This window comes from Manacus vitellinus, unplaced genomic scaffold (assembly GCF_001715985.3).
Source record: "Manacus vitellinus isolate BGI_N305 unplaced genomic scaffold, ASM171598v3 scaffold_33_pilon, whole genome shotgun sequence".
NCBI classification, from domain to species: Eukaryota; Metazoa; Chordata; class Aves; order Passeriformes; family Pipridae; genus Manacus; species Manacus vitellinus.
In genome coordinates this window covers 6,098,749-6,242,927 of record NW_021940478.1, presented here as the reverse complement: position 1 = coordinate 6,242,927, position 144,179 = coordinate 6,098,749, and the positions used below count along the sequence as shown (strand labels likewise).

General features: G+C 39.6%; 7 protein-coding genes across 7 annotated transcripts in view; 2 read left to right on the top strand and 5 right to left on the bottom strand.

Annotated features, from left to right (window-relative positions):
- The window catches only part of LOC103756408 (ovalbumin-related protein Y), a 4,629-nt gene extending 4,611 nt beyond the window's left edge, over nt 1–18 (bottom strand). Inside the window, exon 1 of the mRNA XM_008922453.2 lies at nt 1–18. This exon is cut by the window's left edge and continues 174 nt beyond it. The gene's annotated coding sequence lies outside the window, so the exon portion shown is untranslated.
- Nucleotides 19–10,640: 10,622 nt separating this feature from the next.
- LOC103756421 (ovalbumin-related protein X) lies at nt 10,641–17,081 on the bottom strand. Its single transcript, XM_018076883.3, has 7 exons — nt 16,908–17,081; nt 16,244–16,291; nt 14,773–14,901; nt 13,952–14,069; nt 13,044–13,186; nt 12,573–12,728; nt 10,641–11,042 (listed from the first exon to the last, which is right to left on the bottom strand). Exons 1-7 carry the CDS (start codon nt 17,073–17,075, stop codon nt 10,641–10,643), a joined length of 1,164 nt encoding a protein of 387 aa, XP_017932372.1. The 5' UTR covers nt 17,076–17,081.
- A 5,419-nt stretch (nt 17,082–22,500) lies between these two features.
- On the bottom strand, nt 22,501–27,247 carry LOC103756420 (leukocyte elastase inhibitor A). The gene is made up of 7 exons (XM_018076881.1): nt 27,073–27,247; nt 26,502–26,564; nt 25,784–25,972; nt 24,396–24,513; nt 23,943–24,085; nt 23,055–23,222; nt 22,501–22,905 (listed from the first exon to the last, which is right to left on the bottom strand). Exons 1-7 carry the CDS (start codon nt 27,238–27,240, stop codon nt 22,501–22,503), a joined length of 1,254 nt encoding a protein of 417 aa, XP_017932370.1. The 5' UTR covers nt 27,241–27,247.
- A 17,817-nt stretch (nt 27,248–45,064) lies between these two features.
- Nucleotides 45,065–57,163, bottom strand: LOC103756407 (serpin B12). Its single transcript, XM_008922452.3, is given in 11 exon segments — nt 45,065–45,469; nt 45,592–45,762; nt 45,962–46,104; nt 47,324–47,441; nt 48,300–48,431; nt 48,794–48,907; nt 50,492–50,669; nt 55,738–55,848; nt 55,850–55,923; nt 55,925–56,105; nt 57,156–57,163. Coding segments are annotated over 11 exon segments (1,635 nt in total).
- Nucleotides 57,164–60,480: 3,317 nt separating this feature from the next.
- Nucleotides 60,481–68,908, bottom strand: SERPINB5 (serpin family B member 5). Its single transcript, XM_018076882.1, has 6 exons — nt 68,734–68,908; nt 65,893–66,030; nt 64,737–64,854; nt 63,385–63,527; nt 61,797–61,964; nt 60,481–60,875 (listed from the first exon to the last, which is right to left on the bottom strand). The coding sequence occupies exons 1-6, from the start codon at nt 68,905–68,907 to the stop codon at nt 60,483–60,485; spliced, it is 1,134 nt and encodes a 377-aa protein (XP_017932371.1). The 5' UTR covers nt 68,908; the 3' UTR covers nt 60,481–60,482.
- Nucleotides 68,909–87,050: 18,142 nt separating this feature from the next.
- On the top strand, nt 87,051–105,546 carry VPS4B (vacuolar protein sorting 4 homolog B). The gene is made up of 11 exons (XM_029961398.1): nt 87,051–87,112; nt 88,382–88,551; nt 89,951–90,101; nt 91,355–91,422; nt 94,174–94,293; nt 94,531–94,687; nt 96,206–96,354; nt 96,509–96,590; nt 98,597–98,816; nt 101,356–101,493; nt 103,239–105,546. Exons 1-11 carry the CDS (start codon nt 87,051–87,053, stop codon nt 103,338–103,340), a joined length of 1,419 nt encoding a protein of 472 aa, XP_029817258.1. The 3' UTR covers nt 103,341–105,546.
- An 18,251-nt stretch (nt 105,547–123,797) lies between these two features.
- Nucleotides 123,798–143,424, top strand: KDSR (3-ketodihydrosphingosine reductase). Its single transcript, XM_018076889.2, has 10 exons — nt 123,798–123,809; nt 125,311–125,400; nt 126,536–126,592; nt 131,399–131,464; nt 131,613–131,708; nt 132,776–132,967; nt 134,726–134,809; nt 137,656–137,739; nt 139,588–139,689; nt 140,038–143,424. The coding sequence occupies exons 1-10, from the start codon at nt 123,798–123,800 to the stop codon at nt 140,155–140,157; spliced, it is 903 nt and encodes a 300-aa protein (XP_017932378.1). The 3' UTR covers nt 140,158–143,424.
- Nucleotides 143,425–144,179: the final 755 nt, after the last annotated feature.

Here is a 144,179-nt window from a genome sequence, read left to right as displayed (position 1 = left end):
ACCTGGATTGTTTGAAGCAAACAGAAAGTCTGACTTATTATGATGGAATATGTTAATTGTAATGCAATAAAGTCTGTATACGTGAACCCCTGAACTTGGTGCACAGGGTGTTTTTCCGCAAACAGAATCCAGTGGTGTGGATTTAAAAGAAAGACATGCTTTTGGATTCAGGAGCAATCAAAATGCTGGACATCTGCCAGCTATGCATAGGCTGGTGATTCCTGTATTTGAAACTTGTCTTTCTCTGTACATGTATACCATCTTGTTAAAAATCTTGCAAAGGATATTAGCTATCTTGAAGGAAGCTTCTTGACAGTCATTTCTCACCCCTTAAGGAAAAAAAACACACGTAGGTTTGTTCCCAAAATCTTAATTTTTTTGAGACTCCAAATCAGATTCTTCACTATAGCTTTTAACATCACTTTTAAGATTAGTGACCTTAAAAGGGGAGCAGCCCCCTATTATCCAAACTACAGTTACTTCCAGAATACAATGTGCTGAAGCAACAGCATAAGTTTTACTAGATTCACTGTAATTTCAGCCCAGTGTAAATGGAAGCTAGGTTCTTACACCACCTACTTTATCGGAGGTCTCAAATGTTAACAACATTGCCTTCTTTTTTTTTTAAGTAAAATAATAAAGGCACAGTAATGAAGACTACAAATGATTTAATAAATTAATCCAGTTTATGACAAACATCTATGACTAATACATTCCATTCATCATTGACTCAATAATATCTCACTGTTTTAAAAAGTTCTTTAATTTTTATTGGCACTTTTTAAATAAAATCTGTCTTTTAATAAAACAGTGCTTGTTTAGTCTCATGTTTAATTTGCAAAGATCTTCACATATCCAATATTTAAATATTTTTTCTGCCCTTTCTCTAATATTCTTGTAAAATTTTCCCTGTAGTTTCAGCATCTAGCACTTCATCTAGCCCCAAAAGGAAGGATTTCTTAGTAAAGAAGACAACACACTGTAGAAAATACAATACTGTAAAGTCTAATGCGACAGTATAGTGTTTATGCCACTTATAACGTATGAGCTCCTGAGGATCTTCAAGCAATTTGCTTCCCTCTGTGGCTGCTAGAGAACAAAATCCAGGGTACTCTGCCACATGTATCACAATCCCTATGGAATCAACACATTCATGTGACAGTCATCTCATAATGTGGGATAATTTGAAAAACAATGCATTTAACTGCTCCCCTGCTAGAATGGATGATCATTCTCTCTCTAAATGGAACTGCTTGTATAGGTAGTATAAGGTAGATTTTTTTATAATTTGCTTATTCTGCTTACTCTTATATTTTAGATTTTAAGCTCCATTTATATTCTTGGTGAAGAAAGAGATTCATGAAGAAAATGTTTTTGTTGTTAATCTTTGAAAATGTAACTATTAAAGATAACACGGAGCTGCAATGTGCTGGGGTCACCTGAACATGCTGCATTCCTTAATTTGATTCAGAGAATATCTTCCATAACCCCTGGAATTTAAACAAATTCATTTTTTTCTTTTGATTCCGAATGAAAAATTAAAGTAATAAAGGAAGAAGGAAGAACATCTGTTGTAATGTGTTACATATGTACACTGCTTTTCAATGTGGAAGAGTTAGTAAACAAAATTATAGTACATACAGACAAATACTTTGGCTTTATGTATGGCAGAGTGTAAACCAGTAAAATAATACAGAACACACATGTGAAGGTAGGTAAGATTTCTGCAGAAGGCATCCTTTAATAATTTGTTTCTTCAACTGATATTGAAGGCCACGGACATGAGGTTACATCAATCTGATTCTAAATTCTGTAAAATACTTATAATTTTTTTAAATTGCCGATTAGAACTTAAATCATGATTGAAAGAAATGCTTACCTTATCAGGTTCACCTGCGAAGGTAACAGCACAGCTTCTCAGCTGTACGTGGGGCAGATCTGACGAACTCCTTGTAATATATCTTGTGCTGTTTTGTGACACGCCCCATGCTGTGTTTACCCCATAAAGTGATGGATGGAGCTCAATGTCAAACATGCACTTTTAGTTGGAATCAGTCCATTCTTTGAAACAAACAAAAAAAAGTCTGAATGAAAAGATTTTACCCTAAAATCTCCGAAAAGGAAGATTCATTATTCATAGCCTGTGAAACCTGCCAGAAAAGGAAGGAGCATATCGAAATGTCTGAAGCAAAAATAATGGTATAAGCTGTTCAATGGAACTTGAATAGTAAGTAAGATTTGGTTATGGCAGTAAATAGTGTAGCATAACTTGTTAAAATAGAATAAAAATAAAAGTTGAGGAATTCAGTCTTGCAGAATGTCTGTAAGGAATTTTTTGTTATTTTCCTTATTATTCCTCTGCTGTGAGTACTGACGGGCCAGATCACACTCAGCATCACCATTTGGTGAACTCACAAATTTTGGTAAGATCAGTATATGCAGGACCACACTGTATTTATTGCAATCTTTTTCTATTGTTGGCTGGGCCATCAATACAACTAGTTTTTCTTCCTACCAGAATCCATACCTCTTGCTGAGGAATGGAAAAAATTTAGCTACCAGGGAACATGAGAAAGACCACAAAGAGCACATTCTTCAAATCTCAGTTGTTAAATTTAATAATATTGAAGTCGATTTTTCTGCAAAAAGTTGTATGCAACTGTCTGGTGTCACTTGCTGCATTGTAAAAGTGCATAGACACAGCGTTTCACAAAGCACAGCTAGAGCAATCTAGTTCAAGGAACTCTGACATAGTCGCAGTCTGTGCAACAAAAACACTCAGTGAGCATATTGTGACAATGCAACTTAATTTCAAAAGCAATATTCAGAGCATCTGCATAGAAAAGAATTACAGAGCTAAAGAAAAATGTGTTGGGGAAAGAAGGGTTGAGAAGATAAGAAAGACTTCTGTTGCTTTTTAAATTCAGGCATCAGGATATTTAGATCCCAGTCAGATGCTACCAGAAAAGGATTTGAACTCGGTGCTAGAATTTTGAAGAGTAGTTTAAGGTGAGTTGTTCTTTTCCACAGGTCACAGCACCAGATGCTAGGTTCAAAATGTGCCTTTGTACATACAGAGACCATTCTTCCAGGTTTTCCACAAGCAACTTCATGGCACATCAGCTGAACAAACCAGCTGAAGAAACATTCATGGTCTGCAAGACAGTCATAATATACAATAGAAAGCAGAAAGCAGTCACATAATTCCTTTGAAATAAAAGAATGGACAGACAATAAAAGAAACAGCTTTGACCTCTCTAAATGCCATGTGATTTTAAAACAGAAATCCAAAGTCAATACACAAAATGCCTCTGAAATTGTCTAGAACAAATTATGCCTCTGGAGAGTAGAGGTGGACTTTTTAACCCTTTTAGTTGTCCGTGCAAGAAGAAAACCTCTGAATCATCCATACCTTTCTCCCTAATACAGTCCTTACTAATTCTGTTTAGATGAAGCTGCTAATGCAATAGAAACCATGAAGAGCTCAGTCCGGACTGGTGCACTTACATACCACTAATATTTTACATGGCACAGTGTGTAGTTCAGACCAGTCTGCTACAACCCTTGCTATGCAGCAAAAGTGCTTTTGAGGAAAGATCTTTAGACCTTGACTCACTTAGGGGGCTCATCACTGCAAATCTATTGTAAAGAGAATGACCTTTTCTTTCACAGGAGCAGTATGTAAATTGGTCACCACTGATGTGAGTCCCACTTACCTGAAAATGGTGCTACTGTGCTGGTGGAAGACAGGTCAAATGGACGCATTTGTCTGTGTATGGTGAATCCTTAATCACACAACTGGGAGTGCTTCCTAGACTGTAAACTGTTCCTGCAACTGCTGCCCCTTCTGCCTTTTCCACTTGAGACTGCCTTGTTTCTTCTCAAAGAGGCTTTAACGCTCACAGCCGTGGTCCATTGTAGTGTACTTGACAGCTCAGAAGTCAAAGGATTAGTGAATATCTTCTACCCTGTCACTTCTAACTGTCACATATGCCTTGAATCTTTTTCCTTGACAATCAAATTGTCTAGTGGCATGCTTCAGCTCACCACAGGTGGTCCACCTTGGATTTGTGCACCATCTACCTGAATCACATTTGTATCATCATAGACAGCCTTTAACTTAGTAGGCTACAAAGATGTCCAGTGAGTCAGTACAGTTCTGTAGCAGCCAACTCACAGCATTAATGTTGCTGTCGTGGTGTTCAATACTTCTGAGTTGAATATATTCATTAATGAAAGGAATTTGTTGTTTTACAGTTGAAAAGGAGCAGTCCACTCCTCAAGACGCATTTTAATACACAACCCAGGTTATTGATTTTTTTAGCATTTCTATTTTGTATTTTTATTAATGATTAATATAAAGCACATTCTGGAAGCAAAACAAAATCATTCCACAAGTAAGTAAAAATCTTGATCATGATCAGCTGTCAGCACAGAATTGTAAAAATATAAGAGGTACTGCCTAGTCAACTTGGCGACTTTAGACCTGTTATGGAGCCTAGTGAGATTAAGCAAAACTCACCTGCAGTGGAAACACTTCCTAGGATAAAAGATAATGGATTACCCTGTCCAGCATAACTGTGTAATGCAGCACAAACACAAAAGGATGTGTTTATCCACATGTCCTTTTTGACAATGCTTGTCCCAAGAAAGAGGTCAGCTAAGGCTGTACTGCCCTTTCCTCTGCCGAGAATTTCATTGTGAAGCTGTCCCTAAACCAACAGACTCTTGGACATTTGAACCTTTACAAAGGGATATGAAGTCCAGGTCAGCTCACAGACCAAAGCCTCTCATCCAATCACAACATCCCACGCAGAACTCAAGATTTTGTTCACATCCATGCTGTTGTTCTTTTGTCAGTAGGAAGGAGCACGCTGATTGTTTCATGTTTGTCTTGCTCAGAGTGAGTGCCAGTGATTGTTCCGTTACCTGCCATTGATACCATAGCTGTCAATGATGGTTTCCCTCTCAGCTGTCCTCTAGGACTGTGTTCTTTCCCCAGTCTGACTGGTCGAGCTCCTTCAGACAGGAGCTCATAGCCCACCTGCCACCTTTCTGCAGCAGCCCTGTGCCGCTCTGAAGGTCATACATTGTTGCTTGCAGTGCTGCCTTGCTCGTTCACTGGCTGTGACAGGAATGTGGATCCCTAAATGTTGGCAGAGTGAATTTCTCTAGTGAAGGCATCTTCAGAAGGATCCTGTGATGGCCTTGGTCACAAGTCTTTCACCCTTGCTCACTGAATTTGCTTAGCAGCACACACAGCATCCAGGGTCTGTTGCTATACAGATTCTGAAACAGCACACAGAGTAGTCCCTTTATCTGTCACCACAGCGTATGTGAAGTCCCTTATTTATCCCTCAAGTCCATGGAATCAGCCAACAACCAGGACAAGGCTGTGTATGGCCTCCCTCACTGGGTCCTGAGGAGGCAGCGGGGTAACCAGGTCCTTACACCCAGCATACATATGGCACTGGACAACTGGCCACTGATCCAACTAATTTACTGGCTGTGCCATATGGGAACTTAGTTACCTCCCCACAGAGAAGACTGTTTATGGCAGCCTGTGACTAACACTGCTCATGCCACCACACCTGTCACTTTACCTCCCATCACTCACTGGAAGTCTGCCCAGCATGTCCTTTATCTTGGCACACACTCCCAGGAAAAACAGCATTTTTCTTTTGCATGAAATAGGATAAACTAACCTCCTGGTTTGTTTCAACACAGACATCCTTCCATGAAGCCTTCCTCTCCTCTGATTAGTAGCCTACTGAGATTCTTAACAATATTCCTAACATGTTTCCTGCTTCTCCTGCAGGAAGACTGCTGCAGAAAAGGAGAGATGTCATTGCACAAAGCTCTGTGCCATCATGGCAGCTTTGCATTAAAGAACTGGGAGTCCCTGCAGACACCAAGTTGACCATGAGTCAACAATGTGTCCCTGTGGCAAAGAAAGTCAACTGCACAATGGTCTGCCTTAGGAAAACCATTGCCAGCATGTAAAGGGAGGTTATCCTGACCCTCAGCTCAGCACTGGTGGAACCAAAGTTGGAATGCTATGTCCAGCTCTGGGCTTTCCAGATCAAAGAGATGTGGATGTACTGGAGCAGGACCAGAGATGAGCCTCAAAGATGATGAAGTGATTAAAATGTCGATCATGGGAGATGGGACTTGTTACCCTGGAGAGGAGAATGTGCAGGGAGGATCTTATAAGTGTGCATAACCTACTTGATGGGAAGGTAAAAAGAAGATGAAGCCAGACTTTCTCCTGTGAATAGGCAAGAGGGAAAAGACACAACCCCGAATAGCATAAATTACATTTAAACATAAGAAAATACATTTTCTTATGAGGAGAGAGGTAAATCCAGGTTGCCCACAGAAGCTGTGGATCCCCCATCCTTGGAAATATTCAAAACCCAGCAGGACATGGTCCCAAGCAACCTGCCATAGATGACTCTGATTGAAGGGGGGAACTTGGAATAGAAAATCAGCAGAAGTCATTTCCAATCTTAACTGTTCTGTGATTTTGTGAGGAAAACTTCAAGGCATAGGGAGACAATGGGGTTACTGCATATTGATGTTCAAAGAAAATGCTGTGGTGTAGATGAGGAGTGTATGGCATGTTCACTTGGAATGGGAGTGTATGGCATGTTCAACAACTGTTTCCATGTTGTATGGAGAGCAACGTTGCCTCATAGTGGCAGACCCTTGGACCTCTCTTTGTGCTTTCTGGAGGTGTGTTATTTACACCAGGAGGTGTAGAAGGTTTCAGATTTTGTGTTGCCCCATGTGTTACCTTCCACCTGGAGCTGCATAGCAGTGTGTCAGACAAACAGGGTCTCAGTTCTCCAGAAAACAAAAAAACCAGAAGCCTTTGGAAGGCTATGACAAAAACGCCAGTAGCAACAAGGAGGTTTTCTATGTTTATTTATGTTCTTGCCTTTTTTTCAAGGAAAAACTTCTGGAGCATTTTAATACTGTTACATTTTCTTTCTCTTTCTTTTTTTCTTTCTTTCTTTCACTTTCTTTCTTTCTTTCTTTCGCTTTCTTTCTTTCTCTCTCTTTCTTTCTTTCTTTCTTTCTTTCTTTCTCTCTCTCTTTCTTTCTTTCTTTCTTTCTTTTTTTGAAAGCATATATGCTCAATTGCCTATCCCATGCCTGAGAAATGAAACCCGAGGGCGAAAGCACACAGGTGCTCAAGACAGAGCATGGGGTCCCTCCATGCTGCTGGAGCACCTGCACCTTTCCACTACATGCTTGCTTGGTGGGCGAGAGCACAGGGATGCTGAACCACAGTCACTGCCTCTCTGGGGCACAGGAAGGAATGCTTCTTCCAAATCTCTCCAGTTTTGGAGAGCTTGGAGGCCACAGCAGGCATTCATCATTCCACTGTCCAGGTCTGCCATCCCCTTCATGGTAAACACTTTTTCACTACCCTTTAAATATTTTACCTTCTACCCATCACATGGTGGACAAGACCACATCCTAACCATTGGTGTTTTGTTACAGGTTTGGTCCAGTATTGCTGAATTTGCACTTTTTGCTGTCTTCTGTTTTCCCTTTAGGGAAAGGGAAAACTTTGTATTTGCTTGTAAGCGTCATGACCCTTTTCCTTTTTCCCATTCCTTCATTTTGACCTCTGCTGTCATTCAGGAAACAACATTAGTCACTGAGTCATATCTTTGTACTTTAAGCACTTTACAGTTTAATAATCATAGAAAGGAAAGTTTGCAAATGTAGCCCTTTTCAAGTCTTCTTATTGTTTAAGTGTACAGGCTTCTAAATTTAACAAACTGGACCAACTGCTCCTGGCTAGAAGAAGCCAGATACTTCTGGCTACAAGAGAGGCAGAAAGTGAATAAACTGCTTATGATAAGCCTTGAGATGTTGAAATTTTGCATCTCTTGGAACTGTTCATACCACTGCTTTAATTTCTAAAGCACAAAAATTAATGTATACTTGGTAAAATAGCTGTTTTTACCACTGAAAAACAATTGAGTCTATATCACAAATATCCTGATGATATTTAAACATTGTGGATGTCAGACATGTAGCATCAGCTTCTTTCCTCTACAGATCCACTTTTATCATACAGTATCCTGTGTTAATGTGGAAATAGAATCATGGAATCATGGAATACCCTGAGTTGGAAGGGACCCACCAAGATTTCACAGAATTTCATAGAATATCCTAAGTTGGAAGGGACTCACAGGGATCACTGAAGTCCAGCTCCTGGCCCTGCAAAGGAAACCCCAGGAATCATGTGCCTGACAGCATTGTCCAAATGCTTCTTGAGCTCTGTCAAGCTTGGTGCTGCAACCACGTCCCTGGAGAGCCTGTTCCAGTGCCCAACCATCCTCTGGGTGAAAAACCTTTTCCTAATATGTAACCTAAACCTGAGTCAACTTCCTGACATTCCCTTGAGTCCTGTCACTGATCACCACAGAGCAGAGATCAGTGTCTGCCCCTTCTCTTCCTCTCACAAGGAAGCTGTAGTCTGCAATGATGTCTCCCCTTGGTCTCCTCCAGACTGAAAAAATCAAGTGACCTCAGCCACTCTTCATATTGCTTCCCCTCCAGACCCTTCACCAGTTGTCCTTTGGATGCTCTCTAACAGCTTTATGTCTTTCTTATGTTGTGGTACCCCAAACTGCACACAATATTCAAGGTGAGGCCGCACCAGCACAGCGCAGAGCAGGACAATCACCTCCCTTGACCAACTGGTCATGCTGGGATGCAACTTGGGACACAGCTGGCCCCTTTGGCTGCCAGGACACAGTGTTGGTTTATATTTAACTTGCCATCAACCAGGATCATCAGGTCCCTTTCTGTGGGGCTGGTCTCCAACATCTTGTTCCCCAGTCTGTTTGTACATCCAGGGTTGTTCTGTCTCTTAATATTGGAATAGCTGATAGCAAATATTAACAACAGAGTACCTCCTCTCAAAACTCTCACTGGGGAAATGCTTTGCCTAATAGTTGTCAATTTACTTATTCTTTCTTATGCTTTTTGAGTTGTATGATTTTTCAGGTGATTTCATCCTCTAAAATGGCAGAGTTGATGGAATACTTGTTCCTTGAAATATTTATCATACTAATTGTCAGTGCATCTTTAATACCCATTGGAATTGTATTGAAAAATACATAAGAAGAAATTAGTTTTCCATTCCATTAGGCTATTTCTTGGTAATCTGTGCTACAGGGGGGAATCAAACTCTAAATGTGTGCATTCATTCATTTAACAAACTGGAAACATTCATTTAACATTCATTTAAATAAATGCCTAGGAAACTTCATCTCTACATGCTTATTCATTCTAAAACAGGAGGATTTTATACTTAATTCCATTTTGCTCACAACAGTTATCACTGTAATAATATTTTTAAGGATTTGTGGTCCAGAAAATTAAGAAAATAAACATAATTTCATGACAAGCATCTGTGACTTTCTTTTATTATATTAACAAAAAAATCAATTGTATGCATCAAACTCAATAATGTATGATTAGAATGAAAACAGGTAATAGTATTGAGCCAATATATCCATATTTGGAGATGGCAATAGACACACAGGAACAAAAGACAGAGAATATTAGTATTATCATGTGTTTCTTAAGAACAAGAGATGTAGCCTTGAATTATCATGGGAATGAAGAAGCCCAGCTGCATTCATGGAATAATAATGTACTTGAATTTTGAACAGTTGAGAGCTTTCCAGGGACTAATTGAAGTGTACTAGCTAAGCAAGACCAACAGAGATGGGATTATTTTAAAAGCTGTGTTTTTTCATAAAATTCCTTGTGGAAAAATCACTTTCTTTAGCACCACTTGCAGTATTTTTCACAAAAATCAAAATACTCTCAAATTTTAAGTTCTTCAGGTGTTTTAAGCAAGAATTCAGCTCTTTTGCCTGGTAGTTCTGAGTCCTGGATAATCTGGATCATCCAGATATCCATGTTTAAGGCTTCAAATCTACACACTGTGAGAAGGCACCTAGGTACGTTAGATCTCCTTGCACTCTCCATCACTTTGGAGAACCTCTGAAAGAAATTCTGAATTATGTGAAGTACTCATGGTGAGAGGACAACTCTGGTGATAATGTACACCATTTCCCAACAGCTAAATAAAAAAAATAAAATTTACATAGGCACCAATTAATAACCTGCATAGCAGAGTCTTATCCACAAGCATCTCCTCCAGACAAGAGATCTCAAGGACTGTGTTTCAGGAACAATAACATGGGTTTGTCAGCAGGATGCTACCAGGGGATGGGATGAACACAGCCCATGTCTTTCTATGTAATGGACTCCCAAAGATTATCCCATTCATATCTGCAACTAGTTCCTTGAATGAAAATCGCTTGACCCCTTCCTGGCTTGTGAGAGTCTCTAGTCTTAGTGGGCTCAGTCTTTGCTTAGCTCAAGCAACGCTGAAAACAGTCCGAGAAGGGACACAAATAAGCATGCTTGCTACTGTTTCCTCACCTGCAGGTATCTCTTTGCTATGGGAGTTTCCTTCATGGGCATCTTAGATGAGCCTTTCCACTTGGAGAAAATGTTGAAGAGATTATACTACAATATTAGAGTAAGGGGGGGGCTGTTTCTGAGGGGAAGGCAAGCATTGTTTCCAACTCATTCTTTCTCTAGGGTGAACAATATCTACCAAAGAAGAGGATCATGTTGCTTGGATTGTGTCTGATCAAGAAAAGGAATGGGTGGTCAGCCCTAAACTCTTCAAACTCAGAGGATGCTTGAGTTTCTCCTGTCACAACAGTTGAGCCAGTCACCTCAGTGCCCTCCTCAGTGACTTCCATATAAGCCTCATGAATGGCCTCAGATATCTTCAGGCTCTCTGCTGAAGAGATGCCAGAGAGATTGGCCGAGGGGCTGAACAGGTCGGTCATACCCAAGGCTGTTAAGACAGATGTGAGGTTATATTTTTCCTCAATCTTCATGCGCGGGAGGTACACTTTCACCCTCTTCTGCTCCATCACACTGGGACTGGTCCACTCTGTAAGTTTATCAAAGCTGATTTTGTTCTCGAGCTGCAAAGAGAGGCAGGGAATTAAATGCCTGGGATGCAAATGCAAATTCTTCATTTCAGACAAGGCTAACATAAAAAAACCCAACCAACCAGAGTGGTTCTTACAGTCATCCTATTGACATCCTTCTCCACTACTCCCTGTGTCACTGTCCTTTTATTCAGTTCTTTATCAACTTGACACATCCCCTCTTGTCCAATTAATCTTACGTCTCATAAAGCACAACCCAACAATTTCACAGCCTAGCAAATTAGTCAGCCTGTGAAAGAGATTGCAAAAAAACAGACCATAAAAATTTACCTACAGTTGATAGTGCCTAACAAATGCAAACTCTTCTACATCTTTAATAATTCTATTTTATAATTCAAAAGTATTGCTGAAATAAGAGTAATTGTTCATATAATGCAGACTGCATTGCTTTTTCCCTTTCTTGGGTACAGATAGGTAAATTTTAACACATTGATAACTTTATTTTAAGTGATTGAATCAAATTAATTTTTCAAGTTTTGTTTCTCCCTTCCATCTGTCCGATTTTTTTCCTCTTTGCTGTTAGCATTCTGCATTCACTCAGGTCTTTGGCTTCATTTTCTTCCAAGACAAAGAAAAAGGTTTCATTTCCTGTTGCACAGGCAGTAGATTATATTTGTATTCTTGCCTCACTGCATTCTGGTCGCACTTTTCTCTTTTTTTCTTAAAAGTACAAAACTATTTCTTTTACTAGTTTTGATGAATCTGGAAAAAACTGATTCAACCTAACTAAAAATAGTTTTGACATTTTCTTTTACTTTCTATGTCATTCTCATGTTCTGTCCCTTTATGTTCATGGATTATTTCTGTGGTTGATATTCATCCAATTAGACTCAAGTCTCTTTCCTGCTCGATGCATAATTTCCAAATATCTTCCATGCATTTCCTTTCCATCTCCATGCTTAAGACTCTCTGAGGTCTTAACTGAAGAAGTGGTTTTGATCAGTTTGTTCAGCTTGATTGGTTTCACAATTTCAAAATCAAGAATATTTTATAAAGATCATGCTTTATCTAACTTCGTTTTTCATTCCATGATGACATAATCGCAGCAATTTTTGAAAGCAGTCCACTTATGATGTTGATGAGAATTTTATTTTAAAAAACTCATCAGTGATTCCTTCAAAGAATGTCTAATTCTCAACAATTTTAGCAATGTTTCCTCAACAGTTTACAGCCAGGGGAGGAGTGGGGGGGGGGATGGTATGTGTGTGAAATTACCTCAATTTAAAAAAAAAATAAAATCTGGCATATATACATCCTCTTTTTTGGGGCTACAGCAGCACTACGCTGCCTTACCTTCCTTTTATAAAACTAAATTCAGTGTTCTCCTAAGAGGCCAGTCTCTGCCTGAGCACCTGGTAGCACCTGGGTGGCTTTTCTGCTCCCCTGCCAGCCCAGTACAGCCATGGTGTGGGCAACTGGGACGTAAAGGGACAGCAAAAAATCTGATAGAAGCCAAGCCCCACTGAAGTGATAACTCTTCTGCTTCCCCTACCAGGGTTATACCTGTTCCAGACCAGAGATGTCATCAGGCAACAGCACCAACAGGCTGAGCTCTCCACTGGTATATGGAAGCTCCAGGATCTTCATTTTCTCTGCAGCCACTCTTCCTATATTGAAGGTACTATTCTGAAACATCATTTGCACAGGTTTGCTCTCTTGCTGCAAAAACAGAAATGTGAGATGATGTGACTGGGGAGCAATGTTTTTCTTTGGTCAGTCAAATGTACAAGCCCTTTGAAAGAGACAGAGTTTGATCTTCAAGTTTGTTGCCTTTAAAGAAGAGCTGTGTCTCCATTTTCCTCTCATCTGCTGTGTGCTCTGGTCAGACACAGATCTTGCAAATCTGACGGTGAGGGGCCCAGCTAAATCACTTGGCCGACGACAAAAGAATGTTGTCTTTACATCACCCAGCCCACTGTTTGTGCAAGCCAATAGCCTGTCTCCCTGGTCAGAAGCTGTGTCTGTGCCCCCCACCTTTGTGACACTGAAGGGCACTTCCCGAGTGTCGTCTTCTTTAAACGCGCTCTTCCATATCCCCTTGAAGTAAATGGCATTCACAAGGACCAGCACAGTATGGAGATCAACAGAGCCTGGTTCAAGCAAATCTTGGATACGTCCTTTAAAAAAGAAGCAGGGCATAGAGTGGTAAGTTTCATAGCAGTAATCTTGCATTTTAGATGTCAGTCAACACGCTGCTGCTTGACTTGACTTTCTCTTCTTCAAAGGTGTGCACATGGATTTCAGGTTCATGAGGATGATTTAATACACTGAAAATTGGCACATGGCCAGACATTTCTTCAAGAAGACAGGTAGGTTCAAGAGTGTTATAGATCCTCAAGGATATTTCTAACCAGTGATTTGGAAAAAAAAGATTTGTATAGAAAAGAAGGGAACGGAGATGGAAGCAGCAATATAGATTTTCTCTTTCTCGCTGTATTTCCTTCTCACAATTTACTCTTGGTTTTTCCTCCACCTTAACATGATGAACATATACCAGCTTCTGAATCATTCATTTCCCACCATCAGCTTAGTGTGCATTACTTTCTGTCCTGGAAGCCCACTTCTTACCCATACAGCATATCCTTCTATAATTATGCCCATATTCTAGAGAAACCGGGACTAATCTTGGGTAAGTTAAGCTCTCCAGACACAGAAAGCATGCATATAAAGTTTGCATATCCTGGCATCTCTGCCTTTGCCGGATATGTTTAAAACACACTGTCACTGGCACACAGGTGCAATAGAGTCATCACTTTCCACAGGAAATATCCACTAATGGAGACAGGAGGAGGAAATTTCTCCTCTAATGTTTAGTCTTTCCAGAAGCTGTTAAAATACAGTTGTCAGAGGGAAATATATTTCATAATCTTGTGTGACTTTACCATTTGTCTGATTTTTCACCCAGGAATTAATGCGCTGTCTGGCTTGATTTGATGCTGTTTTGAAGTTGACCATTTCCAGACCAGCCCTGTACAGTTTCTTCACACATTTTACATAGATCTGTAAAGACATCAATTGTAGACAACAAAATAGTCATTTTTTAAAAAAACAGTATGAAAGTGAAATAAAATGTGGCTAATAGAATTTTTATAGTGATATAGAAAAATTCTTCGAGTCCAATACATTTTCAGATCTGAAATTTCTGTTACTCGATCAGTTAAGAGTATATATTAAAAATGTTTAAATATTTTCTGGAAGAAAGTCTGATCTAAATTCCCTATTTTAAGGTTCATTTCAGACTGTTTTATTATCTTTGTGTCTACTTTCTTTTTTAAAAAATTTTTCCCTTATTTTTAAGATAAGAAGTTTCTTTTATTTTGAATATTTTTTATCTTTTCTTTTGAAAATATGAAAGAAAGATTTTGACACTTTCAGAAGTTGTTTTTGAGGTGAGGCTTTCAAGTGAAGAAATATGCCAGTCAAATTATTTCTTGGGAAAAAAAAAAACAAACAACCAGTGGGGGGCAAGTGGGGAGTGGGGAATTACATTACCAAATAATTTTGTTTATTAGTCCATTCATTTTTGAATAGGGCCATATTTTTTGCCTCAAATTGCTTTCCATTCAGACTATTGCCAGGGAAGCAGTAAAGGGAGAAGCCATGTAAATCCACACCAGTGGGCACCGTTGGATTAACAGATCACCTACTCTGGCCAGTCCTCCTGATTACAGGTTTACACAGAGTTTAGTAAGAAATCACTCACCGGTAGGATTGCACTTGTCTTTTCAGCATAGAGTCTGTTGGCAATGTGGAGTGAATAATTGGCTTTCGGTGCAGTGATATCAGAGAGAATTTCTTTAAACAGAAAGTGGATATTCACAGATTTGCCACACTGAGTTGTTGATAAGAAGATAAAAAAGTAGAGGGTTATTTTACTAGAAAGAGGATTATTTATAACCTCCAAATAACATTTGAAAACACACAGTGTTTGAAGATTTGCAAATGAATGTATAATACAGTCTAAGAGTTCCATGGGAGGCATGTTCAGTATATTAGCAACTAATGATTTACAATTCACTCATAGCATATGAAGGCACTCATTCTAGATGATAACAAGCAGAAAACCTCACTGATGCATCTGAAACCATACAGCTCAGGAATGAGGTGGCAAAATGAAAAATGCTGGTGTCAGTTATTGCAATTGGTGACTTGTCATAGAGAGCCTCTAATTGACAGCTGGTGCTTGCATTTTTATGGCAGCTTTCTGCAGAAGCTGCAGGTGGAAGAGAGCTAGATAGGAAGGGAATCAGGAAGTGTCTCATAGCGTAGAGAAAAAATGGGTCAACTGTCTAATGTGCCAAGAATGGTGTTCTAGGTGACACAGGCTAAAAGCATGTAAGAAAACTGCACAATGATAAACAGTAGCTGGGACTTTATTTTATGAGAATAATTGTGTTGAACTGCTCCTTTTCAAATGCTTAACTAGTCCCTAAATACTCTAGCTAATAACACCTTTATTTAAAAAAAAGAAAAAAAAAGGAAAGTCTTGCTCTTTTTAAGTCCCACCTTGTGCTTTGGATCCCAAGTGAGTGGGAACAGGCCAGGCTCCATGGCTTGTGTTATCTTTACAGAGGTAGCAGATTAACACGGAAGAAAGCATACAGGTGGTAGCACGGTATTGGGAAGCCTCATGGTACTCTTGGGATAGCAGTGACAACTGGAGGCTGGAAAAGTCCCTGTAGCTTTTTTAAGAGTGTGGTTACGTTCCATCCTTTGAGAATTCTGAGCTCTTTTCTGCTGAAGTATCTTCCTGTCCCACTTTGGAGTCTCAGCTGCAAGTCTGCCTGCTGTACCCTGGCTCCAGGTGCTGAGTCGCTTTCTAATACTGTCCCCCACCAGCACCTGCTGGTGTGCAGAAGCTCATTTACACAAGAAGGTAGCCTGATGCCCAAAGTATCCTATCTGGTCCTGTCACTTGTTCTGGTGCAAATATGTACAGCCTGTCTTCTTTTTCTAGTCTTTTTGTTTGTGTGTTTGTTTATTTGCTTGGTGTTTGTTTTGCTGCTGTTGTTCTTTGGATTTTGGTGGTTTGTTCCATTATTTTTTTAATTTACATCTCTCAAATTAAGAAAATTACAAAGGAAGGTGTTGAACCTACTAAAAGCACAATCAGAACAGTCTATTCTCAGGAGAAAAGTGTGAAAGAGAAATTAATGTACCTTAGATTTCTGTACCTTGGTCTGGATACTTCCAAGTCCCGCAATTTTGTCAAAATGAAGAACCTGCAATTGAAAGTAGAAACTAGGTATGTAAAGTCCACTGACAGTCACTGATGTTTGTGTTAAAACTGTAGGTTTTGACTAACCAGGTCTGCTTAGCATATAGATGAACTGAGAAATTTCATGTGAGCTTTAAACCAGGTGCCACACTGAATATTTGTGACTATGATGTTCAGCTTGGATCTCTTCCAGTTAATGGCATTCAGTCTATAAATCAGCTACAAACTTAGTGCACTGTATTTATAACTGCGACTCTTGTTTTCTGAATGTTTAATCTTTTGTATGTTTCAAGTTGTCCTTCCCGCCCAGGAGGAATCAGGCCTATGAGAAAATATAAGCTGAAATAAGAGACCTACCTTAGCCATTCTCCAAGACTGCACTTTCTTAACGAAAACCAAAGGTTGCTCTTGCCCTTCATGGGGAAATACATTTGTAAGCGAAAACTCAGCTCTATATTCAAACCTAACAGTTTGGAACGCCATTCTTTTTCTAGGTAGGTTTGAATCCAGTGCCAAAGGTGACTATGTGACTTGCTCCCCTCAACTGGAGTCACACAGATGTAATCTGCTGCCTTTTTGAATGGGATCAAAGAGAGTTTGTACCCATTTATGCAACTTACCTTCTCCATCTGATACTCAGTGTTACCTCTTGCTCCCAGATAGACCATGGCCAAGGCTGCCATCATGCTCAGGGGGCAATAAAAGATGTTGTCATTGGCATGGTGAACTCTCAGCTCTTTGAATACATCAAAACAAAATTCTGCATTGGCTGCACTGATGGAGCCCATTGTGAAGTCAGTCTGCAAACAGAAATATGACTGTATAGTGGTGATATGTAGGGCTTGTTTTAAAAAGTACTGCCAATAGCCCAGAAACTGTTACTTTATTGCTGGGTTTGTGATGCTGAACCAGTGAATGATGTGAAGCTTACAAATTCTGTGATTGTTAGAAATACTTTTACATCTGAACACATTTGTTTTCTTTCAGCAAGATTCCATCTCATCACCAAGATAGTATCTTCTACTTGCCTTTTAGGAAATAGATCTTTCAACCATTATTCTTTATGATAAATATAACATTGAATGGATGAGTTTCCCTATGGCCATCAGAGGGATGTTTGAGACAATGCTAACTTCCTATTTCATTTCTTCTGTGGCTGCTCTGGAAAATGCTCTGGATCTTTAAATCAAAAGTAGTCAACTCTCTGCATTTCCTAGTGTACTTCTTACTATTATTAGTTCAACCAGCCACAAATTTGGAGGTTGCTTTCCTGTAATTTATAGGAATAATAGGAGTAAGTTGCTCTGTAAACCCAACCAGTTGCTTAGACACTGAAATATAAATTTAGGGGGGTTCTTTCCTGTAGTCCTGTTTGAGACATTTAATCTCATTTAATCTGTTTGAGACATTTTTGTTCAGAAAAAGCACAAATGTGTATATATGTATATATATACATATATATATATATATACACTAAATATGGGGTTTGGCAGTACAGCTTGAAACAGCATAGAGCTGCATTTCTTCAGTCGGGTGCAAGTCCTGTAGATGCAGATGTATGTGACATGTAAAAGATATTCATTGAAACATGCAGTTGCTCTCTCTTTTGAATCTAAGGCTAAGAAAGTTTACCATTTTTCTTGTATCTCTAAAACAGTTAAAGTTGGAGGAATAGAGCATATCCATAGTTTGGAGCAGGCGTGGTTGATTATGTGACCTGAGAGGCCTCTGGAGCTAATGACTGTGGAATCACAGACTCCATGAATCATCACACTGTACCTCAGCTGGGCCCTCCAGAGAGTGAGATTGAGAAAAGAGAAATAGCCTTATTTGCAATTATTAAAATTATAAAAGAACAGTTTTAATGTGACAACAGATTTTCAGTGAAAAAGAGCTATTTCGACTCAAAGCTATGGTGCACAAACACTCATATTTCTCACACCTAAAAGAATTTGACAGTTAAACAGTATATGATATATTGACAAGGCAAGGTAAAATTACTATATATGATGTCTTTTTATATTTACCTTTAAGTTCTTAAACATAATATCACCTTTTTTTCCATATTAAAGAACACAAATTAGAAATTATATTTTACTTGGAGAAATACTTACCCCACAAACTTCAGAGGCATGCAATAGTCCAGCTTGCCAGCTGAACCCAAACAGCTTCTCTGAGCTGTTGGTGATATATATTGCATGAGACACTCCCACTGTTGCCTTCAAGAAGTCATCTTTCAGTCACTGCCCTTCGTCATGACCTTTTGATTCATTGCACTTTGAAACATTGAGTAGACCAATGGTTCTCTATCTGCAGAAAGTCAACCTTTATTTTTTGAAGTAAAATCTGATTAAAAATTGAATATTTAAGCTTTTGCGTTAACTTATAAGGCTGTACCAAAGCAATCTGAGTTCAAGCCTAAAGCTATGTCTCATGCAGTTCTTTTGAATTTACACATTAATGTGATTGAGCTCTATTAGGTAACTAGAGCCAAATAAAAAAAAAAAAAAAGAGAGAAAAAAACAACAGTACAAATATGTTCAGCAAAACAAAACACATTTTTAGTAAACCCAGCTGTAACATCATATCAGGTGATTCTCACAGCCAAGTGAAGGTAAAGATCCCAAAATAGTACAGGAAAATATGACCTAGTCATAGTGCTGTGATCTGGGAGTGAGCAAACAGTTCCCACTACAGTCCATTGCTAGCAAGCATCCATGGATATAGCAGAGGAAAGAGTCTTATGTTACCAGGGAGTGCAAAAACTGCATCAATCCCAGAAAACCCAGACAATTCTCTTCTTCTCACATGTAAGGCACTGTCAGTGCAGAAGGCACTCTAACACAGTACTCTCACCAAGCATGAAGGGAAAAGTGGATGCTAGGCTATCTGCTGAAGGTCTGACAGACATGCAACAACTCACTACAGCGTCTGTGCAGGGGAAGAGAGGGAGTTCCTCATGAAGGGTGACCATCTGACGTTGTTAAAATTACATAATTCCACACAAAGCCAGTTTACAGGAGGGTCATTCTATTAAGAGGGATTTGAAATGGATTTTTTCCATGTAAGAACAAACCTAAAAATTTCTGTTTATTTGTCAAGAGCCAAATAGTACTGAAAGGTGTTTTGGTCTGCCAAAATGCAGAACTACATCCCTGAAGTCGAAAGGTTGGTGTGGTTAATAGCTTGTAGTTTTTCAAAGCACAGCCATATCTATTTCTCTACCTGGGTGAGACTGAAGTTTTTACCTGAGGTCAAACTATAGAGTCTACACATACATGTGGAGGAGGGGAGAAAGGCTCTGAGGAGAAAGCACATTTTGCTAAAAACCTCATTATGATGTAAAGATTCAAAGCAACAGCATTGAGATTAATTAGAGGTCTGAGGATGGGCATGGCAGAGGAAGAGATTAGAGGAACAGTTGAGAATTACATGTTTCCTGGACTGTAAGTCAAACCCCAGAATATTCAAGTAGTCAGAAATTTATTTAAACCAGCCAGTAGGATTTAAAGGATGATTGAGAGTCAGCTTTTAACTTTCATTCTCCGCAGGTCATGGCAACAAGGCCCATGGTACATGCACAGGCCATTCTCATAGATCTTCCATACCTACTTTTTTACTGTGGCAGGTGAATAAACTACGGAATCTGTCTACAGGAACATTCATGGTCTGTTAGACAATCATAATGCACAATATAAAATATAATTCAATTGTAAAAAGCGATTACAATTTATTGAATAATAGACTTGATGAGCAGTAAAAAAACCAAATATAGTATCTGTAAAGGCCATAGAAGTGAATAATAGGAATCCAAATTTGTACCTATTAAGTCACAGAGCATAAAACAGTAGGAGTACCCTCTGTGAAAGGGAAAGGGAGCTACTTTACCCTTAGCAGTGTTGTTTGCTTTGCTGAAATTATCTAGATATTCCTGGAGGAAATTTAAAAAAAAAAAAAAAAGGCAACAAAAAAACCCATAAAAAACTCAAAATATTTCTGCTGTAGGAAATTAAGTGACAACCCTCATTACAGGCACATCTTCCTTGCTCACACACAAAATTCCTTTTCCTGTTGTGATACTCGTGCTCTTCAGGATAATATGTTAAAGGACACGCCTTTATCACACATACCAGTAATTGTTTTTCTTATACATTTTATCTGAAAATTTATAGGCCTGATCATGCAAGCTAATAAATTCTAACACTGTTCATTTCACTCTTTTTTCTTTTAACCTAAGTGGTTCATATCGGAGACAAACCAGACATACACAAAATATCAATTGCAGTCATTGAAAAACATGGGTAACTATTTTTTGCATAGTTTATTTATCAGAAGAGCCAACAGCCTGTGATTTGTGTTATCTTCACTTAATTGATATGACAACTGTGCCTCTACAGGTAATTTTAGTATTTCAGGCTGTATTTCATAATTCAATTGCAGCCACATGAGGTATCTCCACAGACTGTAATGGGTCTACTTTATTTAGCAATTCAATGTGTGGAGTAGTGTAATTTACTGTAATTTTTCCTGCATATCTCAGCATTTGGAAGAACTCTTTGAATCTGCAGTTCTGAAATGGCAGTAGTACGCTTGCAGTGTTTACTTTCTTCCCATCAGTGAATAACAGGAAAAGGAGAAGTGAGTCATCAAAGGGGTGTAATATTTTTCCTTTAAAAGCAAGTATTTTTCATATATCTGTGGATTTTGGACATTGCCTACTGACAAACTGGGCAGGTTGCTCTCGTCTGTAACCCCTTGCTATGCCTTCCCACCACTTACGCCACAACACCCAGGAGCTGGTTTAGGGAAGTAGGTCATCAGCAAGTAAATTAGCTTTACCAAAAATTTTCCCCTTCATTTACGTCCCAGAGAACTGCTCATCCTCAAGTCAGGCAAATAACAGTGGTGGCATAAGGGAGGGAACAGAAACACACAGAACAAAGGAAGGAGGCAAAGCATTCTCCTCCTTCTCAGTGGCATTAGACTGGCTGAGCCATGTCTTAAAAGGACACTTTCAATTCCATGGTAAAATCAATGTGAGAGAGAAGCATTAGGTGAGTTTCAGGGTTTACATGTCCTAATGTCAAATTGTTCAGTGCCTAAACTCAGGATGACAAATATTTAAAAGTGGGAGGTAGACTTCAGCATCACCTACGTTTTTTAAAGGATTACTATTATTTTTACTTGTTATATTAGACTATTCCTCTGTCCACTTAATTCTGCAGACTACTACGTTTAATATTTGGTTTGCAGTGGTTTTATTATGATAAATCTAGCAGACACAGGCTACCCATCTAAATACCATCACTACAGATTTTTTAATTTTTTTTATGTTAATGATGAATAAAAAAGCTGGAACAAAAAACTCACAATATCTGAGGCACAAATAGAGCTGTTTTTTAGAAATGAGAATAGCTGATCACTACTTAAAGTTTTCTGTGGGAATTATGTGTCTCGTTCCCAGCCATCACAGAGCAGGCCTTGTGAGAAACCCATTACTCTGAAACTCTGTTTTTGTTACATGGAAGTTTATGAAAAAGTTGGAGAATTTTCTCACACATGCAGGGGTTTTAATAGAAAAAAAAAAATAACAATGGTTCTGCCCTGCTTGAAAACAAGCAAAATTACACCAGAAAATCTTCTGTTTTCTGTGGTCTCCGGGAAAAAATCCTGAGAGTTCCAGCTTAAAATCAATCAACATTTAAAAGGGAGGTCCCACAAGAATACTTTGCTACTCCCCTACAAATTGTCATTTTCCTTCAGGCCTACAAAGGTTGGGTAGGTAAAGCTAAAAGAGACCAAGGATCTAAGATTATCCTTTTAATGTAGATCCCTGTCTTCCTGTCTGCTACATGTAAGTGAATATATCAGTCATCTTTAGGGCACTACAATGATGGGTTTATTGCATCCATACTGCACTAGGAAAGCCTTGAAATAAGGTTTTCTATGCAGACATCTCTAGAGGCCTACAGTTCTTTGGCAAATATCACATAGCGTATTTTAAGGTACATATTTTAGTGAGGCCTCCTAAAAGTAAAACACGCCTGAAGTTCATGTTTTTTAGTTTTTATCTTTAATTTGGCTCTTCTCAGTCTTTTTAATAGCAAATCAAACTTTAGGATAAAGCCAAGAGAAATGTCTTTTGTTTTGTCTTTTGTCCTTACCGCTTGCCAGTTTGGATGTAAGCATGGAGAAAGATCTAATTTCCTCCACTTAAGGAGAGCAATATCTTCCAAAGAAGAGAATAGTGTTAGTTTGGTTGTGTCTGATGAAGAAGAGGAATGGATGGTCAGCTTTGAACTCATAAGTAAGTGGGCAACACAGAGGCATTGCAAGAAGCCCTGTGGCACAAGCTGCTTCTGTGCCCTCTTCATTGACTTCCACAATTGTCTTCTGGATGGCCTTGGACACAACCAGGCCACCTTTCTTAGAGATTCCTGACAAATCAGCTTTTCCCCAGTCAAAAACATTCATTACTCCCATCTCCTGAAGAGTTTTGTTGAGAACATAACTTTCTTCCATCTTGAACTGAGGCAGGTATACCTTCACTTTCAGTGGTTCCATCCTAGCAGAGCTGGTCCATTCTGCTAGTTTTTCATAGGTGAGGGCACATTCAAGCTGTAAGGTGGTATTGATAATAATGAATGGCACCATCATGAATGGAAGGAAAAAAAGTTCAGTTTTTTCCATTTGGCTTCAGACCATACTGGAGCAACATTAAAGTATTGCTCTCTGTGTATTTTACCAGACAGAAAATCAAATATTACCTGTTCTAGGCCAGTAAAGTCCTCACAGTCATCTTCAGGAAGAAGAATGAACATGCTCAGTTCATTATTAAAGTATAGGAGCTCTATGACTTTCATTTTCGGTTCTTCTAAGATGGCCATGTTAAAATATCCTTCTTGAAACATCATCTGCACTGTCCTACTCTCATTCTGGAACACATGAAACATATTAAATGGAAAATACAGAAATAATTACCCTGTTATTAATTTGTTTCAGTATTGAGGTTAGAGTTCAGTCCAAAAGCATTACTTACACTGGTCATGGGTTTAACATACTTGTAGCCTTGATCTGTTCCTCTCAACTGTAGCTCCAATGAAGTTATCCATTTTAGAAGCATAAAAGCTACTTTTCCTTCTCTACTGGTGGAAGATTACTTTAGTCACAGCTTCGTTGTTACATCTTTCTTTTGTCTGGCATGTCAGATTAGAAAATTCATGCATCTGATGCAACCATAAATCTAAATTCCTCATGAATAATGTATACATTCCCCTGAGATAATTTGTCTTCAGCTCATTTTTTCCTGAAAGCACACACTATTCTGTTCATAAATAGTAACAGGGGAACAGAATCCTCAGTTTGACTTCCAAACCAGACTATTTTTGAAACAGCATCCTTAGTAGCAAAATCCCCAACAAAGTTAGCGCATTTGCTCAGTGGTTTTGACCCAATCAGGATTTCAGCTGCACAAGACCCATTTCTGATGTTAATTGGTACAAACAGTAACATATTTGGTTATCAAACTGAAGAGAAGATGCAGCTTTCTCTTGTTCTGGCTGAGGACAGAGAGGAGGAAAGCTCCCATTTGCTGGTTTAGGGGACAGATATCTGATTTCCATCCCCCAGCTGCTTCAGTTCCGTCCATACTGTACCTTGTTCAGATGGAAATATGCTTCCTTAGTGTCTTCTTTCTTAAATTCTGCTGCCCACTTTCCTTTAAAATACATAGCATTGACCAGGACAAGTACAGTAGAGGGATCAATAAAACCAGTAGAAAATAGGTCTTTGATTTTACCTGTAAAAATAATAAATTAAAAAGAATTATTTTGTTCAGGCAATCAGCTGACTTCAACTATTAATAATTATTTCTGTAAATCTGAAAAGTAGTACAGTGCTGTCAGACAAAAAAATTTTATTTACAGTTTTGGAAGCCAGGAACTCAAGGCATTTTTGTTCCTCTTCCTATATTTATTTCCTATTGAGAAGAAAAAAAAAAAAAAAAGTAGTTCCCTTTAGAAAAAAAAAAAGTGGAAAGTGAAATTCATACATGATATCCCTAACTAGTTCAATTTCAAACCAAAAAACCTGCATGGTTTCTTCTTTACCTTTTGTCTCATTTTCCACCCAGAAGTTAATTTTTTCTCTGACTACTTCTTCAGTGTATTTAAAATTGACTGGCTCCAGTTCTGCTCGATAGAATTTCTTTGTAGAATCCAAGTATTGCTAGAAAGTACAAGATTCAGAATTTTATTTCAACATGATGATTTTTATAAGATAATTTCATGGCTTCAGGATAATTCCATGAAGTAGATCAGCCAGAAAAGAATGAGTAAAAAAGGCATATGTAAGAAATTATTTGAAATAACTCAAACATTCAATTTTTAGAGACATTATTTTTTAAAAAAAATTTGCAAATATATTTTTCTGTAATTTCAAGATGTAATCAACAGCAGAAATGTCTCAGCACAGTGAAAAATATCTAAGATCAAAACGTGGTACCTTTTAAGCTCATATATCATTGTTATGATATATGTCTTCCCAATCATCAAATGAAGAAGGCTGTCTTATTTTGAACAAATAACCAGGACTGATATCACAATGAGATCTCTGTCTGTACATGTATATGTATTACTCAGTGTGGATATACGCACTGTAAAATTTATAACTTGTATTAAGTGTAAAACTTTTCCTGGCTGCTGGTCACCTTTTTCTGGCTCTGAAAATCTCTGTTCACCTAGAGCACAAAGGAAGCATCTTGAAAGCAAGATGAAATCTTGACTTCAAATGAGAAAGGTGGTTACAGAGATTAAACAGCACTGTTCCTACTAATACTCTTTTAAACACCTTAGCTCTATTTTCCTGAGTAAATTGTTTGTATGGTCTTGCATTGTCTGGGCATCAGTGTTTCACAAGAATGTTCTGAGACGGTCAATTACACTTAAATGAGACTAATAGACACAAATCTCAAAGATGCTACTTCTTTTAAGCCTTGCTTGAAAAGGTATCAGGAATCATAGAGTCCTATATTTGTGTAAATTCTAAGGGAAAGGTGGGAGAGTGAGCAAAATCATTTCATGAGAAACAAAGAAGACACTGGGAAAGGGAGGGAAGTCTTCTGCTGGACACAGACTTTTCTTGCTCGGATAGAATTGACACAAGAAGCACTGTCTCTGTTAGACACAGGGAGTGCGTGGTAAGGATACACTGATGGTGATCACTGCTATCACATTTTCTGGAATGTCAAGGGAGAGCAATTACCATAGATCTGTTTCTTCATCTAAAATCTTTAACTCTGGCTTCCTCATGCTCTGCCCCATATCTGGGCAAGTGAGATGGAAAGGCTCCCTGACTGTGAGCTGTGGAGTGCAGTCATTTGTCAGCACACCCTGACAGTGCCATTGTGTTTCATTTCCCTTTGTGCTTCATGATTGAAGAAATTCTACTGAGCTTGTCACTCCTAGGAGCTGTTAAAAGGGACACCACGGCCACTTACCTGGAAGAACGGGTAAGTAATTTCTCCAAAGAGCCTGTTGGCAATGGTGAGACAACATCCTGGACTGGGTTCACTGACTTCAGCCAACAGTGCCTGGAACTGGGAATGGACTCCTTCAGCTTCTTCACACTTCAAACAAGAAAACAGACATTTCATAGTAGGCTTGAGCTTTCCTATGCAAAGCTGGACCTGAGGGTGAATTGCAGCCTCCCTCCACATGAGAAACTCCACCCAGTTGATACAGGCACTGGAATAAATGCAACAACACCACCTCTTACTCCCCCTGTGCCAGATGTACAGAATTGACAAAGCGATTCCACTTCAGGCCAGCACCTTCAAGTCATGTATCCTACAGCAATGTCTCTGTGCACACTAAGCAAAAGACTGCTGGCTTACAGACTGTGAGAAGCAAGCTCCAAGGTGCTTTTGGCACACTCTGTAGACAAACCTTTGCAGGTGGCAACTAAAGCACTTATCACTTTTTAGATTGGTACTGATGTTTTGGTTAGAAACCTGTAATTAGAAGGCTTAGCCATTTTAATGTGTGACTCACAAGGCCCCTTAAATAACTAGTAAAGGAACAGTAATAAGCAGGTCTGTAAATCTAGATGGAAAGGCTGATCAGCACTGCTGTACCTTCTGATTAAGTGATCATCTGCAAGGAAAAGGGCTGACAAACTTGTTCCTGTTGCTTCAGCTCAGAGCAATTGTGTCTTACCTTCTCAGAAGGGTCTCTGTTGCTCTGTCCTACACTGCTCAAAACTTCACTGAAATGAAATACCTGCAATGTAAATGTTGAGTAAGTGCAGCTCAGTGACAGTACTTCAAAACTAAAGCAGTGTTGCAAGCCTATCCCAAAACACAGCCAGACACAGTCACTGAGGAAAGCTCCCTTTGTTCTTTACTCTATGATCCTTGCAAGTGAACAAGTAGTTTTAGTAGACAATGAATGCATGAAATCTTTGAAATCTTTCAAATCTTTCTTCATAGAAAAGAAGACTTTGGTTGTCCAGAGAAGGCAGAAGACCATATCAAAGGGCAGTAACACTTCTGAGACCTGAAGAGTTTGGGAATGTCTCCAAAACGCTTTCTTTAGCACTGTTTAGCATTCACTGAACAATCAATTACTAATAATAATGTTTAGTCTGAAGAACTTTGTTATTAGGAACAGCATAATGTATTTTTAAAGGCCTCTCTGTGTGCACCAATCCTTTGGATATTTAGGAACTATATCAGCCTCTTGGCTCATATTATGCCACCATCCCCTTTTGAGAGCAAAGGAAACCTACTTTCTCAATCTGTTCCAGTGTGTTGCCCCTGGCTCCGAGGACAACCATTCCAAAGGCAGCTGACAGACTTAGTGGGGAGAAGAAGATGTTTTCATTTCTTTTTCTTTTGTTCAGCTCTCTGAAAAAGTCAAGACAGAACTTGGCATTGGCTGCGCTGAGAGAGCACATTGTGGCACTGCAATCACCTGAAACAAGGGAAAAAGTAATTTAGGCTTCTCATCCTTACACCTGCTACATTTAGATGCCTTAGTAGAGCATGGTAAGGTTTTCTGCAAAAGCTTGGCTGAATTATTCTGCGCTACACAGAAGATTCCCTGTTCACCACATTTGGGATTTCAAAGTGAATTTGAAAATCAGCACCCTGAATGGCAGGAGAAACACATTTGCAGAAGCAGTATTCTGAGTTGAGCTGCTTCTCCAGCTCAAGCAATAGCTATGGCTTCGTCAGTTAGCCCTAACTTTGTCCTAACCACAGTGCCAGCTTAGTTTATACAGTGATCTTTCTTGCCTAGAGTCTTCCAGGCACAACCCTTATTAATTACACCCTTGATCGTATCTCGTTCTCTGTCTCTCTAAAAACTTTGTGAGTATTAATCAGCTGTGTCCTAGATACTGTGTCCTTTTGAGGCTGGTTGCTTAACAAACATTTGGCAAAAAAATAGAAATACAGACCGGCTCGCTTAGTAAGATTTTTAACAAAGACACATTGTGTATTAGTAGAAAATTCCGGTCATATTTTTTATCTTATCTGCAGCTTAAACTATTTTCCCAAATATACTTCAGTTACAATCACAATTACTATAAGCAGATAATCTTGAATATTCAGCAAAATTCTTCATACCTTACACCTACGATGGAGTTCTTCTCTTATGAAAGCCAGTGTCTTCATCCAGTAAACTGACGTAGAAACATCTGATCCATTAGAAAGTTAGTGCCGTATTTAGTGGTTCCACTATTCTAAGTCATTTTTTGTTTGATTCTTACTGAGTCTGAATAATTTTCTCCACAGGTGTGGAAGGTATCTTTCCTCCATTACACAAGAAGAATTAAATTATCCATATAAATATTTAAAAGATGGAAGAGCGTAGGAAGACTATGCTCTCATAAGTTACTAATTTGGGTCATAAAGAAGTTGGAATCAGTTTGGTTTTGATCTTCTTTAGAAACACACTTAGTAAAACCATTGTGCAAGTTAAGCACAAATTCATCACACAGCCCATACATTTTAATGAAATCCAAAACATTGCACAGCAACTTGAAAATATTCTCACTTCCTCAAAATAAGTCATATAGCGCATATATGTGCTAAGTAGCATGTATGTCACTAATGCACATATCAATCCTTAGACATTTCCTAGTTCTGTCTTTTAGAATTAAAGATCATGGAGATATTTACCTTCTCCTTGGAACTCACGGTGTCAACTTGACAGTTGAGCTTGTTGATGGGCCTTCTGGAGCAATGGGATATAAAACCATTGCCACTCCCAGCGGCAGCATAATTTTCACTCATGATGAATCATATTCCTGTCTGTTGCAACCAGTTAGTATAATTAGGGGATCTTTTGTGGAATCTTGTATTTTTCCTTATCCCTAAGAGTTCAGAAAGAAGTCACAATTTCAAATGCATACTGAGATGTAAAAAAATTTTACGAAGTTATAAAAGAGAAAGCAAACTCCTAGAAACAAAGGAGATCTGAGGCAATTTTTTACCTGTAAAAAATAAATTCTACAAATTTTGATGTGTTTTACTGTCAGAAGTGACACCACTGAATGCAAACACATATGTTTCTGTAATAGAAACTAATTATTAAAACCTCTGATGTTGGCACAGTAGCAAGGGAAAGTAAAATGCAGAATTATCTATTTGGCCAATTGTGACATAAGGCAGTGGTTCCAAGGTGGAGGTAGGGCAATCTGCCTTCTCCAGATCTGTGCCTCTGAAGACTTCTCTCTTAAAGATCCCTTCCAGGGAACTTTCCCTACCTGTTTACTGCCTCAACTGAAAATTCTGTCCTTAACGCAGAAGACGAATTTAGCCATTTGTTCCAGAATTTGTTGAATACCCAACAGCCTGGGCAAACAGTAGCTTGCTTTCATTTGCATGATATCCTAGAAGAGAGGGCACGTTGCACGCACAGCTTGACTGTGCCGAGCTCGTACCTCAGGTGTGCTGCAGCTGAGCATCCGCAGTCATTGCAGCGATGGGGCACAGCTCATGCATTCACAACAATGACACAGTGCATGCAGATTAACTCTGGTACTCCTGGGATGCTGTGCTTCCTGCAGAGGCACTGCAGTGAGGGGCTCTCCATGCATTATCTGCATTGGCCCAAGTTCTACGGATGGAAATATGAGATATTCTCCTGGGGATTCCCAATATTTCCACTGTAAGTAGGGAAGGCATTTGTGGCACAAGGGGCAAAACATTGAGAAGCTATCCCTGTTCATATAGTCTTCTTTCAAAACCTTGCATTCTGCAGATGTGTTAACAGAAAAACTGCTGTTTTGTCCAGGCAGGCTTTCCACAAGACACTGACATATCTAAGTTTAGCCCACAACTCCTCATTTTTGTCAGTGTCTCTGAGGAAGTCTGGTCCTTGCCTTATATTGCTTCAGTGAGGCATAGGCAGCAGGGACAGAGCAACCTAATTATAAGCAGTAGTATATTTCCTGTTATTTTCCTGAAAAATAATCTTCCTTCACATATAGATTGATATGGTGTGTGGGTGGGCAAACACTTGCATAAGTGTATGCAAGCACAAACACTTAAATCACTGTTTTGTAAGAAATACTGAGGTATCACTGCTAACATATACTTACATATCAACCCAATCAGATACTAGGCTTCTCTGCTATTTAGGAAGCTTTGAAGGCAGTTTCATGTCAATCACAAGGTAGTCAAGGGTTTAATTCTCTTCTGGTTTGAATTTTCTCATTTTTTTTCCGGGAGGAAATAGAAATTAAAAATGTGCTGCTTGCTCATGCCCTGAGGGCAAGAGGGTTGGACCGGCACAGATTTTGCCTGAAGGAAAGAAAGCCACAGAGTCTGGTTTAACTTGCTTAACACTGGGGCAAGAAAACTTCACAAAGAAGTGTCTGGCTTGCTTTCCTGGTTTCTGGCTGCTCTCCAAACAGCCACTTAAAAGCCCACCTGCAGAGCCTGTTCCTCACTGTTAAGGAAACTTGTCTGTTCAACCATCCAGGAACCATTCCATCAGTCGCACCCATACCACCCAAACTGGGCCCCTTTGCAGCTGCACACCCCACACTCACACAGTCAGACCAGCTTTCCCTACCAGCTCAACCTTTGGTTTCCCATAGCAGAGTCTCAGATGTCACAACCCTTAAAATAATTTAATCATGGTGCAATAACAAACTATCAGCTCGAACTGAGTGCCTCCAAGGAGGAACTTGAAACAAAAAGACACCACCACGCTTTTATACCCTCACAGTCTAAGTATGGGAAAGTCCAGGGTCCTCAGCTCCCGCCCTGTTGGGTCCCCTGGCTGTGCCACAGGTCTCCATGCCCTGTTTTATGCAAAGGGTCGGCAGCTCAGGTTAACTCTTCGGCCTCTTGCCTAGGGCTCGGGCTCTCACCACCCAGAGCTCAGCTTGCAGTTTGCACTGCAGCTGCACCCCGAGCTCCCTGCCCTGAATGTATTCCTTGACACTCACACTGTCACCAATAGGAAACTGCAGAGCAAAACTGGGCAGCTGCTGTTCTCTTTCTTGTGGTGGCAGGCTGTTCCTTGCATTTTTATTTTTGGCACTAGGCATAGCACAGTTGGAGGAAAAAATGTTATGGAATACAAGAGGGGAAAGTATACAAATAGGAGCCACGAAATATATTAGTTGTAAGTCAGGGTAACACTCAGTCATCTCCCGGAACAGAAGGGAGATAGTTTTCAAGCAGCTAGACACAGACAAGTATTTCTCTTTCAGGAACTGGCAAATTTTAGTCCAAATTAATATAGTGAATGGAAAATTGCAATCCTGAAGCACAATAAATCATGTCCTTTAGGCACAGGGGTGTGTGGCTAGAGACACAAGTACCCTTGAAATTCATTCTTCTGTATAGGAATCCATTAAGGCAAAGTTCAAGTTATCTAATACGCTATCAGACTGAAATACTACTCTCCTAGTCCTGCTTAGGTTTCTGATACTTTTGAGCTCTTGCCTTAACTGTCTTAAGCAAACAGGGTTTTTTATGGTTGTTTGTTATTTCACTGGTTCTGTAGGTACTTCTGTTCATTTCGAGTTAACCTGAAGATTAACTGTGGCTCCACTCTTCCTTTTGGTGGAGGTTTGTTTCACATGGATCATTTTCTGTCTTTGGTCAAATTATAGCTAATGAAAGAGCTGAACTGGCATTGATTTTCAGAAAGGAACATTTTCTGCTGTTCTTCTAGTCTCCTCCTTTGATATTTCCTTCTCTTCTAGGCTAGTTCAATGTGGGTTAGAGAGTGCTTAGACAGGCACATTTTTTAATGGCAATGTCCGAGAAATCCAGAAGTTTTTATTCAAGTGGATTGAAGGATCTCCTGCTTTGTAGGTTCTGAGAAGACTTGCTATGCAAGCACCTGCTGGGAAAAACAAAGCTATAACTAATTCTGCTGTTGAATAGGCAGTTGGACTAGGAATTGCACCACATTTGTCAGATCTATGACTCCCTTCTTGCTCTTGGAATAATGCAAAGGTGCATTTCAGGCCAGAGAAAAATTAAGAAGATTGAAGAAGGTCATGGTGGTCTCAAATCAGGAGACTCTCTTTATTCCTTTCCATGAATAAGCCTCTAGCAGGAAAGGATAAATAACAGGAGGACTTTTTTTTTAAGGGTTATAGAAAATGCATTTTGTGGAAAGGAAGACTAAGATGTAAAAGTACTGCAAGTACAATAGAAGTGACAGATTTTCTTTCAGATACTTAAACTATTCTGGTGAGAATGCAGACTTCAAAGACAGACCTTTTAGCTGGTGGTCAGATGCTTGTCGTAGTAAAGTTGCTTTCAGGTACAGAGGAATGGATCACAGACTGAGCTGCTTGCTACACCTAAAGTTCTCTACATTTAGATAAGACTGTAAATAGTACAACATGCTTAGGGACAAGTTTTGTTCAGTACTGTTTGTCTGTTTGCAGTCATTTTGGATGAAAGTCTCAAACTTTTTCTTCATTTGCCAATGACATTTTTTTTTATGTTTCTTATGGCCTTGGGGCCAGGACCAAGGGAACGAAGACTTCTCTGTATGATTTGTAAACCATAAAGAGTTCTGATGACATGGATGAGATAAGCATAGGAAGGCCAAAACAAGGAACAAGAGATCTGCTCAGTGATGTCAATCAGCAGGACACAGTCTCACAGCAAGAAGTAATGACTCTGTAGCAGAACAGACCACCAGCATATTCCTTGTGATTATTCTTTGCTGCAAAAAGATGCAAGAAACTTGGACTCCTACAGTTCTCCCTTGGTTTTTTTCTCATTGTTTGCAGCCATATGCTTTCCTTACTGTCAGTGTCTGCATGATGCAGCAGAGAAGCAGATTCCTGTTGAGGAAACAGAGGCTGATCTCAAGTTTGACAGCAAAGGCTCTTCTTGTCCCTTTCATCTGGCAAAATGCACATTCTGCTACCACCCTGCTCAGGTGGTAATTACAGAGTACCTGATTTGTCTGAGGTTGCTGTGAGTAAAGGTACCATTAGATAAGTAGAGTTGCTGAATAGCAAGAACAAAACAAGCACTCCTGTGATTTTCATGAGGCCAAAAGGGCCCTCCCTCTTTGTCAGACATCTGCTTCAACAAATAACAGGCCTTATACAATATATGGGAGCAATTAAGAGTGATAAAGTATCTGTGGTGATCCAGAGGAACATTAACATGACAGAAAAATACCTCTTGAAGTAGTGGAAGAAGCTGGAGAGATTTCAGATGTTGCTGATGGTCTCAGCTCATTTGGGAAGCACCACGTGAGCAAAGTCTGATATTAATTCCTGTGATCTTCAGGTTGTATGAGTCAAGAACTTATTGAAAAGCAAGTATCACCTTCTAAATCACACTGCTCTCTTCTGACTCTCCAATACTGAATTTATTGGCAAGAGAGTGCAGGAATTGATAAGTGTCAACTTTGCAGAGATTTGAGCCACCTCATGCTGGTCATTCAACTTGCCAGGGAAAAGGTGAGCCCAGTACTGGTTTTTTTTCCACCTGAACTTCTTTCTGCAACAGAAGTTTTTCCATTATTGCAATGAAACCCCTTTACCCTCCAGGGAAACTTAGACATGACACAGAATAGCATCAAAAATTCTTCATCATTGATTCACTTATCTTACCAGCATCTAAAAATAGCTTTAGCAATACAGCCAGTTCTGCCTGTTTTACATTCTCTGCTCACAGTCCTGCTCACCTGTTCATGCGCCTTGACTAAGAGGAAATTACATTTGTAAGCAAGGATGTCTGCTTAACTGACTTCCAAAGCATAAGGTGTTATGATTAGACAGATAAATATTTTTGCATTATGATCCCATTTTATAATGCTGATCCAGGCTTTGTGAGTGATATCATCTACAGTATTTCTGGACATCATCCCTTTGTGGCACTTTAAATCATTTTCTAAGCCAGCTCTCTTTACCTAAATAACAAGTGCAGCATTTTTTAAAGCTGTGCAATACAGAATGTCCATAAGTATTCCTCTTCTGGCTCTACCTCAGTGCATAGCTTTTCTCGTCAGTCAGTATTGTGGGATGGAGTAGATAGTAGAAAAATTCTCTTGCCTTTTAAAAAAGGGGCTGTTTTTCTATATTGCTTAGCCACTGGAAAAGATAATAGATAATCTCATGCAATGGATTTGTTGTTAGCTTTGGTTGAAAGTGACAGAACTGTGTGGCTGGAAGGAGCTTTGAGATTTCTAGTGTTTCTGATGCCCTAAGGTGGGATGAAAGACCTAGACTACAGTTGATAGGTGTTTGTCGAACCTAGTTTTTGAAACCTCTACACAAAGAGTTTCCAAGCTTCTGTTATGTTTCAGAGCTTTCTTATTCCTGGAGTTTTAACTCAACTTTCTTGTAAGTTGTCCTGACTGCAAACTAGAATGGTTACATCCAGTCATCTTTAAACTTTGATATGTGCCACTGGCCAAGTCATGTAAATACTTATTAGTCAATTTATCCTTTGTACAAGATGTAGTATTTGGGACTATTGGGACTATTATGTCTCCCTGATCATAAAATGTCATTATTGTAGGTATACTCATGACCAGAAACTTAACACTACACTAATCACACTACCCAAAACACCGTGGGTATTGTTGGCTACTGAGTTGCTTCAACAACTTATGGACTTGGTAACCTGAAATGTCCTTTAGGGCTGCTCAGCCCTTTAGTGCATGGTATAATTCTCACCATTCTAAGGAGAAAAGTTTTGCTTTTGGCCATCAGTCTGGATGTTAAAGTAATTGTTTTTCCTCATTCCCATGACAATCCTTGTGGTATGATTTCCACAGCTAGTCAAATTATGCAGTTGCTCAGTAGTTTAATATGTTAGTTGCATAAATGTTCCTGTGGGGATATTCTTGCCAGTCCCTACAGCTAGTGAAATAAGATGCATTGTAGGTCCAGAAATGGAGTGTATGTGTTTGCTGATATTGCGCACATATTGTTAGTGACCGAGTTTTGAAAACAAATGAGATTTGAAAACACCCTTCCTAAACTGCCAAGCCCTGTGAGGAGCTGACAACTGCATAATTTGAAACCACAGGGTCAAATTTTCAGTCACTGTAAAACTGATTCAGTTCCAGAAGAGGTGTGAAAAGAGAATTTGTTCTTCTTCAGGCCACAGAATAATGTGAGTGTACAGATGGTATGTTTTCCACATCCTGCCATAGAATTTGTACAATATATAATTTCATCATTCTTCAAGTCAGATTTCTACATGCCTGGGTTAACCAAGGACTACTGAACTGTTCTGAAAATAAGTTCTCTACATCTCTTCTCTCAGTTCCACTGATTTTTACTATTGATAAAGTGGTTGGTCCCATATTATCCTGCATAAAATTTGACAGCCTCTTCTTTTCTGGCCTGCCTGTAACCCAGAAACATCACCTTGTGAATCCCATATACTTGTATCCCAGCTGGTTGTAAACATTTATAATCTAAAAAAAACTAATGTTGAACTTGTGACCAGCATCACTTACCAACAACCTTCATAAAATAAGATACTAAAGAAATATCTACTACAGGATAAGAACACTACACAGAATACTATACAAAATACTACATAGAAAAAGATATTTAAGAAAATCTGACTTTAAAGCATTATGCTCCCAAGAACCACTATTTCATGCAGAATATGTAAAGTAGTTCCTGCTATTTTGGTCTTAAGCGATCATTGGATGCGAATAAGAATGTCTTGACAGAACATGATGTCCAATTGCTAGTGGAAAGTACCATTTGATTCTTTTCCTAAACCTTCATCTTGTACAAAGTAAATATTACCACTAAGCCATGGGAGGTAAACCGGATCTGGAACACCATCAAATGATTGTGGGGTGACTTCAAAGCTCTGATCCTGCCAGCAAGCCTTCTCATTTGAGAGGAGGGAAAGCCTCCAAGTACCTGTCTTTATTCACAGAACTGTAGTTTACTGTATATTTAAGACATGGTTAATTTTTTCCCCCTGCATTTGGAAACCAGCTACAGGATGTACTCATAAATATATTCTCCCTTTGTCTGACTTCGTGCTACATGGAGAAACACAACTGTGTGGGTTCACTTCTAAACTGAGATTCAGGATGGCCCTTTTTTTCTTCCTGCTATGCCAGGTATCTGAGCAACTCAGCTATAGAACTGGGACTGAATTCTGTTCTCAGGCTTGGGTGTAAATCTATCACAGCTCCACTAACACCAGTTCACTGATATTTTAATAGCTCATAAATGCATACTCTGTAATTGCAGAAAATTTTATAGGCAGAAGAGACCAGACTAAGACCAAATTTAATTTTGTTGTACAGTTCTATTCTCTCTGTCCCTGTTGTGAAACTCAATAATTGACTGCAGGTTTCCAAATTTTTGAGTCACTAACATTCACTGAAAACTACGTGTATTCATTCACTCCTGCACAGACAGAAAATGAGCTTTGCTATGCAGAAGCAAACTGAGTAAACACATTTAGATAGCGATTCTTATAATCAAAAATCAGAAAAGACAAATTTAATTATTCAAGGCCTTACCTGAAGTGGTTTTGCATAGAAAAACGGTCAGCTCACTATTTTGTGCTATATTATAAAATTGATATTAAAATATTAAAACCTATGAATGCCACACAAGAAAAATAAACCAAAAAACATTGCCACATATTTGCTGGTTTAAAATATTTCCCTTTATATTAGAGCATTTGACAAACTGCAGTTAAACCCTGTGGTGTAGATTGATCCCAGCCAGCAGCCAAGCACCCACAGAGCTGTTTGCTTACTCCCCTCCATCCCCAAAGGGATAGGGGGGAGGATAGGAGGAGCAAAAAGGGGGGGCGAAGGGGGAGAAGTGAGTTGAGATAAAGGCAGTTCAGTTGGTAAAAGAAGCAAAAACGGAAGCAAAAATTCTTCCTCTCACCAAGTTTTTATTGCTGACATGATGTTATATGGTATGGAATATCTCTTTGGTCAGCTGAGATCAGCTCTCCTGGTTGTGTCCCCTTCCTGCTTCCCAACTTATTTTCTGGGGATAGAGGCAGAATGGGAACAAAGAGAAAGCCACAATATATTTTGGCTTTTACTGAACGGGAAGAGTTTTCTTTGAAAGGTCTCTTTCAAAAAAACCCCCCATCCTTTGCATCCATTATTATTTTTAGAATTAAGGTCAGGTCATGGCTAGGCTTCGCAAACGAAGATTTAGGAAGGCTCTATCCACGTTTGATTTTTAAAAGTCAGACAAATGCAGGTGGAGGACATTCAAGTTCACATTGCTGTCCCAGGACCAGGTTTCAGACCATGCTTTGCACTTCATAGCAAAGTGCACCTCACACCCTGACCTGAACAACCACGTCTGGGCAAATCACCCCTTTAGTCATGTTCATGCTTTTCTGCTGTCTGTTCCAGCTAGCTCCTCACTCACTTTCATCTCCTCAATTTTTTTTTTTAAAGGCTGTACTCTGTGTAAATATGGTCATGTAGTCAACATCCTGTTTTTCTTGCAAGAATTGCTACACGGTTTAGAAGCACTGGTCAACATTCAGACACTGAGTAATTGTGAATTCACTGAATCACACAGTATAAAAACTTTTTCTTTTGTACATTGTGTAAAACATAAAGCACATTGTGTGAAAACAAACAACAGAGAGACCAGCAAATTGGATTGTCAAGACATAGCCAAAAAACAATCTTATTCCTCTTCCTCTTGAATTTGAGGTAGCAAGTTCATATGTCCTAGCACTTCTAACATAACTGCAATGCCATTTATCTCCTTTTGCCTTTAGAGGGGATTATCCAATTCCCTTCTGCTGTTGACCCAAGGAAAGAATTTGGCTACATACCTCCTAATCCTGGGATTGTCACATCCATGAAATGTCAGCCCCGCAGGCAGAAACACTGCAGCTAGCCTTCGTGCATTGATGCAACGCACTTTGCTCCACTCCACCCTATGTTTATAGTACTGTCACTACCCCAGGAAAACCTAAAACTGAGAGAGTTACCTTCTCCTGGGAAGAGCTGACTGACAGTTTCTTCACTGATGAAGGACGGTGTCCCACCCCATCTTAAATTGAAACCAACAACTGTGTAGCCTGCTCAGCTTATTTCTGAAAAAGGAGCGTGCTTGGGGAAATCAAGGTCCAACAGACAGAGTACCAGAAGAATGGTTTTTCATGTCCCACAGGAAAGTGAGACACACTGAGTGATCCAGTGTCTTCTGGTTTTCACTCTCTGAAACAAGTAGCAAAAGAAGGAAGTATACCTCTTTCCCCTCCCAGGGAGGAGGCACACTGTTGATCCTGCTTCATCTCATTCACTTGTTTTGCTGAATCATCTGTACCAAAGACATGGCAAGCATCTGCAGAGAGCATACAATAACAGCAAGAGGAAAATGGGGAAAAAAATCACAGAAAATAAGAGTCTGATACACAGCATTTAGAGAGGCATCTCCCTATACTACCTAAATGCATCTGACAACCTCTGTCTCATGGGGAGCCCTGATAATCCTGCAGCAGATGACAGACCTGGGCCCGTAACCACAAGATGTTATTTCTTCTTTAACTCAGACCATCCTGGAGCAGTGCAATGATCCAGACTGTGCTGCAACAGCTCCTCTGTCTCAGACTTACACTTAGCTGGGGCTGCCTCAGGATGGGCACCAAAGGATCTCCAGAGATCCTTTCCAACGCTAACAATTCTGTGATTCTGTGTTTCCGTGTGACACTGTGCCTGTCTTGGAATCTCAGCCTGTTTTTCTTCCTGCATCAGCAAAGCCAGACAGTGGAGTGAGTACACAGGAACCTTCAGCAGCACATCCTAGCCTGGGATTTGATTGTCTCTCAGACTCTGTGTCTAGAGGAGGCAGACCTAACCAAGTACTACAGGATGTGATCCAAAGGGCAGAAGAAGTCCCAGTTACACAGCTCTGGGCACGAGGTTGTTCGCATATGGTGAGAATCTTGGGGAACAAACTTTTTCCATTGACCTCATGCGGCAAAAGGGCAATAGGGGGTGAAGCAAAGGCATCACCAGTCCCACTTAGAAAAGCTCAGTATGAACAGCACTAATGGGAGGAGCACTGAGATGGGCACCTCTGTCATTCAAACTGGTGCTCCTTACTCCTCCAGGGTTAGATGTGGGTTTTTCCCAGAGTCTAACAGAGAGTTAGACACTGCAATGGGAGCACAGTTGAGTTCTCTGTTCTGAATATTTGCTACTGTACTCTAGCTGTGGATCTGGTTTTCTATCTCTTAGGTCTAGCTCACATATTTCAGTAGAACTGTGTGAAGAGCTTGAGGCATTGATATTTTTGATTTGAAATGCATGTGGGACTCCTGAGTCTTTTGTTGAGCTCCACAGTCATTCTCAGGCTGCACCTCCAGAAGGTTTGCACAAAACAACAACAAAATAAGGCAGCAAGGTGGAGTTGCTCCTGCCTGGGGATACAAGAGATACATCAAAGGCCGCTGGGTATGTCTTCCAGGATTCTCCATATTCATCACCATTCATGAGCAAGGAAATGGGCTCCGCACTGTCAAAGCACTCATCCTTTGGTCCTTCAGGTTGTTCTGTGTCACAAGCAGCAATCAGCTGGTGTCTCGAGAATGGGTGTGGGCTGAGCACTGTCTATATTTTAGGCCAACAGGCACTGTGCTCATCACTGCTCTGGGCAGAATATTGTACTTCTTACAGAAGACCAGTAACCGAACCTATTGAGCAAAATGCAGCTAAGCCCCCATTAGATATCGCACAATGATTGCATTAATATAATCTGAAAATATTACTTGGGGGACTTTTCCCTGTTATGAAACTTCAGCTTGAGAACGTCTTTCCCTTCAGTAGTCATCCTACTAGGATTTAGAAAGGTGATTCCTCACTTGGCAAGCTGAGGGCTGTGGAAAAGGCAGAATTGGTCATTGCTGCCCCATGTTTGGGGCAGCTTCGTGCTGACAGATTGCAGAGGAGAGGAGTGACAAGCAGCAGAGAAGGCTACAGTGGGGATCTCTTGGAAAAGGAGCCGTCAGAGGTGTGAATGGAGGCAGAGCTGCAGCTGGTGCTGTGAGGTTGCAGGCTGCAATTAGGACAGAGCCGAAAGTAAACTTCTTTGTGAGGCAAGAAAACAAGGCATCCATCAGGGTTTACAAAAGAGGTCCTTCAGGAGTGTTTTTCCAGCATGTTTAAACTATCAGTAAGTGTATGGAAAAGCTGGATCCTGTTTCCAAACTGTGGCACTCAAGTGAGGGAGTAATGCAAAACAATTTTGCACATGTGCATGTGGCAGTGCTCTTACATAAAAGCTGTGACATGATTAAGAATATCTAATTTCATGCCTGAAGATACAGATGAAAAAGCTGCACAGCAGCACCCTCTGAAGAGCTGAAAGGAAGCTCACCAGCGACTTACTTTAGTTGCTATTTTCTTTTCTAGGCAGATATTAAGAAAGTGAGAAAAAATTCATGCTATAAGAAAGATATAGACAAAATACTTCCATATCATTATTGCTAGGATAGACACACACATATAGATACTTTTTTTCTGTGTTACTGGACTAAAATAGAAAGAGTCCTGGGACCAGAGACTGGAAGCCAGAACTCATCTATAATACAGTTGTTGAATTGCAAAGCTATCAGTCCTAGAGTTCTCTGCTTGTGTCATTAAGCTGCACTCATTTATGTAAGGGTTTCAAAAGGAAGGTGGACAGTTTTGCCACACAATCTGTGCCAAATCCCAATGCCTGATAGCATTTGGTGCGTTCTCTCGGGAGCCATAGGCTTGAATTCCAGCAAAGATATGGGATGCAGGCCCTTCACCTCCTAAACCACATGAATTTCTTCACTACAGAAGTTAAGTACTATTTTCAGTCAAAACAAAAATGAAGTCAATGTAATGGCATTTTCCAGGAGCCCTATTTGAAGAGTTTGCACAAAGCCTGCTTTGAATCCATTCACTAGATGTTCTTTAGGGATTTACACCTCATTCTACCTTGCTCCTGACTTTCAACGTGGGAAAAGCACCTCATCACTCACATCAAGGCAGTTCAGAGAAAGCAAAGAAAAATGCTAGCTGCTAGAGAATTTACAAAATGTGAAAATAAAATGCCTACAAATTTTGGATAAGAGAATTTTTCTTTCAGATGGCTTCTTGGATGTACAAGTTTAAAGTCAGCCTATGTTTAGGAGAGACACATCATTACTTTAGTGTGTCTTCTCCTTTCTGAAGCCATTTATAATTCTGTGCATTAAACATGTTATTCACTGATTCTCCATTACATATACATAAAAAAAACCCACAGTTTGCAAGTGTGACTTATGAATCTGGTTCTCATAACACCTATGACTACTATGATGCAGTACCTGCTAGAGGTGATTATAATTCAATATAGAAAATGACCACACTTTCCAAGAAAATAAAATCAAGGATTTACTAAGTGACAAATTTTTAATAAATATGGAAATTAAATGTCTAGATTATCCTGATGCCATTACTGTGTGACTGACTGCACAGCTGGAATAGAATAGCACCTCTTATAGTACAGAAGGCATGAAGCTACTTACATTACCGTCAGTCAAGGCCAGCCTTCGATGTGTGGTAATTTTATATTGTAACAAATATTACATTATTATAATTAATGTTAATAAATTATAAGTAAATAAAAGTTAACCTATTTATCTCGATAATAAATAAATTTAATTAACTATGTACAATTTATATAATAAATCATATCGTGCTTGAATGTCGAACTTTAGTCCTGATAATCTGCTCATAATACCTTCTGTAGATCTTAGCCAGAGGATGCTAATTAGTAGCAATGCCATCAGTCAGATTCAGTCAGACTGTATATGTCCTTCCTTGCTGCTTTGTTCAAGCCTTGGTAGTATCTGAATATAGATGTGATGCTACTACACATTCACCCTGCTAAGTTGACTCTACTGGACTAAGAGAATAAAATATGGTATAACATGGAAGTTTAAAAAAAGAAGTGAAATCAAAGCATTCCTTCGTCATGATTTTCTGAACCCATACAAGTGAGCTGGTACTTCCATACATGTGTTGGAAGTGCAGAATGGATGGTCTATGCAAAAGGTGCTGGAAAATTGATAAATACTGGAAGGGAGACTGGAAACAAAGTTCCAAATGCATAAGACTTTTTCTTTTTTATGGTTGGACAGATAAGAATATCTGTAAGAAATCAGTGACAGGATAGTTTTTAAAAACCATTTGAATATTGTAATATGTTTTACTAATGATACTACTGTGTTTAATCTTAAGATCAGAAGGAATTATATCTGAGTTTCTGTATAAAATAGGTTTGTCTCTAGAAATCCAGAACACCAAGGCCAAAACCAAAAATGACCGAGAGCCAAATTCTGAGATATTCATAGGACAACTTAGGAAATAACAGGTCAAATAAATCCTGCTAAGTAGCCTCTCCTGAAGTGTACCAGTTGCTGCTCACTTTATTGCTCATAACACATTAAACGATTTTGTGATTTGAGGGCCAAATTGTGGCCCTCCCCTCAGTTGATACCAGGGTAGACATAAGTATCTAATTCAGTGAGGTGATGAGCACCATGCAATGGAGAACCCAGAGCTGCTGACGAATCCTCTCAGAAGGACTGTGGCCTCACAACTTGGAGAAGAAAGCTGAAACACTGAGCATCCCAAACACACCAAGCCAAATTTTGAGAGAAGAGGTAGAGATTTGCTCCATACATTTCTACTGCCACCACTTCCCTTGCACCAAGAGGAAACCACATGCAAAGTTACCTCAGACTGAGCATGAATGATAGAAGTGATACTATGGAAGTGAAACCTTCAACATCAATCACATCTCTAAATCTAGTCTCAGCCCCTGTGCACTGAAAAATAGTATTTCTTCACCTTGTAGCTTAAAAGCTATATATTTTGCCAATAACCATTATTTCAATCACTGCTGAGTTTCTCCTCCTCCAGTTCCAGACAGAAACAGGAAAACAAGGCAGATCCTACGCAATTCAGTAAGCATAATACAGGATATTAAAGTTGGGAGAATGTGAGATTTTACAATGTGCCTGTATGTTTCGGGTCTAAGACACAATACCTGATAACTCTTTCATTTTTTACCAACTCAGATAATTTTTGATGCAGCATGGTTGCTATAAACCAGTCTGACCAGCTGTAAATCAGTAGCTGACCAGAGCTCAGTGGAGATAGCTAAATCCAGCTAATCAGAGTGCAAGACACATAGAACAGGCTTTGGGTTGTAAAGGACCTTCAGAGGTCACCTAGTCCAACGCTGGGGTCTCAGGGCAGAGACACAAATACATCCGAACCTTGCCATTTGCAAAAGAGATGCCTCCTCCCCAGCGAGCTGCAAGCTGTGGGGAGAGAAGAGGCACTGAACCTACATGAATGGGGATTAGCAGTGAGAGAGGCACTACCTTCAGTAGAGTTTGCGCTGAGGGAAATAAAATGTGAAAAACCTATGTTACATAGACATTTGGGGGTTTTGCTTCCTAACATTTGTCTTCTCTTAGTTCATGAGGTTGTTGCAATATTAAATCTGCTGCTATCGCATGTGTCAGAAAAGGCCTAGACGTATCTCTGATGCCATGCAGGGTTCACCACTCATCTTCATGGCTCCTGGGCTCTGACAGCACAAGAACGGCCCAGCTGAGCCAGTACTAAATGGAGGCTTTCACTGCAAACATTCCCCTCTATTTCTTTCGCTGTCAGGACTAAGCTCCTTCATTCTTCACTGGTAACAAGTGCAGATCTGTCACCCTGTTAATCCACAGCATTGCCACAAACTCTTGTTTTAATCCAAAAGTCAAAAAAGGATATGCTTGGTGTTGGGGACTGTATACTCATTTCTGAGAAAAGATAGGAATAAAAGGAAGAGGCCACTTCATCACAGGAATCCCTGTCCCTCTGTTTTCAAAAACATTGCTGATTATTGAGGTTGCAGTGCTCAGAACTTCCCTGGGGAATGTAAATGCCGGATGATGACAGCTTTAGGTAATAAAGACAATGCCTAATAGGCCAACTGGGTGGCCAGCCTCCAGAAAGGAAACACAGACACAGCCTGAAGAACTCCTGCTGCACTTGTACTGCACCTTCAGGTTAGACAGTCAAGAGTAGTAGTTTGCTTATTTGACTCTTTTATTGTCCTGCTCCTGTCTGTTCCTGCTCAGTTATCACTCACTTTTATTTTCTAGACTTTCTTGTCCAAATGGCTCCAGGCAACTTACGGTGCATAAGCTATGGTAATCATGAATGCAGAACATGAGGGTGTACGGTGAACAGCTGACGTACATTTTCCTTTTCAGGGGTCAAAAAGCACATTGCAAACATTCATTTGCTAAATCTCATGCAGAATCTCTCTGAGGAAGATGTCACTTATGTTAAACCAGCAAATTAGCAGTAATATCTCCCTATCAGTTAGGAAGTTTTATTTTTTCCCCACAAACATTTGCAGGTAATGTTTAACTGTGATTTTCATGATTTACATTGTACTTTTCAAAATCATACCTTATTTTTCAAAGCATGGAGAGAGCCCCGTCTTTCAGATTTGCATCTGAGAACATTAAAATTCACCACACAGCAGCATGGGAGAAAAAACCCCCACATTTCTTGAAAGTTCATTGCTACAGTTTTCCGCATCAGTAACTTCAATGGGGTGCTTTAGACCATTTTCTTCCTATTCTTTGAGACTGAAATCATTTGATTTATCCCCATATAAAAGGCTTTACTATGTAAATAATTAACCATCTTTAGAAATATGCAGTTTCGTATCCTGTTCCTGCAGACACTACGCATACAAAATTGTCTTTGGAGTTATTTGAGAACTTAGGACGCACTTTCAGGAGGTTGTTCGAAGAAGTGGTGGAGTCTCCATCTTTGGAGATATCCAAAAGCCATCTGGACACAGACTTGGGCAACCAGTTCTAAATGGTCCTGCTTGTGCAGGGGAGGTAGACCAGATGATTTCTAAAGGTCACTTCCCATCTCACCCCTATTGTCACCATCATTAATAAGCAGAAATGCATATGAATGCAGGAATACAGCAGCATACGTGCACATCAAGGAAACAAACTGTTATTCATATTCAGTGAAGTTAAGGGAAAATTTACTCCCATTATGGATTCAGATCAATACTTACAATTCAAGGAGCCTAGTGACAGAGCATCCAATTAATAGGTTATAAACAAAACTGGTTACAGTGATTACTTTGAAGTACAAACCAGCTGCCATAGGATTAAGAATGCACTGGGGAAAAAAAGTACAATTTCTGATTTTCATCCGGGTGTTCCTTACAATGTTATAAAACAGCCCTGATTTTAAGGTGAACAGAGTTTACCAAAAAAAATAATAGTATTGGTAGGATTGTGTCGAATAAAGAATAAGAAAGGGCGATTAGCCATAAACACTTCTGTGAGAGGCATAGATCTCCTCACAATGCTAGCTCCTGTACCAGCTGCTGCTACGGTGCCTTCCTCATTGACTTCCACATACGTCTTATGGACAACATTTGACAGCACCAGAGATTTTGCAAACGACATTGCAGAGAGGTCAACTTTTGATTCAGTGAAGATATCAGTCATCCCCATCTCTTGTAACACCTCATTGAGGTTAAATGTGTCTTCAAGCTTGAATCGGGGGAGGTAGACCTCCACTGTTGTCTCAAACATGTTCTCTACAGAGGTCCACAGTATTAAATTTTCATAGGTCATTTTGCTTTCAATCTAAAAGATGGGGGGGAAAAAGAGATTAAAATAGGTGGGCAACTTTAAAAATTTAGATCTTTACCCACTGTTAATTCAGACAACTAACTTTCAGTTCTAGCCCATGATATAAACTGCCTTACCTGCTCCATCCCACTGATAGATCCATCAGCCACGTCACCTGGCAGCAGGATGATCATGCTCAGTGACTTCTGAGCATAAGGGAGTTCAAGGATCTGAGCACCCACCTCCTCAATGTAGCCTAGTTTAAATGTGCCTTTCTGATACATCATCTGCACAGGTTTTTTTCTGTTCTATTGAAAAGAAAATATGAAGTCACTTACGCAATACAGCCCTTACTAACACCTCTTCCCAACAGGAGAAGCAAGTTAAGTTCCCAAAACACCCTTACCTTACCTTAATCACGGGCAGCTAAGCCTTGGACATTGTGCTTCTGCAGTGATCACGCTTTCCAGAGTAAATAGTGTTAAAATATACAGAATGTAGATGTACCTGATTCAGTTTAAAATCTCTCTGTACTGTTTTTTGTTCCTCAAACTTGTGTTCCCAGGGTGCTTTGAAGTAGATGACATTCACCAGCACCAGCAATGCATGTCCATCAATCACACCAGGAGCAAAGAGTTCCCTGATTTTACCTAAGGGGAATTTTGAAATACGTAAGTATTTATTAGTTGTCATTAAGACTCTGGGTTTAGACTCAATAACTGGCCTGTGAACTTAGTTTTGGGAAAACTTAGGAACTTTTGGTTTATTCAAAGGACAGAAAAAATATACATAAACAAATGGTAGATTCCTCTGCACTGTTACCAGCCAGGGAGGACAGGAGAACTGGGGGTCACCAAATTAGCCAGCTGTCACTGCCAGTGACCATACGTATGTGTCAGGTGACATTTATCATGGTAAAAGAGACAGCACCATTAAACACATATTTTGGTTTGCATGAGGGCATCTTTTCCTTCCTATCAAGCACAGCACTTAACTGGCCATGGAGCTTTTGACTTTCTACACAGAGGCTGAGGTAGGAGTTAGCAGGTCCACAGGCTTCATATGAGCACCCAGACCAAGGATGGTTCCTAACCCTGTCTGAGGTGGCTTCTGAACTTTCAGCTCTCTTACTGGGAGCCAACTGTTAACACGTCTTCCCCACACCAATCACAGGCTGCTCTGCCAGTACAAGGACAGGCTTGGTCAGGAGATGGGCAGCTGAGAAATTGCAGAAGCCATCAAATCTATTTGCCTGTTCCTGAGGAAGTTCTGGTTTATGTTCAGCCAGAAGATTTAGGAAATTTTCGTCCCACTGCTACTGCAGATCTGGCAAAACTAAAGGAAAATGGCAGATATCATGTTTAGTCCAATCAGTAAAAGCCAATGGCCCCTGCTGCCCTGTCATGGGCAACAGCTGGTTAAATGATGTCACTTGTGATGGTGACATCTCTCATCTTTGGGGGCATTGCTTTACATATAACCAGGTCCCCAGACGGGTTCACTCCCCACCACCACTCTTCCTGGCTGCTCCCAGTCTCACTCATGGCTTCCATCCCCTGCTGTATCTGCATTTGTGGCTGTTTGCAGAAGCAGTTGGTTTGGTCAAGCCTTATAGGTATTACTGTAATTACCATGCCAGTCATAAGGGTGGGAATACGAAAGTATTTGACAACAAACATATTTTTAATTCAGAAATAATTTATCTGGTAACTTTCAAGAGTGGATGGGAAGACAAACTATATTTAAACAGCATAAGAGTGAACACCCCGACATGTAGACAGGCCTTTGCTTTTCATATTCTGGAATTTCATTTGTTGAAGCAGTGTAAGAAAGCAGCGAGAGTATGACAACGGTTTTGCTTTGTTTTACCTTGTGTCTCACTCTCAACCCAAGCATTAATTTTTCTTCTAGCAGCTTCAACAGCACCATGAAAGTCCACTGTTTGCAGCATTGCTCCATACAGTTCCTTGGTACACATTAGAAATTGCTGTAAAGCAAAATAAAGATTATGACTTGATCAGGTCTATTAAGCACTTATTCCCTTTGGAAAGAAATTAATGGTTCAACAGTGTTTTAGAAATGGTGAGGGACCTTTTGACTCCATAAGGCAAAGTTTCATTTTGGAAACATCAACTATCTGAAGTTTATTCAGAGAATCTTTGAAAACAAGATAATTATTCTATTGTATAGGCAAAAAAGGTAAACAAGTAGCAAGAAAGCCAGGAGAAAGAGTCTTCTCATGGAGAACTGCACAACTGATGTCCAGGTAAAAAAACAATAAAGAGAGAAAATGTGAAATATGTTTTTTGATGCTCAAGTATCTAAATAACTCAATAGAAACTCAATAGAAATAACTGACAGAAAAGTTAAGATGTAACTAGCAAGATAGCCTTACCAAGTAATCTCAAGACCACTCTTCATTCAGTAAGAAAGGAGCAAGAAATTCAGGACAGCAGCTCTGTGCATGAATCTGTTCAACATCCCAGGTGATAAGTCCTCTCCAAACTTACTGCTGCGCCAGAAGTAGGTAGTTTACAGACAGCTTGAATAGGACATTTTTTGGCTGTTGGTTCACCTCTGGCTAAGTGTAGCCATGCCAAAAGTGAACAGCCCTCTGCTTTATTTTTGTTCTGTAGCTATTGATATCCACAAGGTGGTTTGTTTTATTTTAAATAAAATAACTGAAAGTTGACAATCTTGTCTCTTTCCCAGAGGCCCCAAGAGATATAGCTCCAAGAAGCACACTAAGTGCTCCAAAGCATAAACGAGAGGGGCAACAGTGAGATTCGGTTAAAGGGAAGCTTGAGGGCAGGGCCACAGCAATTAGCAGATACAGGTAACTTACCTGCTGGATTTCAAATCCTTGTTGTATAAAGAGATTGTTGGCCAGGGTTAAAACATATCTTTCGCCAAGGTTTTGTAGTTGCAAAAGCAATGTCTGGAACACTTTATGGTTAAGGTCTCCATCCTTGTTACACTGGGATTATTACAAACACAACAATTAAAATTATTCCTCTGTATAGCTCTGGTTTTTTAATTTGCATCTTAATTAGATTACGCTGTAAGGCTAACTCCTGCTGAAGTCATTTTTAGATCCAGCTACTCCAAGCTTTGTAGCCTGATCCTCTTTCAGATGAGATCACTGAAGGCTTTGGTATTGACTTATTGAAAGGTTTGGCCCTTAATAAAATAACACCTTGTATCAGGCTTTTCCAAGAGGATTAGGTAGACTCTGAGCCTGTGATCTTGACTCCCTCCAGTGGCAAACTAGTGCTTTACCCCTACTAACCTACCTCACAGGGAAGACAGTGTTCCAGCTCTCCCCACCCAAGGACGCACCTGTGAGAAGGAAGGCTGTCTCTCCCGAGTTTCTTTTGGCTCCATTTCTGGGGTTGCATTCTCTTGATCATATCCAAGGCTCATTCCTCCTGCAGATTTCCTGACGTGGAGCACCTGCAGTTGAAGATGCCAAGTTATGGCAACTGTAACTGGGATAAAAGCATTTTCCTCGATTAAAAGCTTTGCTGTGCTGCCCTGGATAAGTGGTGTAGATTTATAAAATATGTTTTCTCAGCTTCACTTATCAGCTGAAATGGCAGACTTGAAATTGTTCATATACTCATGTTCAGACTCACGTCTATATTAACAAACCCAGAAGAACTTGCACTAATCCCTCAAAGTGTTTCTCTTCCTTACCCCAGAATGTTTATATTTGATTTGTGTTTCATTGCTACAGTTACCTTAAATTTCAAAATAAAAAGTTGCCCCAAACAAATGTTTTTCTTTGAAAACATCAAAATTGGATTCTTGCAACCATTCTAAATACTGGCATCAGCTTAGGAAATATATCAAAACCATAGTGCTCTTAATGGAAACCAGTCCTTGTTTCTAATGTGCAAATATCTCACTGAAAAATTTCCAGCAGCTTCTCCATTACAATAATGTTGCATCATACATAGACTTACTCTTTTTATTGAGGATACTGATATTAAGCAGTCCCCCTTTCTTTCCCAAAACAAGCAGCAGTCCCTGTGTATCAGTTTGATGTGGTATCATTATGGTAGCCAGGGGGGCTGCAGGCCTCTGTATGAAGAGAACAGACTATATGTCAAACTGAGCTGGTTCAGCCAGCTCCAGAATGAGTCAAGTCTGTTTTGCCGTGACAGTAATTGCCAAGTGATGTCCCTGTCCTTATCTTGACACCCAAGCTTTTTAATCTTATTTTCTCTTCCTGTCCTTGTAGAAGAGGGAGCGTGAGAGAATGTCTGGGTGGGTACCTGGCAGCCACCAGCCAAGGTCAACCCACTACACTCTGGAATCCTCACGAGGAGAGCACATCTACCTTGGCTGTGGGTGATCCAGCAGTCAGACTGTGCACGTGGTAGTGTTAGAATATGATGCATTAAAATGTACCAGTACAGAGTCAGCTACTCAGAAGAACTTTTGCCTTAGGATTATTGGGTTTTTACCACTCATAGGCTCAAACAAGAAAAGAGAAGAAAGGTTGTAGAAAGCAGAACTTGTCCTGCAGGGAGTAAAGGCACAGTGATTGAAGGGGTCTCTGTGAGGTGAGACACTTTGACTCTTGAATGTCATAAGTGACAAGTGAGCTAATGCTTCCAGCCATACAGATGCAACTACTTCAGGTTTCTGCAGCTCTCCCCACTGCCCACCCAGACACAACTTAAGGATTCTCATACCAACCACAACAAGAAACTCTGATCTATAATTTTGAAACCAAGTCTGATATTCTGACAGCAGGCTTGGGGAAAGCCAGAGTGCCCCACTGTGCTGTACTGCCACTTCCCATTCAGTCCTTGCTCCTTGCTCTTGCGTGGGGGCATGATGAGACTCACACTAGCAGATGGTAAGGATCGTAGTGCACCAAGCACGACTGTGAAGGCAGAATCTGTGCCTGCATTTGTGCAGGTTTCCTATGAGACCCTTGCACATGTGTCGTGCTAGGATGCCCAACATTTTCATTAAGGGAACAGCAAGAAATGAGGAAGCATCTCGGCATGGTTTGTTAATACTTACTTTTTCTATCTGAGCAGCAGTGTTGTTTCTGGCACCTAGATGGATCAGGGCCAGGGCAACAGAGATGCTCGCTGGAGAGAAGACGATATTTGTGTCCTCTGCATTTCTGTTGAGCTTATTGTAGAGATCAAGGCAAAACTCAGTAACTGGTCTAGAAATGGAGTTCATCATGAAGCATCTGATAACTGGGAGCACAAAAGAATGAAGGAATTTAATGCAGCTTGTCTAGCTAGACGCTATGAAGCACCTGTCTGCCCTGAGTTTATCCCATAGCTGGTTGCTAAATAATAAAAGTTTTCTAAATTCTGGGAGTTTGAAACAGCCACCCTTGCACATATCTGTCAGTCTGTAATGCACAGATGTATCAAGGACACAGAGGGTCTGGAAAACGGACCTACACACACATAGGGTCCTCAGAAAGGACCCTTTTTTTGTCTTATCCCATGCTGTATCTTATTTCAGCTCATGATATTGAAATCAGTCAGCTATGGATTAACATTTTCCTCCTCCAGACTGGTTTGATGGATATAGTTGCAACAACTCTTTTCTCTTTTAACAAAATACAGTGACACAGACTTGGTGACAGAAACTATGCCTGCATATAACCATGTGTGGTAACCAAAGCTGTAGTATACAGGTTTCAAGCAATAGGCTTATAATAATAAAATCACTATTAGTTGAATGTTTACATACATCAAAAAGGGTAATTAACAGCTATGGAGACTGAACTACATATGGAAACATTAACAGTTTGAAATACACTTTTTCACCTCTCGTGAGTTTTCCAGGAGCCACAGATTCAGGCAGGATACACAACTAAAAATTCCAAACAAAGTAATAGCTCAAGAGCCCTGAAAAAAATTTTGTAACTTCCTGCTCAATGATATAACAAGATCTGTGTCAATCTCTTCTTTTGTACTAGAAACATTACAGTCTGATACCTTTCCCATGGGTCATTTACTTTCAATTCACTCTGCTAAGAACAAGTTAGGACCAAGTTCAGCTTGGTCCTTGCAAGGAGGAGACTGTGAAGAAAAAGGGTTATAAACTCCTTTCCTGAATCTTAGGAGAATAGTAAAGGTGTTATGTGGATATGAGTGGGATCACACAAACTTTTACGGAATCATTATACCAAAAAAACCCAAAAACCAACAAAAAACAAACCACATCACTTTCAGTATCAAACAAATAATATTTTGAACAGCACAAATGAAAAAAATGTATGAAAAGCAAAGCATACACTCTTGTCTTCTTGCAGACATAGAGCTAGGTAGTTGTGGTCTATGTTTCAGAAAGATGATTTATTTAGGGGAAAATATATGGCCACAGTATGGAGAGAAGTCCTTCATGTCTCCCATGGCACAGATCTGGCTGGCTCTCCCTCTCAATCTGCACTGGGACTAGCATGGGTCAGGTCCAGAGCAAGCTGCCGCAGTTCCTCTCCATTTTTAAAACAAGTCAGTGCACAGCCAAGTGGTTATGCCCAGTGCCCACAGAAGGCCATGGCACAGCAGGCAGGCACTCCTTCTCAGCCCTGTCTGCCTGGCTGCTGCAGCCTGCTAGGCAAAGTTACATGAGGAGCTCCAGTTTGTGTCACCAAAGGTTAAGGGTGGGGAAAGGCTTGTGAAAAGCTGAACTTCAGGATCATTTATCAGCAGGGGCCATATACAGACTGTCCTGGGCTGTCACTGCCCCTCTGAGAGTGGTCTAGAGCCTTCATGGGGAGCGTTGCCTGGTGCCAGAGACCTCCATCCCCTTCCAGCCAATGCTCTCCTGTCACCCTGCTCTCCCACTGAGGCCCCAGTTCTACCACAGCCACAGCCCCCCCACCTCACAGAGACCCTGCCCTTTACAGTTTTCTTTTTTCGAAGAGCTACTCAAAACGTCTTGCACTGTTCTTAAAATGCAGAGTGCAGGCTACCTCTTACTCAGCCATGAGCCAGGTATTCATTTTGCATGAGAAGCTGGAACACAGGTGCCAGAAGAAGTTGCCAGGGCTTTGGGTGTTGACATGGCTCAGCCAAGATGCAGCACTTATCTGTGCAAACTATCTTAGCCCACAGCAAGTGCCAGACAACAGGAATGAACTCAGTCCACAGAAAAACAAACTGAGCCTAAGACAGATTGCTGCAGAGGATTGGAAGAGCTGAAAGGTCAAGTTCCTGAATACGTGAAGGTGCATTGTGTGGCAAATGCAGACATTTCTTGCCATTTGACTAGTTTGAAAAGCACAACAATAATCAATGCTTCATCCTGTTTCTGAATGAAGCTCTGTGGAAAGAACATGTGATGCTGAAAGAAGAAGTTTGTGTATGTTTCATACTGAGACATTTGTTTTACCCTGAAGTCCAGAAGTACTTCACACAGAGACCTAATACAAATGGAGAAAAGAGAGGAGAAAGACCAAAAAAATTCTCTGCACAGAGAAATCAAAGATCAGTTTTTCTCATTAATTCTGAAAACAGTAGTTCTAGCTCTGCTATTCGTGTCTTTGTATGAAGTATGGTTTTCATTTTCCTTTTAGTAGTGCAGTCATCTTACCACAAGACATTGCACTAAATAATCATTTCTCTTTTGTTCTACCTTCACATCCTACTATTCAGAAACTTCTGGAAAAAAAACTCAGTGCATCTTCAGTTCTTAAGTTATTATTGTTCTACTTCCATATCTCTGGAAAAATCTGAAATGGAGCTGTGAAATCAGTCATGGTGAACGTAGGCCATGAGGCACATTGTAGGTGTGCCCAAACTTCAGAACAAGTCAGGGAGAAAAAAAGAGTTAATAAACTTACTCAGTGGGAAGGAGGCACCTCCACCCCACCCTGCAGGGAAAGGGCTGCATACAAAGAATGGAGGGAGAGGCCAGGATCTGGGAACAGGTTTTAAAAGCAAGTGTCTGGCATACTGAGGTGGCCACTCCTTTTGCAAAAGCAGCAGGCTGTCCTCAGGGAGACATCCAGGTGCAAACACTACAGCCAACTCCATGGTTTTGTGAGTGGAAACTACTTAGAGAGCTGCCCTAGAAACCCAAATGAAGGAGAGGGAAGTATGGGTTGGTCAAGGAACTTTCTTACTGAAGACTTAAAGGATTTAGTGAACTTTCTTAATCTAAATTGGGGTGGGCACAAGTGTGTGAATGATTCCACACCATTAAGTCTTCTGTATAATCTGTGTAATAATTCAATCAGAGTTTTGGAGCTACTGCAAGGACCGTGGCATTTGGAGAACACCTACATGGTGGACAACAAATGGTAATGTTACTTTTAAATAACCTTGGGGTGACAAGAAGGGACAATATTAAGAGCAAAATAAGTGTTCCAGGAAGATCCTAGCTGCTGTTCTGCACTAGTCAAAGCATGTGCATTGAGCATTATCAATAGTGCAGAACCACTGATGAAGGGAGATGCTTTGCACAATAGCTCATTAGCATTTAACACAGTCCAGCAGATGGAAATTACTGGTGCCGCTGTATGTGAGCAAAAGCCACCCAGAAAAATAGCTTCCTTCAGAAGAAACCACTGCATACCACAGACCTTGCAAGGATGACAAACTTCTTCCATACCTGTGTGAAATGACAAACACTTCTCTATAACTATTCATGATCTGTCCTCCCTTTATAGTTTTGGTTTTGGCTAAGGGTAAATGAAATCTAAATTAAAATTATCAAAGAATTAAAAAAACACCTGTGCTCAAATCTATCATAATTATTGGGTGTATTTAGATTATATTATTCAGTCAACAGAAGGAGGCAGTAAATAGGGCAGAGAGGCTGAGAGGTGTAGCCTTGGTTTTAAGGTAATTCTGTATTTCATACAAGGTAAGTAAGAAGGAACCTGTTTTCTCTGATGCCACATGGTACTTTCTATTGCATGTTTTACTTATTCAATCTGCTTTCCATTAATGTGCTTTAATACACATTCATCTCTCATACACAAAGGAAGACAGAATAGGCAGAAATTACATGTGTCTGTCCTAGAAAAAGATCACATGACAGATAGTGCTGTTTCCTCACACAAACATTGGTAGAAGTTACTTTCTTGTTTTTCATGGCCATTCTTACAAAAAGACAATTCCAAAAGTTTCCGTGATGATTTGGAGTGAAAGGGACAAGGAGCACATAAGAAAAATTAAATTTCCTACAACACAGAAATTCTAATCATTCCTAAGTGACACAAAACATTTCCATACTTTAAATTAAAAAGCAATACATTTCAGTAAAAAACAGTTTTTCAAGCAAAATGGTGCCAATTTCATTTTCCAAACAACCTAGCCTCTCAGGATGCTACTTTTATGCCAGAAAGCCTTTTTACTGACTGCTTTTATTAGTTTGAATCAGTCCCTCCAGTATCTTCTATACCTCATTCTAGGCTAATTATTTCTGCACAAACACACATGGATATACATTGGCATGTTGCAGGCTGTACAGTGGCAAGTTATTTGCTGTGCCTGTGTGCAGCTGCACAGGCAAGCTTCTAAACGTTGTTGCCAAACCCAGGAGCTAATATTTTGCTGGCTAAGACTAGCATCCCCACTAAAAAAAACCAAAATCTTAATACCACTCCACTCTCTCTATTTTATAGAGTCATGGTTCAGGAACATAAACAATTTCCCCGGCAGCGGGGATCAGAGTACCAGGTAAATACCTAAGAACCCAATAAAAGAATTGCAGGATCTCTCTCTCATCTAGTGAACATTTCAAGGCTTTTTCTTTTGCCATGGAAACCTGAGAAAAGAAGTTACATTAACATATATCTCCCACTCTGTGGGTGAGTTTGCTCAGGTCATCAGCATCATCATTTTACATGAAGCCTGTTTCTACCAGAGTAGGTAGAGGTGCTCTGAAGGAGCCTGCACTTCAGCCCTTCTGGACATACAGGCAGAAAAGCATCTACTTTCTCGTTTAAGCCCCTGAGCTCATTAGTCCTGTAGAACTTAGACCACAGTGGATGTTCTGTGGAAGACAGAGATGTTCTGTGGAAATTTCAGATTCGAAAGCCTGTGAAATTTAGGCAAGAATCTTTAGATTGATATCTTTGGGCATATGTTCCTAAATTCCTCATTCATATCTCACAGAAGACCAGCTCCTTTGTGTGAGCCACCTGAATTTCAGCAGTGTGTTTTGCTGCCTGAAGCCTGTAAACCCTCTCTGTTTCTTCTGTAAACATGATGTTTACCAGCCTGTAGACTACTTTGGATCTGCCAAAAAAATATCACATGTTATTTGGGGGGGAAAAAAACAACAAAAACAACATAGAATTTTTACCTTCTTGCCTGAAGAGGTTAAATGAAGAGCACAACAGCTGAGCTCTGGAGCACGTTCCTGTGACTACTGTATTACAAAAATCTCCCACTCTCTTGTTCAATCTCTAACCAATTGCTGCTGATAGCAGCATGTTGCAGTTCAATGTGAATGCCATCAACATGAGGTTTCCTCACAGAAGACTGGTAAACCTGCATCTAGCAATATGCTATTAGCACTTCTCCCAAGGCTGCCCAACAAGTTTGGCAGGTAATATCTGCTGGCAACATTTCCTGATTGCAATGCCAAGTCACCCTCAGCTGGAAAACTGATCATTAACCCTGGAGATCCATGGCTACACGGCTGTGTGTAGTCCCTTTAAAATTTGATGGGGTCTGGCTCGGACATAGGTGTTTGCATGCCAAGATTGTTTGGACTGAGCTTGCTTGCACAGAGCAAATGAATGGGAAACACATGAGCTTTATGTTGCCTACAGCCATCTCTCTCTCTCAGGTAAGGAGTCGGCTTTACGTGTATGGAAGGAGCTTAATTAGAGAAGGGAAGAAGTATTTCCTTGAAGTGTAACAGGAATTCTCAGCCAGGAGGTATTCTTTTAAATCCTTAGAGTTAAGAATAAAAGAAGGCCAGAAGTGGTTGATCACATAGGTTAAGTCTCCAGTATAGGGTGAGAAGGAAGTGAAGAACAGGAAGGAAGCATGGAGCTGCATCAGCACAGTGTTTGATCTCCGCTAAGCAGCACGACTGAGCTCAAGTGCAACACTGGGTTATAGCAGCTGGTCTCAGAGATCAAAATTGATCCAGGGTTGTATGTGGATTTGCAATCCTGAAAATTTTATGTCTTTCCTTTCTCACCTCTTCTTTTTTCCTACAAAGCATAAAACTGGCTTTGTATTTGTAGGTAAGCAGGAAAGAGAAAGAAGATCCCCCAGCATCACCTTGTCCTTCCCACAGTTTCCTTCTAGTGCTGAAGCTGGACTACCCTCTTCCTTAGGCACAGCTCCCATCAGCTTTGCTGTTCCCTTCTCCTCTGCCAAGGTCTCAGCCCAGTTGGCCAGGCTCCAGTGCTCTCATCCAAAAAGGGGGATTTGTAAGCAATGCAAGACACAAGGATGAAGTGAGTGTTCTTGTTACCTCTATTCTTTTCCTCGCTTTTTTGCTTTCATTTGCCATTAACTTCTTTGTTTCTGTTTTTCCTTCCTTCATGTTTCTGTAGTGCTCCTTAGTCTTCCTCCTCAGGTCTTTCTTTCTCTATTTTTAAAACTTATTTATTTATACAATTGCCTTTTCATGTATCTTGTGATGCTTTTGTGAATCCTAGACTCTTTTCAGTGAAAGTCTAGGTATTTTTTAGTATCTCGCAGGACTTTCTTTCTTCCAGCCTCTGTGCTTTCTCCCTCCCTCCTACATTGACATTGTTCCCTCACTGACTTATTTTACTTGCTGTGCCGTATATTCCCTCAGAACTTCCTTGACTGACATCAGTTTAACTGCTTTGCCTCAGGAAATGTCAATGTATGTGGAAATCTTGTCTTTTCTAGGCCCTTAGGATACTACATTAACGAAAGTGTCCTGCTTTTCCAGTAAGGCCAATTGGCCCTACCTTGCATTTTTCAAGTTTCAAATCCAAACTGCTCTTCCCCACAAACAGCTTTTGCTACCACCAAACATTAAAATGTATCCCTTCTCCTCAAGCAAATGCTAGGAGCAGGAAGTGGGCAATGACTGTGCAGATGAGCAAATGATGAGATGACTAGGCACATAACACTACAGTTTGCAACTGCCTGCCAAACCAGCCATGGCTTGCTTTTTTCCATCAGGGGCATTATCCATCACTGGATAGTAATGCTCTGTTGAAAGCTGAGGTGGAGCGCCTTTTCAGTCTGAGCAAGTCCTCAGCTATGTTCACTCTCTCCATTGTAACCAACACCTTTCAGCACATAAGTGTTCCTATACACAAACTCCCACACACATTTTCCCATGTCCTCCCATGAGATTTCTTGCCGAAGGCCCACAGGGGTGTTCCAACACGGGTGGAACAAACAATAGACTCTAACATGGTTCTCACACCAGCAGGAGCCTCATGGATACTTCTCCATGAGGAGAAGTGCAGCAAGATGGAAAGGCTTCACACTGGGACTGGTAGAGAGAAGAGGCAGAAGTGAAAAATGAAGATTTTCATGGGCAAAGCACCATGTTTATAAATGACCAATAAGGGGCTTTGCCTTATGTGGGCTAAGACAGCTTTGTATCTCTAACATCTGCTTGCCTTGCACAGACTGGGATACCTTGGTATTAGTCAAGAGGTGCAGAAAGATGGGCCCCACCCTAAGGCTGTGTTTTGCTCAGTTTTCACGGGATAACCCTTCCTGGTAAAGCTATCACAAGGACAAGACATGCTTACATAAATTTGTGGGGATATGCCAAATGCTCTGATCAGCATTTAAACAGAATACAACCTCTATTAAATGAAGACTGGCTCCTGAATTGGAATGTTTTCAGAACCTCAAAACGCTTTGGAAGTGATGTCTGAGCTTTTCTCCTTCAGAAAATCTCATCCAGGCAGAAAAGAGAGATGGGTAATCTACCAGAGGTTTTCATTAGTCTAGCAGACCAGCACAGATGTAGCAGTAAGCGCGATATGGCCTGCTGAACAACTGGAACTACCTGACGAAGAGTTAGTGCCCAAACACAAACTGTACGGACTAGAGGCAACTAATCCATCTTGCCTATGCACAGACTGCCTGTGCAGCTGCTTAGTCATCAACCCCATGCACAGTGTCCTGACACACCTCATACAGGAGAACCAGGAGAAATCACAGTGATTAAATAACCCTGGATAAATCTGACCCCAGCCTCCAAAGCAGATCAGACCATGATTGTGTGTACCAATCGTTCAGGTATCACTGAAATTGAGCCAGTAAAGATCTTTGCAGGTAATTCCTTCTCAGACGGGATGGGCTGCACAGTAATTTTTATATTTTTCATTCTTCTGACTACTATCCATGAATCAAGATACCTGATGCATATCAGCTAAGATCCATAGAGGTCTGCAGGGTCTCACCTCCCATTGTTTTTGGTGGAAGTTAGTCTCCTCAGTACCCTCAAAGATATGGACCAAAGACCGAAGTTAACCTCTGGCATTAAAATGCATTAGAGCCCATTAAACGTCCACAGAGGGAAGGGAACAGGTAAAACTACTGAATCACACTCAAAAACTACTGAATCATTGTGAAATCTTTCATGGGTTGATAAGAATCAAAACAGTCTCTAAATTCTCAATAACCACAGCACTGCTCTCTGATGTTGAAAGTATGCATACTTGGGGTTGCCTCTTTCCATTTAGAAATCTCTTTCCAGTTGCTTTCAGACCTGAGGCACCAAGAGGATTTCTTCAGTAAAATGCTCCCATCCTTTGAGAATAGATAATTGAATTCTCTGTATATCCTGACCAGCTAGTAACATATTCCTTACTGGAAACTATCATCATGTGGCCCAGAAGGGCAATCCAGACATTCACTTAGGTTTTTTTTTTATTCTGACTCTGTGGCCTAAGTGAATCTGTTTGCCATTCCTATTATTTATTGGAAGTCAAGAGTGAACACTGACACTGTCAGAGAACACAAAGACTGACACTGGAGGTATTGCTCATTTGACACAGGTTTTATAGTGCTTTATTCTGAACAGTAATTAGGTAAATCAGTACTGAACATATGCAGCAGGCAGTCTCTAGATAGAAATGAAATCTGATTACCATGATCTCATGTGGAATTTGAAGACTAGTAATTACAATGTTAATTTCACTCAAGTTGAAGTCCTTATTTCTTTCTCATGCTTCAGACATTAAGTAACTGTAGAGGAGTTTCCTTAATGCTGAATTCAGAACTAGAAGTGTGGCACTTCCAGTATTAATCCAACTGTGTTCTATCCTTGAATTGCATAATGTTCTTTTTCTTAGGATATATACAACAGGGCTCTTTGTAACTGCGCTGAACTTGTCCCATCTTCTGTGTCTGAAGGGATTGAATGAAAAAATGCCACACAGAAGAATCCAACCTCCCCAGTCTGGGAAATGATGTAGCTCATGCTGAAGAGTCTTCTGGGTATACATTCTGTCACCATGATTTTTGCCTCTGGCATCCATAGGCCTCAGTGTGACTGATGTTTCACAGATGCAAATTCTGATGCCAGCCTGAATAGTTTAGCTATGCTGCAGAACTTGGGCACTGTTTCAATGAGCATTGGTAGGGTCTTGTAGGGCACCCTGGACCACCAGAGTGCAGCCAGGTCCAAGGGGAGAGCTATCACACCACATGTGCACAGTTCTCCTTATAGGCACTAGGAATCCAGAGAGTCTGAGTCACAAGAGAGAGTGGTTTGACTAGGGAGCAGGAATGTCTTCCCAGAGCCCTTTCCAACCCCTGGTCTGTCTTAAATCAGGCTCTCAGTTCACTTCATTTTGGGAAAAAGGTGTCACAGAGGAACAGAATATTCTTGTTGCAAGGCTGGGATACTTCTCAATGGTGTTTTTCACAATGGAAATCCTTCAGCTTAAGGGGATGAAACATAAGGAGATAAACTAGTTCTGCTGCATATATAGAGTACATTGTATTACCCAGCCAATATATGAAACTCTTAGATTTCCTTTCAAAGATGATTGTCAAGATGACAAGCTTTACAGGAGCACGCACCACCATAAATGTAAATGTGCTTTTTCATAATGAATACGCCCTGCTTAGGGAGAACAGAATCGGCCTGTGAGAATCACATTGCGAGTTTTGTTATGTCTAAACAAAAAGATAAATGGATGGTCAGCTTTAAATTCATCTTTGTGTTGCAGAATCCGATATCCTGGTACCTCTCGGGAGTCGCCACCTTGTTCATTTACTTCCAAGGAGACTTTATGGATGATCTTTGACAAAACCACACCTTTTGTCTCACACATCTCAGAGAAATCTGATGCACTTTCATTGAAGATATTTGTCATTCCCAGGCTTTCCAGAAGTGGCTTCAGGTCATAGTCACCTTCTATGCTAAACTTTGGAAGAAATACATTCACTTTGGTGTTGGCCATCATGCTGGGATTGGTCCACTGTAATAATGTCTCAGGAGTCAGTGCCTTTTCCAGCTGAAAACGTAAAGGAACAGAGGAAATTAATGAGCAGTCCAAGGAAAGAGAGGAAAAAAAACCAGACCATTCCTGAACTTCTCTCTCCTATCAAGTCTCCAAAACATAAAGTCCAAAAGGCAACTTGTTCTTTTCAATTAACAACTGCAGCATTTAGGTTTAACATACTCTCAGTTACATCGGTGCAAGTATGATTTAATCCATAGGACTGGCCTCTAGAAGAAATCTACTGTATGTGCATGCTCTGGCAAGCTTTTGATAAGCAATCACCTCAACAACCATATGAAGGAACCTGAGAAATACAGTCCCTACCCAGGTTACACCTGGCCAACTGGTAGAGATCCAAAGTCTTTATTCCTGATCCTGCAGAGGATCAGAAATTGCTGCTATCTGGGACAGAAAAATGCTCTGAATACAGAGCCTGATCTCAATCAAACATGCAGCTGTTTGAGCAATTTTTTTAAAACTGGAAAGTGAGGAGGCAGAATGTGGGGCCACAACAAATTGCTATCAAGAAAGGCATTTTAAGATATGTGTGTTCTGTTATTTACTAGGGCGTATGAAAGTATCTTCCAGATGCAAAGACACATTCTTCCTGCCTTTAAAATTTGTGGACAGTTGCAGCAAATTACAAAGGAGAACTGTGTGATTATCTGTCTTTTAATCTTAAATAATTTTATTAATTAATTAATTAGTCCTTAATGAACTTTGAAGAGGAGTGAAAATATATTCTAAAATTTTCATAGAGAAATGACATAAGAAATTGTTGTTCTTTAGGAAATGCCTTATTAATTTTCACAAACTTACTTTTTGTTTCCTTACGCATTGCTTCAAAATAACAAAAACCTTCCATATACATATGGCATTATAAATGGGCTGTTTCCAAGGAAGTATCATAGCAATTCTACTTTTTTCCCTCACCTGCTCCAGGCCAGTGGTCTCATCTTCAATTTCTTTGGGTAGCAGAATGAGCATGCTTATATGTTTGTTAAGGCATGGAAGCTCAAGGATGGAAACATTTAAATCTTTTACATATCCCAGGCAAAAAGTAGCTTCCAGATTCATCATCTGCACTGGTTTAGTTTCAGTCTGCAAAACATAGAGGAAACAATCTCTCATTCCTTTTAATTCACAAATCAGATGCTGAGACAGAAAAGTTTGCAAGCTTGCCTGGAAGTAGTATATTGAGTTACCACCACAGAATTTTTTGGCTTTCATAGGTAATGAAAGCAGCAGCAAAACACAATGTTGGCTTTTTACAGTAGGCAGCTTTCCAAAGAAAAGTGGGACGGTATTCTACTTAATACAATAGCAACATATTGGGGGTGTGCCTTAAAAGAGCAATTTACCTAGTATCGGTGGCCCTTCATGCCTTTTTCCCTGAGTGCTACAAACTATACTATATACATAATGCCAGTAAGTGTCAGGCACTGAGCACATCTCAACAGTGAAGGTCAAGCTGTTCGTATGAATAATTGATTTTTTGGTTCAGGAGCTGAAATAGAATAAGAAGAAATTTCAGGTTTACCTAAATTCCTATGTCTTTGCTTTTTGTGAATGAAAAAAAACAAAACAAAACAAAAAAAATTCTTTATTTCATAAAGAAGGTTTAAAAAACTGTTCTGTTCACATGGAAACATTCAAAATTCAAATTCAGTAGAAAATGTTACATTGGAAAAAAAAGTTGAGATGTTTCACTTAAAAATTTTAGTGTTGATTGTATAATTTTTTAAATTTTTTTGGCTGAAACTATTGGTTGAATAGGTAATTTATTAACATTTTTAGTGAACCTGAAACTTCAACTTTTCTTTTGCATCTATATATATATATAGGTATACATGTATATATTTGGAGTATAATCTCTCTATCTCACAAATGTTGTGCAGCTTTGTATCCTGGTTTAAAGCTGACTGTCTGATTACAATATTCATTACTGGTCACAGATTCCTGAATGCACCAGCCATAGGTGCTACACCCATTTGGACCTCATGGCTAAGCAGGACTAATATGCAGAAGGCTGCAGACCTGAGCCTGGTTGGAAAGAGGGAGATTGATGGGGCAACACCTCTGCTGAGGAAAACACAGGGCCAGGCACCTAAGGGATGTACTCAAAGAGGTGTAACAGTTGTAGATATTTCACTATCTCTGTGACTACGAGAAATGCAGTGTTTCATGCTTCACCTCTGCTGGTTTTTAGGTGCAACCTCTGGTTCCTCCAACCTTTCAATCTCTTGGAATAAGCTACTCATGAGAATGTGCATCTCCTTACAGACAATGGCTGCTTCTGATCACTCGTACTCAGATCACATACTAACTGGTATATACTCACTGACACACTAACAGGACAGTCTGAGACCCTTGCAACACCATATAAGTTTAGATAGAGTCTAAGAATGCTGTGGTAAAAAACATTTCTCATTTTGTCTTGTTGTCATTTCCTTAGATCAAAGTTTACATCTTCATGAGAAGAAACAGTACTCCATTTTATTTTATTTTTTTCATAACATACCTTGTTGACTTTAAAAGCACATTCTTTGATCTCTGCCTCTGGGAACTTCTTCATCCAGTTTGTGACAAAATAAGCTGCATTAACTAGAAGGATCTGAGTCTCACCACTTACACTATCCTCGTTCAAAATATTCTCCATTTTGCCTGTGAACAAGTTTAAGGTGGTTGTTAATACAACAATATATTAACATTATATCAATTGCTTCAAGTGAATATGGTAGCATTTCACTGAACTAAAAACATTTTTGTCCTGCATCTCATAGATAAAAGATTTTATTTCTAATGGAAAATTTCAAAAAGAAGTACTTACTTAAAATTGCAGCTTAATTTTTGATATGGAATTTAGGATCAAAGCAGATCTTCCAAATTACATGTTTTGTTGGCTTATATTGCATGGAATCAAAACTATGTCTCCTGCTTTTTTTTCAATACCTTAAAGAAGGTGCTCATTTTTCAGTGACATTCAACAGATGTAAGTGAAAAAACATTTGTCATTTGGACAGTAAGACTTGAAGGGAAGTTCCACACTAGCACTAGCAGCTACTCATTTCTAAACTGATACATGAGAATAAAATTACCAGAATAACAAAAAATGCTGCTCTGATTACATTTAATAACCAAATACTGTGACAGACTTCAAAAAGAAGATGTAAATGACATGTTTTCTCTCTGTTTCAGACCTGTTCAAGCACTGCCATAACTGACCCTGAATTCAGAGCTCTGGGGAGGCAAGTCCTGTCTTTGAAGGGCAAGATGCTTCCACATGGACACCTGTTCCAGCCTGGAAGGACCAGACTCGTAAATGGTGTTTCCTTATTTGTACCACACGAGGGCAACAGGTGGCAACCAACCCCAGAGCCATCTCTGCCCAGGCTTCCGTAGGAAGGCAAATAAGAGATGCCCATCTGCTTGTGTTACCCTCACTGGCAAAAGGAGGTGGTATATTGATTAACAGCCTGAAATTCAGAGTCCAGCAAGTACTTCCCATTAAAATAAAGCTTTTAAAGGAGTTAGGGTCTGGGCTCAACATATTGGTGTCAGAGTTTTGTGACACTCCACAACCAGGACCTGTCATTCTCCCAAATCATCTTGCTGCAGTCAAATGTGAGCAGCTTTCCCCAAGGCTAATGCACGGTCAGTCTCACATTTCCACCTTCAGAAGTGCTGCAGTAGTGAAGTCAGTGATTTCAAAACAGGCTGATGCTGCTAATCCTCATGAGTTCAAATAGTAGGTCTAGTCCCACTGCTTTCACTAGGTATTTACTTCTAAAATCATTAGTAAAGAAGTGTCACAAGGACAAAGATCTTTGTCCAAAGAGGCAAACAGCATCCCCAAGGTTAAGCTGTACTCACCATCAGTTAGCTCTGAAAGAGATTTGTTGATTTTTTGTCGGGTTTCCTCAGTTTTTTCTTTGAACTCCACTAATTCCAGTTCAGATGGAAAAGGCCTCTTTGTGGAGTTGACAAAGTCCTGAAAGATACAGGGAATGAAAGTCATGCCTGGTTAAGTGTCATCCACTTAATGATTCTTTAAGAGCCTTCAACATCAGCCTCTCAAGCTTCACCATGGGGTAGCTGAGGAGTTCATTATGATAGAAAGCTATTAAATAACCACGTGACAACCAGGATGCACAGCTGCATCCAGCACATTGCTCCCAAGGTTGTGTTCAGTCCAATGGTGTTACATCAGCAGCTTTAAAGTAACTTCAATATTGCAGGAGTGACCATGTTGCCAGAGTTCAAAAGAATAAAACAATCCTCAGTCCAGGCCTGGGTAAGACTGAGATAAAGGCCACAGGCTGCTCCCATCATGTCTCTCCTCATCAGGTGAGATATTTATTGCTCTGGATGGGTATTGGCCTTTGCTGTGTCAGAGGCTGAACAGTAGACAATCTGATTATAGCATCACTGAAGCATGCTGAGTTTTCTGAAACATGACTTTTAGGCTGATGTTATCTTTCTTGGGACCCTATTCAATGACAACTTTCAGGGAAAAAAACCCAACACATACAGAATTCTTCTGAGTTTTTTGCAAAGTTCATAAGTTATAAAGAACTTATAAAGTTATTCACTTGTTTTGCTTCAATAGCTAGGCTTCTGCCTCACAGATTAAAAAACAACAGTTTATGCAGTAATTACTTGGGTGTGTGAACTGGACACACAGTTGCACCATCAACTTTTTTTATACTCCTCTTCACTCATACTTGCCATGCAAAGACTTTGATGTGGCATAGAGGTTATTTTGCATTCAAAACCAATCTAGCTACTGACCTAAAGCATATTAATGAAAAAATTAGAAGTATTGTAATAGTTGCACAGTTTGAGTTCAAGCAGCAGACTCATACATCCTCCTACAAACTTCTATGGCAGCTGTTCATCATTTGAGTCTAGTCAAGAAACAGCCAAAATTCAAAGAATTTATTTTAAATAACATTGCAATCTGACACAATAATCCGTCAACCTAATGGTTAAGCAATTCACAGTACCAGCGTTTTCCTAGAGTACTTACTGTGGTAGGATTAAGAGACTTGTCTACAAACAGCCGTTTGACCATTTTCAGTGCAAAGAAGGAGCTGAGTTTGGAAACATCTGAAGTTATTGTCTGAAACCCGAAAGAAACATCTTTGACATCTTTTAAATGGAGTACCTGTTAAATGAACATAGTAAAATACTAAGCATCTTCTTTGTTACCATTAGCTAAACATTTCGAACAGCTTAGCAAAAAATAATGCTAATTTGTGACCAGAGCTGTGGCTTTTTGTATTTAAGCTGATGACAGAGCCTCTCACTGTTGTTACTCAAAAATCATTTATTTATTTGACATCCTCACATAAATCTAAAAACCTGATCCTACCAGAACTTTAACCAAATATATTTCTTTCCTGTGAGCAGTCCAAAGAAATCAGTAGAGCTGTTCATGCTGGTCAACTAAAACTGTGGTATGGAGTCATAATGTTTTCACCAAACTTACATTTCCTTCCAAAAATATGGAGCTTCTAAGATAGATAAATGAAGATCGCAGACAATCTCCTTTCTAGAAGTGGGCTACACCTTTAAAAATGCTTGACAGATCATCAGGTTTTCTCACTGCTGTGACTAATACATGACATCACATGACATTTCAGCAAAAACTGATCAGATAACTGTGTCTGTTTTGGTAGACACAGTATAACTGTGAGTAGGGCTGCTGACCCACACATGGCCACTTTCCAATTCCTGGGAATGACAAGTCCAGTTCTAGGAAGTACAGAGTTGACCTAAAACTTGTTGCTTTTAGGCACCAGAGGTGAGAGGTTACTGGTGCCTTTGCTTGAAAATAACCCTATAAATACAAACTGAACTTTTAATGCCTATTTATTGCAGGGTCTTTGATGGTGGCTGTTTCATTACAGGCAGCCTGCCCAATCTTCCTCGTCTGACTCAAGTTTCTGCGTGAGGCATAGCAGGCATTAGTGACTTTCTTTCCCTTTGTACATCACTCCTGCTCTTTCAGAACACATCACCTCTTCAAAGACACAACAAACTGCTGCTCTTTCTAGTCACCTTTCCACATCCTCCCCTCTCCTTGCTCAGTGGGAGCAGAAGGAAATAAACTCCCAAGGACACACACCAGTACAGGTCTCATAGACAAACTCCATGGTCATTTCTTCAGAAACAGCTTTCTCAACTTATTTCCTTTTCCTTCAACAGTTTATTTCTCTGCATGTTAAGCACAGAAAGCTTCTGTGCCTGGGAACTGTGTTGGAAGAGAAAGCTACTGCAATTCTCTACCTGAGAGAACTTTTGGCACAAGTTTTTTAATGTTCCAGAGTACAGCTGCCAATCTGGTTCCTTTTGTATTTAGTGTTTAAAACCCAAGCACGAACTCAGGGACAGGCAGAAGCTAGAATAAACATGGAAAGTAGGAGATATTACATTTAAAAACATACCAAGCTCTCCTTAGTACCTGAAGTCAGCACTTTTTAAATACCACTAGAGAAATATGAAATATAAATGTGCTTGTGTAATAGAGCTCCACTTCTGGATGTGTAAGCTAACTTATTATTATGCAATGGTTCAAAGCAAAGTGCAGAGACAAGTGAAAACAAAATAAGGGCAGGTTAATATGTTGAACTCTCCCATCAGAAAGACAACGCTTGAATTTTGAAATCGTGAGGGAGCTTCAGGGTGACATTTAAATTAAAAATAAAAATTAAAAATAAAAATTTTTAAAAAACCCACTAGAGTTAATTTTTAAATTTAAAAGAAAAATGCTGTTTAAAAAAATTTGCAATGCCTACAAGATTCATCCCTGAAAGCGTTCAAAGCCAAGTTGGATAGGGTCCTGAGCAATTTGGTCTAGTGGAAGATGTCCCTGCCCATGGCAGGGGGATTCAAGGTCCCTTCCAACCCAAACCATTCTAGGGTTCTATGATCTTCATGGACATATTGCAGTGTAGGTCTGTGAACAGCACAAGATTCACTGTAATCTGTGGCATAAGTAGGGGTGTGCTCGGAGGTGCTTTCGGTGAATGAGAAAGTACAGGGAGGAATTCCCAAGGGAGGGAAAATGCATTCAAATATGTAGAAACTTTCAGAGCCAGGTGATGATCAGCATACAAATGCATACTGAATTTGCCTCTAATCCACCTTTAGGTAACTGCAGAAACCATGGGGACTCTCATTGGGATAAAAAGGAACTAGACCTATCTCTGCTTACACAGAGGAAGCAGAAGAGGCTGGAGGGCTGACTCCCTCCACCCCAGAGTGAGCTTGATAAACTGATTTAATCATGACTGCCATGCTGCATCATGGTGCTGGAAACCCTTTGAACACCATGAGCTGCTTGTGAGGAGAAACACAAGCTGAAATTGTGCCCCTTCTGCTGCATCTGCCTCCTCTTAGCAGCTTTGCAGGAGAAAAGGGAAATGCCAGTGGCAGGGCTGCTATGCATACTTGCTGCTGACAGACAATGGCAAAATTCTTTCCAATTCTATAAAGCCTAGGTGTTTTTGAATAAAAAATAAACAGTTATCCAGAAAATGCAGTGATCTCAACTGTGGCTTGCAGCCAGAAACAACGCTGCACTAAAAAGAGACAAGGCTTTAATGCAATTGTTAAGGACTCTGCCATGTTCCTTTCCACCTTCTACACACTTGAAAAGTCTTTTCTTTATGACAGGTTTTGTCTTTTGTTGTGTGGGGCTATGGAGTGTGGAACTGTTCAGGAAATTCAGATGGTTGGCTTGAAGTCTGATTTAAAGGAAACAGACATCGAAGAGAATATTAACAATAATAAATAAGAAAGATATCTACAACAGCCGTATAATTTTGCAGCCACAAAACAACAAAACAGGTTGCTGACAGTTTACCTGTTTCATTTGGTCTGCAGTATCACCTTTCGTAGCTTTATATGCCAGAGCCAGAGAAGTTGAGGTGCACAGTGGGGAAAAAATAATATTGGCTGTTTTGTCCTTCTCACATAGTTTTTTGAACATATCAACCGCAAAGGCAGTGTTCGCTAGCTGCAGAGCATCCATTGTCATCCTGAAACAGAAAAGGGAAAAGAGAGATGACTCAGGCTGTAATTCTAGCTCCTGCACTAGGGGCTATGCCAAAGAACTGAAAGAAGCTGGGCACCAGTATCTGAACTGGATAGCTTGAACCGAGGAGAGGAGAGGTTTAGTAATAGCCATTATCTTCAAGTGACAGCTAGCAATGCCACATGTTATGTGGAGCCAGTATTACCAGAAGAACTTGGGGAAATCTGTGTAGGTCAGGGTGACCCAAGCATACTGAGTCAAATTGGATCACATATGAATTTAATCTGTTTTTAATTGATACACTTAAATTAAATATGCCAACTCAGAAGGTACTTTGCCTATGCTCTGGGCCCTCCTGGCTCTTAGGCAGGCCTTTAGTGGTCTCATAGCTTCTCTATCTCTTTCTTCATGGCTAACTGTTCATTAAGCTTTAGCTTACATGTCCTTCTTCTGAGGGTTGATTCCCCATTCTCTCTGGCCTTGCTAGGAGTCTCCAAAAAGCTGTCTGGTCCTATAGGTTGAGGTTGTTCTAGAAATTTGAAAGAGGCCTTCAAAAACAAATACTGCTGTGTGTCCACCCATCACTTACACTGTTTTAACTGAAAATATTTTCCTAGCCATTCTTAATAACTGCAGTTGCCACAGTGCTGTTAGATGATCTGTGCAGTCAGGAATGACCCAGGGGGCCCAAGGGAGAGTTGCTGCAGTCCATGCTGTAGGAAAGCCAGAGGCTATTCCCATCTTCCAGGCTGCTTTCATATACCCAAAGTTGCACTTTGGTATAGGTACATTTGTGTAGATTCAAGCCAACAAGGGTGAATCACAGAATTTCAGTCTGTGACCAGCAAGCACACAAGAGATGACCCCCTTTGGCAAAGTGAATTTGACACTACTCTACCCTAAATATCATGTATTCCTAAAAAAACAAACAAACAAAAAAAACAACTGTTAAAACTGGTGTTAAACAGCTCCATCAATGCTCTTGAAAGAGACAGAAAGGAAATAGAAACAACAAATATTGGGAAAGTCTTCCAAAGGCATAAGATTTCATACAGAATCTAAAAGGTGTCTCCAGTATTTACTCTCTCCAGCAAAACCAGCAAAATAGTGGAATAAAAATGGTATAGAAAGGTGATTTTAAAAAGGTGTGTTCTTATCCACAAACATACCTATCTACATTTGCATTTCGTACTCAGACACTCATCTAAGGGTCCTATTAAGCAAAAGAAAATTGGTTATTTCCTAGGTTGGTAGGAGGTTTGCTAATCATTGGAGAAACACCTTAAGGACAGGGATTTCTCTCTAAGAATTGACTATTTAATAGTGCAGTCTCAAACATTCATTTACTTAGTTCATAACAGTTGCATCCTAACCAGGAAAGACCTCACCACGTGAGAGCAGAACAGTATGAGAATACAAAAAGGGGAAGAGGAATCAAGGAACTGTCTCCAGCAAGGTATCTTTCTTGACCATTCACTCTCACCTCAGTTTGGAAAGGCATTTTGAATTACAACAATCTCCTCTTTGAGTGCATGTGTCATACTACTCAAACGTAGCTGAACATCTGACACCATTGTACAGAGATACTGCTGAGCAGCTGTGGCACTTGACAGTCGTGAATGATTTCCAAATAATATGTGGCAGTTATACATTTTTATAGGACTAATAGAATGGGTGCATAATTTGCCTGCAACATAGTAGAGAAAACACTTTGACTTACTCGTAAGACCTGTTTGACTACAGAACATCTTTTATAAAATAAATGTCCTTATTTTTATTTTAATTAACTTATACATTTTCTTGGATCTATTTGGTAAGGTAATTGTTTTACTTGACAGCTAGTTTGTTTTGGGTTGAAAGATGCAGTATAAAAGGTTAGTGAAATGCACGGCACAATCTAATCAAATAAAAAAAAAGATACTGGCATAAAACCAAGGCTTTTTAAGTTAGTGTTTGAAAAGCACACCCAACCAGCCCTGCACTCTTGCAAAATGTTCTGACTGTTGGTATTAGCAACAAACTGTTTTCTAACAAATCCCCTCCCACTGGGGAAAAAAAAAATAATTTGTCTGGAAGAGAGCAAACATTAAACACATTTCACTGAAGAAATTTATCCCCACATAAAAACACAGAGGAGTTTTTGCCAGAACCCTGAATTCAGGATGGGTCTGGCTGGATTTGTCCATCTTCCAGTAGTCTGGCAGTGCCCAGCAGCTGCTTGGTAAAGAGATATTATCCATGCCAGATTCCATTTTACAGCATCAGCAGGCATTGAGCTGATGTCAGAATAAGGTTCAGGAAACATGTCTCAGAGATCTTATGGGTGTAAAGGGAGAACTAAGCACCAGCCTAGCACTGCAACCATCTACCTTTTTCACGTAGACACAATTTCTCAGGCATGAAAGCAACTAATTACCAAAAAAGTCAAGCTTGCCAGCAACCATGAGCTCAGCACACACCTTAAAGGAGGAGAGCTTTAGGCAGGACAGTGGCAAAAGACAGTTAAAACAAGTTTGAAGGACTGAGACTGCTGATGAAGGAGTAACCTGGAACAATATGGGCAAAGAAGCGAATGTAAAATCATTCTTTCAAATACCTTCCCGCAATTCCTCATTACGGACGTGCTCCTTCATGCCCGCGCATATCTTAAATAAGCTAGCATAGGCTACCTACCTTATCTTCACCATTAGCTCAATCATTCTCACATGAATACACAATACACTGGTATACTTTGTCTCCATCTCAATCTCGCTCTCTGACCCACCCCAGCCCCACCCCCACCCCCCAAACTAAAATGTGAATATCTGGGGCAAGTACCAACTTCCCAGGTATTTCTAACTGAGGAGCTGATGGAAAATTACTTAAGGACCCAAGAATGCGTCATTCAGTAAATATCTACCACTCTCAAAAAGACAAACAATACAAAGAACCTCACACGAGGCATGCAGTGCACCTCGAAAAACTTACTTGTCAGTGGGGTAGAGTATAATTATTTAGTTCTGGCTAGCATGATATTATTCTACTTAGGTCTCTGGATCTTCCTTACAGGCCAAAAATCAATATGCAATCATAACCACTTAAAAATACCCCTTGTTTGTTTCTGCCTTAATACTGACCTAGTATGTGCTACCTGCACACTCTTCTTCCTTGTGCCAGTTAAAAGCTGTACCATGGCTTAAAAACTCTTCTGACTTCATTAGTAACTCTGATACTATTCAAGTTGGATCTTTTTTTATAAAGTTTCAATGTTTCTTTTCATTGGGAAAAAACAGGAGGTATTTCATGGTGAACTTTTTATTTACCTCTGTTCACCCAGTAACTGCTGATACTCTCAAAGCTTCTTTAGTGCAGAATGCAACTATTTCTGGTAGTGGCAAAGCTCTCCATTCTGGTTTCTTCCTTTTAGTGCTACTGTTGAAATAAGGACCATTCAGGGCATGTTGGGAAAAAAGCTCAGTTTCACCCTTAACCTTGAATAAGGGGATGGATAGCAAAGAATAATATCTATTCCACAATCTTTTTCAACTGGTCAGTCAGTTTTTATTTTCCATTTTTTAATGATGTATGATATTTAAGAGCTCATTAAATTCATATTATTGAAAAGAATTTCCAGTATTAAATATTACAAAATCTTAAATCTCGTTAAAGCCTTGAGCATCCCAAGCCTTGTGAGTCCAGTAAAGCCAGTTCCGGACAAATAAGAAGGGTTGAGGCTCCCAATAAAAGGAAAGCCCATTAGCTGCCCATTAGCCGACTCAGAAATCAGACCATAGCTCCTGTGCCAGTAATCACAGGGAACCCTCAAAGGGGGAGGAGTCAAAAAATTAAAAATGAAATTTTGAAAAGGCCTGCTGCATGGATTCTTGCTGAGTCCCTCCTTTCCCAGGAAAGCGGTATGTCAGCGTTTCCAGTGAGGCCTGCGGCACTGGGGCATCTTCTAAGCACGGAGCTTGTGATCCACCCAGCTTTGCTTAAGACTGTGACTGTCACAGTGTTAATGAAACACTTTCAGATACATAAGGAAGCTGAAGGCTACTGAACTAATTCAGGAAAACCTGATTTAAACTTGTTTATTGGTATAGGACACCATTTTTGCTTAGTCACTCTTGGATGCAGCAACAACAACAACCCCTGTCCCCCCAGAAAAACACAACAGTGAGGCTTTGTTTAGTATCTGCTAAGAGAAAAGATAAATATAGCTTATCATTTAAAAATATAATTACAAGAATAGCAACGTCTGTGTGGAAATGTCTGACAAGTCAAGCTAGCTATATGATAAGAATAATCTGATAAAGCTGAACAAGTATTTACTTTATTCTTGTCTCAGTTAAGAAGTCCTTTCCGAAGAAGACACCTGTGGCAGATAAAGCGTAGACAGTGCTGGCCATCCAGTTCTGGGGTTATATTGGGTTTATATCTCAGGAGCTGTGAGCACCAGCACTGTAGTCTCTCCAGTCCAAACAAACTTTCATCAAGAGGATAAATTATACGAAACAACCCACACATGTTTCACGAGCGAGGCATTAATATTGAAACTAGATCAAGTGTTTAACATGACCCCACTTCAGCTCTTACTCAGCAAATAAAAAATATAAAGGAGATAAAATATTTCTGTGAGCCTTTTCTTCTTCTGCAGAAATGACAACTCTCCACCTGGCAAACCACCTGGATAAAAAACAAGGACACAGTTTCCTCTGAACAGACATTGAGGAATGCAAGATATCAGACTGATGTGGGACCAGAGCATCTCATATGGTTGAGGAAAAAGCACTGTCAGTAATATAGCAGGGAAAGTCACTCCAGGAAGGAAAGAGAAACAAGTCACTGCAATATGCTTTGTTGTACTTTAATAGCCAGTGAACTCTTCAAACTAGATGGTCACATTGAAAATAGATTTTTAATTACTAGGCCTAAGTTCCTGTTCTTCACTTTAAACAAATGTGGATTAGTCACTTGGTTAATAACTCAAACAGAGCAGAGCATACACACCTCTGCAGAAAATGAGAGGAATATTCCTCTGCAACAGATTAACAAAACAGCCAAAATCCTACTTTGGCACAAGGAGCATTTCCATGGCATCATACTCAACCTGCTTTTTCTGATATGGGGAAAGCCATTTTCAATAAACCACCATATTTTAATAATTCCTAATGCCCTTGCTGTCTCACCAGCCAGATCCTATTCACCACTTCCAGTGAATCTTTTCAGAAGGGAAGAAATATAGCATAAAAAATACAGCAATTTTGGAATGAAACTAAAACACTGTAGTTTGGGAAGGTAAAAAAAAGCTCCTTTAATTCCACATAATATCTACCTTTCTGCACAAAATTTCCTTATCCCGCTCCCTCTACGCAGCTATGTTTCACAGCCAAGATTTGTTGACTAACATAAGTTAAAGTATCAGAGGAAGAAAAAAGCTGTACTTACTTTGCAAGGCTATAATCCTGGCAAACGAATCAATGAAATGAGCACAGCACGAAGAACTAGCTGCCCGTGCTGAAACTTTGCTGAGCGGAAGACTTTGTTACTTGCCTACTTATTGACACCACTCCCACTTTCCCAACCTCGATTTGTGCACATACACACTCCCTCTCACTCTCGCTTTTTTTTTTTCCCCTCCCTTAATCATTCTTCATGGCAACTCCTACATTGGAGGAGCAAAATGATTCACACCAGAGTTGTCTTTGCCTGCCCAGCCGGTGAATACAACAACAAGCTCTGGCAGGAAAGAGCAGCCTTGCGCGTTGCCTTCAGCAAGCGTAGTACAGGCACCAGGCAAGAATGAACGAAGGCTACAAAGGAGAGAACGCAGGAGTTGATGAGCAATTAAGAGACCTCCTGAGCAAAACCAGTACTCCAAACAGCATTGGGATTGCTGCTATTTGCAGGAAAATTGTCACTGTGAAAAAGAAACCCGGGAAGACAACTAAAACACGTAGGAGTGTGTGGCTGGGCGCTTTGCACCTGTATATGCATTAAGACTATCTTAATTCTGTCTAAGAGGCATATGTGTGTGTTTGGCTGCCTTAAAAGCTCAAGGCCAGATTGGAGTTAACGCTCCAGGAAAAACCTCTGTTTTCTTACTGCTGTAAAGCAAGAGCTCCATCTCATTAGCAGACAAGTTGTCTGCAGAGGAGCAGCCTTCCCTGCTGCTAGCTGTCCCCAGAGGTGGAAGGGGAACAGAAAGTCCCCTGCAGACAACACCAGCAGGTACTCCCTGGGAAGCCATGGCTACACTTGAGTCCCCATGAGGAAACAATGCACCACATCAGAGGCACAGTTCAGGTTCACACCTCAGTAACCCTAGGTGGCCCTGCGTACCTTTAGACTATAAAAGTTACAGGCAGGATAATTGAATTTGCATTCAGCTTTGCAGTGCTGGTGTGTCCAGCTGGCCAAATGAAAGGGGTAGGACACTGAAGGATGTGTTTCCGCTGACACTATACTTCTTTGGTGACAGTGGGAATTGGGGAGATGTTATCTCCGTCTGGAATTACATATTTCTGTGTTGCTTTGAGCATAAATCAGGCCACACCACCCTGATCAGGTCCTACCCATTTTTCCTTCCAAAAGGCTACTATGCTTTTGTTACCCAAAGGAAATTATGTTTTTCTTTCTGCTGAGATGCAGATCGAGTTCGCTTTCCATCATTGACAGACTGCAAATTTAAAATTTGTATGCTTTGCCATAAGTGAATTCAAACAAAGACAGGGTGTGGATACGTTTAAGCAATTAAAATAAGATAGAGGCCAGCTGGCTAAGCTGTGCCATCTGGGCTGTCATTGTTATGTATCTAATTAAGTCTTCTGTAAGAGAAATGTTTATGAAAATACACAATAATGTTGGCTGCCAGACTCTTCTCAAATGTCTGCAGGTAATCTAAAGCCAAACATTGCCATCTCTGCAGGAGCAAATCTTCCTTCAGACCCAGGTCTAACAAGTATGGTCACTGTGAAGGAGCTCAGCAGCTTCTGGATAAGCTGTAGGGAGGTGGACAACAGCCAGATTGCCCTAACAGAGATGGCACAATTCACCAGATTCATTTCCTTGCTAATGGGAAGTGGAAAATACAGATATAACTATATGCCTCAAAAGGCTGGACAGTGGAAAAAGGAAAGGACTCTACATTGCCAAGCTGGAGGTGTGTAAACATCACTTATGCTTCAGTAGATAACTGCTCTGTGATAGCTGAGGTGTGGCACTGTGTAGCGGTACAGAGTCCTTCAATCTGACCTGGTTAATACTGAGAAATTATTTATTTCTGATCATGGTGCCATGAAACTAATAATTACTGCTGCAATTGAGATGCTTCAAGTGAAGGAGTACATGCTGGCACTGGTAACTGAGTGGTTCAGAGGGCAGGTTGTTTCCCCCAAGAATGGGTAGTTTGGGCTCATTTGCTCCTGGAGGTACTGTTAAAATAACTGTGACTTCCTGCTAGCTATTTATGCAGATGTATGGGAATTGCTGGCATATAAAAGGGTCTTACAAGGAAGATGCGGAAAAGTAAAAGATGTTAACTTGAAAAGTATAAGATGTTTAATCTTAGTTGAGGTTTGCACAGGACAAGAAGTAAAGCAGTTCTCCCCCTGTCCAGGAACATTCTTTCTCAGTCTGACTTGCATCAACTTCCTTATCTCCTGCATTTACCTTTCACTAAATTAATCTGTTCAGTTTAATCTTAAAGTATTTTCAACACACACCTATTATGACCTGTATTTCTATCATCATATTAAAAAAAAAAAAAAGGAAAAGAACACATAATGGGATTTTTCCTTATCAAAAAATCAATACTATTTTTAAGCCCCCTGTTAGTTGGACACCTCCTACTGTGATATTATCTCAGAAAATAAGGTAGAAACAATGGGGGTATAACATGGAATACACTGAATCTTAAAGTATGAAGCCTCTTAACACAGGCAAGTTACAGTTTACTGGCAAAGTAGTAAATGAATTACTGTCCTCACTCTTCCAGGTCTTCAACAGCTCAAGGAAAACTTCAAAGATGTTGTTGGATGCTAGGATCCAGCAGTTACATTTGCATATCTCCATCTCTGAACTGGCACGCCAGACACCAGACATCGTTTCAGAAGGGATGGGACCCACCAGGTGACTCTCCTGTTACTCAGCCTACTCCCAGTCCTCACTCCCCTGGCTCTCCCTGCCACTCCCTCCTAGGAACACTGTTCCTACATGCTTCTGGAAAGCAAAAAGCCTTCTCTCCACTCTTCGAGCAAGCTCATTTTGGCAGGAGGCAGGAGGGAATACTCTTGCTGCTCAACACAGCATGAAGAACTATTTCAATTATTTCAGAGGCTCAATGCATTCACTGTAGTCTTTTATTTTTCCTTCCCCCAAACTCACTAATTCTCAGTGCATGTCTGATTGCAATTAATGCTGGCATGCTTAGGAGACCACAAGGGAAATCATCTACAAGTAGGACTGAATAATGAATAGAACAAGACTGGTCATTCTTTCTATGCCATCAGTCATGAAAGATCTTCTAATCAAGTTACAGCTTTCACAATAATCTTTTGATCTTGCAAGGAAACTAGAAATAGGAGGTCATTTGAACACTTTTATTTTGATTTAGTGACCTACAACTTTAACACAATTAGAAATATTCAAAGGGTAAGAAAGACTGAAGTGTCTGTAAACAGGTATACACAGCAGAGCTTTTCATATTTTTCATATAATATGGGTCTAGATTACTATTTAGCAACAGGAATAAGCCACAGCCAAAATATTTTTCATTGCATAAGAAATGCTAGCAAAGATCACATCAACCACAAGCTAATTTGAAAATAAAATACCACTTACAATAACAAAGCATTACTCCATGGTTCCATTGAGAGAGACACAAACTGAACAGAAACAAGCTGTCTCTCTTTTTTTTCCTCCCAAGACGTCTGCACCAATATGTATAAAGGGTGGTGTCACATAGCAACACACTGATCCAACATGTGTGGTAGCAATACAGTTTTCTTCAGGTATGTCTGCTGACGTAGAAGTATTACTCACCATACTTCGAACAACACACAGGAAATTAATTTCTCATATTTACATGTGCTCACTTTTGTGTTGTTTTTTTTTTTTTTAGTGAGGCTCTTCTGAACTTGAGTATATGTTTCATTGGGGAAAAAAAGTGAAATAGGCAACCAAACAGCTGACAGATTTCAGTGAGAACAAAACCTTTAATCCAGTGAATGGGAAATGAATGATCCCACGAGCTGGAATCAGGTTATTGAGGATCTGACTATTTTCCCTAAAGACGCTGCTCCCAACACTTTGCACCAGGCATAAAGCTCAGTATAATACAAATAAATCAGCTTAATAAAGACATAGCTTTGATTGACTACTTGGAGAAGCCTGTGGAAATAGCCTCACAATATAACTAGGAATTCAAACTACAAGGGGAAATGAATATATGTAAACCAGACCAAAAACCCAGAAACGTTATTCTAAAACTTTATCTGTTTCCCAATGTACAAAGACTAAGATCAACTTCTGCGTGATAAAAACAGAGAGACAATGCTTTGGATTAATTACTTCTCACTAAAGCACCTGTGATCCACTCCTTCCATTAAAAAAAACCAACTCTGAACACATCCATGTGTGCACTGCTGGTTCAGGGTGCCATCTCATGGGCACACAGATCATAATTTTTTTCCTTTGTCACTTATGCCTGTAGTTACTGCATCAGCTTCCTTTGCCAGGCTGGAAACATGATCCAAAATCACCTGCCCTACCTTTGTCCCAGAAAAAATGCAAACATGCTCACATTTGTCATGTTTCCTCAGTAATTTTTTTATCCATTTAGTGATATTTTCAAATGTTTGAAGTGCCACTCTCTAATATTGTTTAGGTGAATGGATTCACCTTATTGAAACCACCTTACCACAGGAATGCTGTTACTAAGGATGCTTTCCCTACATATCCACAATGTGTTGTGCTTGATTATAGATTTGTGGAAGACCCCAGTTAGTGAATTACTGACAGCATAATAATCCATCAGTAAATTCCAAACTGAGTATAGGAGCAATTTTAGAATTATCTGCCTTCAAATAGCAAAATAAAATCCGTATGAGGATAGGATTGCTCCTGTGACTAGATGAATGTGGAAACTCTAAAGAGAGAGGACATCACATTGACATACAGTAAATTAGCAGAAGTATCTTTCCCAAGAGGAATAAAGGGACCAAGCAGCTCCCTCCTTTGGATGCCAAACTAGTTTTAACTCAGAGCTTCAGCAGGTTCTGGAAAGGATTACATGACCTTCACTGCTGACTGTTGGAGACGTTGACTCTGAAACACAGCTTCTCTTCCAGCTCTGTGTTTGTATTACTCCCTTAAGTGTCTCCTTGTCATGTCTACAGGCAGGCGTTATGAGAATTAGGGGACTTTTTCCCCTCTTGTTTTTATCCATTGTCATCTGTAGATGACTCGCTTTCTTCTGTAATCCAAGTAGCTAAGTGTCTGTGTGATTAATGTGGATGAAGGCACACACTTTCCTAGGCTTGCTTAGTGCAGTTTTCAGCCTGAATATATGCACATTAAAGGAAAATACAAGTTTAGAATCAATATTTGCTGAATATTTCACTGGAAATGGGCATGCCCTCACAGACTGAATTTTGTCCTCTTGTGTGTTTTCAGGGTAGGATGAAGGCCTTTGTTTATCCCCAAATGCAGCTAAGACGGAGGGGTGAATATGTTAATTCTTGCTTCTCCAGGTTAAAGGCAACTAAATCACAGTGTGCATTCTTACACACTACTTCAAGGAACACACCCTGCACATTGTCTGTATGATCAATAAATTACAGAAGTTATACCTGCAAACCTATCTTGACTTCCATATTTAGAATCTACAAATAATGGTCCAAAACCCCAGTGAATGTAAACCGATTAGTGTCCATGAGAGCCAGGGAGCTACTCCCATACTCGGCAGTTTATTCCGCTCCTATCACCACTAACCCAGGACTGCAAGACTTGCATCACAAAACACATAGAAAAGAATTTTATATTAGCCCATAATAGGGTAAGTATAAAACAGTTGTAAACTGATTATATATTTTACAGAAGAAAGTGCTAGGACTGGATAATAGAATTTACCAAGGTGATAGGTAACCTACTGAAAAGTTTTCTTCAGTCCTTCTGAGATCTAATGGTCCCATTAAGCTCTATGGAGAAACTTTAGAGGATACTGCATGTATATTACAACAAGCTAATAAACTTACTAGCACAATAACATTAACATTTATCTAACAGAAATAGGACATAAAGTTGTAATAAGGTAAGATGTAATTACTTGTGGTAATGCAAAGAGTTATTCCTCTGTCTATATAAGCTCAAGATTTAAAGCCCACTGCAAAGGTGGCTACTGACTTCAATGGGGTAAAATAGGGCAACAGACTTGTTAGGGAAAATTGTACTGAAAAGTGTAGGGAAAGCATTGTACATGTGGAAGCATTATAGACAACTTACAGTAGAATAATAGCCTGGATCAAAGAGCTTCCTGCTTAAAATGAAAATTATTCTGCTAAGAGTGGCTTGGATCAAGAGAAAGTTAAATGACTTCTCCATCCGGTTTTTGCTCCTTTTCATACAAGACCTAATTAAAAGGCTTAGGAATTAATAAAGAGTGATCCAGTAGGGAAATTCTAGCCCAGAAATCTAGTGCAGACTACACTGCAGTAGCTGCACAGCTAGTCTAGTTCCATACCAGTTCTATTCCCCTTTATCACCTTAATCATTCAGACTACAAGCCATTCAGTGACGTTGGAAACACTGCTCTCACAGGAAAAAGCCACTTTGAATTTAGCATGAGAATAAAGTCTGTTGGAAGCATCAGGGGTATCCCCTCAGTTTTAAAACTTACTCATGCAGGTGACTCTGTTTTGCAATATCCAAGTTCAGTTATTCCGCTATATATTGGAATGGCAAAAGTTATTCCCCTATCATCTGTTTAGAGGAGTCTGGTAATACTTCTAAAAGTACTTACTGGAGCAGAACTACTTTTATGCTTCTCATTGCCCAACACAATTTAGATTCCTTGTACTCTGGTAACAGTAAACATACAAGCTTTTTATTGCACAGGAGACCAGATTCCCAGAAAGAAAATCTGCGTCAACTCACGGATTTGTGTCTTTTTAAGACAGTGAGACATACACTGTGACAACCAGCTGGCTTGAACCCTTGCACAACACAGGTTGTAGAACTTGATCTACCAATTTTATGAGTCCCTTGATTTCTCTTTGGATTACAGCATATATTTTTGAAAAATCTGGCAGTGATTAAAAAAGACTCCCAGGTGATGAGAGCAACTACAACTACAATATCCTTAGGAGTTGTTCCAAAGACTTTATAGGTCATCAGAATTTTAAATGAAGGCAGCTAGAAGCAATCCAAAGTGCACAGTCCAAACTTGAAGCTTTCTAAACTCGAAGAAACATTGGCTGGGGAACACTTCCTCAATTTTTAACGATAAAATCTCTGAGGTGATTAGGGATACATAAGGCTGTTAAGTGTGGTGACTATGAAAACATTTCTAAAAGAAATGCTGCTTCACCAAATTCAACAATGCATAGCACAAAATCCCTGAATTCATATATGTATAGAAGAGCTGACAGTCTCCAGCTGGCAAAATTGTATATTTTAAATGAAAATGAGTCAACCAATACAACCTTCAAGCCACATCTGCTCGACTGTACAAAAAGTCACCACTGAAGAGATTTTATTCCATTCAATCTCAATGAGTTAGCAAGACCTAATATATGAAATGGTATGCAGAAAAGACCAAGGTGAAATGTTTGTCCTTGGCCTCTGTACAGAATGCCTGTATGAGTGTCCCTGACTGCTGCGTTCAAGATGAGAAAAGACTCAGAAATCCCCAGACTTATGCTTGTAGAGGGCAAATACTGCCCTTGAAGACAACATGTGCAAAGTTAAGAAAAATACTGTTTCATATTTCATTTTTATTCTTTTGGCAGCAACATCTGCCAGAATATTTTCCTACCGTTACTCATGTAACAGTAGGAAAAAAGTCCTGAAATTCACTATGCTAAATGTTGTTCAAAAAATATAGTAGCACTGGACTTTATATTTCACAAATTAAGAAAATACGCTACGTTTTTATTTCTGTGCTTTGTCAAAAGATCAGATGAACAGTTTAAAAATGTGCCCTCAGTTATACTTGCAATCATTTTCTTAGGTTGTTTTCCCAAAGTACCAGATTAATCTCACTATGAAGTACAGAAATATACATCTTGAGTCATTCCATTACCAATTAATTTAGTCCAGAAGGCAACACATTTTGTACACACACACACTTGATTCAAAATCAGTGTGCCTTGAAGCATTTACATATTTTGAGTTTCTGAGTCTAAAAACTAAACCAGAAGTAGAGTGAAAATTAATATAACTAAGAAATCTAAAGAGTTCAGCTTGAAAGCTACAAATTTAACTTTTCCGGAAAGGCACAACCAGATCCATAACTGTACTATGGCAGGAAATATATTGCCACCATCCACCTCGGACCCATGGGATGAGATAGAGTCTGAGCACCACTTACTCCTCAAAATCCAGTGCTACAAGTCCTGCCCCAAAGCTCACTCTTGTCTCTAGCACCATAGATGTAACACGGCTTAATTTTGCTCTCAATCCTTCTAGTCCTGAAGGCAGCTTTAATTCTTTTCCTTCCAGGCTCCATAGCTACACAATACCCTCTCTGTGCCCAGAGCTCCGAGTGCTTTAGGAATAATAACTCTTAGGATACAGCCCTCCGCCACAATGCTGGTGTGGTTTCAGTGCTATTAGAAGTGGTTACGTAGGGCAGCCATCCACCTGGGAATACCACAGCAGTACTCCCACATGCACTACATTACAGGCAGACAGGTTCCCAAGGACAGCTGGTGGCTTGAACCTCTTAGAAGGGCAGTGCTCCTGCTTTTTGGCACAGTATGTTTGCTGGTGCAGGGAATGAACACAGATGCACTGCAAGTCCCAGGTGCACGAGCTCATTGTGTGTACACCAAATTGGATCGAGGTCATGTAATGGGATTTATATTGATCTTGCAACATCATTTTATCATGTAGAAAAATACAAAAAAATAGAGGCTATATTTTCCTGCCTTCTCTGTCTGCACTGTTAAGCTCTTTAAGGCAGTGATTTCCCTTAACTGCGTGGCTCTTGTGTCATCTAGTTAATAGCAGTCTCACTCTGATAATGACATTAGTCATCTCAGTCAGCTGCCATGGCAGAGGGGAATCACAGATATGAAGCCTGGCTGTGCTGTAGACATGCCTTGTTTTATTGATGTATCCACCTATTCTTGCCCCAAGGTGTCCAGGCAACATGCAGGGTGGATCCTTTCCCTCTATACCAAGATAAGGTAGCAGGACGCATTCTCCACAACAGCTTACTCAGCCTTAGGAAACACAGGAGATCTTCCATGCTTCTGCCACCTAACACTGAAGCAATGTACGCAACAAGGCAATGATGAGATGGACTTAGTTGAGGCCAAGAGGTACCCATATTAACATTTTAAATATGTTCTATTTTCATTACACTTAGTTGTACACAATCATTATGATATGAATTCTTAGAACATGGTAACACAGGATCTTCAGCACTGGGAAGTATTAGATAATGTGACCGTACTTGTCCCTCAAATTGAAGAAATACCCTTGACATGACACTTCATCAGCCTCTCAGGAAATAATCTTGATGTCATTACTCAGCATTCATCGTTCATCCAGTCTTTCCTCAGGCAGAAGGAGCTTCAAAGTCAAATTATAGCAGGAATATTGTATGAGTAAGACTTCAGTAAGGAGTGCAAGATTTAGCCTGTTATTGTAATGGCACAAGTGCCTTTTCTGATTTACTTTTTTAAATCACACTTATTATTTCTGGAGTTCAGAAGCTAGTTCAGTGTGACTGGAGAGTCATTTACTACTTACACACTTGCGACATTGTTTTAGACCTAGGTCTAAAAGCTAGATATAACACTACAAAATTAAAAATCATAGGTATAGAGGACACAGCCAGAAATATTAGTGCCAGGAATGTATCTAAGAGTACTCTGTTACACTAATCAGAATGAGAAGGTAAAGCCGAAAGGGAAATGACATCCCCAAGGAAGTAGTGTATTTTAAATAAGAAGGAGGTTAAAAAGAGCCCAAGGGCTCTATGATGACATAATCAATGGTGAAAGAGTAAAAAGGATGGTTTTGCCTCATCCTTTGAAGATGGAATAAGAAAGAAATTGATATATGTGATTTAGCCCCCAGTTTTCCTGAGCACTTTCCACCATGGATGCTATGCTTGAATCCTGATGACGACACAGCTGTAAAGTTCCTTCAGAAATCATCAGCTCTCCCTTCACTTTGGCCAATTTCAGTTGTCTTTTGTGGCAAACTCCCTTTACCATGTCATTTTCCAAAGCCTGATTACATGACTTAATCTTTGCTACATCGTCTGTACACATTTGGAGTTGAGCTGAGGAGAACAGTTGTTACTGAACATGTCTAAAAATCAACCAAAGCATCCTCGATACACCAGGACACTTACCAAGATAAACTGCCAACCTGGTGATCTGAGGAAAATATTACCACGACCTTCCCTGGTACAGGGAGGACTGTGGATGTGCTTTTTTCCCTCTGCCCAGAACAGGTAACCTACTTACAGTAACAAAAAGGTTCACTGAACTGTTTTATTTAAAATTAAAAAAAAAAATAAAAAATAAAAAAAAAAAAATTTAAAAAGTGACATTGAAATTATTAAGTCAAATTTGCACTGTGGTTACTTGGAGGTAGTTGGAAGAATGGGGTTTATTAATCTAGTGAAGTTTCCCAGACATTCTTTTTTGCCCTAAAGGAATTAAAGTACTGTGGGGAAGGATATGGCACTAATTTAGCAGGCGTCCCTAAATCCATACAGCAGGTTGGCTTTACAGAACTGGTTTGTAATCAGCTGCGTGTTGAGTCACTTCCTCCTCCACACTCCGTGAGCATCACACGTCACCAGAGCTTCATTACTGACCCACGGGCCAGTGACACTTGACCGCTCATGATTGTGTCGGGATGGATTAAACAAGATTGGGCCTGCTTAGTCTGGAGGAGAGAAGACTGAGAGGGGATCTCATTAATGCATATAAATATCTCCAAGGCGGGTGCCAAGAGGACGGTGCCAGGCTCTTTTCAGTGGTACGAGGAGCAATGGCCATAAACTAAAATGCAAGAAATTCCGCCTCATCATGAGGAAGAACTTCTTTTCGCTGAGGGTGGCAGATCACTGGAACAGGCTGCCCAGGGAGGCTGCGGAGTGTCCTTCTCTGGCAACATTCCAAACCCACCCGGACGCGTTCCTGTGTCACCTGCTCTAGGTGACGCTGCCTTAGGAGGGGGGTTGGACTGGATGATCTCCAGGAGTCCCTTCCAACCCTAGCGATTCCGTGACTAAGAGCGGCTCAGGGATCATCAGGGAACACCGAGGACTACGAGGGGCTGCGCAGGACGCTCCCAGGCCCGGTTAGCGACTGGCTGGCGGCCGCGGGGCGTGCCCGGAAGCGGAAAGGGCGCGGTGGGGCGCGGGGTGCGGAAGGGCGGGCGGAGGCCGCGGTTTCGGTTCCCGTTCCGGGCCGGGGGCGCTGCGACGGCTGCAGCCGCGGGCCTGCGCTCCCTGCTCCCGCCTCGCCCCTCTGCCGCTCCGCCATGGGCGCGGCAACCTGCAGCAGGTTACAGCGGGCGCCGCCCTGTCTGGGGCAGCGGGCCGGGGCGGGCGGGCAGGGAGGAGCGCGGCCGGGGCTGTTCCTGGGCCGGGGTGTCCTGCGGGCGGTAGCGGCGCACAGGGAACGCGAACGCCGCTGCCGCGGGCCGAGGACACCGTCGGGAGAGCGCAGGCAGGCCGCAGCCAGGGGCGTGTGGTGGGAAGTGGGCTCGGGGCTCGGCGCGGCTGAGCCCGCAGGGTCACCACTCATCGGCACCGGGGTTGAGACCCCGGGAGGGGGTCCCTGACCCCTCCGGGAGGGGGTCCCTGCGAGCACCAGCCCTGCGGGACCCGATGCCTAATGCCCGTCTGGGAAGCGCTGTTGCCTCTTGTGGTCTGGACGCATAGTTTGGCTTGTGTTTCTTGCTGTAGGAAGCCCTTGCCTGCTCCGTTTTCTGCTTGTGTTAACCCTCAGTCGGGCCTGTGTAATCGGTGCTGCGGCAGGCCGGCAAAACAGATCCAGAAGTGACCTGTGTTCAGAACAGTCTCTTTTCTCTTCAGCTGTTTGAACCGTGATCATTTCCGTATGCAGTGTTTACATAGGCAGTGTAATGTTTATACTGGCAAAGCAGAGGATATATTGCAGGGTCTAGAATAAACAGAAGGGGGATGACACCTGTTAAGGCTGACATTCTTTCTGAGGGTGATATTCATCAAACTATCAAACTATGGCCTGATGAATGTGGTTTGTGCCTTAGGGATAGTTAAAGCTGGTCATCTATGCCCTAGTTCATAGAACTTTCTAATAATGATTTTCTGTTTGATAGCAGTGGTGTTCTTAGAATCATAGAATCACAGAATCAACCGGATTGGAAAAGACCTCCAAGATCATCAAGTCCAACCCTTGATCCAACACTGCTGTGGTTACTAGACCATGGCACAAAGTGCCACACCCAGTGTCATCTTAAAAATCTCGAGACAGTGAATCCACCACCTCCCTGGGCAGCCCATTCCAGTGTCTGATTACTGTCTCCATAAAAAATTTCTTCCTAATATCCAACCTAAACTTCCCCTGGCAGAGCTTAAGACCGTGCCCTCTTGTCCTACTGCTGGTTGCCTAGGAGAAGGGACCGACACCCACCTGGCTACAACCTCTTTTCAGGTAGTTGTAGAGAGTGATGAGGTCTCCCCTGAGCCTCCTCTTCTTCAGGCTAAACAACTCCAGCTCCCTCAGCCTCTTCTCATAGGACTTATGCTCGAGTCCCTTCACCAGCCTTGTTGCTCTTCTCTGGACCTGCTCCAGCACCTCAATAACCTTCCTGAACTGAGGGGCCCAGAACTGGACACAGTACTCCAACTGTGGCCTCACTAGCACGAAGTGCAGGGGAAGAATCACTTCCCTGGTCCTGCTGGCCACACTGTTCCTGATACAAGCCAGGATGCCATGGGCCTTCTTGGCGACCTGGGCACACTGCTGGCTCATGTTCAGCTTCCTGTGCGGCTCATGTAAGGAAGTATTAGAGCTGAGAATCTAATAGCCAGGTAATCGTCTTTGGCTGTTTACAAAACCAGGCAATACATGATGTAGACTTTTTCAGAGGAGCAGGTCTGCAACATGCCCTGTTTTCTCACAGTTCTGTTTTAACAGGTGATCTTTGCCATTTATTCTTTGGATTTAGTGCCATGTATATCGTTGTCTTTGTTGTACTGCATCCAGGAGTCATTGGGCTGTCCCATAGTAACTGAAGGCACTGAAGGGACTTATGAAGAAAGAAACTTCTGTTTTGGGTTGATTTTTGCTCTTTTGCTAGATTTGAATGGTGCTTAGAGGGGCTTAAGGGAGCCAGCACAAAATGAGCCCCAAGGACGGGACTGCCCATTCGTACCTGGGAAACTGCTTGTCAGCTCCTGGCTTCTCCAAAAAGGAAAGAATAAATCCTGTTCCAGAGAAACAGATGCTTACAGTGTGTCCCAGCACTTGCCACAACAGAGCCATAGAGTCTACTTTATTGGTTCATTGGTTTTAAATACCTTTGATTTCAGGTAGATCTGCTGAGATGATGTTTGCTTCCAAGACAGCAATGCAAAGCAATAGAATGAGAGATTTTGTTGTTTCTCTCACGTCGGTTTATTTTGCCTGAAACACCGCAGAGTGTCTGGATAGTGGCAAGAGTATCTGTACTGAAATGTCTAGTGGAAAATCCTTGCTGCAGTTGAAGCTCTCCACCTTGATCTCTGACATTAGTCATCCTAAGCATACTAACAATGCTTAGCAAAGCAACCGAATGTGAAAAAATAGGTGAGGGGCTAGAGATGATTTATTTGGAGTTTGTTATCTCCAGCTAACCAACCGCTTTTTTTTAACTCACATGAAGGAGTGGTTAAAACAGAGAGTTTTAATTGAAGTGGTATTGGCATTCCAAGGAGGAAAGTGTAATAAAAGTAATAAGCACTTAAGAACAATGAAATAGCAGTGATAGCAATAAATCCACTGACCCGTGTGTGCAATATGGTAGCTTAAATCACAGATCTATTTGACCAAATAAATTAAAAATCTGTTCATAACTGCTCACAGAACGCTTTTGATGCTTGAGATTTGGATATGTTCTCTGTGCTTTTTTGTATGCTAGTAAGTTGCTGTTCATAAAAGGATGGAAATATTGTGTCGTGTACAATACAGCACTTAAGACTTGTAATCAGTTGCCTTCAACTTTTGGGGGTAAATGTTGAGAAGCAGGAAAACTCGCCATCAAAAAACAGGGTAACAGCTTAAAGCGTCTCCGATGGTGCAAACTGCTTTTGCACAGCACTTAATTACTTGTTTGTGTTACAGAAAGCAATAGACCTTGCTAGCAGGGCAGCACAAGAAGATAAAGCAGGAAACTATGAGGAAGCCTTCCGCTTGTACCAACATGCTGTGCAGTATTTTCTCCACGTTGTAAAATGTAAGTGTAACGTCTTGGATGATTAAGTGAACTTCAGTAGTCAGATTGCACAAGAGTAACCTCGTATGTTAACATCAGTATTTAAATTTTTACTCTCGTCAACAGTTGATACTTGCTAATTGTAGTTTGGCTGACGTATATTTTTCAGCTTTTGCCTTTCCTGTGTTGTGTGCTTGCTCCATTCTTGAAAGAAATTGGATTATTTTTTACTTGTGTTTTGGTTTAGGGTTTTTTTAAGACAAGAGGCAGCTATTTGCTGTCTCTCTTCTGGACTTTTGTAGCAGTGTTTCAAGCTGGCCACTGCACGAGGAAATGTGACAATAAGCGCAGGGATCCCTACATTTCTGTTGTACTGAAGTCCATGTTACCCACGAAGTCTTTGCTGTATCTACAGAATGGTTTTTGCTCCTTTTAACTCATGCCACTTGCCTTTCTACAGTCCCTTTGCTGGCATTTTTTGCTCCTTAATGTCATGGTCTTGCTGTTCATCTTGGCCAAGAAAATGTATAAGATGGATTTGTATGTTATAACTTTTCTTCAGGTTTCCATATTCTCATTATTTTATGCCTTTTCACACTTCTGTGTAACATTTTGTGCCGTGTCCAGTGCTTGTATGCAAGGAGTGGGCCTTCTTAATGTAGGTACAGCCCTAATCTAAGTGGATTAGGGTTGCTTGCCTGATGTAAATGCACTTAAAGATCTCCATGATTTGGAAAAAACCACTATATTCTTTATAGTTTCTTTATAGTCCTTTATTATTATGATAATTTGTGTTTATCACTCCTTATCCATTTATGTCCTATAGACTTTCTCAGAATATCACTTTCTTTTAACAATACTGATATACTTTTGGAAACTTAACACATAAACTTGGTGTTAAATGTTGATTGCTGATTTGAAATACTGTAATAGTGACTACGAGAACAGTGTGGCTGTTTAAACACACCTAATTCTTTCAGATATTTTATGTAATTTTTTTCTTTATCTTTTAAAATTAGCAGGCAGTGGAAAAATCAAGTATGCTTCTCAATAAAAATTGCTTAGCACAAGCAGCATCTTGATGAGCTATTTTAGAAAATCAGTTATTAAGGCAGTGTCTAGCAGCTTGAAGGGCTGACACAAAAGCTTCCAGTGCCGTTATCCTTAATCCTTTACAGTCAAATTTTAAGCCAAGGCAACGTTCAGGTGTATATTTGATTTCTGTTATGTGATACATCCTTCCTGTCACTTCTTTCCATGGCATAGTGGAAAAATAAGTAGTTGAGGTATTTGGTTATGTGGTGAGCCCTCAGAGGGCTATATTGATAAGATATAAAGATGACAGAGATTTTGTCTTGTTTTCTGGTGATGCACATGTGTTTTGCTGTTAACTAAGAATTGTTTCTCTTCAAACTTTTAGATGAAGCACAGGGTGATAAAGCAAAACAAAGCATTAGAATGAAATGTACAGAATACTTGGACAGAGCAGAAAAGCTGAAAGAATATCTGAAAAAGAGAGAAAAAACTGCACCAAAACCAGTTAAAGAGTCTGGTCCTACTGATGCAAAAGGGTATGTTTTTGGAGAAGGTAAAGCAAAATACTTCCTGAACTCAGCTTATTCTGAAATTCAACTATTGAAAGATCATTTTGAGTAGTGTTTTTGAAATGCTTCAGGTGATGACTGTGCTGAAATATAGTGGGCTAATAAAAATACCATGAATTACCATCACAGGCATTTCTGTGCTTGTTTACTAAAATGTGTGACCATTTGCATAGGAAATTCACTGAAGAATGAAAGCTGAATCCAATGATTATTGGATTTAATGGCAATGAGCCCAATGACCTTTAAAGTTTTTCTGCATTTAAATACTTACTAACTAGAAAATAAATTTAGACTGGTGATTACTGGACTTACTGAGTTTGATCTTTCTCACACTTGATAAGAAGTGAAAAGTTCTATATGGGGTAAAGTTCTGTAAGATGGACTGAATCACTCTAATGTCTTGCTGCTGCCTGGTCTCTCTGCTAGTTTCCTTTTATGAGATTTGTTTCTCACTTTGCATATCAGAGAGTTGAACAAGCAGAGTCACCCAAACAAGCCCAGCCTCTTTTGCTCTTGCTATTGCTGTTATAGGAGAGAGGAAAATTTCAGGATGATAGCTTCTGGTGGGGCTGCCCTTTTAGCAGTCCTGAACAGCTAAAGTTACTTAGTTGTCTCTTAAAATGTCACTCTTTCATCTCATCAGTTTCATTTTTTGAGCTGTACTGTGTCCTACTGTTTTATTTTTAGAAGGAATTGGTAATACCACAGAGGCTATGTGTATTTTCATGACCTGCACTCCACTTGTTCACTATCTCTTTTTTCCTTCTTTAATTTCCACTATCCTTTGTTCTGATGAGAGTGTAGGGTTTCATAGTACTAGGTGTTATTGGCCAAGTCGTGTTGCGAGTCCAGGTTGTCACTTTTGCCCAATGTCTACAAATAAACCTTTTTATTGCTTCTGTGTTGCTGAATATGAGGGTTTTGTTTCCTGAGGGCTGGCTCAAAGCATGTAGAAGTGTGTTAAGAGTGCTCAGACCCGTAAGAGGAAGTTGAAAAGACAGGGAGGGTGAATTAGAAAGAAATTGTGGAAAAAGTTTAGGAAAGTGAACAAAAGCAGGAGTACAATCATGTAAACTGGTACAGGTCTAGAAGCATCTCAACGTTTATTTCATTCCTTCCTCAGCCTGATGTTTTTTCTGCTTTTTGCATTGTGACTTTTACCCTAAGACAGCAGTCTCTCTTACTGTATTTCAAATTTTTTTTCCTTGTTTCCATATCAGGAATGACAGTGATGGGGAAGGGGAATCAGAGGATCCTGAAAAAAAGAAGCTACAGAATCAACTTCAAGGTAATTTGAAGCATCCTTTTCTTTAAATAGGAGTGACTTCAGTCAAGCAAGTTCCTACATTTTTGCCATCTAAATGCTATGGGTAAACTTTAATGTCTGTAAGTGGCTCAACCAGTATGCTCAACACGTTCAAAAGCATAGTCTTTCTGGAAGTATGGGCTTGTGTGCCATGAATTTATACAGTGACTATATTGAAATGTATCTCCTGTACCCTGTACTTCGTGTTAAAATTGTACCATCTTTCCGGACAGCATTTTCCGACAGGAGAAGTTGCAAAATCCCAGATAACTATAGGCTAAACTGAATCAGTATTTTTTTACTCTTAAGTGAATTAAAGTATTGCCTAGGGCTAAAGTAATAAACATCATACAAACACTTAGTGTAAGCAGGACTGTTTTCACAAAAAAAAAGCTTGTGCTCAAGTTTAGGAGTAAAGAACATGGATTATTTCCCATTTATAGTAATGGGCAGCATTTTCTCATATGCAGTGCTGATGCTCTCACAGCTAAGTAGCATCATAGTTTGGAGTTTTGAGCTCTAATTCAGAATACAGTTAGTGATGCAATGTATAGCAGCCACCAGTAGTTTTGTGCGCAGTAAAAAGGAGGATTTTTTCATATTTATTACCCTTTAATGGTGAAGAATTGTTCAGAGCTCCCCTGACAGAAGGTGCTTATGGATCTGACAAAAACCTCATTGTTCTCCTGCTTTTCAGAAACTGTCCCATGCTGCTTCTACTTCGCTGCACACTTATTTAATGTTATGCACAGTTATATGGGACAGTTTCCTATTTTTTTTAAAAATGACAGAAAATTGCTGAGCACTGGACTCTTATCCTGTTTCTCACTATAAAGACTTTGTTTCTTCCTACATGAATCTGACCTTCAGGTCCTATTTCAAGAATAGTTTCCTGCACCCAGAACTTCCTTGATACTTTCTATAAAATGACAACCACCTTGCTTGTACATTTGATTGCTTGAAAGTCTGAGGTACCTTTAAACTTAAGACAGGTGTTACTCAGATAACAAGATACAAGCTCTGCGTTGTCTTCAGACTACTCATTTTCGTTTTACTTCCTATAACAGCCACAGAAATTTCATGTATTTAATTTTGCTTCCTTGTTACTCCTAGCCGAGTTTGCCTTATGGAACTTTCCCATATTTGTGACTATTTAGATTTTAATTATGATAGTAACTTATGGTGGAAGAAGTGACCAGGTGACACTCAGGCTGGATAATAGTTGGGGGTCTATTGTCATTACTCTTGTTTAGAATTTTAAAGGCCTTTTGCACTCTATTGCTTAATCTTCCAGCTGTTCATTTACACCTACAAAATTAGGAAGCCTACTGTTCCAGCTCCATTTCTGTCGTGGTACAGGGGATCTCTTACAGTGCAGTGATTTCAGTTGCCATGGTATGTCTGGTCTAGATCACTGATATTTTTACTTTGAAATAATCTCTTGTTCCAATCGGAACTGTTACTTGTTCTGCTAATTGTTTTAATGATGGAGCCCATAGTTTTGTTTAAGAAAAACTGAGATGTAATCAACCTAGCAAAAGAATTGAATGCATTGAAGGTGGGTGGTTGAATTAATTCCAGTATATAGATTGCAAGTTAAGACAGTTCACAATTAACTTTCTCTAACATTTTTAGCATTTTAAATGATATGTTGTTGGTTTTGGACTCTAAATTCCAAACTGTTAATAGTTGCAGTTGTTAACAGAAATTTTTCATGTCAATCTTATAGAGAAGGAATGCAACAAAGGAAAAACTCTCCTTTATTTGCTTTATTCATTAGCCAGTGAGTAACAGTAAATTTTCAGTCCCATAAGAATAAAAAAGCCTTAAATTACTTCACAGAGCTCTGAATGCATGAGATGAAAATGCTGAGAAAATACCTGGTGAAAGCCAATTGTGAAATTACAGAAAACCCCTTGTAGAGAATTAGGGCAACCAAAACTTTTATTGTGTTTGAATACTTAGATAAACATTGGATTGTTTGGCATTTGTTCATGTGAAAATTTCTCTTATCTTTTGGGTTTGCCTTGGCTAGGATTACAGGATCTAATATTCAATTACTATCTGAGTTCCAAGTTTTTCCATCCAGAAGTAGTAGAAACAAAATAATTCTTAGCATGTCAGACTAACCAATCTGAAATCTGAAGAGAAGGCTAAATTACGGCTCAGTTGGCTGAACTCACTGATTGAAGAAGATGAGACTTGGTGATAAACTTTGAGAGAACATGGCTTGACTAAGAAGATACTTCTGCAGCTAAGCAGGCTCCATATAACCTTTCTGACACTTTCAGCCCTAGCTCTCAAACTTCATTACCATTAGGTAGTCCAATTGTTTGCTGCACATCTGGAGACACCAAACAAGTTACTTCATCTGCTGGAGAATCTTACACATCCTGAGCTAGTGGAGCTACATTGTTTAAAATGAAATTTCAGATTTTTTGGGAAGTGCAATTGTGGTTTAGTGAGGAGATAGTTCCTGCAGGACTTCTGCTAACTCACAAGTATTCTGGTTATCCATGGTTTATTTTGGTAAAACAACGTGACAGATTTCTGTAGAAATAACATCCATTTGCCTACTGGAATTCGGTGTTTATATCTACTTAGAAATGCCTTGGTTTTATTCAGTATTGACATGGGCATATATTTTTTATATTATTCTTTTTTGCCAAATGGAATTTGCTGTAGTTGTGAAAAGATATGTGCATCACTAACTTATACAATCCTTTCTTATAGGAGCAATTGTTATGGAGCGACCAAATGTCAAATGGAGTGATGTTGCTGGCCTCGAAGGTGCCAAAGAAGCACTTAAAGAAGCAGTCATCTTGCCCATTAAATTTCCACACCTGTTTACAGGTCAGAATTACACTTATTTACTATTGGCCAATCAGGACTGACACTGGGGCCCATGAAGTGTGTTATGCCAATGTATCAGAGACTCAAGCTGAGCTCTTATCAAAGAGATTGTGATCCATCTGACAGAAGTTTCATGGGTAGATGTGGAAAACCTCAGAGTACATGAGAAGGGCATAATCAGAAAATAGGTTCAGTCTTTCTACAGTATTTTGAAGACTGCTGGTTTCTCTTTTGCAGGCAAAAGAACACCCTGGAGAGGGATTCTCTTATTTGGACCACCAGGAACAGGAAAGTCTTATTTAGCAAAAGCTGTGGCGACAGAAGCAAACAACTCTACCTTCTTCTCAGTATCTTCCTCTGACCTAGTCTCAAAGTGGTTAGGTGAAAGTGAAAAGTAAGTTGGAGTTGCCAGAGGTCCAGGAAAACACTTTCAACAAGAAATTAATATAGAGCTAGATGAGTTGCTGTAAAGAACTTGAATTTGAGGGAACAGTCTTGTCTTTTTAAAAACAAACTCGAGGTGTTTCTATGTTTCCTGCTGCAGTGCCATGTAATGGTATCATCATGTTCTGCATTTTGAGAAGCTGCATCTAGATCCTTCTTCAGGGCTCAAGATAGTTTTAAAACTAGCTCAGGAAGGTTTATGGAGCACCATGGAGCTCATTCCCATTCTGAATTCAGCTGTGATTGCACACTCTATCAGTCTGAAGTGCTGGCTTACTTTGCTTCTTGGCATCTCCCCACTCATCTGTCCCAGCAACTGTGTGGCATTCCTTTGTCCATATGAAGGTGGTTTTTTTCTTCATTCCGATTTCAAACAAAATCTGAAAGACATAAGGGACTTGCAGAAATAAGTTGAAGGAGAAGAGCAGCCATGAAAGGAAATTTCAGGGGTCCCTATGCTAACTCTTTGTTTGTTACTATGTCATATGTAAATAAGACCAGGAAACCTGAAGTGATGTGTTGGCTGCAGTCTAGAAGTGCAAGAATTTGTCCATCTAGGCTTCCAAAATCTTCCCTGATAAATCTTCTCTGAATTAATCAAAAGCTCTGGGTTTATACAGAAAGTACCTTCATATGATGAGAATACTTGTCAATACTTGATGAGAATACTTGTCAAAACCATGCTTCAGTAGTTTGAAGTGCGAGACAACTCAGCAATGCTATTTAAAGTTGATAGATTGAGGAAGAAAGGCCATAAAGTGTTTGAACTGAGGGAGTTTTTTTCCTCAGAAGCTGGAAACTTTACACTGCTTTTCTTCTGTTGCAAAAGAAATACAGAACTGGAGTTTACCTCGGCATTAGATTTTATTTGACTTCATTTGAGACTATTGCTTGAGATTTAATGCTGTAATGTGAAAAATTTTGCAGCATGTTCCTATTTGTTTTTCTTTTTAACTTAGTAAAATGTGTAAATGAAATATGGCTGGAAGTATTTTGGGTTCTATTTTTAGGGGTTTTTTGGGGTGTTTTTTTTTTTTTTTTACAAACCAATGTTTCTTGTCATATAGTAATTATTTAGTAAAGTTGTATAAAGTAGAAGTACAAGTTATTTCTTACAAAATCCCTAGAATTAATTTGATTAAGTTAAATAAGAGAAAACCATGTTCCTTTGAATCTGTCTAGAGCGGTGGTTTTGTATAGTCCAGGCTGTCATGTAGAAATGTAAACTGGAAAAGAGCTTTTTCTTGCAAAACCATGCCTGGAGCACTCTAAATTTTTTCATCTCTCTTTATGCTGGGCTGTCTTGCTCAGTGGTAAGCCTTGGAGCTGGAAGAATGTTGTGTCTTTAAATAGCTTTATGTTAATACTCCTTTTTTCTTACTTTCTCTGAAGGGAACTACTGTTGTGTGTTTTTACTGATGTAACTAATAAAATTATTAAGATAACTGAAGCTGTTTTCTTCTTTAAGATTAGTGAAAAACTTGTTCCAGCTCGCCAGAGAAAACAAACCTTCTATTATCTTCATTGATGAGATAGATTCCCTCTGCGGGTCAAGAAGTGAAAATGAAAGTGAGGCTGCTAGACGGATAAAAACAGAATTTCTAGTCCAGATGCAAGGTAAGTTTGGTTTTCAGAATCAGACAGAGGAATTAAGAGATGTATTTTAAGAACACTAAAATAACTGCAGTTCCACCTCATTACATTTTGATGACTTTTTAAAACAGTCTCTGCTTATCATCTAAACACTGAAATTATTTCTGTCCTGATATAGGGGTTGGTGTTGACAATGAAGGAATCTTGGTCTTAGGAGCGACAAACATACCCTGGGTTTTGGATTCTGCTATCAGGAGAAGGTATGATGTAATTTTTTTCATGGTGTGAAATTCATAACTGGTGTGAAGGTTTAGTCAGAGACTATTTGAGGTGGTAATCCAGCTCATGTTTGCAGCCATGGCTAATGTTCTGCAACTCAGTTCCATGAGACAGACCGAGCCAAACTAATAGCCTCTTGCCCCTTTAGAGAGGTAGGTTGTTCACTCTTATATCAGCCTTGTAGTTTATTTGATTTCTTGGTTAGATGATTATGCTTGAAGAAATGGAGGAGTTTTCTGCTTCCTTGTTGGTTTTCTGGTGGGCTTGGGGAACAAGTTAGAAAATGCACACCTCAGAAGGGCAAGAGAGGGGAGAGCTTTCCTTTTCAGCTGTTAGTGAACTGCTGAGTAGCTTGAATTCTTTCATGGAAATGTAACCTTACACAGAAACACCATGGTTTTCTATTGGTCAGGTATAACTTGTGATTTTCAGTGCATGTTTTAATTGCTGTTTTGTAGATAAAGAGCTTCCAAATCTGTATCTGATTATTTGGATCTTTCTTTGAGCTGCAGAGCAAGCAGAGGACAAACACAGCTATATGACATATATGATTATGTTGAGATGAGGGCACAGCTTGCATAATGGTAATTTTTGTAGGCTAAAGAAACATTGCTTTTTTTATGACTGATGCTGACTTTTATTTATATACTTCATTCAAGCTGGCCATACTTAGATTTGAGGTTGGATCACGTGACCTGCAGAGGTCGCTTCTAACCTGTATGAGTATAGTGTTGTGTGAGACAGATTTAGAGGTGAACATATTGCTTAAAATTTCTAGTCACTCCTGAAATTCCAGTTGTGTGGTCCATGGTACAAGACAGACATGGACCTGATAGAATGGGTCCAGAAGGGAGCTGTGAAAATGATGAGAACACCTCTCCTATGAAGGCAGACTTAAAGAGTTTGGGCTGTTCAACCTGGAAAAGAGAAGGTTCTCTCTGGAGAGACCTTATTGTGGCCTTTCAGTGTGTAAAGGGAGATTATCAGAAAGACAGAGAGATGTTTGTTGTTTTTCTTCCAAGGCCTGTAGTGCCAGGGTAAGGGGCAATGGTTAAAACTGAAAGAGGGTAAGTTTAGATTGGACATAAAGAAGAAATTTTTTACTATAAGGGTGATGAAACACTGGCACAGGTTGCTCTGAGAAGTTGTGGATGTCCCATCATTGGAGTGTTCAAGGCCAGGATGGGGCTGGATAGGGCTTTGAGCAACCTGATGTCGTGGAAGGTGTCCCTGCCCATGGCAGGAGGGTTGGACTAGATGAACTTTAAAGGTCTCTTTCAACTCAAACCATTCTCTCATTCTGTGCCCACAAGACTTAAAGGGATTTGTACAACAGTGACTGTAATTATAGTATTTTTCCATGGATTTAGGCCACTCTGTCATGTATATCGGGTTAATTATGTTCTATAGAATTTGGAGTCACTCTTGTTTTGTTGATGGGAGGTAATTCCCACTCTGAGAACAGATGCTGCTTCAAAGGAAGAACTGCAGTTACCAACACTTTCTACTGACGACTCTGTTGAGAATGTGACTTCAAATTTGCTTCCAGCTATGAGGTTTGCTTTAATTTAGTTGGAGAGTGTAGAAAATTGTTTCATCAGGTTGTTATCAGGTAGTTCTTTCTTTGAGTGTGAAAACTGTGCAAATATACTTCAACACTTAGGCTTCTTCATCTCAGTTTTTTCTTTTATGACTCAAACTCTGCTGGAGAGTATCTGGGAAAACTTCAGTCTGAAGAGAAGATTTTTGTAATGAAACAGAAGCAGTTATATTCTGGATGTTAGCTTACGCTAACTGAAGTATTATTTATGAGAACAGGTTTTGAATATTTGCCTTAGATTTTTTTGAAAGGTTTATCATACTGAAACTGCTTCTTTCTAATATTGTTAGGAGCAAAGTATACGCTTATTTGCATAGGCTTCTTTTCACTGTGCACCTGCATGAGCTAGTATCTGTGGAACACTTTGTTTTTACTTTTTTAAACCAGGTTTGAGAAGCGTATTTATATTCCTTTACCTGAAGACCAAGCCAGGGCTGCAATGTTCAAACTCCACCTTGGGTCAACTCCAAATCTCCTAACAGAATCAGATTATCGAGAGCTTGGAAAGAAAACTGAAGGCTATTCTGGTGCAGATATAAGCATCATTGTACGTGATGCACTCATGCAGCCTGTTAGAAAAGTGCAATCAGCTACTCACTTTAAAAAAGTAAGTAGGAATCAAAAATCTCTCGCATTTCCTCTAGTCCTGCTATAAGTCTGGTGGATCTGGTTTCTGAATATTTGTGCTATGACTCTTAATGTCTCTAGAGAATGTTAAAAGCATTCAGTTTGCAGTTTGACTTAAATGGGAATATTACAGAGGTGCTCTTTTTCTGTCTCAAGTGTTTCTTAACATGGTGGGGAAAAAAAAGTATTCCCTCATACATAGGAGAACACGTGGATTATACTTAAGCACATTCTGTTTATTTGGCATATTTTTCAAACCAAAAAATTAATATTCTTGTAAAGTTCTGGTAAAAACATTGAATCAGTGTTACTTGTGACCGTAGTAAAGGGGCAAGACAACTGAGCAAGGTCTGTGTTTCATTGTTTGGGCAGCGTGCAGCACCCTATGGACACTATGCTGTAATGTGGAAACTAATTTATGATTAATTAGTTTCATAACAAGAGCCTATTCAAACTGTATTGCTTGGCTTATCTTGCAGTTACCTCTACATGCTGTGTACTGACTTAAGAAACATTTCTTCATGATATTCGGATCTCAGAAACTTTATCTGACAAAGAACCAGTTGGCATTCTTTACCACCAATCTAAATCAATTAGATCTGGGAATGTCTTTTCCCCTGAGAATTTGCACATATGGGTCCTGCTCAAACTTAATTGTTCTCTGTAAACAATTGAACTCTTAAAAACAGTGTGATTATAAACAGAGGTTAAAATACATGAAATACGTATATTGGTTAAATAAAATTATATTTTTCATTTGTAATATTTCTTAGAGTAGACCCAGACTACAAGTATTTTTTGTTTACATTTTCAGTGCAAACTTTGATTTTTACAGAAATTCACATATCTTAGGTGAAGGTGGGTCAGGGTATTCTGCAGAGGTGTTTGCTGCTGTAAAGGGAAGCTTTAATTTGCCACTCCTTAAAAGAGCAGGTGTGGTAGGAAAAATTTTAGATCCTAAGCTGTCAAGATATGTACCATGTAACTTGTGTTGGCAGCAGTTCTTTGTCATCTCAGTTACAATTACAGGTTTTTTACCAGTAAATCAGGATTAAGGGCCCTGAACTGAACAGCTACACTTATTTTGAAGATACTCTTTTTCTTTCAATGTAGTTTCTTCCAATGAGTACATTCAGCTTAAGATTCAAAGAGAATGACACACTTAAGTCCAATGTGGTCCAGAATGTGAGAAGACAATAAGTGTATCTTCTGAGGACACCTCACAGTAACACTGTGGTGTAAGCTGTATTTGTTGTTAAATAAACAGCTATTTTGATATATCAAGAATTTTCTAGATGCTTTCTTCCCTTAAGCAGTGATGTCTGAAGTATTTATCTATTGTTGACTTTAACTGACAGTGACATTTTTGGCTAAAGGGCTGTTACCTTTTAGCATTTTGTTCAAATTTGGAACAATCTGAGGCATGTTTCAGATTGCCATGGAGCAATTAAATAACCTCAGTTGTCACAGTTTGCAGAGCAACCCAAAAGGAATTCTTGTATCTTACCTTTTTATTCTCAAAAAAAAAAGGAAGGAAAAATCCAACAACTGCAGTACTTTGAGGGCTCTGACATAAGCCAAGTTGATTCCACTTGTGTTAATACTTTAATTGGATGTGATTTCCTATTTTTATAAGCAAAATCTTAATGTTATTATTTGCATCGTAACAGATGACTTGCTTCAGTTCAACAGTGCTTTCCTCAATTGTTAGTAATCATTCCTTGCTCTGTGTTATAATTCAAGTTTGTCAGAGTGCATTTTGAATATTGCAATCTGCTCTCCAGGGTCGTGCTCTAAATGCACTTCGGAATAGCAAATCCAGTTCTCTCTGTCAAAAATAGCAAGTTAGCGTGTTGTCCTTCAATCTTTGCATATGCTTTGCATTCCTGTGGATGTGTGGGGCTTCAGGGAACAATGACGTAAAGCAAAATCGTGGGTAACAGATAGTGTGTTGCAGAAAGGGAACAGATGCCTGGTGCATCTTTTTTGACTCTGTCAACGTGTCTGGGGGGAAAAAGGGTGTGTTGTGTTGTCCCGCTAGGTGGCGCTGTTCTCTATGGAGCGCTACTCGCGTGGTGCTGGAAAAGGTGCTGTGGGAGCTTTGGAATGCTTTGGAAAGCTCTCTCCGGCTTCCTGACTTGAGGGACTCTCAGGGAGAATTACTGAGAAAGCTTTAGAAAGCTGTTAACCAGTGATGAACGAACTCCCAAAGCGACCAGGAAGTGTGGTCTTCACCAATTACATTTCCTGGCATATTGGTTTTCCGCAGAAATCCTTGGTGTTCAGAGGAGGTGGCTTTTTGGATTTGTCCTGATGTGAATTTAGGTATCTACAGCTTCGTGTTTTCAAGGTGAATGATAGCCATACTCTTACAAAATTTTTCTTTCACAGGACATATCTTCCCAATGGGTAGGCCATCTGCATAAAATCAAGAAATGTTTTTGCTCTAGGATGCTGTTCAGCTGGTTTTTGTGTTTAAAATTATAACTCCTATAAACTGAGTGTTTTCTTATTTTTAGGTAAAGGGACCATCAGTGTCTACTCCAAACACAATGGTAGATTTGTTCACCCCTTGCTCTCCAGGTGATCCTGAAGCCATAGAAATGACATGGATGGAGGTCCCAGGGGATAAATTACTGGAGCCTCAAGTTTCCATGGTAGGTATTCTTTATAGCTTTTCTTTCTTGCTTTGCAGAACCCTGAAAAGTCTTTAAGGTGAAGAGTTTTTCAAGACAATTGGATGAATTGTTTGTTTTCAGAAATGCTGCACGTACCAGATAACCAGATATTTGAATTCTCAATATGCAGCACTACAGTATGGCATGCTTACAGAAAAACCAGCTCTCTATCCCTGATAAGCAATTCTTTTTGTTCTTGTCTGCTGGCATGCAGCTGCTGTTCTTTCATCCATGGACAGCATCTGGCTCTTCCACAGTTCTTTCACTTGGCTTTTATTCATTTAAAACCTTTGGGGTCCCTGTACCATGATATGCTTTCTTCCCATCACTCTGTGGCATTAATACTGGGAAATGGAAAATTACATTCAGTGTAAATTGGGGCATGATGTGCCATAGGTAAATATTGCCCATGAAGTAAATACAAGCATAAACAATAAAATGTAAGAAGATTTTGGATGTAGTGGTAGTTTTGGTTAAACTTCATCACAGGTGATACAGCTCTTCCAGCTGTTTTCTTTGTGTATATTAAAATACTTTCTTTGGCCTAGGGAATAAAATACGTCATTTTAAGACAATTTTCAGTTTTAGTTCACTAAAAATTAATTGCTGGACACTTATTCTGCATTTTTCCCCAAGGGCAGCAAAAGCACATTCTGAATTTAAGTACAAAGTTCATGGGAAGCACTTAATAACAAATCCATGCTGCTGTCATTTCCTGTGTGCCAATAGTCCTGTAATGAATGAAAGAAATCTGTGTATTTCATGGGGATCACAAACCTCTCAAGCAGTAGGCACTGCTTTGTAAATATAACCGTCACTATATTTCAGAAAAGAATTTTCTGAGCCTGTTTGCATACTGAGGAAGCACAAAAGGATGTATGCAGCTTCAGGCCTGCCTTAAAACTTCTACCTGTATGGTCTAAGTGGATTTTTAATCAGTCTTTCCTGGAATTAAACATAACAGCTCCTTGTGTGCTCCTAATGGTACCTGGGCTCTGATGCACTATAGTGTCCATAATCGGTTCTTCTCTTTATAGAGATCAGGCTTTAATTCTTTCTAAGCAGGGTACCTCTGATCTGATGAGAGAAATATCAAGTGTAGAAAATCATGATACTAACTTTTGGATTTAGCCATAATTTTATAGTAATATGAGGTGTTGGGCATCTACTTTTTTTCAGTTGCCTTTAACTAGGAGTTGATTAATTTTCTTTCCCTTTTTTATTCACAGAGTGTTTTAACTGCTGCTTTCAACTTCATAGATCTGTGATTTTTCTAAACTCCATTTTCTTGCATCTAATTATTTATCTAGGAAATTTACTAAATTGAAGAGACAGAAATTACCAGTCATGAGCAGTAAAACTTTGCTGGAGATGAATCGCAGTCTGTTGTTCTATCTTGCTGGACTGTGAAGAGTACATGGGGACATCTGATTCTTTTCCACTCTAATCTGCTGTAAACAAGGGTTGAAAATAGTAGCTGACAAATAAAAAAAAGGAACTAAGTTCTTATCAGGAAAAACAGATGAATAAAACTTGAATGGATGAGTGCCTTAAACCTAAACCTGAGGTTGTGATTTTGTTATTGGAAAAGTCAGTAACTGTCGTCTGTCTTGACAGTGTTAAAATTCTGCCTCTGTGCAGAAGTGTTCAAGCTTACTTTGTTTTGTGTAAATAGGAGCTTTTTAATGTTTTTTTTTAATGCGTATTCTTTTTTTCTCTGACAGGCTGATATGCTCAGGTCGCTAGCTAGCACAAAACCAACAGTTAATGAATTGGACCTGGAGAAGTTAAAGAAGTTTACAGAAGATTTTGGTCAGGAAGGCTAAACCAAAGATACACGTGGACCATTAGAACTTTTTTTTCTTTTAAAAGTATTCTTGTGTCTTTATTGATGGCACTTCAAATAAATGCCAATAAAATCACTCCTTTCTTACTTTGCAGAAGGAATAGAAGATACCTTTGCAAAGACCCTTAAGCTTTTGTATTGTATCGTTTTCCTCAGATGTCTATTAAATGTCTTCTATTGAAAAATAATACAGAAATACAGTTTTAGGGTGAGACAGCAAAGTGATGTGGTAAAGTCTAATAAATACTAGAAAGCTTTAAATTAATAGTTCCATTTTAGGTAGTGTATTAGATCTGGATACAAATGAGTTTTAAACTCCCAGTAGGCTCAAAAAACCCTTTTTTGAGGGGTGGAAGAGAACATATTTGTCAGGTGTTTTCGGTATTAGTCAATCAGCATACATACTAATTGCTCTCATTTCATTTAGGAAAATGCAACAAAATTTGCTAATCAAGCATACTGCAAATGTGGGTTGGTATGAAAGTAGGAAGGAAAACACTTTGAGGATAAGACTGCGTGGGCCAATATTTTGCTTAAATACTGATGGACCTGGTATTTGGCTTTTTCTGCTATGCTGTGTTAAAATTTTGCCTTAAACAGCAAGCTTTTGTTTTTAACTCTTTACTGGCTGTTACACACTGTCACTATGCAATTTAACAGACGTTTGTTAAATGCAAGTAACTCAGAAGGTGTTTTGCTGGCTGTTCTTTGGGGAGGTTGTTTGGAATTGGTTTATTTGCTGTTTTGGTTCTTTTAAATCTGGATGAACTTTCTGCAGCAGTTTGACTAAAATTAGAAAAAAGCATTAGTAATACCCTGTAAGATCCCATGTCTTGAGGCTGGCAAGGTAAATGTAGTCTTTGGGAATGTATGGGAGGTATTTTAGGAAATAGCATACTTTCACATATGAGGAGGTTATAACAGATGTTTTAGCCACAGACTTTCTGGTGATAAATTAACCCAGAACCCCACTGGTAACTGTAGCATATGGGTTACATCAATTTAGTGCTTAAACTTCGAGAGAAGGCTGGCAGTTTAGTACAGAAGTAGCACTTCCATTGCTCTTTTTCTGAAGAACTGCAAATGGAGATGTGCCTGAATGTAACTTACAACACTACAGCATCAGCATTGAGTTTGTGCCTTGTAAGTTTGCACTGGCTGTAGATATGAAACATCATTAGGATTATGTAGAATACTCTATCTTCCATTATCATTGTATAGCTCTATCCTGCAAATGCTTTGTTTAACTTGCATTAAAAGAAATTTGCACATTTTAGGTGTGTATGTTCTATATACATATACACATATTTGATAATCTTTTGAAGAGGTTTGGTTTCTTTTCTGTACATATTTTGTGTACGTTATAAATCATAGGATGGGTGACATTTTCTGTACTTAAATGAAGTAAAATGTTAAAGTACAACATCAGCTATGTTCTTTGAGTATTTCTTCAATGTTATGTTCAAGTTTTTCCTGCTTTATTATTTTTTAGACTTGTTTCTGTGTTTAATAGCTAAACAAAATAGTTAAAAATTCTTTGATCTGCAAGGTGCTGAGCTTTTGTTTACTAACATGATGAAAAATTCTTTCCAAAATCCTTCAGTTACAGCTTTATCTTTGTCTAATATCAGAATATGTAAATGTGAATCAGTGGGCTGCAAATCTTTCTGTTGACCTTTGTGGGTACAGCAGGAGAGGGAGTGGGTGAGGGCAGGAATTCCAGTGGAGGGAGGTGCAGGTAGCTGTGATTAGTAAACTTAATCCTCGTTGCAACAAGATCACTTTTTTGTAGTTTTCTCTTGTGAACACTTTAGAAGTGAGCCACATACTGTCAGGTCTGTCACTCAGAGGTTTGAAACTACTATCTGAAGTACTCGTCTCTTGACCTTTTTTTAAAATGAGAGTCCTTACTGCAATCTTAAAATTCTCAGGAACATTCTCTCTTTTTTTTTTTCCTTTTTGTTGTAAGCTGATTTGTCCTATTGGTTTCTAGAAGCTTAACTGTATAATCTCTTATCTTTAATGTAAAAGAAAAGTATACTGTATGTTTTAAATTTACATCTTGCTGCTTGCTCATTTGTGGGATGACATCTGTAACAGGACCTTTAATGTTTGATGTTGAAAGTTGTTTTTAGAAATATATTCCAAATAAACTTTGCTGCTTGGAGTTGCAGCTAGAAGGACAATTTTTGATTTGCCGTCTTTGTAAAATGACAATAATATATATCACAGAGCCTCTTAGCTAAGTAATCCCATAATAATTATAGCCAAATTGGGAGGGGGGGGGGGACATGCAAAATCACTTTTTAGTTTTCACTGTTGAAAATTTTCTAAATGAAAGAATTTATGAAAGGTTACATTTGTCTGTAAATACTGGACAAATTAGTTGTATATTTTTAATAAGTATGATCTTTGGCTGGTATAATAAGTATGATCTTTAGCTTACAATTTTTTTCATAACTTCTGGTGTTACTGCTTACTGTGACCGCAGTATGAAGAAATGTCATTTTCCTTCCTGTGTGTAAAATAATTTTTCAATTAAATCACTTGTATGTGTGCTTTTTGTGTTCTGCATAGTTGGTTTCTTCACAATGACATTAAATTTTGTATTTCTTGGTATACCTCTTGATGCATATACTCATAGGGTTAGAAGAGCACAGCAAATTAACTCTTACATTGTTTCCTATGTTGCCTGACTGACCTCAAATTCCAGAGTCTTGTTTCCTCCCTATTTTTTTACCTTTTTCTTTTTGTCATTCTCTAGCATGACAAAAACTTACAAATCTATGAAGTTTTTCATAAATCTCCTAAAGTTTGTTGTTTTTTTTTCAAAATCTGCTGGGCTTTGAATATACTTATATGCTTTTGTTTTAATTAGTGGAGCAGAACACGTATAGCTGAGGAATCTGCTTTTGTTCATGCTCCTGCCTGTCAGAGTTTGCTCTTTTTGTCAGCTGAAGCAAAGAAGCTGCTGAATGTTTTCTGCTCAAGTGTTTTAATGTACTTTTGTGTTTATTTATTCTTCTTAATAAGAATATTCCAATTTTTTGTTGTTGTTGTTTTTATTTCTGAGGATTATCTTGACAGGAAGCTTTTTAATAGTTCTGAATGTGTTGGAATATATGGGAACGTCTTCATTTCAATGTTTATTCTTTCCTTCCTCCAGAATGACAAACTTGTTTCATGATTGGCTTCCATACATGTTTTTGGTCTTAACCAGATTCATCCTAGTAATCATGGTTGACTTAAAGCCATTCCTGTAACTTACGTAAACTATTGCAAGAACTCAGTGGACTGTTTGTTTCCTACTGTGCTGCTGATAATTAATCCTTATCAAAACATAGTTCCTTTTAGTCTTGAGCAGGAATCTTTTGTTGTAGCTCTTACGGCATGGCTTCAGTGCTTACCCCTTCAGTTTTTCTTTAGCTTTTTATTAACGTTTTAATCTAGTGATTTTATTCCACAAATCCTCTGTCATCATAATTAGCTTCTTAAAAACTCTTTAATTGTTCGTTCATCCTCTGTCCTGGCATTTGGGTAGTGACAGCCCAGGTATTAGATAAGATTGTCCTGGTTTTATCTTTTGGTCCCTGTGACCTAATTACAATTCTCTCTCTCCCTCCCTAACTCTACATACACACACACACGCCCTTCTGATGGTAGCTTTTTGACTAGGTCATTGTTTTGTGCCATTTTGTTTACTTACCGTTGCATCCTTTATCCTACCTAAGACACTCCCAACTTGATGAATGAACACTCAAGGATACTTCTTTTCTTCATCACATCAACTCCATGTTTATGAACGTTGGAGTCCATCTGTCCATACCATGTGTGCACTGTACCTGCCACATGTGCAATCTGCTAGTCTTTTGCAGAAATATGTGACATTTTTGGGCTCATTTATTTGAACTTCTCAATCATTAGTCATGAAAACACAGTACAGTGTCCTACGTGCATCATTGCAGGAGTTTAGTTCCCTTCTAAAATACGCTTTGGTTGTGTTTTGAGATATCTTTAGGAAATAAATCACTGACACCTGAGCATAGGCCTGATGTTGATAATGAAGCCAGGATTTTGTTTCCTGCTTGTTGACCTATTATCAGGCACTGTGACATGAATTGGCAAGACATGCTTTTTCTTGCCCTCCCTCCTCCTCCTCTGCTGCTTCAACTCATTTAAATCCAAGCTATTCAAGGCAGGGACTTTGCTTTCAAACATGCTCAGTGTCACATGTGTTCTGTAAACTATAAACAGTAATTTCCTCTGACTCACTCTGTTGTCGGCGGATGGCCATCCACAGGTAATTTGTTACAAAAATCTCGGCTAGAGCACTTGCCTTCTGCTGCTTCTCTGTCCGTATCTCAGCAATAACGAGACAGCTGGGAGAGGGACTGAGAAAGTTGCTATAAATATCACCATCTCGTGCAGGAAATATAATGGGAAATGAGGACTGTTACTTGCAGCTGTGACTTAGGCTCTGGCAGAGTCAAGTGAATCGTTTGCCCAATAAAAGTTAGGAAAACATGAAAATAAAAACTATATTAAATTCAAATTATAATTTCTTCTTCCTCTCTTCCTTGAAAGCTTGATCGTGGGCTGTAGCTGGGAGGCTCTGACCTATGAAGATGGATTTTTTCAGTAAGATTTTAGAAAATCTGGAAAAGTAGCTGATTACTGTTTTCAACTGTGCCGTTTAAAACACCATTTGAAATGCTCACACTCTTGCTTGACTGAACATGAGCTCACTTGGAGTTTTAATGCTGTTTTAATGAATTAGTCGCAGCTATTAATTGCTCTGTAGACAACTGAACAGCAAAGAAATTACTATTGTTTTTGTATCTTTACGCCTGCTCTTGTTTTGATGTGGAGTGGTGTGTTTCTGTCCAGCCTAGTTCTGTCTCTATAATTTAAAATGTTTTCTTCTTTTCTTATTTGTTCTTACCTGTCCAGAAGCCACATGCACATGATGCACGTGTCTACTGTCAGGATGGAAATGAGAAGTCACTGTGCCTGCCCAACAGCAAACCGAGAGTAGTTGCAGCATAGCAATGGTTTCCACAGGGCTACTGACAGAAACTAAACCCTTCTGTCTGCCCTTCACCTTCACTGTCCCTTCACCAGCTTCAAGACAGAGAAGGGGTGCCCATATAAATAGATACTGCCATTGCCCAAACTCACCCATATGTACAAACTCTGGTGACGAACGCCCCAAAAACCCACAGATACCTGTGTGATGATCCACAGAATGCACAATGGGTAGGCACTGCAAAGTTACATTAATCCAGCAGTTGTAGCACTGTGAGGTGCTGGCTCATTTCAGGTTTAGGTGGGCTCAGTCCAGTTGGGAACAAAGTTATTGGGATTTTGGGGATGGTGAGGCACAATGTTGTTATTCCTCCTGGGCAGTCTGAGGCTCTACATGGCGTAAATGAATCTCCAGAGACATGTGCAGGGTCTGTGCTTCAGATCTGTAGCTGGCACAGGGTGCAAATTGATTAGTGAACAAGGGCAGTGATGCCGATGCTCTGGGCTCCTATGGGGTTTTGTCCTAGTTGTTAACAGTGTGAAATGGTTTCCACAAGCTTTGAGGCTATTTGGCTTATTCTCTTGGGCCTTCTTTTGTGTAAAGCGGGCTCACTTCACTGCAGAAGATACTGGAAAGACATGATGCTTCTTAGAAGAAGAAAAAGATTCTGATGAAAATTTTCCTTTGATCTGAATGTTAATTGGCAATTTATGCCTGCCTCTTTCCTGTTGCTTTTGACTAATTTTCTCTTTTTTTGCTGTTCTCTCTAATTTCAGTTTCTTTCTTTTTTTGTCTGACTTACCCTCTGTCCTTCACACCATTTTTTTTCTCTCTCAAATGGAAGATAAGGCACTGATTTCTTTTTAAATCCTATTTCAAAGCTCTTTATGTTCTGATATTTCTCTAGTGTTTATAGCAAAGCAAGCTTATAACAACAAAGCAAAAGCTGACAGAGTGCCTCTGATTTCCATTTTTCCCTTAAAAGCAACAGGCCCATCTGTACATGCTGTCCTTTCCCGGGCTGACAGCAGGAAGGTAATGGGCTGTAAAGTTAGAGGATGAAGATGGACTTGGAGGAGCACAAGCAATACTGAGGTATTTGATAGCAAAGCAAGGGGAAGAAGTGGTTGGATTTCGGCAATGTATTTTGTACCTGTCTCTGGGGTTAGAGGGGAGAACTGAGCTATGTACAAGATGTCTTCTAAATTTCCATTTCATAGCAGCAACTCCTCTGCAGTGCATGCCAAAGATAATTTGTTAGGGATTGATGACAAGGGCAGATGTTGTGTAATTTCATTCAATAAATAAACACCAGCCTCTTGCCGGTGCTGTCAATATCCTGTGCATTAGCTGCTACTGGAAACAGACTTGAAAGATTGAGCAAAGTTATCTGAATTGCTCTGACAGAGAACCTGGCATGAACCTGGAGTATGTAATCTCAGTTCTTCCGGTAATTTTTAGAGTGCAGCTACAAAGCAAAGAGCAGTGGGAGAGTGCAACACTGTCCCACACAGCAACATGGGGTAGGGCAAGCAGCTCTAGAAACGTAAGGAATTCTCAGTGAGTCACAAAGAAGACCTGGAGAGCAATGCAGTAGTTTGCAAGCACAGAAACTACCTAAGATCACCCACAGAAGGTAAGTTTTTGAGAAACAAGAGGCCTACCAAGACTACAAATCCTTAATTTGACCTTTCGTAATAAGGTGATCATTTGAATGTGGGCATAATAGACATTGCTTGACTGAATAACTAGGCATGGTATAACTGGTAGATTAACCTTGAGGCAGAGAAAACTCATGAAAGTTTAGGACCTGTCAGTCTTTTACCTAGAGATATGTGTTTCCAAGCACAAAATTATGCCTATTTTTGAAAAAGAATAGGAGCAGCTTCATCACCAAGTTGCTCAGCAGAAATCAAGTAAAGTAAAAGAAATAGGCCAGAAGTTGCTGGAAGACTAACTACAAAAATTTTCTCTATCTGGCTAAAAAGTGAAAGCATTCATGAAAATACATATGCAGGAAGGTAATAATGACAATAATGAAGGTAAAGACTGTCTCTGAGGGAATGCAAAGCATGAGACAAACATCACATAAGCAATGCAATACCTTCAATGGTAATTCCTAAAGGACGTAGTTGAAAACAGCCAGAAAAGGCTTCCTCCCTCAGCTGTCCACCTAGAATTTCTACCTGAAAACCTAAAAAAGCATAGTGACCAAGGAGGTAATTCCTCCGTGGGTAAAATTCTGTATTAAAGTTCTCCCTGTCACAGAATCATAATATGAGCTTAGAGATGGTAGCTGCAACAGCTATAGATATTCTAGACAGGTAGGGGGCAAGGGCAGGCGACGCCATGCCAGTCCTCAAATTACTCTTATCAGAGTTTGTTAAGTGGCAGAGGGGTTTCTTAGGTCTATGACACTCTTCCCTTTCTCTCATTATCTAGTTTTCCAGCAGGACGTATGTGTCACCCCACAGTAAACACAGCATGGGCATCTTCTCCTCTTCCACCCCCCCAAAGCATATATTCCCTGTCAACACACATCTTTGATCTCTCTGGTCGGTAGATCCTTGGTTTATGCACTCAGCAGTTCAGCTCCTCCTTAGTCCACTGGGGAAAGGGGGCAGCTGCCACCAGATGGAGAATTGTGAGGCAGAGTAGGAGCTGCAACTGATTTTGCTGGCAAAGAAGAAAAGGTCGTAGTGCAGCGCTGAGAAGTGGAAGGCTGCAGGGGGAAGGTGTGGAAAGGCAGAGCAACTCCAGAAAAGGCTGACATGTGTCACATCTTGAAATACAGTTAATGGTAATAATGGCTCTACACACCAATTTTAGGATGAAGATCTTCAAAATACAAGGACTAAGCTTTCTCCAATAAAGGCTATGTCTGCTTATTAGAAGAATTATCACTTTTCATTAGGAATAAAAGAATCCTCTTACCCAGCCCTCAAGGTAGAATAAGTAGTGAAGAAAATCATACTCACTACACCTGAGAGGAAGGCAATTTTGGTGGAACTGTATTTTCAAACTCACCAGTGTATCGCTTCTAGTCGTATAGTGCATTTTCCTATACGTATTCAGTGATTGTGGCCCAGTAGTGGGTTCCCAGGGGCTGGGTGCAATAAGGTGGAACGGGCAGTGAGGCACTGGGGGTATTGTTATAGGGTCAGGTGAACACACGCTTCCTGTCTCTACAGCTTCATCCAGTCAGACAGCTGCCGTTATCTATAATATCACCTCTGCTATCTGAACCTCTATTGTAATCATCTGCTTAAATATAATTTTTGAGGTGAAAAGACCAATTCAGAATGAGTGCTCTCATGTCAAGAGACAAAGTGGATGTCCCTGCGTGAAAAGCCTGCATTCACTTCTTGCGGATACTAAAGTATGTTTTAGCGCTGAGCCTTTCAATGCAAAGACCAGCCATAGCCTGTCCCCTCCTGTGCCTGTTTCTGCTCGCTTTGAGCAGTACTTTTCCATGCCACCTGAGTAGAGGTAGGCTGCTCAGCCTTCCCCAACCTACAGTCCACATCATCCCAAGGAATATTTAGCAAGCTAAAGGAGTCTCATGTCCAAGTGTGAACAGCAAATTGTTCCAGTGTGAAGTCTGGTATAAGTAGGTGTACCAAATGAAAAGAAACACAGATTCTAAATGAAGTTCAAGATCATCTTGGTCTCAAGTTTAATTTATGCCTTTTTAAATTGGACAGTACAGATTTGCTCTTACTACTGGGTTGTCATTAATTTTATTTCAATATATCTATTGCTCAATATGCAAAATATCAGTACAGTTACTTCTTCAGCATAAAATAAAAAATAAATAAATTATAATATATAATAGTTTAGAATTTACAAGTAGTTAATTTTGGATATTGGTTTTCTTTTTTTTTTTTTAACAACTCTGTCAAACATGTTAAGCAGTTAAATAAGTTTGAAGAACAGTGTGAAGAAAAAAAATTCTGATTTAAATAGTGCTTACAGCATTTTTGTTTCTATACTGTAAATCACAAAACAGCTGCAGAAGCCAGGGGGAACTGGGCTGGTGGCTGGGCTATATAAGTACCCGTCACCTGCTTTTGTACCTCACTGTCAGCCACCAACACCTCCTCTGCTCCCAGCAGGCAGCCTTGGTCACAGCTGAGCCACTGCTGCCTGTAAGCATCCCTTGCCTGTGTGCACACAACCCTGGGGAGTGATTCTGCAGAAGCCCCTGGCCCATCAGCCCTGCCCGAATTCATCATCACAAGGGCTCCTGGAGTAGCTGGTGGTGAGAGCACTGGGATCCATTCCTGCTGCAAGCAAGCATCTTCTGGACGGTATGCTGAGTACAGCAGCATTGGAAATTTCCTTCTAAGAAGACCCGCAAGATTGGCTGACATTTTTCCAGCAGAGAGTTGGACAGGGCATTCCAGAAGCTGTGTTGCCCTGCAATACAAAGACAGTTCTATGATCTGTGCCTAGCATGACAACCAGTACATAAGCTGTTTTACAGCTACAGGGGGGCTGGTTTTTCGTCTGGGGGAAGCACAGCCAGGCAGACAACTGGCAGACAACGTTTCAGTCACACAACGTTAGTCAGCACCATATACAGGCCTTCATTTCATTTATCTTCTCCAAGTATCCTCTGCAGGCAAAGGTCAGGGACAGACAGTATATTAGATAGATCCTTTTCTGAGCGTGTATTTTTATGTTCCTATTAAGTATTCTTCCTCAAGAGATGAGGGATCAAGAAAGTTGATTGACAGGACCCACCTATTTAGGCTGCCATTATTCTAAAACCTGGAGCTTCCCAGGAATCCCAGAATTATTAACATGGCTCTAATCTCTTGTAACCATTAATGCTAATTTTTTAAGAGGAATGTTGGATGCCACACTTATGCTTGCTACAAAAAAAAAAATAGCAGGGGGCGGAGAAGGCTAGAAGAGAAAGCAAGTCACAGATAGAAAAAAGTTATTTTCTTTGGCCATGGAAGTTACCTTTTCACTGTTTTTTCTTTTCCTAAATGCAGTAGTACAGGCTGGATGGAAATCACATAAAGAATTCTCCAGCTATATCACAGTGTAGCCTGTGGATCCTGATCTCCCTTCCCCCTTCCCGATATGCAGAAAACATAACAAGAAAATTCAGTAGATGAATAGTTGGACACAATACAAGTGACTCCAGCTGGAGGCTGCAACCATGCTACCTGCTCTTCCAAAACTTTGTTCCTTTTGAAGGTCTCTTAAAGCAAGGCATGTTTCTTTTACATGTACCTGACATGTTTTGGGAACATTTATCTTTCAAGAAGATCAAAAGGGCATTTCTAATATCAGCCATTTGTCCTGTGGTATTAGCAGTTCACAGATTTGTTTCCATGTTTAAATGACAGCTTTGCTTCTACAGTTGCTACACTTTGGATCATATTGAATATCTCAACCTACAATATTGTTACTGTAAAAGTCTGTTGAAAGATTTAAATGAACAAAACTGAGGAAGCAAAAAACCACAGCTGCAACAGTTCTTACGGTTTGTCTGGTTTCATCTACTTGTATTGTATTCCCTGCTCTTCTCTAAGCACATCACTGCTGTATTGAAGCTTCTCCTGCAGATTAATTAGCAAAGAAATGAGCATGCTTTATCCATTCTTTTTCCCTCCCTATCCTTGGGGTATATACAGACATTGGTCAGCTTGCTCTTGAAAATTATACACTTTGTGATGTTATTTATGAAGGTCAGATTAATTAAGTATTGCTTTATGTATAACTGCAGTTTGGAGAGGTGTTAATGATGTTTACGTTAGCGTTCGATTTCCAGTTCCACAGTCATTGAGAAAACAGTTCTGTTGTAAACAATCCCCTTGTGCCAAGAACGCATGTGCCAGGTGAATGAGGTCATGAGTGATGAATATAAATTAGGCAAGTCGGGAGGGCAAACATTAGTCTCCTTTGGGATTCTTTAAAAGAATCAAAAAAGTCTGCTGGGGAATTCTTTGCTAAATTGTATGCAGCTTGTAAGGTCTTCAGGTTGGAATATACTTCTCACACAGAAATATAAGACACTTTAAAATGCAGGGAACAAAAGAAATGCAAGTATTATCAAGTTGCACTGTCAATCCCAAAGTTGTTAAGGTGACTTCTTAGCCAAAAGAAAAAAGGAGTATGGATTTCTCCATGAAATCTACTATAAGGGAGCACCACCTTAGTCTAGAAGGGCTTTTAGTGTTCACATAGTGAACATAACTGTGACTGAACAGGACCATATCATGAATTCAAGGATTCTCAAGGTCCCCTACCAATATGTTTAACTTTCATCTTACTAGGAGTTAAGTGTAGATGATTTTTTGCACTCATGTCCTCACTTCACCTCAATCTTGAGAGTTATATTGTGAAAGACATTTATCTCTGTCTGCTTTGCTTTATCTCTATACTGCTTTGAAAGTCTCAACATCTTCTGTGGTGGAAGTCTATAAATAGTCTATAGTTATTATCTGATTAATCTCCTCTTTCGTGTCATTTGATATTGTTGGAAAGACAACACATATAGACTGTCCTGTACGTAAAAGAGGAAATGAACACGTTTGGTTGCTGCTTTTTCCTGTCCACATCTTATTTTAACTTCTGCTAATAACATAATTAACATACTTTTCTTAGATGAATCGCTAGTCAACTTCCATTGTTATCACCGTAGCAGCTAGCATTTTATTATGTACAATTTCTTCCTCTTACTTCCTTGCACCTCCACCTCTGTAGCACTGGACTCAAAATGCCACCAAAGATATAGTTCAGTTCAATTCAATTTCAAGACTAATCCTTGGTTTTCTCATCCTTTTACTGCATCAAATTCAAGTTCTTTGTTCTCACCCTGAAAACTGCATAATCCCTGCCCACAACTCTGTTTCCATTTCCACCTACTCACTACTTCTAATCTCTTCTCCAATATTATTTTCACGCCCTTCTGCACACCTTCTTGCCTGGGGGATTTTGGTTTTTCTTTCCTTTTTTTTTTTTTTTGGTAAACTGTTTTATACAAGTCAATGACTGCATATTAACTAGTGAGGAAAAGTAATTTGAATGAGTTTTTCAGTTACAAATAATTATCTCTTAAATTAAAAAAACTACCAAATGCAGGCATTTGTACTAAATAAATATCTAAATATCTAAGTCAAATATATGGAATTATTTTATTCAGACTGCTCAGGAAGGGGTTTTTGTTTGTTTTAACATTTGTCCTAATATTACACCTTTAAGATGAAGCCCATATTTTTATCTTCTTTTAATGTGAATAACATGAAAAACCTGTAGTTTCACCCAGCACAGAACACCACGCTGAAAAAAAAATTCGAATTTAGAAGAAGAGAGCAGCATGACCTTCAACTGCAGCCAGCAGAACCTGGTGGAGCTTGACTGCGCTGCAAACCAAGTCTCACAGAATCTGCATCTGTTTTCACTGGAGGCAGTGATGTAAAATAGGCCTTAAAACATGCCATGATATAGTCTGTTAATTATATTTCATAAAACTTTTATGCTTTCTACCTCACTGACACACGATGTTTTCCCATACAAGGGAGAGCTCTGTGCTCTCATCCCTTTACAGTAGCACATTGCAGGAAGGTTCTGACACATCTCCACCTTTTTTGTCACGTCAATTGGTAACCTCAGGTAATGTATTAAAAAGTTTGTGTACAAACGGGTGCTTAATATTTAATATGTTTTTGTAAGCGCATGAGAAAGGCAAGATAAGAGCTAGATATTGCCATATTTTGGCATACTTTGACAGGCTGAGAATCACAGAATCACAGAGGTTGTTAGGGTTGGAAGGGACCCCTGGAGATCATCCAGTTCAACACCCCTGCCAGGGCAGGGTCCTCTAGAGCAGGTGACACAGGAACGTGTCCAGGTGTAGTTTGAATGTCTCCAGAGAGGGAGACTCCACAACCTTCCTGGGCAGCCTGTTCTAGTGCTCTGCCACTCTTAATGTAAAGAAGTTCTTCCTCATACTAAGGTGGAACTTCTTGTATTTTCGTTTATGGCCACTGCTCCCTGTCCTGTCGCTGGGCACCACCGAAAAGAGTCTGGCACCATCCTCTTGGCACCCGCCTTTGAGATATTTATAGGTATTGATGAGGTGCCCTCTCAGCCTTCTCTTCTCCAGACTGAACAGGCCCAGCTCCCACAGTCTCCCCTCACAAGAGAGATTCTCCAGTCTCTCAATCATCTTTGTGGCACTCTGCTGGAGAAAGTGAAACTGAGAAAGCTGTGGCTGTTCAGCCTGGAAAAGAGAAGGCTGCATGGAGACCTCCTAGCAGACTTCCAGAATCTGAAGGGGGCCTACAGGGAAGATGGAGAGGGATTCTTTGCCAGGAACTGTAGAGACAGAACAGGGAGTAACAAGTACAAATTGAAATAGGGGAAATTTAGGTTACATATACAGAAGAAATTCTTTACTCTGAGGGTGCTGAGGCACTGGTCACAGGTTGCTCAGAGGAGCTGTGGATGCCTCATTCCTGGAAGCGTTCAAGGCCAGGTTGGACGCAGCTTTGAGCAACCTGGTCCAGTGGAAGGTGTCCCTTGCATCGGCACACTCTTTGGAACTAGATGATCTTTAAGGCCCCTTCCAACCCAAAACATTCTGTATGATCGCCCAAACATCACCCCCTCTCTCCCCTTCCCCTCCCGCACCCGACTGTTCCCTCCCCAGGGACGGGGCGCTCAGGGCTAACCCCGAGCTCACACGCCTCCGTGGCGAGGCGGCGGGCACCGCCCATCCCTGGGCGGGCGGCAGCGGCGAGCCCACGGGCAGGGGACCGCCCCAAGCAGCCCCTTGCCCGCTAAGAGCCGTCGGTAACCGCCGCAAAGGCCGGCTGATTCCCCGGTCCCCTCCCGAGGTGCCGCTCCGGCAGGGACCCCCGCGGGCAGGGGTGGGGGGCGGCAGGGCAGCGCCGCCGCTCCGCCCGCAGGGGCGCCCGCCAGGCCCTACGGGAGGGCACCGCTCCGCTCCCGCCGCCCTTTGCCCCTCCGACCCGTGACCCCGCAAAACAGCCCGGGCTCCAATCTTGCGGGCCCGGCCCTGCCCCTCCGCCAATCCCGCGCCGCTCACGCCCCGCCGCGCCCCCAATCCGCGAAGCGCGGGCCCCGCGCCCCCGCCCCCGCAGCAATCAGGGCCCGGCGCGGCGGCCGCGCGGCCGCTCCTCCCCGCCTCGCCCGCCGCCTCCGCCGCGCTCGCTCCCCGCCGCGGGCAGCGCCGTCCCCGCTCCCGCCGGCTCCCGCCCGCGGGCCTCGGGCAGGCGGACGGGCGGCCTCCGCGACCCGCCCCGCAGCGCCCGCCCCAGGGGCTCGGACCGCCGCCACTCGTCCTCGCCGGCGCAGCACGAGCATGCTGCTTCCGGCCGCCGCCTTCATCCGTGGCCTTCGTCCTCCTCCTCTACATGTTGTCGCCGCTCATCAGCCCAAGTCTCTCAGCTGCGCCCGGCGCGCACCGTCGTGTGAGGGAGGGAGGCGCCCCCCGGAAGGGGGACGGTTCGGGGAGGAGGGAGCGGCGGCCGCAGCCGCTCGGCCTGCGGCGCTGGGGAGGCGGGGGGGCTTCCGAGACCACCCCTCCCCCGCCGTGGGTGTTCCGCTTGGGGAGGGACGGGCGGAGGGAGAAGAAATGCCGCTTCCTCTCGAGATGGGGGCCGCGGGCTGCGGGAGGAGCCAGAGGGGTGGCTGCGGGAATCCCGCTGCGGAGCGGGGGAGCATCTCGGCGGGGAAGAAGGTTTGGGGGTGCAGCGTGCCCCGAGGAGGGCTGGGCGGCCGGGGAGCCTCAGCGCAGGGGTGCCCGCGGGATCGCGAGGAATCCTGGCGAGCTGGCGGTGACACCCCGAGCTACCAAAAGGCGGGAGCCACAAGTCCCGGGTGATAAGGAAATGACCTGTCCCGATGGCTCTGACAACCGCTGTGTGTCCCAATTGGCTTAAGGCGATGGTCTGAGTCACCATCTTCCAGTCTCAACGCTGGCTTTTTGAGGCATTCCTTTTGCGCTCTCCAAGTCACCGGTTACCTCGAGTTTTGTTTACTGTTAACATCTCCCAAGATATTTAAATGGTGGTGGTGGGGGGTAAGGGTTGGTGGGTGCGCTCATAAACAAAAGGAAAAACGTATTGTTTCCTTGGTCTAAGAAACCAAGCCAGGTATGAGGAAACGGAAAAAAAAATAATACAAAGGAAGTGGTCAGATGGCACTGGGGCATCTTTTCATCTTTAAGCACGTAGATATCGATACCTTTGAGCAGTATTTTGACAAGGTAGTAGAAAGTAAGCCTTTAGAAAGAAGCCTTCAGAAGAACGTGCTGTTAAAACAGTCCGTGAGTGGTACGCCACTAGAAGTTGTGTGAGTTTGTGGCTTGGGGAAGGGGGATGGAGGAAAGGGGAGCACTACCCAGGTGCTTTCAGGTTGAAAAGTAATGAATTTGGACGCATAAGAGCAAATGAGTTAAGCAGTTCAAAGATTCATAGTCCTAGCATCAGCTTTTTAAACTCAGCTCTAACTCCCCAGGGTATGTATGTTCTGTGCAGAGAAAATGTAGTATACTGTTTGGTTAAATTTACTTTAAAGGCTGAGTAGTGCTTGGAGATGCCTTTTATCAGAGTGGGAGTTTGGGATAATCCTGAAGTGAGATCTTTTAGGTATAAGTGAGTTTACAGATACTCTGAGGTTTTGGTTGCTAGATTTTGTTTTTGGGGGTTGTTTTGGAGGTTTTTGTTTGGTGGGGGTTTGGATTTTTTTGGTGTTTTTTTTCTTTCTTGAGCTCTGTATGATGCCTGTTGTTTGGGGTTTTATTGTTATTATTTTTGGAGTTCCTCTTTGGAGGATGGAGCTGTCCTCAGGGTAATTTAGATCTGTCCGAGTTGCAATAGTATTTCCAAGTTACTTTATGCAGTAGGTGTTACTTGCATGCTGTTTCTGGCTTTACAGCATCATACTCTGTGTGAGGTGTGTTCAAGGTTGCTTTAAGGTTCTCAGGTTATGGCTCTTTCCCCACAAGAGTATGATTATTAAGGAGGAACCTTTCAGTACTGTGCAGAAGCAAAGGTGAAGGAGACTTAAGGGTCTTCTGTGACTTTTATGAAGAAACAGAATAGCAAACATAAAAAGTTAAATAGATTTTATTTCAGGTTTTTTGTTTGGTTTTATTTATATATACAATGATTATCCAGAGCTTTGTTCATTCTGTATAGTGATTAAACACTTTAAAAGTTAATTTTGCTGGTTCTTCTAATCAGAATCAGAATGCTTCATTTAAAAAATTTCACATTGAAAATTATGAGAATGTTCTTGTTGGAGAAGCCTCCCTGTAGCTGTTGCTGCTAATTATATTAGCAGTTAAGTTCAATTTGGTACAAGAGGAAGTCTAAAGAACAGTATTCCTGCATGTCTTATAAAATTAGGAGTTTAGCTAGAGAAGTAACTACAAGAATATATTAATGGAGGAAAAGGCTGTAGATATATCTAACTTGATTACACAAATAGAAATCTGCGGGCAGACAGTTTTATTGGTGTCACCATTTGCAGAATTACTTGTTTGATTTTTGACTTCAGTTATGCTCTTAAAGTGTTCATGAAAACTAATGAAATATGGAACAGTTGTTCCAGAGTTCACTACTTCTTAGATTTGTAGATGCTGTTAATAATGCTGGACACTTGTACATTTGGATTTCAAATTTTCTAATGTCATGCATAAAGAAAAATATTGGATGATGGTAATGTAAATCAGAAATATTGTTCAATAAGGCTTTCCACTCTGTGTGTATGAAGTGAATTCTTTCATCATATGCTGGCAGTAAATGTTCTCTGCTACTGAAATGACTGAGAGACTTCATAAAAATATTTAAGGACCATAGCATTATCTAAGGACTTCTTTGAAGTCTTCTCACAGAAAACCAGCAAAATCTGTTTAAGTATCAGGCCTCGGTTAAACCCAGTCTTGAAATAAATAAAAGAATAAAGACCTGCAAATTGTATGTTTAGCTGGTTAAGCCCTTTCAGAGGGAGACTGATTGTCATTGCACAGTAAATATAATTTTTCAGGATATACCTCAATAAATTGCTTTTCTGAAGCAGAAAAAAATCAGTCTTATCTACAAACTCTTCTTTCTGGGGGCCTGTTGAAAGTATGATGAAAATATATCTGTTGCTTTCCTGAAGGAAGATCATTGGGCAACTTAAGAGGCTGTTACATACCAATTGTAGAATTTTCAACTGAAGTCAGCATTCTTTTCACTTCTAATCCTTCAGAAAAAATATTTTTTTCTTCACTCCTAGCAGTTATGGTTAATAGATGTTTGAATTATGGCTAAGTAACTGACTCTGCCTGCCTTTTGGGATAGGAATTGGAAGCAGAAAACTTGTGTGTTTTTCCCCTCTGTCCTCTCCCAGAGTCATTTGCATGATGGAAGCATGACTCTTACACTTGCTGTGTAAGGCGAGACATGGTTTCTGGAGAAATCATAGAATTATAAAGAATCTCTTATTCTTAGAAAAGAATAGGACTGCTATTCAGAGTGAGAGTCTGCAGAACTCTGAGTTACTCATCGTCTAATCTTGTGGGTTCCCCCTCTGCCCATATCTGTAATGTATTTTTGTGGCCCCACTTAGCATCATTTAATTAAAAGGACTTCTCTCAAGTTGGCTAAGGCATCAGGTTTAGCTTATTTTAAACAGAATGTCTTTTAGATGTTTAATACTACTTTTTTTTCTTTTTTTTTTATTTCTAACATGTCTAGGAAAATGTTCTCAAATAAAGGATATAAAAGTTACTTTTGTGCTGTAGAGCTGCTGCTCCTTGTGCTGAACTTCTCTATACTTTGAAATTCAGAAGACTGTTTTATACATCTTTTATTTTGCCATTGGCTTTAACTCTCTCCTTGGGTCTCAGGCTACATACTAGTACGTGTCGTCGATTCTGTAAGAGTAAGCTATTTTGGTAGCTGGTTATAATGGTAGATAGGAATATGAAAAAAGGATAAGACAGTCACCACTGCTTCATGTGCACTGTACTCACTTGTATCACATTTGTCAGGGATGTTATGCCTGTTCTATACATGTTCTCTGTGCCTTTTCTTTTCCTTTTTCTACAGAAGTACTTTGCTTGATGGAGAAGAATGCAACAAAAACTTAAGATGTCAGTGCAAAAGCAGCGTTCTGTAAATTTCCTGAGTGACATTTGAAAGCTATCTTTGGTGAAATTTTATTGGTAGTCCCCTCCTCTTGTTTCAGCCTTAGTCTTTCTAAAACCAAGTTGAAATTTGTGACAAAAAAAAAAAAGAAAATAAACAAACAAACAAAGAACCCCCCCAAAAAAAGCAAAAAAAAAAACACCAAAAAAACCCCAACACAAACACCGAAACGCTGAGATCTCAGTGTTATGAATGCACTTTATCAAAGTTTGTGGATTAGCAATGGCAGGAAATGTAAAGATATTATCTGCTTGGCACTGTCTCCTGTGCAGATTGACAAGAACCCTTTCATGTGAATGTAGTTCAGGATGGTCATGCCAAATCCTCCTGCAGATGGGTCGTCTTTAGTCCAGAAGTAATTTCCCCACTTCTGCATAGAACCTGACTTGATAGATAACTGCAGCCAACTTTAAGGCTGGCCAATCTTGGTGTCTCGACATTGTAGCTCCTGTGTTGGGGCTGATATGATCTGTGGTTTGGATACATCCACGTGGTTTGACAGGAGGTCATTTTGAGTCTAGTCAGGCATCCTAACCACTTACGCCAGATTAAAGGGATGTTCTGTTTCAGTAGAACTAAATACCTTCTACTGGAGCACTGTCTGAAAGCATGAAGCCAGCCTGCATCCAGTTCTAAGTGAAAGTTAATAAGTTCTGTTGGAGATACCATACCAGGTTTTGATTTTGATTACTCCTAATGACAGTTCTGTTAATTTGCAGTTGGACTGTCTCATCAATTGAAGTGAATTTCCAGTATCTCAAATTTGAAACTCAGAACAATTCGCTGTACCTCATCCCTCTATTTCCATTTATAAGGGGGAAATAAACCCTAAAGTTGAACTCTGTTATCAAGAATTGTAGCTTCAGAAGTTGGAGCCAGGTGCTTTTATGAACAGCTAGTTTGATGTATTCTTAAACATAGAAACAGCTCAATAACACTGCTCAAGACCTGGTAGTGCTGCATTCTGAACATCTGAGTTAATACTAGGATTTAATTGTTCCTTCTTGTCAAAAAATTAGTCTGTGATTTGAGTTGCAGAGACCAGATTTTTTATTTTTGCTAACTCCTTTGATGTTGGGTTACAGTGAAATTTAAAAATGGGATCAGTGGCAATTCAAATGTTGGATACAAATGAGATACAGTGTAGAACCATTGGCCACAATGGTAAGTTACCATAATAATGTCGTCTTTAATGGGGTCGATATGTGCTCTTCTGTTAGTTCTGAGCATCTGTGTTAGTAACTTAGCTACCTAACAGACTTCATAGATGTGCTTAGGCCGACTTCACTTTTTCACTAGTGTTAGGGATTTTTTTTACATTAGCATTCATGGTTAACATTCCTGAAGAATGTGTATATTACTAACAACCGCCCACATGCTTGTAACAGCCTCCCACCTAAATGCTAAAGTTCCCAGCTAATTGATATTTCATTTTGTCATCGACCAATCTGACATGAGCCCTATCCAGTGTTCTTGGGTATGACTGTAAATAAAAACTTCCTTTTTCCATTTCTTGCATGGCTTCAGACCTTGTCTTTCTGAAATGAATATTAGCCTTGTTTGACAAGCTGGAGACTTGGTGCCAGTACCTTCACCTGCAGAAAATTCCTCAAGCACTTGGTGTAGTTGACCCATTCATGATACTCACCAGTTTGTGCAGGTAGTAATCAGCTGTCTTGCAGTGCTACGCCAAAAATTAGAATTGGAGCAATCTACCATGCACCTTGATTAGTTCATGTTCTTGTGTATTTGCTGCTGTTGAAAATCTGTAGAAGCATCTCTCAAGTGCTGTGGAACTGAGGTCTGATCGAATGTATCCCATTATTTTTTCAGATACGTATTGAAATCTCACAATGTATTTTAAAAACTTTAGTGTATTTGTGACTTCTTTCCATAACAAAGCATTAAATTAATTCTGTGGTTCCGCTGAAGTCCCAAATCATTAATTAACACTTGCAACTCTTGCCATCTTCATTTACTCTGAAAGCAGTCATTCTTGGTTGATAATCTACAAGCCAGGTTTCACATTTCTAGAACAGGACACGCATCTTGGAGTCATCCTCAGAGGTTAGTGTGGTGTGAAGCTAATCTTGCAGAGTCAGTTAGAAGTTAATCTGAAGCAGTTCTCTCTAATAACAGAGGAAGCCTAAAGAGCTGAAATTAGTCTTTGTGGATGTTACACCCATTCTTGGCCCATTTGTGGCTGAAGATGAACCAACCAGAAACCATGGATAGTGTTGTAAGTCTTTGCTGGGATTATTTGATATGCACTAAGCTGTATTTGAAAGTAAGTGGTAAAATACTCAAATGAAAGAAGAGTTTAGTGACTCATGGGAATGTACTTCTGACTCTTCTGACATTACTGCCTCCAGGAGTGGAAAGAATTTTGTGGATAGTGCATCTCTGAATACAAAACTGAGGCACTGGCAAATGAGGACATGACACAAGGCTTTTGATAGGGTGTGTAGTTAGAAATTGGGATCTTTGCTCTTACATTAATTAGCTCAATGCCTCCATTTTCTTAAAATGGAGGTGATGTGTTTCTCTGGAGTCTTTGGCAAGGTTTTGATAAAAAGCAAAAGATGATGATTTTCAGAGAAATCTGAATTTCATCTTTTTCCAGTTAGTAGGGAATTTGTATTTCTTAACTCATTTCATCAACATGGGTTTTTTTACAATAACTGCTTCTAGGTATTTTGTTCTAGTATTTTCTCAGTATGACTCTTGATATGTTGTTAAAGAAAAATTCAAATAAATTGGGTATATAAGGAAGATACCAGTGTCTATTTGAAAACCAAAGGCACATGCAGACTGAGAATGATCCAAGTCATCAACAGGCATGTCAGGCAGACATTTTTATTTTAGTCAAAAAGAGAGGGCAGGGTTTTTATCTGCATCTTGTTCCACATGTAGTTCATAGCTAGGTTTATTGAGGTTAGTGAGAGAGGTGGTAAGGTGACCTTAGCCTGTATAGTGGTATAATTTGGCACGTGTCCTCCATGTGATGGACAACTGTAGTCATCCCTGCATTTGTCTATAGACAAAATATTAACTTCCTGTTTACATATAAGACTACTTCAGTGTTACAGTTTGGAGGAAGAAGAAAAGGTTGCAGAAGTTTAGGTGCTGGAAACAGCACTACATTGAAATTGAGGGATGGCACAGGGGCAGATCAGGGTCCAGACTGGGGGAATGACAAATATACCACACAGAGACAACTGTTGAGTTAGTGGAATTTTTCTTTAATAAGAAAGAAGGTATTTTCTATTTATGTTTATGTGATGATATCTTCAGAAGGCACTATACAATTGCCAATTTTACAAATAACTTCTACTGTGACAGGTATGAAGGGGTGGTATGTAATTGTGTTATTATGGCACTAATAGTGATTTCAAGCTTCTAGCAACATGCTTTTAGAAATAGCATACAGACTTAGTCAAAAGCATGTGAGAGCGCTGACGTGGGAGTGGGTCTAAGTGTGCCTGACATAAAAAATGAGCAAAAATTGCCACTGAGGTAAAACTGGGTTTGGGGTAGAAACAAAGATTCATCAGTCTACTCAGATCATATTTTTCATTCATACTGAATAAGTAAGCTAACAGTATCTTCTGTATTTGTATCTCATCATGTAATATTTTAACCTCAATATGTTTTCAGAAGTTTCATTTCATTTGACTTGTACATATGGGAGAAGGAATGAGAATATTGGACTAACGCTGCCTTTTTCAAATAACTTTTAGGTAACTGGAGGCTCCAGTGGAATTGGAAAATGTATTGCTATTGAATGTTATAAGCAAGGTGCTTTCATAACACTGATTGCAAGAGATGAGGTAAGTGTATGTGTATTTTCTACCGGCTAAACTCTGTTCACAAAATATAGGTGGGGGATAATTTTGGAATTGATAATTATTCATACTTCTTTGGTGTATATTGTAAGGGGACCCTAGGCATTCCAAATTAATGCCTTTGAATAGCAGAGGTGGCTGCCTTTTTAGGAAGCATAGCCCAACACAGAATTTGTGATTAGCATGCCTTAAAACTTTGCCAGAGCTATTGCTTCTGTTAATGGCATTCATTATTTCACTTAGATCTGTGCCAGAGGACGAAAGCAGGAAAACCCCATATTCTTTAAAACTGTAGAATTTCCCTACAGTGACAACTGGGGGATTAAAAACAGTTCCTAAAATTCACAGAATATATTGGTGTCTAGTCAGCATTATATTTTTTACTAGTGAAAAACTCATCATCATCAGGAAAAAGGATTGGAAGATTTGGAAGAAAAACGATTGCTTTGTCGGGTTTGTTTTTCTTTTTGGTTTTGGGGTCTTTTTAACTAAGGGTATTCAGATGTAGTTGGAATGACTCTGTTTTCGGAATGGGCTGTTATTTTACTTGTAGAGAAAAAAAATATTTGGGAAATAAAAGCATATAACTATTTTTTGGCTCTCTGTCCCAGCTGTCTTTGACAATTGACTTACACTAGACAACTTACTTTGCATAACCTTGAATGTAGTCAGAATTAACAGAATTTTTCTTGAAAAGATTATGGCAATTTGAATTTACCAGATTTTAGGTTTGTCACTGTGATTTCATGACAGTGACTGTTCTTCAGAAAAGTTTATGTGATGTCACATACATATAAAATAGAGCCAAAATAAAGGAGAAAAATTATTTTCTACAGCATTAGGTGCTCTCTGTAGTATGGAACAAAAGCATTAAATCTATAGAAGTCATTACTGGCTTTGGAGGACTAAGTGAAAAACAGATAAGTGAGCTCTGATAGCTTGATAAATTTAATGTTTTGATCATATGTCCATAAGTCTTTAAAATTACAACACTAAAATACTTTAACTAGTGAAGGGTAACTTTGGGCTTTAGGGGATGTTTTTAAGCCTTATTGAAGTACTGAAGACTAAAATTGCTCTCAGAATGACAGTGATTTAGCTGTCTTTTTATCCATTTCAGAACAAGCTGTTGCAGACAAAGAAGGAAATAGAAAAGTATTCTGTTAATGACAAGCAGGTAAGATCCCTGGTAAGAGGGGCTTGTGTGTTTTGTTTAAGATAATCACTACAAAGTAGTTTTGTAGTCCTGTCTTTAAAACAAAACTGTTTGACAAAAATAAATGAGGACTCAGTATTTGAATTCAAGATTCAGACTGTTTACATGACATGTTCTGAGCTCTTGCTATGTTTGATGTTGCTTAGCTAGTGCGTTAGGCTGCTTTTTTTAGTAAAAGATTTCTTCAGCTGTAGGTGTAGCATGCTTTTTTGGATCAGTGCAATTTACTGTCACTTGATAAGCATTTTATTCTTTAAGATGAAGTGGAAGAACCAATTTTTTTTTTCTACAAATATCTTGCTTTTTGCATTTGTTTTGGGAAAGAAGTGTAGATATTTGTTCCCAGGTTTATTTCACTACATCATGCTTGTGTTCCTTTTCCTGGCAAAGTACTGTAACAGATACACAAGTTAAATTTGTGAAGTTCTGAGACTTAATAAACATAGAAGCTGCTTTGCTGAATAGATAACGCATTTGTGCCTAGAGGCAATGATTTAGACCTTGCAGAAGTACTTAGAATAGGTAAGCTTGCTGTGTTCAAAACATGCAACTTCGAGGTGAAATGCTAAAACAATTTTTTCTCAGTACTAATAATGAAGGGAGAGGGGAAATAATATTGAAACTGTTGATATCTTTGACTTCTCCTTTCTTGTGTTCCAGAACTTTGTCGATCATGAAAGTCACTTAGTAACTAAGTTAGTTTCATGATTACAAATAGAAGCAATTTATTTGTCCATGAAAAGGGATTTGAATTAATAAATTAGATATTCTGTTGAAAAGAAGTAATGAAAGAAGTTGAATATTTGCAGGCAATAACGTTAGTACTAGTTTATATAGAATTTTCCTAATGCCTCCATTTGTAAGATTTTGTCTTCACTTCCTTATGTTTTTGTCAAATGGCTCAAGATGATTTTTTTTCTGTACATGCTGCCTTACTCAGATCAACTTTGGTTGAAAATCTAAGCCATTTGAGGTGAGGAGAAACTGTATTTTGCCCATTAAAAAAAAAAAAATCCTGGTAACCATTTTCTTTTAGCTGCTCTAGCAGTTTCCCAAGCTTAGCATTACAGTTAATCCCTTGTCAAACACTGTGTCAGGATGTTCTTGTTAAAATCTGTCCAAGCTTGATAGATGCAGACTTTTAAAAAGAGTATTATTCAGTGCATGTTCATAAGAGTTTCAGTGAAAATCTCCAAAAGTACCTTCAAGGCTGAGCAAGTGTGGGCTGAACAGGACTGCTTTGGCAGAAGCAGCTTTGTACTTGCAACCAGGTTAAGCAGTAGGCAGTGGAGGTGATAGGTAGGCCAGCTCTTCTGTAGCTATTGTTGAGTGGTGGACATGGTCTCAGGGGAGCCTGCCTGATCTAAATGCAAAGAACAGAACCGGAGAAAGCAGGGAGTCTGGGGCAGAGCTTGCACTGGAACAGCAGATCAAAATCTGGGAAGTGACAGTAGCTGAACCAAGAGAAGCTGTACAAAAGGATTACTGAAAGAGTGTAGAGAAGGATGGTGTCTGGTAGTGGATAACATGGACAGATTGTTACATTTGATCATAGAATCATAGAATGATTTGGGTTGGAAGACACCTTAAAGATCATCTACTTCCAAACCCCCTGCCATGGGCAGGGACACCTTCAACTAGACTAGGTTGCTCAGAGTTCCATCCTGGAACTCTGCCTGACCTTGATCACTTCCAGGCATTGGGCATCCACAGCTTCTCTGGGCAACCTGTTCCAGTGCCTCACAGTAAATAATTTCTTCCTATTGGTATCTACTTGCTTTCATTAAAGCCACTCCCCCCTGTCCTATTATTACATGCCCCTCTTCAGCTTTCTTGTAGACCCCCTTTAGGTACTGAGAGGCTGCTGTAGGGTTTGCCTGGAGCCTTCTCTTTTCCATGCTGTACAACCCCAACTCTCCCATAGGAGAGGTCTCCATAGGAAAGGTGCTCCATCCCTCTGGTCATCTTGATATTCATCCTCTGGACTCACTCCAACAGGTCAATGTCCTTCCTGTGCTGGAGGCCCCAGAGCTGGATGCAGCACTCCAAGTGGGACCTCATCAGAACGGAGTAGAGGGGCAAAGTCACCTTCCTTGACCTGCTGGCCACCCTGCTTTTGATGCAGTACAGAATAGGATTGGCTTTCTGGCTTGCAGGCACACATTGCTGGGTCATGTCCAGCCTCTCATCCACCAGCACCCCCAAGTCCTTCTCAACAAGGCTGCTCTCCATCTGTTTATCCCCCAGCCTTGTATTGATAACAAAGGTTGCCCCAACCCAGGTGCAGCACCTTGCACTTGGTCTTGTTAAACTGCATGAGATTCCCATGGACCTCTCCTCAAGCTTGTCCAGGTCCCTCTGGATGGCATCCCATCTTTCAGGTCTGTCAGTTGTTCCACTCAGCTTGGTGTCATCTGCAAACTTGCTGCAGATCCCTTCGCCTGTGTCATTGATGAAGACATGAAATGGTCCCATATCAAGCTAAGATGTAAAGATCCTCCACAAAGATTACTTTTTTTCTTGGGCATGTTGCTGTCACTGTTCAGCTCTTGGATATATTCATGAAACCAAGTTGTATTGACAACCAGTGTCTGACATATACATACATTTTAGTGTTTGCATGTGATGTAGAGTGGTGATGGTGGGGCTTTTATGGATATAGGTGTGCAGTGGAACAAAAATCCTTGCCATTAGAGTTTTTTCCAATATTTTTAAAATCCTTTTTCTGATATAGAATATTCCCAGTTATTTCACTGGGACTTGAATTGATCCTTTATTGGGAAAGCTTTATTAGTGATCCAACAGCATGCAGTATTTAAAACAAATGGTAAGAAACAGAACTGGGGATATTAGACTATTTCTTGTAGCATATTCTGTGTCCTAGATGTGGATCTATAGTCTATGCTTTGTAATGAAGGTAATTAATATATTGTAGCAGAAAGAACGTATGATAATAGAAGCAGAGAGGTGAATTGTATAATGTGATAGTAGTCAATAAAAGTTGCGATAGTTGCTGAGCGTGTTGTTCATGATATAAATAATCTATGCAATCTGACATATTAACAAATTGCTCCAATTTTGATTAAGAACTGTGATTTATTTAAACTCTTCACTGATCTTGCAAAGACATCCAGATAATAAATCGATGTTGTTTTCATTCAACTGCTCTTTTGTTTTTAAACATACGGAAAAGATAAATGTTTCCAAAATGTAGTACATGCCTTAAGGGGAGATGCATACAGTCCCACCAATAACTTGTGCCACAAGTTTACTCTGATGTCCAACTACACACAATGCTGGGAGGCAGGAATAGCCAACCTGCTGTACAGGAATGGCAGGCAGATTCTGTTTATGCAGCTAAGAAGTGTCGCAGTCTGACCAGGGGCAGGACTGACAAATGACTAGCTGCCAAAGCAGTTAGTTACACTGTGGTAAGCTTTTGTGTGTGTGTGTGTGTGTGTGTGTGTGTGTGTGTGTGTGTGTTGTGCCCATCTGCTCCATGACAAGTGGTCATGAGGATACTTGTTACAAACTACTGATAACTTTATTTTATTTCACCTCTGAGTTTAAATAGTTGACCAAAGTAACAGAGAATATAGAAGTTGGAACAAGAATCCAGGAATCCCCCCTTTTATTGCAATAGAAGATTTCTTTTCAAGATGAGGAATTGCCCTGAAGCTCTGTTGATGGCTTAGCAGAGAGGGTAACTTATTTGTCAATACCTGGCATTTGCAGCAGTCTTAGAGTTTGTAAGTGGTAGCCCAAAAGAAGCAGTGCTTGCTTTGGCCAGAAGTTGATTTTGAAGGTGCTTCAAAGGTAGATCATGAGACTATCTTGCTGAAACTAATCAGTAACTTTCAAGGAAATGGCCTAACTTTTAGGTGACAAGAAAACTTAGATATCCGTATCATCTATTTTCTGTTGTCCTGCCTGCCCCTTCCCCCCAATTCATCCTTAGTCAATGATTATTTTAATTTTTCTGTATCTTTCAAATTAAACCCCTTAATGTCTGATTTCGAGACCAGGAGTAAATATTACTTCACTTCTTAGTTATTTACAACTCTGTGCAATGAGTCAATTTATCATAGAATTTTTATTTTAGTTTCATCCTTGACATGTCCCCATGAAGCAGTACACAACTAGGTTTACTACTATTCTTAAAAAAAATATTTTATGAAATAAGGAGGTAGCGTGCATTGCAAGTACTAAAGTTAGCAGGTTTTTAACACTTGCTTTCTAAATTTTGGAACAAAACTTCTGGTGCTGCACTTTCAGGGCAACACTCTGCAACCATGCCTTTCTACAATGTGGGGAAAAGTAGTTTTTTTCTTAAAGAGGAGCCTAAGCCACACAAATGGTTTGACTTGTTTAGCACTGATGAAAGTTAAATGTATCACTGTAGAATTTTGATTGTCTTAGTTAAAATAGATTTTACTAAACTTCATGTAAATAGCTCAGGCAATAGTGTATCTTAGTACAGTAAATTAGAGATGCTATTTTCTACGACTTGCTGCTTTGAGGATCATGAAGTGTTCATTTGTTCTTAATGTAATCTTTATTATACTAGAATGTGTGTGTGAGGGGGAGGAGCTCGGAGGGAGCAAGGATTGCTTTCTCCAGTGTGGCAGAGGTGCAAACTGTCCTGTCAAAAAGACTTTTTTTCTGGAAAAGATACAACATCGGGCTTGTTTCATTTTGAAAGGCTGAGACTCAACAGTTACTGGACTTAGTGTGTTGTGACAATGTTCTTTCACTTTCCTTTTCTAGGTTGTACTTTGTATTTCTGTTGATGTGTCTAAAGACTATGAACAGGTGGAGAATGTTCTAAAACAGGTGAGGAAAAAACTGATTCACCTATGTATCTTAAGCCTTATCCATGTGTGGTATTTCTATTGGAAATAGTTTCTTATAATTTATACTGTGATATAGGAAGGTTTTTTTCCCTGCTAAAAAGTGTCTTAACCTCTATCCCCTTTTCCAGGCTCAGGAGAAACTGGGGCCAGTTGACATGCTTGTAAACTGTGCGGGAACATCAGTTACAGGAAAATTTGAGGATATTGAAGTGAATTCTTTTGAAGTGAGTGAGCATACATTTTTAATTTCATCATATGATAATTTCTTATTTAAGCATTCTAACAATTAGATTGCAGTCTTTGCAGAGTTTGTAGGAGTACACTTGATTTGTGCTTGCTGTCAGAGTATCTTTAGATTTGCAAGGGTTGCCCCTAATTTCTCATCTATCTATCAGTCCATTGATGGGTCAGAAGAGTGAATTATCCTTCTGGGACAGAGTGTCCTCAAGATGGCAGAAAAGCCTGGCATTTATTTTTGTAGGTTAAGGCACTGTGAAAGGCAATGAATTTCACATAGTTTAATTTTTTTTTCTGGTGAAGATTTTTAAAAATATTTCTAACCTGTTTAAGAAAAATTCAGCTGTTATCAATGTTCAGTAGTGAGGTGCAGAAGTTGTTTCAGCTTGAGAAGCTGCTGCTCTGGTGAAAAGACAAAAAGCAACCCCAAACCATCTGTATTTTGGTTACTTTATGCCTGCAGCCCTCAAACCTCCATTCATCTACAGATAATGTTGAATAATCTGAAAATATTAAATAGGTATAGTTTTATAATAAGTCTGAATCATCCATTCTGTTGCTTGTATAGACTATCAGTTGTTTTTTAGGTCTTCTAGAGAGTGAAATTCTCCTTATCCTGGCAAAGATTAAAATCTCTGAAATGCATAAATACATTGCATTTTTCCTGTTTCCTGTTTTAGAAGACTCTTTAAACTTTCAGTATGTTTTCATACATAATGCATAAATGTATTGCTTCCTGGACATTGTTCAGGTTAGCTTTTCCCTCAAATATTCTTTTTTCCTTTAAGGACATATGGTTCACAGTATTATCAGTATCCTGGATGCTATTAAGACTTATAGATAGACAGGATTTCTTTTGGCTTGAAGTGAGTTTTTTAACTATAAAAGTTTATGAAGCTGTAGAATAAAAAACTGTTGTTTCTTTTACCAGCTGATAGAACTACAGATCTAGTGAACCTGATTGTTAAAGCAGACTGAAATAGGGGGATTTTGATAAGTAAGATCAAACAGCTGGATCTGTGGCTCAAATACCATATTAATATCGTTTGTACAGAGATTAATGGCAGTCAATTATCTGGGTAGTGTTTACCCGAGTCGAGCAGTAATCGCTACCATGAAGGAACGAAGAATGGGAAGGATTGTATTTGTATCATCTCAGGCTGGGCAATTAGGCCTGTTTGGTTATACAGCTTATTCTCCAACAAAATTTGCTCTTCGAGGGTTGGCTGAAGCCCTGCAAATGGAGGTATGTGTGCAATAATTTTAAGTAATTTTGATCATAAACATTTTTTTTAAACTGTCAGTGAAGGACATTTTCATTTAAACAGTTGTTTCTTGCATTGTGCAGCACCGCTAATATCCATGTGCTATTGGCCCTTTTTTGGCAGCAGTACATTCCTATTGCTTCGCCTGGGGTTGCAGAAACTAAGATGATTTCAATTGCATTAGAGGGAATAGATTGAATCTGTTCCTAGAACTGACTCCCACATGTGCAGACATTTTTTTAATCTTTTCACTAAAAGGACTTGATTTTTAAGACTTGAGTAAAAGTCTTCTTCAAAGTCCTAAGTGCAGAATGATACTGAAGATCACATGGATGCATGAGGGGGAGGCTGGTGATTCCCACCTTGCTTGTCAGTCCATGGTAAGTGGTATGTGAACCATATGAAACAGTAATACTTGCAAGCTAGAATTTGATGACTGGCCACAAAAAAAAAATTGTGTTGACAGTGGTTCACCCTTCTAAATTTTGATACATATAAGCTTTTTATACTGCAATGATCTAAGCTCATTCTTAAGTTCTGACTAAAACCAAACACCCTTTTCATTATTCAGTGGAACAAGGTTGGTAAGTACATTGTAGTAAGACAGATAAAACTGATTTGAAAATTACTTTTCTTATTCTTCTGTTAAGAATGTATATTTGAGTTGCTAAGTGTTTATATAAAAAGTGCCTGTGTTTAGTTCTAGACCCTTGCATATAGTCCCTGTTGTATGCCTTTATTTAGGATAAGAATGTGTGGTAAGACTGACTCTAGTCACTTCTGGTCTGCCAAATAGAACAACGCAAATGTAGGGTCTTTCTTCAGGCTGGTGACAAATATTTTTGTGAAGACTGAATTACTCAAGACTAAAAATAGGGTGTTTATGGGCCTGCGATGTGGTATTTCAGTGTTTTCAATATAGAATGTTTCATAATAAATAAAAATGCTTAATATTTTACGACACTTTACTTTATCATAGCCCTCTCTAATATTTTCATTAAAAGCTTTTTTATTTGCATTGGAGTACAGATTTGCATTGTATTAGTTTTAGAATAGTAGTGCACTAAGGGATATTAATTCCATGACACTTACATACAAATACATAACTAAATGCAATCCTTGACGTAAGACCTTCCATTTTTCCTCACATTTTCTACTTATTTTTTGTCTCCTTAGACTTTGACCTCTTGCAAGTTTTTACCATGAGTTGAAAAGCCTTGTGACTTGAGTATGCCTCTTAAAGATAACAATTTGAATTTTATGTTTTTGTTGTTTATTTTCTCTTATTTGTCCAGCAATGAAAATACGTTGATGGAAACAACAAGGGAAAAGCCTGTCAATGTGCCCCAGTGAAAGCTTTTTTGGCCTTGTGTTTACAAATGTTGGGTACTGGTGTTTGGCAATAGTTTAGTCTTTTTTTAAAAAATGAAATTGGTAAAATTATAAACCTAAACTACTTTCATATTCCTCCTAAATGTCTTAGATTCATCAAATAATTTGCAAAGTCTTTACAGACTTTTATTAAAAAAGCACCACAACCCCCTTTTTAAAATCTTTGCTGTTGTGTTTTTTCACTTGACAAAGCTGCAAGTCTTGTAAGTGCTGAATACTTAACACTAGAAGCAATTTGAATTCATGCTTCCTGAATTTCATGGGTACAAGAGAAATCAGTGAAATCATGAGGGACATGTAAAGGCTGTCAGTATTAAGATAATACTTAATACTTTTGTAAAACACAGGTAAAACCTTATAATGTCTACGTGACGGTGGCCTATCCTCCAGATACCGATACACCTGGATTTGCAGAAGAAAGTAAAACAAAGGTAAATTGTCCTTCAGTAATACTGAATTTTTTAAGCTTCATTTCGTTATAAGCAATGCATTTTATATTTCATTTATTTCTGTAGTATTTTTGAAATCAGGGCATATTAAGATTTTAAGAAGTACTTATAAACACTTCAGTTTTATCAGTTTTTAACTGCTCAGAGTTATATAGCTTGTAGGATAATTTCATGTAGTTTATTGTTCTAGCTTTAAATGGAAGAACTACCTGCCTTTAACATCTGAAGCACTGCAGAGTCTTCCTGCATACAATCAGAATATTGTTGTGGAATAATAAACTGTAAAATCACTGTTTTGATATTAAAGCTTAATAAAACAAATATAATATTCATATTTTGCATCTTTGATAATATGCAGTTGTTGTGACAGATGTGACAGATGAAAATAAACCTCAGTTCTTTCAGTGCAGTTGCCAGCCTAACCATGCTGTATGAATGTATATAATGACCCAGTTCCATAATGGCTGTTCTTTAGTATTAAAGGAAACTCTCTTGCACTGTGTTTGCAGTGGAAATTACTGTCTCACTTTTCAGAAGGATGTGTCAGCAGTAGGCCTTTTTCATTTGAATTACCTTAAAAGTGAAAGTTTTGACCTCTAGTAACCTCTTGTCATCTACCATATCCATACATATGAAGTATTAATTCCAAAAACCACATTTAGGCCCCATTTAGACCAAAGCACCAGATAACCAGAGAAAAATCTATCTTATTTTTTGTTTGCATACTGTGAACTAGAAATCTGATATCTAAGGATATAATCTTTTCAAGCATCTTTTCAACATGCACCATCACGTATAATTGGAAATTGGGTTTGCATTCCATTTTGTCTTTCGCTCTTTGAATAGGAATCAGTAGGGATTGTATAACACAATTCTTACTTCATCATTTCTTGATACAGATATTCTGTATTAAATGTATACTCCCACACATCCGCATAAAGTGCCAGAATTAGACATCTGCAGATACTTGTGTAGCTTGCATATTCTCTGGGATTTTATTCTTCATAATAGCCTATTTCAGGGAAATACAGTCACCAGCAGAATGCATTGTTCATCTAAGATTTCTCTTTAAAAGAGATTCAGGGAGATTTATCTTAGTTGTCAAAAAAAGTCTTGTCTTTTAAGGAGAGAATTATGCTTTGTTTTAGCCCACATGAACTCTCCGGGTGACTTACTCCTAATATGATGGTGTACCTTAAATCTCTGAAACGTTGCATTACTCTGACATTTCAGATAGTCATTTGTTGTGGCATTTATTTAATACTACTTAGCTTAGAACATCTGCCTCTGTAGTTTGCATTTCCTTAGGACTGGGCCATTTTTCTCTGTAATCGTTGAATGTGGTAAAATAAAACATCAGGAACTAGGATACAACTTTTCTGTGTCTTTAAAAATTAGCTTTTTTTTGTTTTGAGGTAACTGCTTTACAAATGACAGCCGTGCTGACTAGCCAGATCAAGGCTAGTCAATCATGGCTGATTTCTGCCTGCCTTATTCTCTACAGTCATTAAGTTTAGCTGTTGCTTCAGAACAGCTGCTATTTTTTTCCCAAACTTGCAGTATTTTAGTTACTGTTGATATCCCTTTATCTCTTTCAGATCTGTTTGATACTGGCCAATAAGCTTAAAAATAAATAAGGGCTATGAAATGGAGATCTGATGACACAAATCCTATCACTATAGGAAAGCATGTAAAAGTTGTTTGTATGTGATTTCTGCTGGCAAAGATACTGATGACCCCCCTTAAAATACACATACTAAAAAATAAAAGTTTCAGTGAGCCTGGTCGATGAAATCAGAACTCATAATTCTACAGATATTTGGAAATAGGCCTGTTTCTGTGAAATTTAATTACTGTAGTACTTCAAATTGATAGTGAGAAACCTGTAGTTGCTCAACTCTTCCCTGGAAGTGCTTTTTTTAAAGTATTAATCTGAGAATTAAACTAGTCCCAGTATTTGAGTAGGCTTAAATGCTTCAATTAAATTTTGTTATTAAATGTAACTGAATTAGCCATTACAAGTGAACTTGCAACCAATACTCCTTTCTCCCTAATTTAGCGTTGTTTTTGCTTCATCAGTGGAACCATCTGTCTCTAAGATATTGAGCATTTAAATATTTCCTGGGCAGTTATCTCTATAACAAATAATTTTATTTGTTAAAAGGACGTTAATGACAAACATGCTTCTAAATACCTTAAATCATATTTTTGCCATTTGTTTTTGTAACAGACTAAACTTGTTTGGGGTTTTTTGGTGAAAAAAATTGTGACTGCTAAAATAACTATTATAATTGCTTTCTTCTAATGAGGTAAAAAGGTATAAATGGTCTAAAACACAAAGAAATAAAATGCAGTGATGGATTTTGGTAGATACCAGTGTGTGGAGATGGAGAAATTAAAAAAAAAAAAAGGCAAGCTGATTTGTAGGATCTTAAAATATTTTAAGGCCCATCTTTTACTTACATTTCTGGCAAAAAAACCAAAGATGGACTAACACAGGTGTTGAGGAGAAGTAGTTTAAGCATTTTGGTAGCTTCTACTGAGAATAAAATACTTGGGAGGAAAAAGCCATTTCATAGTAAACTATATACAAAAAAAGTACTACTCAAGGAAAAATTTGTAAAATTTTGTAAAATTAGACTATTATTTATGATCTTTAAGTGTATGTTTTAGGTGACAGTATGATACCACTTGCTAACAGTGATGTCATCTATGAAAAAAGACCCAAAACTAAAATTTGACATGCATATTTTTCTCTCCTGTGTGGTGTTAGCTAAACTTATATTGGTGTTTTTAGATAAACTTATATTGGTGTTTTTTTACTAAAGCCCTTAGAGACGAAGCTGATTTCTGAAACTTCATCTGTTTGCCAAGCAGAACAAGTTGCCAGAGTTATAGTCAAAGATGCCATAGTAAGTAAATTATGTTTCTAAAGTATGTCCTGTGTTGAAGAGGCTAGGATCACGTGTCATGCTTGCTTAAGACCATAAGATAATGGCTAAGCTAAATGCAAAACCAATTTACACAAAACAGTACTCTTTGGTTAGTTTGAACAGGATTTATTTATTTGCTTTATTCTTCTTTTCCCACTGTGCCCACAAATGATTTTATACAATCTCTTGAAAGTAAAAGGTATCTGAAGTTGTACATAGACAGAATAAAATGATGCATCCGTATGATGCAATGTCTCAAAGGTAGATTATGACTGTCTTGAAAGCACTAAACTCTATTGACTTTTTATGTATCAAATACCATTTGTCTAACCTCAAAAGCTTGTTGTACTGTCTTATTTTTCTTGAAGATGAGTTCATATAAAAATAATTATACATAAAGGAAGGCAGTTGACCTCTTTTGGCTTTTACTGTCTAAAGTATGTGATTTATGAGTGATTACAATACATAAAATGCCGTTCCTAGTGATTAAAGGTGTACTGCTTTTCTGAGGATTTTTTTTCCAATGTTTAGTGCTAGGGAACGCTTGCATGCTTAACAGAGTACCTCGGAAAAGAAACAAACATGAAATTTCATGATCATAAAGCACACTGATTGAATCCTAAAATCTGCAATTATTTTGCAGTTCCAAATACTCTTGACCTTCAGTGAGACATCTACAGCAGGTGTTCAGTTTTGAAGTTTTTACAGTATTTTCACAAATACAGCATATAAACACAAAATCATATCTGATTTTGGCGTGGTGAGTTTTAAAAGCAAGTACTACCTCAACACAGTATTCTCCTTTGATGTTTAAAGAAAACTAATCTCCTCTCTGACCTTAAGAATCTGGTATTTCTATACCATACTTTCCAGCACTTTGTATCATATATTAGTTCAGATGTGGTCTTTATGCACTCTAGCCATCAGCTGAGAGACTAAAATAGAAATGAGAATGTATCTGTGTGCTCGCAGGCCTCTCAGGTGTGTGCTGGGAAATAATCAAATCTAATAACCTCTACTGCTTTGCATAGATTCACCCCTAACCCTGATTCGGGAACACCACCTTTTCCTTTCACTTCCGCATTCCATAGATCTAGTCCTGCACTGTTTCAGACAGTCTGTTTTCCAGCATAAAGTGTAATGGAAACAAAGGGGAGAAGCCTGGGAGTCAGAGCTATAGAGCTGCAATTTTACTGATGAGTAGTTAAAAACCAAACAACCAAACTTTTTCCTCATGTCAGTCCCCCCTTTTCTGCCAGCTGAAGTGCTTAGCATGAGGAGAGCACATTAAAAATCCTTGATGTAGATGAAGAGGGACCTGTTACCTAACATCTGAAATACACTCCCTTACCAAATCTCATGTGATAAGCAAACTAATTTTAACAAAATGCAAGCTGTATTTTATTACACAATTCGGGTAGTGATTGGTGGTCTGACAGAGTTAGGGTGTAATTCTGTCTCTGAAACGTGCTTACAGTGAAGACCATCATGCATTTTATCCACCATCTGTTTTAAGCATGCCTCAAGAAGAAATTTAGAGCCTCTATATCTTGTAAAAATCTGCAGCAATTTAGCACACCTCTCTCTAAAGACAGGTTAGCTTCCTTGTCCATTTTTAAGTGAATGCTTTTTGGAATGTTGCTGTATAGCCCCAAATATTTTTTAATATTTTGATTCTTAATTGAGGTAATATTTTTTTACATAAAAATATTTCTTGTTAGTTATACAGTCATCTGTGTCCATCAGGAGTAACTGTTGAAATAAGACACATCATGATTTGCCACAACTGGGTAAATTCCTTTTTGTTTTCTTAATCCTTCCATCCAGCAAGGGAACTTTAACAGCTCAGTTGGATCAGATGGTTACATGTTGTCAATATTGACAAGTGGAATGTCACCAGTTACTTCTATTACTGAAGGTCTCCAGCAGGTAAGATCTGGGAAGGCCCTGTTGTCACAATTTTTAATAGTTCAAAATACTTAAAAATGTAGAACATTATGTGAATATTGAATGTTTTTTCTTCAAATGGCTGTTAATACTGACAGGTTTTGAAAACTGCAGTAGTATTTTCAAACTGAAGTTGGCGGGTGAGCTAAGACCACCCCCTGCTACTCAGGCATGAACTGTTACATAGTTAGGTTGGTTTTCATGAGTTTGTTTTTTGGAGGTTATACAACACACCTGCCTAGAACTTTTTTTTTTTTCATTTCATGACTAAATAATATGCTGCAATCCAAGATCCTAAATTAATTGAAGGATGTTTCTCTCTGTTTCCAGGTTGTTTGCATGGGCATTTTTCGAATCATTGGCCTATTTTACCTAGGAAGTTTTGACAGCATAGTTCGTCGCTGCATGATGCAAAGGGAAAAATCTGAAAGTGCAGATAAAACTGAGTAATCTTTATTTTGAGTGGAAAGAAGAATGTCAACCAGTCCTGGACAGCTAGCTGCTTAAGTGGGACTCAGTTTTGCTCCTGAAGGATTTAGACTGGAAGTACTTGCCTGTGTGACAGAGGAGTCCCCTCAAAAGCTATGAAAGAAAGCAAAAGTACAACTCCAGAAAATGCCAAACTATGCAAAAATGTGAATGAGGATTAGATAGTTGTTTTTTTTTTTTTTTTGATGATTTGAGTTGGAGAGAATTTGGAGAGCTTGTAAGTGATGTGTAGAGTAGAATTTGAGAATGGACTATATGCGGTAATTCTGGACAAATACTTAAGTTTTCTCACTTTGGTGCTTATGGACAAAATAAGTACCATGACAGACCAGGCTGAAATAGATTGAAGTCCCCTGAACAAGTTGTTACCTTTTGATAATGTTTTGGGACTGCTTTTAGTTTAGATTTTTCTTTGGCCAATCTACAGATCCTTCTGTCAATGACAGCTTTCCTTATTCTATCCAACATGTGACTGTGGAAACCCTGAGATGGCAAATACATTTGTATGATCCAAGCTTTCTCAGTCTGGGAGCAATTAAAAAGTATGGTTTAATATATGCATACTTTCTAAAGGGAGATGAAGAACCCGTTCCCACAGAGAAATGCTAGGAGATGTGATCAGGTCTGTAGCTCTTCTGGCCTTTGAAGTATGTTGTGAACAACAAAAAAAATCTTACTAGTATCAAATGTGTTGATTATGACTCAGCATTTTAAGCCATTGAAACAATGTACAATTTTTACAGATACTCAATCTGCCAGTTTTTGCTCTGGAAAGGAAAGTAGCTTAATGCTACTGTAATACACATTATTTCAAAGCTGCAAATCATGAGCCAAATAAGTAGTTGATGATAGAATCAATTGTAATTAAAATGCCAGGCTCTTCCAGTAGCAGGAATGTAGCTTTTTAGGGCAGAAGTGTCAGGAGGGAGGAGAGAGGTGTGTGTCAGAATGGCCTTCCACACTTCATTTTATCACTACATGGAAAAGCTTTCACATGAGAAATTATTTAAAATATTCTCCTTGTATGACCCACTTCTAATTTGTTTCATTTACATAACATGAAACAAGGCTGCTCAATAGCTGCTTCAGAATACACAGAACCCAGTGGTTGTTTCTAATAAATCTCATTCAACACTGAAAAGCTTGATGCATAGCAATGATGTTTTAAGGGTGCACTATATATACTGTTTATTAAATGGACCACTATAGTAAGTGCCTTGTGAGCTGCTTTTTTTTCAAAAGCTGCATATTTTGTATTTGTTAGCACTGCTGTGTTTTCGATGTCATATTTTCCATTTTCATTCAGTACTCTAAATCTAAAATTATGTGTAAAACTGAGCACTTTCACTTCCTTGAAAGTAGTATTTAACAACCAAAATAAGCAAAATTTGATTGTTTTTGTTAAGATATTCTCTATATCTATTTAAGAAGAGGTATTCAATTAAACTGAGATGAAAAGTAATAGGTGGTTAACTGGAAAACCTTAGAATGTAGTTTATTGAGGTGATTTATTTTCCCTCTCTGAATTAGGCTAACCACTTTTAAATTTTCTTCACATATACTAAACTTGCTTTAATACCTGGTTTACAAACATATTTTTCAAAGAGAGTCACATTGGCACTCTCATTTTAAGTGGTTTGAGTTCCATTAGATTGCAAATGTTGAGGCATTATTGAATTCTTCATGAATGTTTTAGGTCCTGCCTCCGGATTTTGTTTAGATATATAAAGTTGTGCATGCCTATAATATAATGCTAATTTTGAGAACAGAGTGTATTCCTGCATTTTTAAACAGCTCAGCTTCAGTGCAAAGAAATCTAGTGTGCATATGTATTTCCTGTGCTGCTTAATGTGAATGACATAAGGGAACATTTATCATACATCCATTGTCAACATCGCTGTGTTTCCTAAAGCAACCTAATGCTATTCAGACCCTATGATCGATGTTAACTCTTGTTTTGATGAAAATCAAATACTCTTTCGACCACCTGCAAAAAAATACCAAAATGGGTGAGTCAGTTGTGCTCTAGTTTGAAAAAAATGCTTCTGTAAATTATTCGATATCAGCACGAGCTTGGAAGTCAGGACTTAAAACCAGTAAGCCTTTGGATACTTGAATTTTTGGATCGTCAGCTTGGAATGCTAAAGGGTTTGCATTTAAGAAACATAATCCAGAAGGTCAGAGCACACATGACACTGTGGCAGCTGGGCCTCTAAAGGTGTCAGGTTGGGCATCTTTGATCACCACTCACTACTTCTTGACTGAAGAGTCCTCCCAATAATGACTGATATAATTCAGTGCAAGTGTCTGTGAAGGAGAAGTAAGACTACTGGGTGAAAGTTTTGGCCCTGATCTACAGAGACTTCAGTTAACACCTAATTTTGCATAGTGTAAGTTGTTGTGTTGACAGTGAAACTTAACGTTGAACCCCTCAGCAATTGTGGAAATTGGAACAAGGCAAGTTTTTTGAATCAAGATAAATAATCTTTTTTTCAATGTTCTATTTTCTGCTGTTGCAAGTTATTGATGTTAATTTTAACTGATAAACTTCTCAACTGTTTTACTGTCAAAACAAGGTAAATTGTCAACTACAGCAACCTTTGGTGTAAATTTTGTTTTCTTATGCACATTCTCTATTTACCAATGTACTCATTTTAAGGTCCAGTATAAAGTGAAGGAGATGCCTTGTAATCTTGTGGAAAAATGTTTAGCAGTTGAAAAACTATTTTGCCAGTTTAAATGTTACAAAACCTCTGCATTGAAATGTTTTAGCCGTGTATTAAATCCGTGAAGATCTTCAAATAGGCTTTATTACTTTTTGTCAAATTGTCAATAATTGAATCACTTGTGCCATATCAGTCAGTGTCTTGTCTCGTTTTCTTGGTCAATCTTTAGGATTCGATTTAGGCTTGGATAGTCTTTTCCATTCCATGTAGTTTCTAATGACTGTCTGCTTTACATACAGATTTATTATAACTTTACTTATAGTTTACTTCAACAAGGTGTTCACGTGCAATTTAAATAGATTTAATATTTTACTAAGAAAAAAGACATAGGTAAATAAACTTTATTTGCTGTGAAAAACTCTAGGCACTTTTAAATGGTAAAGATATATAGCGTTATTTGTAAAAAGAAACTTCGTGCTTATTGCGTCATCATTTTTTGTGCCAGAACTGTAAACTAGTTTTCATATTTTATATTTCTCAAAATAAATGGAGAATCAACAAAGCCTGTAACTTTTAAGTTCTTTTTAGAGGATGAAGAGTAGTGGCTAAATTAATTTGCAGGATGTGTGGGGGGGGTTATTTTGTTGGGGTTTTTTTAAATTAGAGATCAGCAGGATTCTGTTAATTGTGTAGCACAGCAGAGGGGGCAGTATATCCCTCCATTTTAGCAGCTTAGGGCAGAGGTAAGAAGGGATGTAAAGAATTCAACTGGGAATTGTCAGCAGACCTAGCATCCCCAAACCATAATGAAAGTGAGATTAAATTGACAAAGCCTTTCTTGCTGGAGGTGCTGCCAGTATATAACTAGTGCTTGTGCTCTCTGGAATTGCTTATGAATCCTGAGGAGCCAAGCAATGGTCATTCTTCCTAGTGGAAAACAATAGAAGTAATAGTTAGGATAGATGTCTTTCTGTACTAGCACTGAGCATGCAGCTGTATAAAGAAACACTGTATTATGTTTGAACTCTATAGTAGGAGGGCTTCAGTGTATAGCTTGCTCTAGTATAATAGTAGGGGAGGAGTAGCACCAAGATACTTATTCCCAAATTAAATTCAAAATCTCAAATGTTCAATCTTTTAAAAAAAGACATTTGTATTAAATTATCAGAGAGCCAAAAATCAAAGATGGATTGAGGAAAGCATAGGCTATCTAAAATTGTGTTTTAAAGCTATGGGGCTGATGTTAATCTTTTAATTCTCCAACATTCTACATCAATGTTGCAACTGGAGCTCCTGATTTCTCCATTTCAGTAAAAG

Bases quoted from the DNA above. Each gene is read 5' to 3' on its own strand.
- LOC103756421 (XM_018076883.3), bottom strand. From the start codon at position 17,075: ATGGGCTCCATCAGTGCAGCCAATGCAGAATTTTGTTTTGATGTATTC. The intron at 12,729-13,043 runs GTGGGGGGCACA...CTGTTTTTGCAG, and splicing joins TGCCCTTCAGTGTCACAAAG to CAAGAGAGCAAACCTGTGCA. The intron at 11,043-12,572 runs GTATAACCCTGG...CTCTCTTTGCAG, and splicing joins ACATCTCTGGTCTGGAACAG to CTCGAGAACAAAATCAGCTT.
- LOC103756420 (XM_018076881.1), bottom strand. From the start codon at position 27,240: ATGTGCTCTCTCAGCGCAGCCAATGCCAAGTTCTGTCTTGACTTTTTC. The intron at 24,514-25,783 runs GTAAGTGGCCGT...TGTACTTTCTAG, and splicing joins TTACTTACCCGTTCTTCCAG to CAATACTTGGATTCTACAAA. The intron at 23,223-23,942 runs GTACAGTATGGA...CATGTGTTCCAG, and splicing joins CATATTTCCATCTGAACAAG to AATGAGAGTAGGACAGTGCA.
- SERPINB5 (XM_018076882.1), bottom strand. From the start codon at position 68,907: ATGACAATGGATGCTCTGCAGCTAGCGAACACTGCCTTTGCGGTTGAT. The intron at 66,031-68,733 runs GTAAACTGTCAG...TTCATTTAACAG, and splicing joins CTGCAGACCAAATGAAACAG to GTACTCCATTTAAAAGATGT. The intron at 64,855-65,892 runs GTAAGTACTCTA...TGTATCTTTCAG, and splicing joins AGTCTCTTAATCCTACCACA to GACTTTGTCAACTCCACAAA.
- VPS4B (XM_029961398.1), top strand. From the start codon at position 87,051: ATGGGCCTTCTTGGCGACCTGGGCACACTGCTGGCTCATGTTCAGCTT. The intron at 94,688-96,205 runs GTAAGTTGGAGT...TTCTTCTTTAAG, and splicing joins TGGTTAGGTGAAAGTGAAAA to ATTAGTGAAAAACTTGTTCC. The intron at 96,591-98,596 runs GTATGATGTAAT...TTTTTAAACCAG, and splicing joins GATTCTGCTATCAGGAGAAG to GTTTGAGAAGCGTATTTATA.
- KDSR (XM_018076889.2), top strand. The intron at 126,593-131,398 runs GTAAGATCCCTG...TTCCTTTTCTAG, and splicing joins ATTCTGTTAATGACAAGCAG to GTTGTACTTTGTATTTCTGT. The intron at 139,690-140,037 runs GTAAGATCTGGG...CTCTGTTTCCAG, and splicing joins TTACTGAAGGTCTCCAGCAG to GTTGTTTGCATGGGCATTTT.